The sequence below is a fragment of the Arachis ipaensis genome, chromosome B8, assembly GCF_059453495.1.
Source record: "Arachis ipaensis isolate K30076 ecotype BB chromosome B8, ASM5945349v1, whole genome shotgun sequence".
Lineage (NCBI taxonomy): Eukaryota > Viridiplantae > Streptophyta > Magnoliopsida > Fabales > Fabaceae > Arachis > Arachis ipaensis.
The window spans coordinates 1,491,152-1,632,179 of record NC_142443.1 but is presented as its reverse complement, the minus strand read 5'-3'; the positions used below and the strand labels follow the sequence as shown (position 1 = coordinate 1,632,179).

At 33.2% G+C, this 141,028-nt stretch overlaps 14 protein-coding genes, 2 long non-coding RNA genes, 2 other non-coding genes and 2 pseudogenes across 26 annotated transcripts; 15 read left to right on the top strand and 5 right to left on the bottom strand.

Annotated features, from left to right (window-relative positions):
• Window positions 1-7,610: 7,610 nt before the first annotated feature.
• On the top strand, window positions 7,611-15,204 carry LOC107612659 (serine/threonine protein phosphatase 2A 55 kDa regulatory subunit B beta isoform). 2 transcript variants are annotated; one of them, XM_016314356.3, is made up of 14 exons: window positions 7,611-8,342; window positions 9,458-9,561; window positions 9,665-9,763; window positions 9,855-9,974; window positions 10,537-10,737; window positions 11,193-11,284; window positions 11,579-11,697; window positions 12,717-12,840; window positions 13,145-13,268; window positions 13,684-13,752; window positions 13,852-13,943; window positions 14,030-14,107; window positions 14,193-14,263; window positions 14,347-15,204. In XM_016314356.3, the coding sequence occupies exons 1-14, from the start codon at window positions 8,231-8,233 to the stop codon at window positions 14,481-14,483; spliced, it is 1,542 nt and encodes a 513-aa protein (XP_016169842.1). In that variant the 5' UTR covers window positions 7,611-8,230; the 3' UTR covers window positions 14,484-15,204. The 2 variants fall into 2 exon arrangements, with proteins under 2 accessions (XP_016169842.1, XP_016169843.1); XM_016314357.3 differs by having other exon boundaries at window positions 7,902-8,342; window positions 10,537-10,734.
• Window positions 15,205-16,711: 1,507 nt separating this feature from the next.
• LOC107612660 (uncharacterized) lies at window positions 16,712-17,243 on the top strand. The gene is made up of 2 exons (XM_016314358.3): window positions 16,712-16,956; window positions 17,057-17,243. Exons 1-2 carry the CDS (start codon window positions 16,775-16,777, stop codon window positions 17,241-17,243), a joined length of 369 nt encoding a protein of 122 aa, XP_016169844.1. The 5' UTR covers window positions 16,712-16,774.
• A 4,432-nt stretch (window positions 17,244-21,675) lies between these two features.
• DOF2 (DOF zinc finger protein 2) lies at window positions 21,676-23,451 on the top strand. Of its 2 annotated transcripts, none has more exons than XM_088497578.1 (4): window positions 21,676-21,819; window positions 21,971-22,050; window positions 22,274-22,331; window positions 22,410-23,451. In XM_088497578.1, the coding sequence occupies exon 4, from the start codon at window positions 22,416-22,418 to the stop codon at window positions 23,121-23,123; it is 708 nt and encodes a 235-aa protein (XP_088353704.1). In that variant the 5' UTR covers window positions 21,676-21,819; window positions 21,971-22,050; window positions 22,274-22,331; window positions 22,410-22,415; the 3' UTR covers window positions 23,124-23,451. The 2 variants fall into 2 exon arrangements, with proteins under 2 accessions (XP_088353704.1, XP_088353703.1); XM_088497577.1 differs by having other exon boundaries at window positions 22,401-23,451.
• Window positions 23,452-25,674: 2,223 nt separating this feature from the next.
• On the top strand, window positions 25,675-31,730 carry LOC107613330 (uncharacterized). 2 transcript variants are annotated; one of them, XM_016315281.3, is made up of 16 exons: window positions 25,675-25,988; window positions 26,498-27,093; window positions 27,528-27,639; window positions 27,731-27,932; window positions 28,490-28,576; window positions 28,667-28,726; window positions 28,813-28,899; window positions 29,007-29,078; window positions 29,520-29,575; window positions 29,886-29,971; window positions 30,172-30,262; window positions 30,374-30,531; window positions 30,636-30,727; window positions 30,829-30,909; window positions 31,113-31,186; window positions 31,278-31,730. In XM_016315281.3, the coding sequence occupies exons 2-16, from the start codon at window positions 26,532-26,534 to the stop codon at window positions 31,351-31,353; spliced, it is 1,896 nt and encodes a 631-aa protein (XP_016170767.1). In that variant the 5' UTR covers window positions 25,675-25,988; window positions 26,498-26,531; the 3' UTR covers window positions 31,354-31,730. The 2 variants fall into 2 exon arrangements, with proteins under 2 accessions (XP_016170767.1, XP_016170766.1); XM_016315280.3 differs by having other exon boundaries at window positions 25,731-25,988; window positions 27,510-27,639.
• A 420-nt stretch (window positions 31,731-32,150) lies between these two features.
• On the top strand, window positions 32,151-35,743 carry LOC107613327 (Tudor/PWWP/MBT superfamily protein). Of its 2 annotated transcripts, none has more exons than XM_016315275.3 (4): window positions 32,151-32,313; window positions 32,452-32,746; window positions 33,033-34,045; window positions 34,404-35,743. In XM_016315275.3, exons 2-4 carry the CDS (start codon window positions 32,550-32,552, stop codon window positions 35,426-35,428), a joined length of 2,235 nt encoding a protein of 744 aa, XP_016170761.1. In that variant the 5' UTR covers window positions 32,151-32,313; window positions 32,452-32,549; the 3' UTR covers window positions 35,429-35,743. The 2 variants fall into 2 exon arrangements, with proteins under 2 accessions (XP_016170761.1, XP_016170762.1); XM_016315276.3 differs by having other exon boundaries at window positions 32,160-32,313; window positions 32,455-32,746.
• A 1,920-nt stretch (window positions 35,744-37,663) lies between these two features.
• Window positions 37,664-39,183, top strand: LOC107613993 (large ribosomal subunit protein eL28z). Its single transcript, XM_016316203.3, has 4 exons — window positions 37,664-37,742; window positions 37,820-37,991; window positions 38,220-38,383; window positions 38,824-39,183. The coding sequence occupies exons 2-4, from the start codon at window positions 37,844-37,846 to the stop codon at window positions 38,962-38,964; spliced, it is 453 nt and encodes a 150-aa protein (XP_016171689.1). The 5' UTR covers window positions 37,664-37,742; window positions 37,820-37,843; the 3' UTR covers window positions 38,965-39,183.
• Window positions 38,533-38,621, top strand: LOC148546975 (small nucleolar RNA R24). The gene has a single exon (XR_015897467.1). It is a non-coding gene; the product is annotated as a small nucleolar RNA R24 (small nucleolar RNA).
• A 1,215-nt stretch (window positions 39,184-40,398) lies between the features above and the next one.
• LOC148546974 (RNase MRP) lies at window positions 40,399-40,632 on the top strand. The gene has a single exon (XR_015897372.1).
• A 130-nt stretch (window positions 40,633-40,762) lies between these two features.
• LOC107614155 (ESCRT-related protein CHMP1B pseudogene) lies at window positions 40,763-41,627 on the top strand (annotated as a pseudogene). The gene has a single exon (XR_015896692.1). The product of XR_015896692.1 is annotated as an ESCRT-related protein CHMP1B pseudogene (transcript).
• Window positions 41,628-42,567: 940 nt separating this feature from the next.
• Window positions 42,568-46,898, bottom strand: LOC107613961 (F-box/FBD/LRR-repeat protein At1g13570). Of its 2 annotated transcripts, XM_088497268.1 has the most exons (5): window positions 46,680-46,816; window positions 44,823-46,149; window positions 44,540-44,713; window positions 43,202-43,414; window positions 42,568-43,105 (listed from the first exon to the last, which is right to left on the bottom strand). In XM_088497268.1, the coding sequence occupies exons 2-5, from the start codon at window positions 46,131-46,133 to the stop codon at window positions 42,767-42,769; spliced, it is 2,037 nt and encodes a 678-aa protein (XP_088353394.1). In that variant the 5' UTR covers window positions 46,134-46,149; window positions 46,680-46,816; the 3' UTR covers window positions 42,568-42,766. The 2 variants fall into 2 exon arrangements, with proteins under 2 accessions (XP_088353394.1, XP_016171649.1); XM_016316163.3 differs by lacking the exons at window positions 42,568-43,105; window positions 43,202-43,414 and adding an exon at window positions 44,084-44,428 and having other exon boundaries at window positions 46,680-46,898.
• Window positions 46,899-52,677: 5,779 nt separating this feature from the next.
• Window positions 52,678-56,276, top strand: LOC107612802 (IAA-amino acid hydrolase ILR1-like 4). Its single transcript, XM_016314552.3, has 5 exons — window positions 52,678-53,462; window positions 53,767-53,892; window positions 54,276-54,590; window positions 55,132-55,260; window positions 55,712-56,276. The coding sequence occupies exons 1-5, from the start codon at window positions 53,112-53,114 to the stop codon at window positions 56,114-56,116; spliced, it is 1,326 nt and encodes a 441-aa protein (XP_016170038.1). The 5' UTR covers window positions 52,678-53,111; the 3' UTR covers window positions 56,117-56,276.
• A 31-nt stretch (window positions 56,277-56,307) lies between these two features.
• Window positions 56,308-60,630, top strand: LOC107612800 (RNA methyltransferase family protein). The gene is made up of 11 exons (XM_016314550.3): window positions 56,308-56,898; window positions 57,022-57,264; window positions 57,368-57,529; window positions 57,601-57,710; window positions 57,868-57,976; window positions 58,361-58,516; window positions 58,661-58,776; window positions 58,894-59,060; window positions 59,442-59,572; window positions 59,647-59,779; window positions 60,041-60,630. The coding sequence occupies exons 1-10, from the start codon at window positions 56,524-56,526 to the stop codon at window positions 59,752-59,754; spliced, it is 1,677 nt and encodes a 558-aa protein (XP_016170036.1). The 5' UTR covers window positions 56,308-56,523; the 3' UTR covers window positions 59,755-59,779; window positions 60,041-60,630.
• A 4,321-nt stretch (window positions 60,631-64,951) lies between these two features.
• On the top strand, window positions 64,952-67,078 carry LOC107612801 (transcription factor bHLH87). Of its 2 annotated transcripts, XM_088496128.1 has the most exons (3): window positions 64,952-65,097; window positions 65,321-65,403; window positions 65,505-67,078. In XM_088496128.1, the coding sequence occupies exon 3, from the start codon at window positions 65,573-65,575 to the stop codon at window positions 66,995-66,997; it is 1,425 nt and encodes a 474-aa protein (XP_088352254.1). In that variant the 5' UTR covers window positions 64,952-65,097; window positions 65,321-65,403; window positions 65,505-65,572; the 3' UTR covers window positions 66,998-67,078. The 2 variants fall into 2 exon arrangements, with proteins under 2 accessions (XP_088352254.1, XP_016170037.1); XM_016314551.3 differs by lacking the exon at window positions 64,952-65,097 and having other exon boundaries at window positions 65,296-65,403.
• A 4,268-nt stretch (window positions 67,079-71,346) lies between these two features.
• LOC107613167 (putative leucine-rich repeat receptor-like protein kinase At2g19210) lies at window positions 71,347-76,255 on the bottom strand. 2 transcript variants are annotated; one of them, XM_088496820.1, is made up of 13 exons: window positions 75,519-76,255; window positions 74,898-75,438; window positions 74,290-74,771; window positions 74,055-74,193; window positions 73,891-73,962; window positions 73,726-73,797; window positions 73,550-73,630; window positions 73,306-73,451; window positions 72,981-73,219; window positions 72,734-72,860; window positions 72,576-72,638; window positions 72,144-72,333; window positions 71,347-71,854 (listed from the first exon to the last, which is right to left on the bottom strand). In XM_088496820.1, the coding sequence occupies exons 1-13, from the start codon at window positions 75,595-75,597 to the stop codon at window positions 71,419-71,421; spliced, it is 2,667 nt and encodes an 888-aa protein (XP_088352946.1). In that variant the 5' UTR covers window positions 75,598-76,255; the 3' UTR covers window positions 71,347-71,418. The 2 variants fall into 2 exon arrangements, with proteins under 2 accessions (XP_088352946.1, XP_016170515.1); XM_016315029.3 differs by having other exon boundaries at window positions 72,981-73,222; window positions 75,519-76,254.
• Window positions 76,256-77,295: 1,040 nt separating this feature from the next.
• On the bottom strand, window positions 77,296-84,335 carry LOC107613164 (putative leucine-rich repeat receptor-like protein kinase At2g19210). The gene is made up of 12 exons (XM_016315027.3): window positions 82,921-84,335; window positions 82,246-82,819; window positions 81,635-82,116; window positions 81,052-81,202; window positions 80,876-80,947; window positions 80,483-80,554; window positions 79,969-80,049; window positions 79,070-79,242; window positions 78,763-78,989; window positions 78,373-78,559; window positions 78,103-78,292; window positions 77,296-77,894 (listed from the first exon to the last, which is right to left on the bottom strand). Exons 1-12 carry the CDS (start codon window positions 82,997-82,999, stop codon window positions 77,456-77,458), a joined length of 2,727 nt encoding a protein of 908 aa, XP_016170513.1. The 5' UTR covers window positions 83,000-84,335; the 3' UTR covers window positions 77,296-77,455.
• A 2,951-nt stretch (window positions 84,336-87,286) lies between these two features.
• On the bottom strand, window positions 87,287-92,681 carry LOC107610294 (uncharacterized; annotated as a pseudogene).
• Window positions 92,682-101,894: 9,213 nt separating this feature from the next.
• LOC107610295 (putative leucine-rich repeat receptor-like protein kinase At2g19210) lies at window positions 101,895-107,129 on the top strand. The gene is made up of 12 exons (XM_088496783.1): window positions 101,895-102,024; window positions 102,120-102,681; window positions 102,764-103,269; window positions 103,591-103,744; window positions 103,890-103,961; window positions 104,161-104,232; window positions 104,320-104,400; window positions 104,997-105,160; window positions 105,264-105,490; window positions 105,577-105,760; window positions 105,842-106,031; window positions 106,355-107,129. The coding sequence occupies exons 1-12, from the start codon at window positions 101,946-101,948 to the stop codon at window positions 106,794-106,796; spliced, it is 2,733 nt and encodes a 910-aa protein (XP_088352909.1). The 5' UTR covers window positions 101,895-101,945; the 3' UTR covers window positions 106,797-107,129.
• A 6,918-nt stretch (window positions 107,130-114,047) lies between these two features.
• On the top strand, window positions 114,048-115,862 carry LOC148546973 (uncharacterized). The gene is made up of 3 exons (XR_015896722.1): window positions 114,048-114,600; window positions 114,718-114,835; window positions 115,626-115,862. It is a non-coding gene; the product is annotated as an uncharacterized LOC148546973 (long non-coding RNA).
• A 1,528-nt stretch (window positions 115,863-117,390) lies between these two features.
• LOC107613666 (aspartic proteinase 36) lies at window positions 117,391-122,926 on the top strand. Its single transcript, XM_016315766.3, has 10 exons — window positions 117,391-117,889; window positions 119,500-119,629; window positions 119,720-119,967; window positions 120,239-120,466; window positions 120,612-120,774; window positions 120,896-120,969; window positions 121,600-121,690; window positions 121,886-121,961; window positions 122,222-122,293; window positions 122,606-122,926. The coding sequence occupies exons 1-10, from the start codon at window positions 117,675-117,677 to the stop codon at window positions 122,755-122,757; spliced, it is 1,449 nt and encodes a 482-aa protein (XP_016171252.1). The 5' UTR covers window positions 117,391-117,674; the 3' UTR covers window positions 122,758-122,926.
• A 12,633-nt stretch (window positions 122,927-135,559) lies between these two features.
• LOC110264943 (uncharacterized) lies at window positions 135,560-138,592 on the bottom strand. The gene is made up of 4 exons (XR_015896781.1): window positions 138,426-138,592; window positions 138,273-138,326; window positions 138,047-138,184; window positions 135,560-135,906 (listed from the first exon to the last, which is right to left on the bottom strand). It is a non-coding gene; the product is annotated as an uncharacterized LOC110264943 (long non-coding RNA).
• Between the last annotated feature and the right edge of the window lie 2,436 nt (window positions 138,593-141,028).

The following is a 141,028-nucleotide window of genomic DNA, read 5'->3' as shown; positions in this document are numbered from 1 at the left end:
AGCAAATGGAAAGATGGCTTTAATTAGTATTTGATAAAATATTCATTTAGAATAATTAAAAAAAAAGTAAAAGTATGATATTATTAAAAATAATACATTTTTATGTTTAAAATACATTTAAATAAAATATTTGTAAAATATAAAATTTAGAATAACATAGCTTCATGAATATTAATCATTAATCAATTATGAACTAATATAAAATTATAATACAATTTATTGACGAAAAATAATCAACAATTAATATTAATAAATATAAAAATCATCCAAACACTTTGATTAAATGTATGAGTGGTTAATTATCATTTACTATTAATAATATTTTGTTCATAACTAAAACTAAAAATATAATTATTCAGATTTAGATTTTAGAAGAATAAACGTATAAGTAACAAATAATCTATTTTATCATGCATATTATAAATTAATGAATTAAATTAACTGATATAATGAATTATAATTAATTAATTGGTATAAATTATAATAAATTATATGATATTTAAAAAAAATAAAATGAATAAGAAGAAAATAAAAAGAAATAGAAGAGATAAAAGACTACAATAAAATAAATTAAGTGTGAGAGTTTTTTTTTTTTTTTACAATTTTATATCACATCCGTTTCAATAATAATAAATAAAAATACATCAACTTGATATCTAAGAGAAAATGATGAGATAAAATCATAACACAGTTTTAAAACAAAAGATTAAATTAAACCATAATATCATTGCACAACACAAATTGAAAGTAATTCCACACTATAATATACCACACAAACAGGTAAATGACTCAAGCTTAATTACGGAATTTTTTTTAATTTATGCATACATGATAACACAATGGTCTATAATAAATGCTTCATGAATAACATATCATATATTGCTCTGAATGATGAGCACAGGAGTTAGTATGTGGTGGTTTGTGTCCACAATAGTTGACTTCTTGCGACGACGCTTCATAGGAAGAAAAAAAATTGTTGTAAAAGCTACCTAATGAAAGAGTGATTGGTAAATGAATGATATTTTCTTCTAGCATATATGGTCTTTTATAGTGGTAAAATAAAAATGGAAGGAATAAAATTTTATATTTTTATATTCGGAATAGAATTTGATATTTATCGTAATAAAATTAAATAACTAATAAGTTATAATTCATGTATTTAAATAAATAAAATAAATTAAATAAAAATATTTTTAAAAATTAATCAAATCAGTTAGTTGATACAAATAATTAGTATAATTAATTAAATTAATTAGTTTATATAATTAATTTATTATAATTGATTGGATTTAATAAATTAAATTAAAAAAATAAATAGAAAAATATATGAGACAATAATTTTTTTAACTAAATTAATCTGTATTTATTGTATTTAATCATTATAAGTAACAAATCATCTATGCTATTATGTACCTTATAAATTAATGAATTAAAATAATTGATATAATAAATTACAATTATTTGATTGATATGAATTATAATAAATCATGTGATATTTAAATATCTAATCAAATCAATTAGTTGATATAATTAATTTACTGTAATAAATTGTATTCAATGAATTATAAAAAATAAATTAAGAAACACGCTCAAAAGTAGTGACGGATCCAAAAATTTTAAATAGTGGGGGTAAACATATAGCATATAAAAATAATAAAAAATATTTATAAATATATCAAAATATATAAAAAATAAATAATATTAAATATTAAATATTAAATAATTTGTATGTAATCATTATCAATATTAATATATTGATAAATAATGATATGGTTATTAATTTATCTTTCTGTAAATTAAATATAATAATAATAATAATAATAATAATAATAATAATAATAATAATAATAATAATAATAATAATAATAATAATAATAATAATAATAAAAAAATAAAATTAATCAAAATATAAATAGATTATCTTCTAATTAATAATAAAAGTGAAATATATTTTTTATGTTATATTTTTTTCAATAAATGATATCACGGGTAATTATTATTATTATTATTATTATTATTATTATTATTATTATTATTATTATTATTATTATTATTAAAATGATTAAAAGTATTTTTAATTGATAATTGATAAGTAGTTTAATAATGTATTAAATATTGATTTGATATAATTATAATAAAGATATGTTTTTAAATTAGTATAATTATGTATTATTCATTAAATATTAATTATAATATAATTATAATAAAGATATTTTTTATAAAATAATTTAGAATAGAGAATATGAAAGTTCATTTTGGAGGGAAAATGGAGTCACGAGAGATCGACACCTCACCTTCATTAGTTGGGGGAAAACCCGATTTTAGTATATTAAGTAGATTTTGTTGTGAAATTCCTAGTAAAAATAGTTTATGAGAAATGTTAGGGCCAGTAATTTTGGTGTTTTGTAATCATCAATTGACCATCAATAGTATTTTTAATGGTGTGAGATTATATCTAATGGTGGAAGATCACTCACTTTTGTTTTGATGGTTAAGTGTTAGTCAGAAAACACAAAAATTGCTGGTCCATTAGACTTTTCCATAGTTTTTTTTATCACAAGTTAAAAGCATTATTTTCTTCTTTCGGTATTCCTTTCATCACTTTTCTTGAAACACTTGAACTTTTGTGCCTCCAAGAAAAATAGTCAATGAGAGGCTGTGTGAGGTGCTTCAAAATCAACAATTTCGTTATTTTGCGCTAGTGCTTCATAACGAAGACATATGCCACAAAGATACCCATACTTATTCCAAAAATTACAAGCACACTTGAACTACCCCATCTTTTTGTCAAGTAGGACAATGATATCTCTACCAAGAAATCCATTTCTCCAATGTATGCACTTTTGTGTTCAAAGGCCTTCTTACCCTAATGAAGTTAACAACTGCAACCCTTGTGAACATCCACAAAGATTTCTCGTGTATACAGAAGGGTAGCAAACACTCGATTGCCTCCAAACTAGTAGTTATGACCGACATACTGTCAAAGGTGTGAAATTGAGCCAACAACTCGTTATTTCTATAATTAATGACCATTAGCTCCAAATTTTGCACGAGCTCAAGAATTGTATGCTTCTATTGTAGAAAATTCTTAACCACGACATTAATTTTTTTGCACCAAGATGTCGTCTTGAAACAAGCACAATATATTTACTGTTGAGTTAAGAAATTAACTAACTTAATTAATGATGACAAATATTATTTTATTAGATTAAATACCCAATTAGTTTTGATTGTGTTTGATTAGTGTTGCAAGCCAAAAAAAAAATGATGCAGCAGTCTAATAGGATGGAAAATCAAACCAGTATCTAAGTGGGCTCCAAAACATAAAGCCCAAAGTAATTGAATAAAGAAATCACTTGGGCTGAATAGAAAGAAACCAACCCAAGTCCGAGTTGCTCACTCAAGCTAATCCCTCCAAGTGAATACACTCTAAAGCCAACGTTCACTTTTTTCTTCGGTCAGAACTTCAGAAAAAAGGAGAGAGAAAGCTTCGTCCTCTTCTTGACCATTTCATCAAAGAAGAAAGAAAGAGAAAGTTTAATCAAAGAAAGTAAATGTCTAATCACCCAAATCAAACCCATTTAAGCTAAGTCAGAAGTTAAAGATGATTTATTTCTATTTGCATGCAATTTACTTTCTTCATTCCTTCTCCAACTCTCTGCTACTCCAATTTGGGATAAATGGAGAAAGTGATTTCTGATAATCACTGCTGTGAATCAAAGGCCAAAATTGTTTCTTGGGGACAAAGTTGTAGCTCAAGAGTTCAGATCTGAGTTTACCATTGAACAACTTTTTTACTGCTTACCTAAGGCTTTCGGTCAAGCAAAAAGGGTCAGATTCAAAATTCCTAATTTAGGGATTAATTGAAAATAGTAAAATAGTAAGTTGGTGAAGCACACAGCTCGAAGAGTTAACTTGGAAGAGAACAACTCAGCAACATGGAAGAAGATACAAAAGAAAAATCTTCATCTTTCTGAAAATAAGGAGAAAGAACCAGAATCTGAGTTTCATAGAGAGCTTCCTGAGAAAGTTCAACGTTTTGGATAGTGCGTTCTAGAGAAAGAAGCATTCTGCCGAGATGAAGAACTCGATTAGTGTTAGCTCAATCCGGTTCAACTTATAGCAACAGAGGCTGTTGATACATCAATCTCCTTCATGTTTTAGAGTTTGTAATTTTATTTTCAATGTATATCTTTCTGTAATTTCTTGAGTGGAAAAATGTTGAAAGTAAGAAATCAAGAAAAAGCCTATGAGTGATAAAAGGCTTAGTGAAACACTTGAGAAAAAAGCCTAGAATAATTTCAGATTTCTTTAGGTTGTTTCAAATGTCTTGTGTCTTGTACCTGTGAAGTACCCTTTTCTAAGTTGGGTTAGCACTTAGAGTGGAGAGTTAGGTATTAGCATAACCAAGTCAAGTTAGGATAGAATTTGAGAGGGAAATGATTGTGTCAATCCTATGAAATTAGTGTATGTAATATTTTAACTATAGTAAAAATTCCACCACTGTTGTGGTGGAGACTAGATGTAAGTTGCATTGCACAAAGCAACTGAATCAGGATACATGCTGGTGTCATTCTTCTTCTCTTTTTTTATATTCTGTTTTCTGATATTTATGAGACAAAACGAAATTGTCTCATAAAGTTTCCGCTGCACAGTTCAAACAGAATCTAAGTGAAAACTTATAAGTAAAAGCTTATTTCATTAATGTAAAAGAAGGTCATAGATTCAACCTCCATTTTCTAAGCCTTCTACAACCTTCACTTACTTCGTATATACATATTTTACCCACATCTGCTTCTTACTAAAATCTTGATTAGCCCATAAACTACCACGCAAGCCATATTCCTCAATCGACTGTTTCCACTCACCCAAAAATTGTTCAACTTCCATGTTTGCAAACAACCACCTATTGAATCAGTATCGCAAAGATACATTCTTCACGTTCGATGTCACATTCTTGTGCCATGCGTAGAGATGGTGGGTTGATTTAGGAAAAACCAGACTAATGCCTTTATGCATGGCCTCGTCCCCATCTATAACCACTACGGACGACATCCTCTGACACATGACATCCAATAAGGATTGAAGCAACCATGTTTACGATGCAACTATTTCATCCAAAACTAAACCAAATCCAAATATGGTGGTTTGTTTATGGTTGTTAGAAATAGAGAAAATCACTAGCGACCTTCTATATTTGTTCTTTTTGTATGTAGAGTCAAATACGAGGACATCACCAAAATACTGAAAATCAACTCGACTGCTTCCGTCAGCCCAGAAATAATTGCCCTAACATGTCCTCATATGTCAAGTTGTACCTAACCATTACCATTGGAACTGCTTCTACCAAACCTTCTAAATATGCAATTGCAGCCTCAACATCTGCATCTGCTATCCTTCTACGCCTTCTTTTGTCAATATAGTTGTAAGCATCCTTCTTTAGAAAACCAATTAGAGAATATTCACCTGCCATTCTCGTCATGTGTCGCAAACTCTTTACTGTCAAAATCCCACACTCATTAAGCCCATTTAATTGGGCTTTGGCTGCATCCGTCATTGGGCAATATCTCGGGATTAAGTGCACAATCCAATAGGTCAAGTTATGGTTATGGTTGTTATCGAGCTTCCTTACATGCCATAATGATGCACTTTTGTCTAGGTAAATGGAAAACTTAGCCTCCCAATTTGTCCTATTCTCTTGTTGTGTGCCCTCCTCTTGTCTGATCTATTGTATTGTATTGTTTTTCATCTCGCAATCTTTCCATGTTTCAAAAGAACCTCCTCCTAATTAGGTTCCTGATGTCATCCTTCTGAGAATCACCCTTCCTTACACCTACACCCATGCATCCAACTTTCATCATGATATGTGTTGTCCTCATACCATGATGACAACCATGGTCAGCACCACAGAACCGCCCGAATAATTTTCTAATCTAAAATATCCTATTACATGAAATAAATAGTCTTGAAATAGAAAAAGAAATATCTCGAAAAAATAAGAAGGAAACTCAAGTACATCTAAGTCATTTCATGCAATTCAGATCCCTTCATATAAGTCTCTCATTATTAATTAATTAAGGGTTTATGTAATTTGTATTTGAAGAACACATGTTAAAATGATAAATTAAGATTTTTTTAAAATTTGAATGTATTTGTTTTTCATTTATCAAATAAAAATATTTCAAACATTCTATTTATAGTAATATTAATTATCATTAAGAACACATGTATTAATTAATCATGCTCAAAGTTAATAGAAAAAGATTTGTGTGACATTAGATGAAATTGTGAACCTTAGATAGATACCTAATTTATGGTTTAGTTTATTCCTTTAAGTTTAATTCTAAGCATTGGAGTTCTAGGATTGCCTCTGACTCTCTCGGGACCTTATATCTTACGCACGTGAGCACTTTTACCATGTTGAGAACCTCCAGTTCTCATTCCATATAAATGTTGTTTTCAGATGCAGGTTGAAAGGCACCTCATTAGGTGTTTGAAGTTTTTGCTGTAGCGAAGTTGGGATATTGGTTTATGCCTTTTTGCTATGTTTATATATGTTTAGACTTTTTCTTTTGTATATGTTTCACTCTTGTACCTCATAGAAGTTTTTGATGGAGAACTAGGGTTTATGTTGAGTATTATTTTTGAAAACTTGGGGTTGTATATACTTATGTAAATATCCTCCGGCCAACCTTAGCTTCACAAGTTGAGTTTGGAGTTTGAATATTTGTATCCTTGACACTCTACTCTTATCATATATATGTATCTTTATCTTTCTTTGTACGCAAGTAATCGTTATTCTGAGAGTTGCGCTTTTGTTTTTCACGTTTTTGCTTAACCAACCTTCAAGGCTCATCGAATATTATATTATTTCAATTATATTATGTATGTATATTTTTATTTTACAGGTTGTAATACCTCACCATCTCTATTTTATGAATTTAAATATAAAACTCTGTGTGGTAGGGTGTTACAACTTTCATCTGACATGCGTTGTCTTCATACCATGCTCACAATCACAGTCAACACTGCGGAACTGCCCGAATCATTTTCTAAAATATCCCATTACATAAAATAAATGGTCTTGAATAGAAAAAGAAATATCTCAAAAAAAAAAAAAGTAAAAAGAGGGAAACTCAAGCACATCCAAGTTATTTCATGCAATTCAGATCTTTTCACATAAATCTCTAATTATTAATTAATTAAGAGTTTATCTAATTTGTATTTGAAGAGCACCTGTTAAGATAATAAATTAATTTTTTTTAATAAATACAAAAATTTAAATTTTTAATATATTTATTTTTTATTTATTAAATAAAAATATTTTAAATATTTTATTAATAATAATTTTATCATGTGTCTTAAAAACACATGTTAACTGAATCTATTAATTAATCATGCTCTAAGTTAATAGAAAAAAAATTTGTGTGACATTTGATGAAATATTAATAACACTCAAATTGAAAATCACATTTTAATGATAATGATTGAATAATGAGTATCCCCATAAATAATTAAAGGAATTAATTATGTTATCAATAATAATCAACTTTAAAAATAACCTTATCTAAAAGTAAAAATATTCTTAAGCTCACTACCTGACCTTATCTGCCATGAATAAAAAGACCGTCCATATTGGAATATATTCGGTACCACCACAATAACAGTCCAATCAAACTTGGTACTTCACCTCCTTGTGTTACAGACAAACAAGGGTATCACAAAGACATAGAAAAATTATACATTTACGTAAGTAAAAAACAAACAGAAACCTATTATTGAGAGAACTAATCCTAAAACTAAAAAAACACACAAGTGAGTGTGTCGATGTACTTTGTGTTTTTGTTTTCTAGTGTTTTTCCCAAAGCCATAGAAGTAGAACCGTTTGCTCAGTCATTTTTATTTTATTTCCGAGTTGAGAAATTCCTAATTTGTCCTCCTAGAGAGAGAAAACATCAGACATAGGTAATTGGAAGGTTGTAAGAGAGAGAAAGGAAATTTTGGTCTTTTTTGTGTGTTCCAATGGTTCAACTGGGAACCCAAAGCAGGGTTGTGAGAAGAAAGAAAAATTTAATCTTTTTCTCATGGGTTGTCCTGAGCCTATGATCTTGTGAGAACCCAGAAAGCGATCTTTGATGCGCTCATAGGATTGGCCGATTCAACCCCAAACGTCTTTGGTGGCCGTTGATTTCGTTATTTCATTGTTTTTCTTTTTTGTTCCCTCCGAGATATGAACGGTGGCGATGAGGTCGTCGCAGCTCCGGCGGGTCCACCGAACCCTCTGGAGTGGAAATTCTCGCAGGTTTTCGGCGAACGCACGGCCGGTGAAGAGGTTCAGGAAGGTAATTACAGCACCTTGTATTGTTGATTGGATAAAAAAGGGACATTTTTTTTGGGGACCGAGGGGGGACTTGTCGGATCCAATTGATTTGCTGGGATTAGGGCTTGATTCCGATGTTTCGATCTGTTTTGGATCGTGTTCCGACACTCCCTTGTAGTTTAGGCTTCTGGGTCGTTGAGTAATGTTGGTTTTGGCTAGTGGGTCATTGCTTTAATCATTGCCTGATTCGGCTCTTGATTGCTTTTCTCCTTTTGGTTGCTTTTGTCAGTGTTTTCGTTCGCTTGTGTATGTGTGTGTGGGAAGGTAGTAGTGTGGAATGATATGCTTTGACCTGGATGTTTTTTGAGGTTTGTGTGTCTTTGCATTGTAAATTCACTTGATTGGATTGTGGGGAGTGTGAGACTGAGCTGATGATGACACTTGCCTCGTGTTTGTGACAATTTGTGTTGTGTTTTCTAGCCCGTGCTTTGTGTTGCAAATAACAGCTTTTGTTGTTGCTAATTGGTCGCTGTATTTTCTCAATAATGTGTGAGCTTGTGTGAGTGTGTCATGTTTAAGATCTTGTTGTTATGTAGTTTGATTCGTGGTGTTGAAGATTGGCTGCTGTAATCCGTGGCATCGACAATGGAAAGACATTTGGTTTGCAGCATAATTTGCTACCTATGAGTATAAGTAATGGTGGTGTCTCTTTGACTAGATATTCTTGGTTGAAAACTTAATTTTGTCAGCGTTAGACAGGGAAAGTTGTCTTCCATTTCTCTCAATATGAAACAGCCTAGATGTGGAATTATCATTAAGTTGTATGTACGTGTCGACAAATTTGGAACGTCGTCATGGATTTGTCGTGATACTGATATTTATGTTGTTGCGCGGTTACATAAATTTATAGTGTAGAATTGAGTGCTTTTGGTCTTGCTTTTCTCATGATTGCCCGATGTATTTACACGAAGTCACCGCTTATAATATGGGATTGTTTGCCTACAATGGGAGGAGAGAGTGAGATTTATCAAGGGAATGACTTGATATTGCAATACAGTGATTTATAAATCTGAAATGGTTTTCATTGCAGGGTAATGCGAAGGTTTACTAATTATTTGCCCTATTTTCTTTCCGCAGTTGACATAATTTCTGCTATTGAATTTGACAAATCTGGTGATCATCTTGCTACTGGTGATCGTGGTGGTCGAGTTGTTCTATTTGAGAGGACAGATACAAAAGATGTAAGCCTGGTTTCTGCCATCCCCCCCTTTTTCCCCCTTCTTTTCAAGAAGTTCCCATCTAAGCACTTTGTATTGGAATATGTGTGTATGCTGAAACTTTCAGGCTGGTGGATCAAGAAGGGATCGGGAGAGGATGGACTATTCTATTAGTAGGCATCCTGAGTTCCGTTATAAAACAGAGTTTCAGAGTCATGAGCCCGAGGTAGTCACCCCTTGCCTATTAATATTGCACCAACTTCCTATCATTCAGAAGTTATGAGTGTCAATATTTACGATATACGGTCATTTTTCAGTTTGACTATCTCAAGAGCTTGGAAATAGAAGAGAAAATCAACAAAATCAGATGGTGCCAAACAGCTAATGGTGCCCTCTTCCTTCTTTCTACAAATGATAAAACCATCAAATTTTGGAAGGTACGAATCAAATGCTGAGTTTGGTATTTTCACCAATTTGATAATGAATTGTGCTCAAGGTTGCATTTTTGTGGAATTAAGTTCGATTCCTGGTTTTTCATGCATAGACACTATGAGGCCTCTGCATTTGTATTCTGTAAATTATCAGTTAGCCAGATACATTTGCATGTAGTGGAGACTCTTAAGTATGCATGTATGGGTAGGCTTTTCATTTTCACCTGCAAAAAATTGTGATGTCCTTTTGTACTACCATCTTTCATGCACTTTTTTTACGAGTCTTTTTTTGTTGTGTTTGTTAATACACCTTCATATTTATTTTGTTAAAATGCATTGAGATGATCAAATGTCATGATTAGTTGATATTGAAGGAGGCCGTGCCATGAAATAAATCCTAATGGAAAATGATGTTGATGAATATATTACCTTCCTTGAATATTTGGATATGTATGTATATGAAACTGAATGTGAGTGTCTTCAATTTTTTAAGTTTTCCTCCCTTATGAATAATGTGATTGATCCATCTGCTAGGTTCTTAATCTAAATATTTCTTATCTGAGAACAGGTTCAAGAAAAGAAAATCAAGAAAATTTCTGAGATGAATGTTGACCCTTCAAAAGCAATGGGAAATGGCAGTATTGGTAGTTCAAGTAGTTCTAGGGCATATCTTGCAAATGGAGGAGCTCCAGATAGATCACACAATAACCTAAGCAATGACTACTCATTTCCACCAGGAGGCATTCCATCACTAAAGTTACCTGTGGTAGTTGTATTTATCCCATTTCATCTGCAACTCATTTCCCAATGTTTGTATGTTGACAATAAAATTTATGGTTTTTGTTTTAATTATTGAAAAAACAATAAATTATAAGTAGACTAAAACAAAAGTGTCAAAGCCTAGCAATGGTTAGTTTTTCTTCATTAAATGGAATGCAGTTTGTGTTTGCATTACATTGAGTTTGAACAGCTTAGCAGATATATGTTGAACTAACAAGCCCCGGCAGTAGTTCAACAAACATATTTCAATCTTGGTTGTCCTCATGGTGCTACTTAAGGTTGCTTAAAATGGTCCTAACTTTTTCATTTTTAATGTTCAGTGTGTGTGGTGGGTGGGGTAGGGTTTTTTTTGGTTTGTGGGCCGGGGGGGGGGGGGTGGCTGACAGTGCTAACTCACATGTTTGAGATTTCACAGTGCTAACTCGCATGTTATAATATATGTAGGTAAGTAGCCAGGAGACGAGTTTATTGGCTCGGTGTCGCAGAGTATATGCCCATGCTCATGATTATCATATCAATTCTATTTCAAATAACAGGTGATTATAGATTTCTTAGTTCATACTTCAAACCATATTTTGCTATCTCATCTGGTAAATTTTGGGTGAAAGTGAGAAACCTGTGGATTCATATTCTATTATTCTTAGAGTGGATATTATTGTCAACCTTGCTTTCATTATTTTTATTCTCATAATGTGTTGTTTTGAAATGTTTCCTGGCGGATTATTGATTCATGTCGACATGATTCTATTTGAACCTTTTGTTTTGCTTTCTCTCATGGTGTTCCAAATACTGATCAAATCTGGATACTGTTATGCGATCCTATCTTCTAGTGATGGCGAAACTTTCATATCAGCCGATGATTTGCGTATAAATCTTTGGAATCTGGAAATTAGCAATCAAAGTTTTAATATTGTTGATGTAAAGCCTGCAAATATGGAGGATCTGACAGGTAACTTGGAGAACTTCTTATGCTATAAACTTTTCGCTGTTGATAACATGGTTATGCATGAGTAACTTCAACATATAAGTTTTAGTTGACTGATCACTGTGTAATGGCCAGCCCCATAGTAGTAACTTTATTGGGTCTGAGCTGTTCCACCCTGGGAGATCTGTGTTCATCTCGGAACTCTCTATTTCTAAAATCACATTTTTTCCAAAGAAAATATCTTGTGGGGTCATATCTCCCTTTAGGTAGGCCCAGCATGGAATAGTCCAGAATGTGTAGTTACCGTTTTTTTTTTGTTGCACTAGTTTGTTCGTTGTCAAAAGAACTTTAACAAATTTTTGGTGGCTGCAGGAGTTACATTTGTCTTTGAACTACTTTGCTTAGTCCATACCATGCAATTATTTACAAAAAAAAAATTGCGTACCGTGTTGAGTTTAGCTTGTAGTCACTATTTTATACTTCGATTCTATATTTTCCTTTCTTAATAATGAATGTAATTTTCGAAACGTGTGATTTTTCCACAGCTACTTTGCTTAGACTTGCAGTTCAGATTATGTTTTGTCTTAAGTCTAAACTTCACCTTGACTTAGTCCCTGCATGGTCCTACCTCAACTTGAGCTTGATTAGATGTCTAGGTTGGGGCTAGAACTAATAAAGTTTAATCTTTTGGAAATCTCAAGCAAAATATGGGCTTAGTCAAATCTGGTTCATGGAACCGATTTGCATTTGTAATTAGGCTATGTTTGGGAGTTCTAGAAATGTTGGAAGGGAATGTTCTTTAATGGAATGATGAAAGAAAGGTGAAAATTGGAGTGTACTGGATCGTGTCCTTCTCATGTGTGGTGTGTTCAATAAGTATATGAAGGGAGGGAAAGGAGAAAATGTATTTATAGGTAAGTGGGGAGGGACTTGGTGGGTTGAAGGTAGAATCGGCTTGTGTGTTGCATACATTATTTGCAGGAGAGTATTTCCTATTTCTTCAGTCTTGGTTGAGCTTTGACCCCAGATATTTATGATTTCAGAGGTAATAACATCAGCAGAATTCCACCCTACACATTGTAATACGTTGGCATACAGCAGTTCAAAGGGTTCAATCCGCCTAGTTGACTTGCGGCAATCAGCATTATGTGATTCGCATACCAAATTGTAAGCTTTTGTGGTAATCTTCATGTTAATTTCTAAAAACCAAGTAAATAAGTAATAGTGTTTAATAAATGTCGAGACTGTAGGCTAAATACCAGAAAGGTTTTTCTCTCTATTTTTTCCCCTTCTTTCTTGGCGGGGACAATCGAACTACGCAAAAGATCTTCTTTTGCTCCCTTCTTTGTGTGGACACTCGAAATGTTGCTTATGAAGCAAAGAGTTTTTATGAAAATCTATTATACTAATGCAGTTGTGTATGCTTCCTTATTCATTTAGATTCTAACAGGCAATATAATCTTTCGAACAGGTTTGAGGAACAGGAGGCCCCTGGGTCCAGATCATTTTTCACCGAGATTATTGCTTCTATCTCAGACATAAAATTTGGGAAGGATGGAAGATACATACTTAGCCGTGATTATATGACTCTAAAGGTTCGACGTTTTTACGTCAAAAAATCATGTTTTCAGTTGTTGAAGCTTTCTAATATTTTGGGCTTTGGCAAATAGACCCTCCTTTCTAATATTTGAGGAGATAAAGTTGTCAAATTGAAAGTTGAGGACCACACCCTCTTTGCCAAGAGACTTTTTTGATGTATTTTTACTTATTTATAGATAGGGATGCTTTAAATTTTTGTTGAATTGAATTCTTTATTTTTTATTAGTTTGGGTTGCTTTGTTTAAATTGTACTTTTTTTACTTAGGTCTCTTCGTAACTTCAGCATTCTTTGTGCTGTAGCCTAAACATATCAAATATCTCTCATTTGGTTTCTTTGGATGGTTTCTACACTTTTGTGTTTATGATCACTCATTCTTGATCTTATTCACTCATCTTGACTTATTTAAACAGCTATGGGACATAAATATGGATTCAGGCCCGGTTGCAACTTTCCAGGTTCACGAGTATTTAAGACCTAAGGTTAGATTCCTGGGCTTTTATAGGTGAAGTTGATTCATGAATTTCTTTCCACTGCTTTGTTGTCTTATAATTGGCTATGCTTTTGTTTGAACATGCCAGCTTTGTGATCTATATGAAAATGATTCAATTTTTGACAAGTTCGAGTGTTGTCTGAGCGGTGATGGGTTGCGTATTGCTACAGGCTCTTACAGGTCTGTGGTAAAAACTTGATATGTGGTTGAACTGTGAATGAAATTATTTATCCTGTTCCTTACTAATTTGATTCATTTGATGCCAGCAACTTATTCCGTGTGTTCGGTTGTGCCCTGGGAAGTGCCGAGGCTACAACCTTGGAAGCCAGTAAAAATCCAATGAGGTAATTTTTTATTGGAGATCTTATGTGAATCATGCTTTATTACTTAGGTATTGTGGAGTTATTATTAACTCTTTCGTTACGCCAGACGACAAGTTCCAACCACTACACCGAGGCAAAGATCCCTCGGAAACAGTATAACAAGAGTTGTAAGACGAGGTAAGTGTTCAACTCTATTTCCCTAGTCTAACCTCGAACAACATGTGAAATGTATTGTTTAACTGTCTTGCATTCTTGAACAGGTACAGAAGCCCCAGGCGTTGACGCGAATGGGAATTCTTTTGATTTCACAACAAAGTTGCTGCACTTGGCATGGCATCCAACTGAGAATTCAATCGCCTGCGCGGCCGCAAATAGCTTGTATATGTACTATGCGTAAAGGAAGACAAAACGACGAATGAGGACGTGACATGACGTGTATTTTGCATGGTTAAATTGCTGTGGAGAAGGCTGCTTCTTTTCCCTTGTTACCTTACCTACCAACCACACTGGGTTGGAGGCTATTACATTAACAACTCTCACACACACTAGAAAAAAAAAAGTCAAAAGTGCCCTTCAGAGCCTGTTTTGGAAAATGATGCAGAAGTGGCTGTTTCTGAATTCCCCAGGGGTAGGCACAGACCTTATTTTTGTTCTTCTTCCAACCCTAATATTCTTTTCTCCCCCTTTATTTCTCTGTATCTTCTTCTGAAAGAGAAGGTGCAAATCCATGTTTCAAATTGTGTTATGGCTTGCAAGTGAAGAAGAAAAATGTCATTGTAGCTCTCCTGCAACAGATACTAAAGGATGTTCAATATCTGCCATTAGGATCAAGATTGAAAAAAAATGTAGCTTTTCTTTTCTTTTCTTTTTTTTTTCTTTTGCCCAGATCTCTCTGTGGAATGGAGCAGTTGAAACCTGCAGTGCATCATTTTTTCATTGATTATTTTTGTGCTGGAATTTAATTTGACATGTCTGTCCTAAAGTCTTTAATTTTTACTGTAACGGTGGTTAGTTTATGTGCAAGTAATAATTTTAGGTTGCAAAGTAGCTTAAACTGGTGGTTCTCTCAGACATGCATTTATTTAGTGTTTAAAGAACGATTTTATGTTTGTGTCAAATTTTGCAATTGCGATTTTATATGAGAAAAGCAACAATTTTGAAGCGTGTTCTTTTCAAACTATTGATGCTAGAATTATAGACTCCTAGTTGTCTCAAATACATGAGTTATAAATTATAATAGAGGTAAATACTAAAACAAAATAGTATTTAAAAGATGTTATCGACAAAATAGTTTTTGAACAATTTTTAAAGTTGACAAAATAGTTTCTGAACAATTTTTAAAGTTGACAAATGTGATCATTCGTCATTTGATTCCGTTTTCATTGATGGAAAATGCTGAGTTGGTTAACAAATTTGATAAAATTCCTAATTTACTTTTAGTTGCAAATTCTAATCCCATCTTTTTCCAACACCTAACCTAATTTACCTTTTTGATAAACGCCGAGTTGGCAAACAATTGATTAGATATCTTTAGAATTTATTCTTTTTATATATATATATATATATATATATATATATATATATATAAACAATCAATTGATTGAAAAATCTTTTTTTTTTTTTTGGTTTTCCACAGTATCTCCCAACCCGACATGTTAAGGATTAATCCGTCGTAGATCTGACAACACGACGACAACAAATATGCATTTTCGATTGTTTGCGCCATCGAATAGATCAAACATATAGTTTATTATATAAATATTTTTCAAATGATTCATGTTGTTTCTCCTTCTTTTTTCAATAACAGTTCATTCAAAAGTAATAAAGATTGAATCTTAATTTTACAATATAATACTTAAGTTTGAAAATTCAAATTAATTGAAGTAGTTTCTACATCGAACTCATGATGATATTCATAAAACATATCAAATTATAATTAAAGTCTACATTGATAGATTTTCTATTTTTTTTACAGTTTCAAATTGTTAATAATAAAGATTAAATGGATCACGAATAATAAAATAATAATTTATAAAATAAAGAGTACATTTTAAAATTAAATAATAGATGAAAGACTAATTAATAAATAAAATTAAAAAAAGGGTATTTGATAATTATTTAAAAACTTAAAAAAATATATTTTATTATTAGAACTATTTAATAGTCTAAATGTTTAGGAACCATATATCTTTTGTCAAATAAAAATACTATTCGTACACCAAAATCAATAACTAAAATTAGCTACCAATATATTTGTGTATGAATACATGTGTAGTTTAATTTATTTTTAATGTGTATTTGTATTCCAACGTATATTTTATACTATTGGCTGATTTTGGTGTACATGTAGCATATTCGTTTGCCAAAAGATTTAGATAAACCTCCAAATCCTTAATAAAAGTCTCTTGGTAAAAAGGGTAATCCTTGAACACTGAGTTGGTCATCTGTTAGCGGTAGAAACGGTAGCCAAAGTAACTGAATTCAACATCTTCACTAAGATTGTGAAATTATGAGTTATTCTTGTCAGAACAATTCTGTTACTAATTGAGGTGCCATATGGCAGCATGTCCTTATATATATAACTATAGACTATAATGAGTATGATCCAATAATTGAAATAGAGCCTCCATTTAGAATCTCCACATGATTATTATGATAAATTTTGCACCTTTAGTTTAGATCATATTCATGGCATCAAGGATTCCTCAGTTGCAATCAAAGGTGACACAAGCCTCTCAAGTTGTTGCTAAGAATGGAGGTTCCTACTACAAGCTATTGTTGGAACAGAACAGACACTATATCCAAGAGCCTCCCACCATTGAAAAGTGCCAATCATTGGCTAAACAATTGTTTTATACTCGCCTTGCAAGGTTCTTGATCAATTCAATTCCCTCTAAATTGTTGATAAATTTACATAAGAGAATGTTGAGATCTATAACAATATAATTAATTGCTCCTTGATTTCTGCAGCATCCCTCTTCGGTACAATTCATTCTTGAAGGATCTGGATTATGTAAAGAACATAGTGAAGAACAGACATGATCTAAACATAGAAGATGTTGGCATTGGTGCTTTGTTTGGACTAGAGTGTTTTGCATGGTTCTGGGGGGGTGAGATTGTTGGTAGAGGATTCACATTCACTGGCTACTATGTTTAACTATTTCAATCATTATTCAATATTCATTCATCTATTGACATTGCTAGTGAGATCATTTTCATCATCAAGTTTTATACCTTCTGTTTTCATTGATTCATCAGATATTTTGATGATGTTGCTTCAAGGCTATTTTTAAATCATCATGAACTAGCTTTTGTCCTTTGCTTGTTTGGTACGGATGCTAGTGGCATTTTGGGGAATTCACTACCCATGATCTTAAACTAAGGTGGAAACTCAGCAGGTGCACGTGAAGTTGATAGCTGAGAGCTATTAGATGGTTTGACTGATTTGACTAAATTTTCATTTAACGACTCTCAGCTATCAACTTTACGTGAAGTAGACTGCACGTGAGTTTCCACTATCCAATAAATGAAATAGTGGAAAACTATTATTTTTGTCTTCAAATTTTAGTTAAGTTTCAATTTCATCTCTAATGTATAAAATATTCTATTTTTGTTTTAAATATTTTATTTTGTGTCATTTTTATTGTTTGATCACAATTAAAGTTTTTTTTAAATACTATTTTTTCTATTATTATCTTTTTTTTCTTACTCTTCAACTATTTTTAGCTCAAATTACTACAATTATCATTGTTATGACCACTACAATTATAAATTTTGTCGTTGACAGAAGGAAATTATAATAAAAAAAATGTATTTTTGAAAAAAAATTTAGTTTTGAACAAAAATTAAAATAGAATATTTCAACCGTTATGAATTTAATCAAAATTTTAGAGACTAAAATAATATTTTTTTTCTCTTGAAATAATTATTAAGCATCTTGAGATGAGTTTGTTACAAAATATATTATAGTGCTGTAGATTTCTACAGCGGTCCCATTTTCATTTAAGATGCATAATGAGATTGAGATGTACAAGTTAACCTAATGGAGAATTTAAAAAAAAAAACAGAATCACATTCTCATTTAAGTTGCACCTCTTCTTTAGTTAGTTAAAAAGAACCAAGAATATATATAAACATATGTATGTACATAGGTGGAAATGCAAAATAGTACAAGATATTGGAAAAGAATATGTACTCTCTTTACCCTCAATGGAAGTGTGTATGTAGAGGTCACTTTCAAGCGATTGAGATCTTATATTCTATATGTGAAACATGTTTGTTAGGCTTGTTTGTTGTTTATTTCCACCTCAATATATATAAGTAATCACTTCCAAACAAACACCACATGCATGTGTATGTGTGTGTACACTTCATGTGCAAAAACCAAAAAGTGCTTAATTTCATATGCGGCTGTGACCAAATCCAATGGTTTTGATCATGTCCTTGTGTAGCCGCCAACTACTCAAGATTTTTTCAAGGCCTCTCAAACAATGCAATTGGATTTCCACTTCATTAAATGCAAGAGAATTAGTATAACTTTTGTTCATGATTGTAGCGTTTATTTTGAGGTATTGAGATAGAGACGGAGAAATTGAGATTTAATATTGTGTTTGTTAGTTCAGAGACTGGTACTAAAATTTCTGTTTCTATTTTTAAAATTTCAGTATTTCAGTACCTCCAAAAAGTAGGGACACAGGGGACTGGAATTTTTAGAGATAGAGACTGAAACTTTAATAACATTTTATACCTAAAATACTTTCATTTCAATTAATTAATTCCAATTTTATCCTTTGTGCAAATTAAATTAGAGTTTCATTCTTGTTTCAATTTCTGTCTCCCATTTTGTACCAAACAGAATACTAAAATTTATTTCAATCTCTGTTTTTTAATTTTTGTCTCTCAGTTTTTCCGTCTCTGTCTTTTCACCGAACGCTACCGATATGACTAAGTTGATGAAAAGTTATTATAACTTCTTTTGATGTTTATTTATCGCACTTTCATATGAAATATAAAAATCCTTCATATGGAATAACACATGGGTTATTACATCATTTAGGGTTATTTCATTCTTCAAGTAGATCGCTTATGTTAGCTTAATCTTTTTTATTATTATGTTGTTTAATTTTCTCTCTTTTTTGTCGTTTTCAAGTCTTCATTTTATTTTATACAACATGTCCTAAAAATATATGTCCTACATTCAATAGCACTTGGATGGAAATTTTTCTCTAGACGCCTTTTTTTATATATTATTATTTATTAACCTAAACACTGTGTAATGAGATAGAAGGACAATATTAAATTGAAGACTTAATTAACCTATTGATTTTTATAGTTTTACTACAAATTTATAGTTAAAGTCATTATATTTAGATAAAAGTTTTCAATTTTAGATCTCCTTCAAACTTTTTTTTGTTAAAAAGTTGAAAAATTATAATAACTAATAAAGTAAGTAAACTTCAAATAAAAGAAGAAAATGTCATGATAACGGTAAAATATAGTTAAATTAAGAATTATTCGTCAACAAATTATAACTTAAATGATATAATCTTTTTATACTCATCTAGAAGTCGCGAGTACGAACCTCAATCCTAACTTAAAAAAAAATTAAGAGTCGTCCACATGCATAGAATTACAATGTTATAGGAGAGGGGTCCCATTCTCCCATCACAACTCCTCGTGCTATTGTATCTTCATTTCAACTTGCTCTTCACTCCTCCACTACTCTCTCTCTCTTTTTAAATCTTTTATACATACATGTTTTAATTTGATTCATTACTATCCCACCATTCTATACACTTATTACAATAATAATAGTAGTTGGTCACACACATGTAACTTCGAACGATAAATCGTATAACATGGAACCAGTTATGTGTCATTAGTTGATGGCCTTATTGATTCATCAAGCTAAGTAGTGGAATCGGAATTAGGGAGGACGTGGCTGCACAACGCAATTTAATCATAAAACATTATATTATATATAGAATATTGACAGAAATTATTTTAATATGAAAATATATTTTAGTTGAATATTGATATTTAAAATGTATTACAGTATTGTGGAAATCATTCAACATGTCCTCCACGTGTTGGTTAATATGCTGCCACGTGTCAAACATATTCTTCACGTGTTGGCCAGGATGCTGCCACAAGTCCAGCCAACACACCCCACGTGTTGACCAAATAATTCCATTTCTTAAAAAAATACCAATATTTTTTTCATATAAAAAAAATCAGCCGAATATTGATCTTATTACAAGCTGTATTTTTTTAATCACATCACAGCCGTACACGTGTCAAACTTGATCATCAATCACCGCATTTGCAGTAAATGGGGGCCACCTAATCCTTCGCCTATGCGCACGAGGACGGTGCCTCTCTTCAATTCTAATCCATCAACCCAAATCAAATCACAGCCGTCCAAACAATTCAACGCACAATGTAGGACCCGCTTGTTCCCTTTTAAGCTTTTTACCGCTCATTCTTCACCATCACCACGTCACAGTCACACGGGTCAAACATCTACGGCTTCAAGTTGAAGCAGCCAATAAAATGACAAAACGTGGGACCCACAACTGTTCCACAAAATCTCACCGGCGTGTGACTCTAACATTCCTGCTATGAAACTTGTTGCCGCAGTGCTGCTCCAGCTGTCAGTCGAGCACCTTCCACTCATGGGGTTCTGCCACGTGTCCCCCGTGGCATTGGCTGTGATGGGGTGACGGTAACTCAACGCAACCCACTTTCGCACACATTCTACACCGCTCGACACTTTGACGTCTCTGATTCGCTTGCGTGATATTTCAACGGCCATGATCTCATGATGAAACCCACGAAATGATGGGTGTTGATTGCTTTGTCCACACGCAAGCCCTGTCGTGTGGGCTCAATGGGCCACTCTTTTGGCGGCGGCTTTCCCAACATGGCCCAATATACGGCTTGGCTCAGCCACAAATACAAGCTTGGAGATTTAAGTCGGTAAAATTTCTATTAATATTAAAAAAAGGAAAAATTTTCCCCCTGAAAATGCGTTACTAGTAGATAATAGAGTATGGACTAATAGACTATAGAGTAATGAGGTTATTAGTTAGTTGTCTTTTGTGGTTGGTGTCTTTAATTAAGGTGATTAAGTTGATGGAGACATTCTAATATCACAAATACCTCTATATTAAAGGAAGATTATTTTATTTTATTTATCCCATTTGTTTATAACCATAAGAATTTATGACCTTACACTCGATTCTCCCATCTCAATATTCTTATTTGTCTCTTTATCAATATCTTAATTACATTATTGGCGTCCCTTTTTTCTTATTTTATTGTTACATTATATTATATTATTACTACTTTTTCCAGGAGCAGTTTTCATACGGTCATGTAATAATAATAAGAGCGACTAATTCCGTGGTCTACTTTGGTCATTGACCCGTTGACTAATTAAATAAAGTTACTAGTTTTTAATATACAAAAACATTACTTTTTATGAAAGTTAACACTTTTAATCGCCCCACTAATTCTGTTAAATTTTAGTTAAGTGCGATGTGTGAATGCCCAGAAAAAGGAGCTCAAGATTCAAGCCAATCCTTCTACTTGTAGTGAGTAGTGACTGCAACAGAGAGAGAGAGAGAGAGAGAGAGAGAGAGAGAGAGAGAGGTGTATCTATTCTCTTTCTATTTGAAGAGGGTGTGTGTTAGTGGTAGTCATCACACTCCATAATAATCTCCATCATCAAGGTTTTTGAGGCTTTTCAAATATCTTCTATTTTTTTTTTTTCTCTCTTGAACATTCTTTGTTTGTGTTTGTGCTGAACTTAGTTAAATCTCTCTGCTTTTGTTTGTTTGTTTGTTTGTTATGTCATGTTTTTTTTTTTTTTTTTTTTTTCAGCTGGTATAATGATCCATCCATAGAAATCCAAGGCAACAAGAGAAGCTTCCAATTCCAAGTTCATTCATCAAACCAACCACGTAACTTTCTCGTTCTGTCTCTTTGAGCTTCTATCTGTTTCTTCAAACTACTTTACTTTGTTGGAACTGCTTCTAGATTATGTTACACAACCAACCACAACAACACTTTTTATGTGTTTTTATTTTTGGGATCATGGTCTGATTGATTATCTTGTCATCTTTCCACTTTCTACTTAGTACTATAAAAAAGCTTACACCTTTGTTTTCCTGAACCTGAACTCAGATCTTAACACATCAAGGGTTGCTTGCTTCACATGCCCTCAAATTCAATCCCTTGAAAGGTTTGAACTTTGAACTTTGTTGTCAAATTGATGAAACCCCTTTTGCTTAAATACTGAAGTGCTTTTTAGTATTATAAGGAGAGAATGCAAGACCCAACAATATTTCAACCCATCAAACCCCAATTTCCTGAACAAGAACAACTTAAATGCCCACGTTGCGACTCAACAAACACCAAATTCTGCTACTACAACAACTACAATCTCTCACAGCCACGCCATTTTTGTAAGAATTGCAGAAGGTATTGGACCAAAGGAGGTGCTCTTAGGAACATCCCAGTTGGTGGTGGAAGCAGGAAGAACACAAAAAAATCATCCACCAACAACTCCTCCTCCAAACGCCTTACATCATCATCTGCACCATCATCATCATCAGTATCCCCTTCACCATCCGTTTCCACTCCAGCACAGGCTGCTTCATCCGCTCCTGAATCCGACTCGGCCCAGGCCTACGCCGCCCAGCCTACTGTGGCTGATCAAGGCCCAGGCTTAAGCTTCAGTTCCCTATTGGCAACTAGCCATTTGGGGAGCCTATTGGAGGGTCTGAATTCAAATGGATCAAGTCTTAAAATGGTGCAAATGAATGAATTCGGAGTGAATGTGAATTCGACCGGTTCTGTTGAGCCGCCTGTGAGCTCGAATTCTAGTAGAAATCCAGGGTTGGATGTTCAGAGTAATGGCAATAATGCAGAGAGCTTTCTGAGTATGCATAATGGTGATTCAAGCTGTTGGAATAATGGTAGCAATGGATGGTCTAATCTTGCAATATTTACACCAGGATCAAGCTTTCAGTAGAAGCAGCAGATTCACCAAAACTGATGAAATTGATGAACCTTCTTAGTTAACTTACTATGTTTTTTTTTTTTTTTTTTTTTTTCGGTTATATAGTTATTGCCTCAAGACTATGTATGTTTATTAGTCTTGATGTTATGGGAGATCAAAAAAGCACAGGGGCTACTAAAAATAACATCATCCTTTAGGTAAATTCTTTTTCTGATTTTGTGGTGGTAGTTCTTCAGTTTTATCAGTGGTGTTAGAAAAAGAGAAAAGGAAAGTGGATTTTTTTTTTATCAGTTATTATAGTGACTTTTACTCAGTACCCACCATTGTTGGGGGATTCTAATTTGATCTATATATATATATAAATATGCATTTTACAGTTAATTTGGTTTGTTTTCTGCATCTTGCAGATGGAAAGTTGCTTGTAGTGATCTTAGGAGGAATGTTTTTTAAGGATATTTATAGGTTACGCATGGATAGATAGACAGATAGACACATTTCTTTAAGATTATTGTTATCTTTTGTTCTACTTTAATCATATATATATGTATGTAATTACTAAAATATTAAGGGTTGAGTAGTTTAAAGTTCTGCCCCCTGCATAGGATACCTAGCTACCTGCTTTTTTCTTAATTAAAGCATGTGATTTATTCAAAATGGTGGGTGATTAAACTTATTGGTCTTAATTGGACAGAGAATTTTTGGATCAAATAGAGGGCCACTGCCATTGAATATTAACTAACCACTATGAGTTTATGACTCTCATGACACGGTCATACTAATGTATAGCTGTGTCACAGTTTTTTATTTTTTGAATATAACAAGTACTATGCATTATGCAACTTATTTTAGTTTTATATTTATCGAAAGGCATAATTATGAAGGTTACTTTTGACGAGTTTTAGATTAGTTTGTGTTTGTTCTTCTTGTATATTTGTAAAATTAAAAAAAAATTATTGTATTTTTACTGGTCTTGCATATTCTTTACTTGCATTTTTCAATTTTTATTTTTCAATTTGAATAAAAAAAAGCGATGGTTTTGTTGTCGTTTTATGCAAGTTTTAGTGTTATTTTTACTTTTTTGTCATTGTCTACAAGTGTTGGTATTCTTTTTAATTCAAAAAAAAAGTAAAAAAAAAAAAAAGGAAGGAAGAAAAAAATTGTATTTCTTGTATTTGTTATTTTTATATATTATTTTTTTAACTATAAGATTCGAAGACGATTTTTAAAAAAAAGAAAATGTTACGTATTTTAAATGTTTGTGATATGAAGAACTCAAATATTATTTAGTAGTATTAATTTATATTTTTAAGTATTAGAATATTTATTTTAATTTTATGTAGTTTGAATTTATTTATTAGTTATTAGATTGGATTTTAATTTATGTTAGGGAGTTTAGTTTTTTTTTAATCTAATAAAAGATTATAAATATCTCTTAAATTAATATAGCTATCGTTGAGTAATTAGAGGTGTGAGTAAGTCTCTCTTTTATGGTATCGAAAAATTAGGTAGAAGATTGAGTGATTTTATTCGACTTAATTCCTAAACTATGGAGTAGATAAATTAGGTTAGGTAAATCTGTTTTTTTGTTGTATAAAAAAATTAGATAAAAAAATTATTGTTTTTTTTATTTAATTTCAATATATTCTTTTTATTTTTTATTTTCTATTTTCAATTTAAATTTATTTTTTTATTTTAATACTTATCTTTTTATTTAGGGTTAACTGATTAAGTATGATTTTGGTCCATAAGGTATATGTTGAAAATTTTGTTTGTTCCAACATTTTTTGGCATACAAAATCATTCTTAAGTTTAACTTGATTTTAAAATCATCATTTGAACCAAAATACTTAAGGACCAAAATCATACGGAGGCGGAGGCAGATGTGGATCGTTGACAACTTTTTCTTTTTCTTTTCTTTTCCTTCTTTTTTCTTCCTTCTCCTTTGTAGGAGCAGAAACACTCTATTTTTCTTATTTTTTTTATTACAAATAATTTGGTCCAAAATTTTAAAATTTAAGTAAAAAAAAAAACTATTTTAAAACTTAATTTTAAACCTTAGAAACGATTTTGTATGCAAAAAAAGTTAAGAACAAAAAAAATATTCGACTTATACCTTAGAAACCAAAATCATACTTAACCTTTTTATTTATCATTAGTTTTTTTTTCTTTATCAGTTTCTCTAAAAGATAATCGGAAAATATTAGAGTTTAATATTTTTAGTAGAAACTAAAAAATACAGTTAGTTAATATTAGTTTGAATATAAGATAAATATAAAAAATATTAACAGTCTAATATTAACATATCTTTATTTAAAGATAGGTAAATGAGCGGCTAATTCATAAGAGTATCTTGATCATTCCATTAAAATTAGAAGTACAAAGTTTGTTTTTCATTTTTTATAATTAGATCGGAAGCTATTCTTTTTCATAATCAAAAGGAGGGGAATAGAGAAACATCAATTAAGAAGTGGGTAAACAAAAATATGCGATTAAAATTAATTCTTCCGTATTATTAAAGTGCTTATGTCACTTGGATCAACGAGTAAGCAAGATTTCTGTCCCAGTCCTTGATCACAGTGATAAACAATTAAACATCATTTCATTCCGTTAATCTTAATTAACTCTCTCATTAATTATTAAGTGAAAATTAAACTTAATCGCTTCCGTCCTTCACTCATTCACTGACCACTCTGCACTCATTCATTCACTCACACCTCCAAACTAAAGTTGGCTCCTTTTTGTTCCCATTCACTGCAACAATTTCCGCTCTGATCAACCTCTCTCTGAGTCTGAGGGCCAAGATCTCGCATCAATTTTCTCCACACTCTCAGCTGAAAACCAGCCACACCAAATTCCCTCGTAACGGCTACTGTTCAGGTTCGTCGCTTTCGTTCCAATTCCATACCTATTTGAACTTGCTCATGAAATTCAATTCTGGGTATTTGCAAAATCTGAGCTTGATGGATATTTTGGGGAGAGTTTCTTCACGTGCTTCGTTAATTTGACATACTGAGCGCTCCCAATTCGGGAATTAAGGTTTTTGAGTAGTGGAAACTAGCTTCTAGATGCTACTACCATGTATTTTTTGTTTAAGGTATGTACTTGAGTGGGGTCTCTGTTCTTAAGTGCTGCATTGCGAAGGAATTATTGTTTTTTATGCTGAATTTCAGCTAGTGAGCTAGTAGAGTATGCACCTTTTAGTTAGAAGAGAAGTTATACAGATATTGTTTTGTGATTGTTGCTGTTTTTAAGTTTTTATATGCATGGTCTCTGATAAAGCTGAATCAGCTAAATGAACATTGAATAGAACAATTTTGAATTTTCCCTTTTTCTGTTTGTTTGCAACTAAATATTTAATTGCATATGTAATGTATGCATCTTGCCAGAACAAAAAGAATTTTAAGAGGGATGTCATGCTGAATGTTGCTGCCCAGCAGTGGATTCGGTATGAATTCAGCGATGGACGATATTAATTTGATTCAGCAAGCTCAGAGGCATCACTTGGTTGTAAGGGAGATTGGTGAAGAGATTGATCTAGAAATTGGACCCGGAGACGATGATCCTTCATTTGGTAACACTACACTAATTGGTGGCCCACCACGGGAATCTTCCACTGAAGAGCAGGGGGAGACGAAGCAGATGGAGATGGTTTCTCCGCTCCCTGGTGATGCTCAGGATATGTCGAAGACCCAACCTGGGAAGAGGAAGAAGAAAGTTGTTAAAAGATGGAGAGAGGAATGGGCAGACACCTACAAATGGGCTTATGTTGATATGAAAGATGGTACGGCTAGGATTTTTTGCTCTGTCTGCCGGGAGTATGGCAGGAAGCATAGAAGAAACCCTTATGGGAATGAGGGCAGTCGTAATATGCAGATGAGTGCTCTAGAGGAACACAATAATAGTTTGCTTCACAAAGAGGCTCTTCGTCTTCAAATGGCCTCTAAGGAGAAAATTACCACTGACAAGCCTATTTATGTAAAAGGTTGGCCATCTCACATGCTATTATAATCACTGGCTGTACAACCATTTTTTCTTGTTTGACATTCCTTAAATTCATTTTCCTTTCGTGAATGATACAAATTTCCCACATTGCAGAGTACATTGTAATATGTCTTATGTCGTGTCTTAAGACGTCAGCGATAGACTAAAATTAGATTACTTTTTTGTTAGTTTTTTATTCTTGTTTTTTTGTAGAGAATTTAGTATTTATATTTTACCGGTGTACATAATGTATTTCAAGTTACATAACCTTTTTTTTAAGGCATTTATGTTGGTTATGTACCTTTTATTTAATCGCATAGGATTCTAAGGAATTCTCTCATTATATATATTAAAACAAAAAGCATTACTATCTTTCAGTGTTATCTGACACCTCTACAAACAATTCTATAATTGAAGCTCTTATTTCGAAAACAGCTGGATCAATTCTCGAGGCTACACTAAAAAGGGATCCCCATGAGGCTGAGTTCATTCAGGCAGTTCAGGAAGCAGTTCATGCTCTAGAGAGAGTCATAGCGAAAAATTCTCAGTGAGTTTTGTGCATATGAAGTCATAACTATATGTTTAATGGTATACTCTGCAGATGACAAATCTAATGCTTTAGTATTTATGCATCTCAGCTATATCAGGATCATGGAGCGCTTGGTGGAACCTGAACGTATGATTGTTTTCCGAGTACCGTGGGTGGATGATAGGGGTGAGACACATGTTAATCGGGGTTTTCGGGTACAATTCAACCAGTCAATGGGTCCATGTAGGGGTGGTATTCGTTTTCATCCATCAATGAATTTAAGCATTACCAAGTTTCTTGGTTTTTCACAGGTACGTTGATTGTTTTGTTATTTATGATAGTTTCTCCTACAGCTAATAGCTCAACATCCAGAACTTAGTCTATATTACTGTCAATGCAATTTTTATTATTTATTTATTTTTGTTTAGCATATACTATCTGAATACCTGGTGCACATAAAAATTGAGAGTTCAAAGCCTATAGTCTATTCACCAACCAGATAAAATTGAACTGGCAGAATGAGAGAAGTTTTGACGTAGATTTTATAAACAAGCCTTTTTTTAGCACACCCGTGTAGGCACATAAATGTGCATATATAAAATTTATATAATGAAGTACTAAATAAGCCAATATGATGGGCTTATGAAGGAAAAGTATGATGTTTGTAGAGGAAGAAGAGACGCGAGCGCGCACGCGTGGGGGTGGGGGGGGGGGTGTTTGTGCGGTGATGTATATCTAAGGCACTATTGATTGGTTTGTTATTAAAAAATGCTGAGGTTCAATTATCAAAAGAGATAAAAGTCTAGACTCTGAGCTGCTTATCTGTTGAGCCACTTTCTAAACAACATAGCTACTCCCTTCGTTGCAGACTTTAAAAAATGCATTATCGCCTTACAAATTGGGAGGAGCAGCAGGTGGAAGTGATTTTGATCCAAAAGGAAAAAGTGATAATGAGGTGACTTTCCTACCTATTCCCCTGCCCCTTCCTCTTTTTTTCCCTCAACTACTTGTATAATTTCTTAGTGTAACTTAAATAAGTTGGCAGATCATGCGATTTTGTCAAAGTTTCATGAGTGAGATGTATCGGTACTTGGGTCCTGACAAGGTAATTGAAAATATATAAGATCCTTTATACTATTTAATTTTGAAGCCTCGTCTGCATCTTATTTTGTTGTAACGGTTGCTTGCTAGGACCTTCCATCAGAGGAGATTGGCGTTGGTACTAGAGAAATGGGATATCTTTTTGGACAATATAGACGTCTAGCTGGTCATTTTCAAGTAATGTAAACATTAATCTTTGAGCTGATAGATGTTTTCCTTCATGGTCTAAAGCAAAGCTAAGTAACTTTATATGTATTTTTCATATGTATGTGCTACTTATGCAGGGAAGTTTTACAGGACCAAGGATATTTTGGTCTGGAGCCAGTCTTCGAACTGAAGCTACTGGTTATGGCCTGGTAATATTTGCTTGACTATGTATAATATGTAACTGCCCTTACCTGTTTTTCTTACATATTATCTTGAAAAGTTATTGAAATTTCTAGATGCCCTTTCTGTAAAGGTCCCAAGCTCCTGTTCACAAGTAATACTTGTGTGTCTCGAGTGCATTGTTGATTGTGCTCACAACCAATAATATAATAGCATTTTATATAAAAGTGTGTTATTGGCCGAGTATATCCATGGGATGCATCACAAGCATCCAAGTTTTTCTCCCAGTGCATGGATTTTTCTTTTTATTAGGAACTGATTATCAGCAATTCCCGTAACTTCTATTTGCCAACTCACCATTTGGCACCATGACTTATTGCCTATTATTGACTTTGAATATTATCCTAAAAGCCTTATATGGATGTATTGTTTCAAATTCTTAAATATAACAAGCTGACAACCCACTGCAGGTTTTCTTTGCACAGCTCATACTTGCCGATATGAATAAAGAACTCAAAGGATTAAGGTTGCCACTTAATTTAGATGTTTTATAAAGATTGCTGTTGTCGGCTCATGTATCATTTGTGCTACCTTCTAACGTTATTTCTAGCTATTAAGATTCTAGTGGTTCAAAGAATGAAGACTTCGAATTTAATACTCCCTTTATATTATAAACTAGAATGTTCCCAGTTGCATGTATATCAATTTCATTTACTAATTGTTTGTCTGCTATTTCAACCAATTATATACTAGTAAATTTTTCGCTAATTAGATTCGTTTTACATGTTCATGATTCTTGCATTTGGGGATACTCTTCTTTCTTCTATTTTTGTTAGATGTGTTGTGAGTGGTTCTGGAAAGATTGCAATGCACGTTTTGGAGAAACTGATTGCTTATGGTGCCCTTCCTATCACAGTCTCAGGTAATTTTGATTTGCTATGAGTTACAAATATAGGAATCCTACAGCATGATGTTATTTTGCATTTTTCATGTCAGGTTTTATCTTTCATATTCATCATGAGATTAAGATTAGAAGTACTCATCAAAATTGTTAGGATTGAGTTCCCTTATGTTACCTGATCTTTTGATGCCATATGCAATGTTCTGAAAAATCATTTTCAGATTCAAGGGGATATTTGGTTGATGAAGAAGGATTTGACTACATGAAAATAGCATTATTGAGAGACATCAAAGCTCAACAAAGAAGTTTGAGGTTTGTCTCCTGTCATTTATGTTGTATTTTCTTTAAAAAAATAAATTTCCCCAGCATAGGCATATATAATATTGGGTGCTTGCTCATAAGTCATAACATTGGCTTATGTAGAGACTATTCAAAGACCTATGCTCGGTCCAAATATTATGACGAAGCAAAACCCTGGAATGAAAGGTGTGATGTTGCATTTGCTTGTGCTTCGCAGAATGAAATTGAACAATCTGATGCCATTAATTTGGTTAATGCAGGTTGTCGTCTACTAGTCGAAGGTATTTTTTTTTATTTAAGGGTGCAATATGTCTTTGCTCTTTGGGTATATTTTCTCTCTCTCATAAATACTAATGGTGACTTCCATATATTATTTGAATGCTAGGTTCCAACATGCCCTGTACTCCTGAGGCAGCTGACTTCCTAAAGAAAGCTAGTGTTCTCATTGCTCCTGCAATGGCTGCTGGCACTGGAGGGGTACGATGTTTGCTATATTCAGAGTGCTATGTTTTGCTCATATTATTGTAGATTCTAGATTGGCATGTTGACATGTTGATGACCTTTCTCCTTGCTTACAGGTTGTGGCTGGAGAGCTTGAACTGAATCATGAATGCAGTTTGATGCACTGGTCGCCAGAGGATTTCGAATCTAAATTGCAGGTATTCTAAATATTTCCCTTTGCTGAAAATATATTACCTATACAAATCACTCATCCTTTATTTCGTTATGTCGAGAATTTATGCTAGATGAAATTTTGACAATTGTGGAAATTGTGAACTAGTTTTACTTTTTATTTCATACTTTGGTAAGCACTAGTTGCATAATGATCTATGATAACTTTCTTTTTGTGTGGATTTGATAGGAAGCAATGAAGCAGACTTATCAGAGGTCCATGAAAGCAGCAGCTGATTTTGGTTATCAAAAAGAAAATCCAGAGTAAGTGGTTTCTCCAGAAATGCCTTCCTTTTCAGAATTGATTAGCATAGAAACCTCTATGAAGATCTGTATGAATGGTTTTGTTTGTCAGGGCTTTGGTACATGGAGCAGTGATCTCATCCTTTCTGACCATTGCTCAAGCTATGACTGATCAAGGTTGTGTATAGAAGAAACAATTGAATGCCACCGCCATGAAGCTTCAGCACAGCAAGTGAAGTAACCAATTTGCAGGCTGATGAGAGAGCATGTTGTCTTGTAAAATATTTAATGTAACAATTCACAAGTTTTTCAAGATAAAAATTATTTAATTAATTGGTGTAGGCTAATTCAATCCAGCTACATGTTTGTTTTTAACTCATAACAGTAAACAAGTATTTGGGGTGTTGAAATTAGGAATAAAAAGCTGAATTAAAAGTTAAAACCACTCTACAAAACGACATCCATAATGCGTTTTATTAATTTCATTCTTGTTGATTTAAATAATTGTAAAACCACTGTATAAAATCCCTGTAGATAACGAAATACATGTGTAATTTTGTTTCGTCTCGTACTATCTATTGACAGAAAAATATACATGTCTACTATTTATTATCGTAGAAGATCTAATTGGTATTTTTTTTTCCTTCAAAATTAATTAGTTCGAGGTTAAAATCTTCGAGGATCTAATTGTCACTTTATTAGTCACCAAAAAAAATAATTGTCACTTTATTTATTAGTTTAAATTAAATAGTATTTAATTCTAAATTATAATTTAGTATATTTTAAATAATATTAAATAATTAATTATTCATTATATATAATGTAAACAAAACAAAAAATATAATTTTATTTGGGCTTAGATCGGAGTGGCCCACATGATTTTGGCCCAGATCGAGATGAGCCCGTCCAATTTTTGTGTCCAAAAAACTTGGTTTTGGAAAATAATATTGTTTTAAGTTTTTGTTTTTGAAATTATTAATTTTCTTTTTTGTTTATGTAAGTGAAAAAAAACGAGTGCGACTCTGTTTCTGCAAAGTTCACAACTTCACATCACGAACACTGCCACCATCCGTGTCCAAAAAAAAAAAGACACTGCCACCATATTTCGGTTTCGGTCGCCCCTTTCTTCCTCCTAGATCTTCCTCCCGGTGAGTCTTCCAACTTTTCTTTCTGCATGTTCTGCTTCTCTTCTTCTTCCTCCATGGTTGTATTTTTTTTTTCAGCTCCTTTTTATTCCAAGCAGACCCCTCTGATTTTTATTCTTATTTATGTTTCTTTGTTCTCAGTAGGCTTAGAAGGTGGCGCAACTAATTTCAATTATTAAAAAAAATTGGAGCTTTATAATTGGGGATTGGAAAGTTTATGACTTTGTTTTGAGGTGGGAATGGGAAGCTGCTCAGCAGGGGAGGCCAATACGAACGGAATCGATGCGTCGGAGGGTGCGTTGGTGTGGGTCCGGCGCCGGAACGGGTCGTGGTGGCCCGGCCGGATAATGGGTCTCCATGAATTATCTCAGAGTTGCTTGGTTTCTCCCAGATCAGGTACTCCAGTTAAGCTCTTGGGTCGTCAAGACGCAAGCGTGTGAGTTTCTTCTTCATCCTTCTAAGTTCTGTATTCCTCTTTTCTTTTCTATTTGTTTTCTTCACTCAATCAGCTTCCTTTTGGTACTACTCTGTTGTATTCCTCTGCCCTTGTTTGATGTTTTTTCGATTGGAAGTTTGGAATTTTGCTAGCAGGGAAGTATGTGACTGAAACCTGAACTAGATGTAGGAATGATGTAAATTTCATTGGCTGTTCAAGAAATGTTGGTTGTCTTCCTTGAATTTGTTTATTGTTCGAGTTGTGATTTTTTTTTCCTCTGATTTAGGGACTGGTATAACCTTGAGAAGTCTAAGCGGGTGAAGGCATTTCGTTGTGGAGAGTATGATGAGTGCATCGAGAAGGCGAAGGCATCTGCTGCTAATTCGAATAAGAAGGCGGTGAAGTATGCTCGCAGGGAGGATGCTATTATTCATGCTCTTGAGCTAGAAAGTGCTCGTGTTGGCAAGGAGCCGTTAGTTTTCTGCTCTAGAACTGGTAAGTTTGTCAATGAAAATGGGGTGTCAGGTGGAGATTCGCTAGTCGTGTCTCATTCTGCTGATGGCAATGAGGATATATCTGACGATGATGGCAATTCTAATTCGGCTCCAGAGTTGTCTCAATCTGGCATATCTTTTGAAGAGCCAAACCAAAATGATTCTACCAAGATGCAGTCTATGCCAGGCCGGAGACGTAGAACTCCTAATGACTCAGAAGATGATGGAATGGAAGGAGTCAAGCGAATGAGAGGTCTTGAGGACTTGGGTGTTGGTGTTGTGTCAAAGAGAAAGGTTCCCAGTACAAGTATGCCTGAGATGCTTCAGCAAGATAGTACAGCACACAATAGTTCAAACACAGGGAGCTACCTGGTAAATGGGACTATTTTTAATGGTGTTAAGGGTCAATATTCATCGTTGAAGCGAAAGAGATCACAGGTAACAAATGCTCAAGAATCATTGAAAAGGAAAAATCGACGCCGGCAGCTGACAAAAGTTTTGGAGAGTACAGCCATGGTGTCAGTTCCAGTAACTTGTGATCAGCTTCCTACTTCAAGCAGTTCTCTGATTTGTACGGTGACTGATGGCAAGAATTCAAGATTAGATTCCAATGACTTAAAGAAAAGCTCTCTACAGGCTATTAATAATTCCAATAGTAATGAGGCTGGTTGTGAGAATGGTTCTTCATTAAATATTCATGACCAAGGTTGTGAAGCTTCTGAAATCAGTGATATGGTGAAGAAGGAGGCTCCTGGCACATCTCATAAATTCATTAGGGATGTAGGGAATGAGAAACACACTGCAGGTATTTAATTTCGGTAGTCATTTCTCTATCTGCAGCGTGAAATGTTTACAAATTTCATCTTAATACTGTGTTTCCAAATGGTTCAGGGTTTTTGTTTTTTTACGATGAATTGAGTCTTTGGATTGTGTGTTAAAGAAATATTAATAATGTTTTTTCAACTGCATCAGTTGTAATTTGTAGATTTGTTGTGTTTGCCTGTGTTTAAATTTTTTTTCTCTTCCCATTTTAACTATTATAACTGCTTTGGTTATAGTTCAGTCATATTTCATATTTGCTTATACTTTTGTTTGGTATGTTCTGTGGTTTCAAATGCCTTGGACTGAATATCTGCTTGCACTGATATAGTTTCTTCTTCCAGATTTGTCACCCGCACTTGTTTCTTGTTCATCTGGAAAGCCTCAAGATGGTGTGTTGGCACAACAATCCTTTCAAGTATGTCAATCTGAAGCTCCATCACTGAGAAATGGCAGTCATAGAATAGAGAAAGGTAGTTCAAAGTGGCAGTCAAAAGGAAAGAGGAATCTAAGAAATAAAAGTAAAAATAGAAAAGGAGTTCCAAGAAAACATGTTAACATGGATAATGAAGCGAGTATCTCAGGTATGCCAAACTCTGATGGAGTCTCTCAGGGTGCTGGTCCAAAAGTTGAAGCGAGTATCTTAGGTGGTACTAGTGCTTCATGTAATTTGACCACTCAAAGATGTAAACAAGTTGCAGAAGGCGAAGTAGATGAATTTCAGGACTTGGGAAAGCATAATATGGGGGCAACAGAGATGAAAGTATTGCCTGATGGATCGCTCACACCTCAGAGATCACTTCCTCGTCGCCAATGCCGTTTTACTTTAAACTCCAAATATCAAACGGCAGATTTTCCGGGAAGGGATCATTCTTCTGATGCTTCATTATTTGATGTTAAGCTAGAAGTTAAATCCAGCTACCGGCCACAGCATGTTCCTTTGATTTCTCTTGCAAGTAAACTAAATGGCAAAGCATTCATAGGACATCCTCTGACAGTTGAGGTTTTGGACAATGGTCATTGTGATACACTGTTGAGTGGCATCCGACACGACCCAGAGGATCGTGAGGGTTATTGTATGGTCAGGCCAAACTCCACGACCAAAAGAAGACCTTCCAAGAATTTGTCCAGATTTAGAAAACCTTCCAAAACGAAGAAACCCAGTCTGTTAAATAAAAAGATTCGGAGACTGTCGTCACTTACTGGCCACCGGCAATCCGAAGGACAGCGAAAACCAATGGCGGATAAGGCCAAGGGTCCTGTCATATCATGTATTCCTCTTAAGGTAGTATTCAGTCGGATAAATGAAGCAGTGAGTAGTCAGGCACGGTCCGCGCACCATGGTTCATTACCACCATCCGACCCTTGAGTTTGGTTATTGGAAAGGAGCTGTTTCTCTGGTGGATTTTTTTCTTTTTCTTATTGAATTATGCAGACCATAATATGATGACTATATCTATATGTAGCAGGTTGCAATACCAGATATTCTACCATGCAGGTGGAATAATTTGTAGGATGTGCAAATGGTAGGGTATAGGAGCTTAATCATGTTGATTGTTGAGGCTTCTTCCCTTTGCTCTGTAAACTTTATGCGCGGACTGTATGCTTAATCCGGTTTGTTGTGTTGTTTTATATGGTAACAAAAACCAATTTATAAGAGCTGGAGTAGTTATATTCTTTACAATTTTTGTTTGCATTAAGGTATTTCTTAGTGAGCAAAATACTTGTCATACTATTGTACACTTTGCTTAACCATACATCAATAAACAATGTAATAACTAATAACAACCTCACTAACAAAAACAAGAGAGGTAGCACCAAGAACAGTTACCTACTTTACTTAGCAGTTAGCGCTGTCAAGTATTCCACCAAAATTCAAGTATGAATAAAAGTCTAACATATTGTTCAGCTCATAACACATTCTTTCTGACACAATGAATGATTAAAATCCAAAGTTGATATTGATAGATACGTTGGATTGAATCTGGTGTACAATCTTGAATCAACTCTAAGGTAGCGTTTGGAGAAGAGACAGAGAGACAGAGACTGAGAGATAGAAAATGAAATAAGTTTTAGTATTGTGTTTGGTGCAAAGTGGGAGACAGAGACTGAAATAAGAATGAAGCTCTAAAAGTTGGAATTGATTGATTGAAATGAGAGTATTTTAGATATAAAATATTATTAAAGTTTCAGTCTTTGTTCTAAAAAATTTCAGTCTTCTGTGTCTTTACTTTTTGAAAATACTAAAATACTGAAATTTTGGGATAGAGACTGAAATTTTAGTACTAGTTTCTAAACCAACAAACATGATACTAAATCACAGTCTCTCAATTTTCGTTCCAGTACCTCAAAACAAATCCTACCTAACAAATCATTGTTGGTTCATGTGTTTTTACCTGTACCTTTTTCCATCCGTTGGTCTTGCATAATTGTATGAGAAAAAATAGATACTTAGTAGAGGATTTGTTTACAATAACTTTTGTTCTTTAACATTAGTTACGCTTTCAAATTAGTAGTTTAGGTAAAATTTCAGATGTATCCCCCCTACCTTTTTTTGTTTAAAAAAGATTGTCACTCACATACAAATTGCAAGAATACATAGCGTACAAAGGCACGCTTTATATTTTTTCAAAAAAAAAAAAAATGCGAGACCCACAAAATAGATCATTTTCCCTCTCTCTTTGTACATCTCTACATGCTTTCAATATGTATCAGAGTTTTCCCCTTTTTTAAGTGTGTGATTTCTCTCATCTACTGATGTTTACTTGTCAAGTACTGAATCATACACTGCTCTTCTATTATATATAAAAATAATGCTATATTAGCTGAGTTATAACGATGATGGATCTAGTATTACGTATTGGTGACCTCATATTAGGTTCTCAAAAAGTGATAATAACGATATTCGTTGTTCATGCAGTTAAAATAAGAAACGGTAGAAGAAGGAAAAAAAATTTCGTATATATTATAAATACTTTCCAGTTGCTTTGTTATTCATGTTATTTTCTTACTGATACTTAAATTAATAATATTTTATTTTAATAATAGTATTTAGGATTTTATATTTATTAAATATATATTTCTCAAAATATAATTATTATTTTTTTACAGTGAAAATAACATTATTACTCTATGTTACATGGAAGTGTATATTAGTTTTTTTTGGAGTTTGGAGGGTGGCAAGGACTAATCCGTCGCAAATCTGAGTTTCATTTAAGGATCTGTCGCTGGTCAATAGCGGAATTCAAACTCCCGATACTTGTTTAAGTGGACGAGTGAGCTGTCCACTCCACCGACCCAAGTTGATTTAATAAATAATGTTTTTTTCTGATACAACAACATTATTATTTTTGGGTTATGAAATTTTTTTTTGTTTAAAGGGTCATTAATTTTTTTTTTTTTTTTGGTAGCTAAAGGGTCATTAATTATTATTACATTTTTGCTTATAAAAATAAACTTTTGTTTTTGGTCACGGAAAGAAAAAGGAAACTTCAACAACTCTTTCTTGTTTGGAAACGGAATATAATGGGCCAATGAATCCTAACCCGTTAGTAAGCCCAATTAAGACCCGGTCCATTTCCGAAAGCGATTAGGGTTTGGCATATTTTTAGTACTATAAAATCTGAATGGAAGAAAACCCTCACATTCTCTTCACTCTCCCTCAAACGCAGAAGTTCGAGCAGGTTTTTCATTTTCCCTTGTGATTCTGGTCATTGCTGTTTCTGATTTCAGCTTCGGATCTCACATTTTCCCGTTTCAGGTGAGTTACTAGAAGGAGAAGAAGATGACCACCGTACCGGGACAGCTGGTTTGGGAGATCGTGAAGAAGAACAACTGTTTCTTGGTTAAGGAGTTTGGAAGGGGCACTCAGAGCGTTGAGTTCAGCAGAGAAGCCAACAATCTCTACAATCTCAACTCCTTCAAGTACTCTGGTACTAGATTTTATCCTCCTCATTCGTCGATTTTAATTTGTGAATCTGTTAAATGTATAATAAATCTTACGAGAAATGTAGTGTTGAGATAGAATTTCTGGTTAGGATTTTGGTAAATGTGATCTAGGTTTTTATATATGAAATGTTTAGTGTTTAGTTTTGTAATGTGCATCCATTGGATCTTAGATGTTGTATGAAGCTCAAGTGTTTGAAATGTATGGTATATAGGTTTGGCAAACAAGAAAACTGTTACTATTCAGCCAGCTGGAAAAGATCAGGCTGTGTTGCTTGCTACAACAAAGACAAAGAAGCAAAACAAGCCGGCTGCATTGCTTCATAAATCTATCATGAAGAAGGAGTTTCCTAGAATGGCAAAAGCAGTGAAAAAACAGGTAGGAAAAAATTTCTTAGGGTGTTCTATATAAGGTCTGCTTTCATGTTGATTGTGTGGTATTACTCGTGAGAATTTCATAGTTCATAGTATCCAAAAAAAAATTATTAGGTTATGTTTTGTGCCTACATGAACATGAGTCGGTTTCCATCGGCAGTGATGAGGCTCTAACATGTAAGAAGAATACCTAATTGGTTTCTTCAGTGAGATATACTTGTTACGCTTGGCTTCTGAGCTTTTTTCCATTTTAAAGGTCTTATATGAGCACAATTCTATTCATGTCATGCTGATTTATCTTTTATAAAATGTGTTGCTGGTATCCTCTGTGTCCTTTTGTTGTTCTACACTTCTACTGCAAATTATTGTTTTTGTTAGCTCCATTGAATATCTTTTGTTTTTTGCAGTAATCTGTTTTATCCATGTTTGTGATCTCTGGTGCAGGTTGCAGCTAACTACTACAGGCCTGATCTCACCAAGGCAGCTCTTGCAAGGTTGAGTGCTGTGAATAGGAGCCTCAGGGTTGCAAAGTCTGGTGTCAAGAAGAGAAACAGACAGGCTGTTAAGGTCCATGGCAGGAAGTGAATTGAGAGTGTTTAAATCTCACTTCGTTTTTTATCTTCCACCATTTGTAGTTTTTGTTCTAGATTTTTTGAGTCTGGATGTTTGGAGTTTTGTTTCAAAGGCAATTGTGTTTTTCAATATGAGACCGGAGCTACCATGTTATAGCTATCAATTGGGATAATTCTTGTGTCGTGATACAAGTTCTTTATGGATTTTAGTTGTGTTCACAAACATTTAAAACGGAAACTCTGAAGCTGAACCTCTTTAAATGCAGAATATTTTTTATTTTTAAAATAGAACTTTTGTAAATCTTCAGAAACTGAGTTACGAAAAAACAACATATGATATAATATGAATCATTGTTTCGTTGTGTCATTAGCAAGGCATAAAAGAGCTTAGAATTGAACAATATTTCGGAATGATACCACATTCGTGATATGACTTTTCTTTCCAAGGATTTTGCGTTTTGCTTGTTTATGGCCCTCGGTAAACGATTATTAGAGTAAAAGAAAGGCTAATTTTTTTTTATATTGATTAAATATATGTGTAATACATTGTTATTGGAAGATTAGGTGTTTTTTTTTTATATGGTGTTTTATTCAAATCGGACAGTCCAATTTGTTTGAAGAAAAAAAAAAACTGTAAATCGGAGGATCCGATTTGTTGGAAGAAATAAAAATCGGACGGTCTGATTTCAACATTAAAATTTTTTTTATTTTCGTCCGATTTGTGATTGTTTGTTTAAAAAAGAAAATCATACAAACAAATGCCTCCGATTTATATATCCGATACCAATGTAAAACACACTTCTCCTCACAGTTTCTTGTTATACACCTCTCTCTCTCATGAAAAATAATCTTCTTTTGTATATGGAGGATGTAAGGATCGGTGATCGATAAAAAAAAACTCGGCTTGACTCATTTGTTACCGAGTCATTCCCGAAGTTTGTGCCTCATTAACAGAGATGATTACAAAGTTCAAGATAACTTATGCGTTGGCTTGATCTAGCTATGGGCTAAGCTTTTTAGATTATCACGATTTACACATTTGTAATTTGTAGATCAGTCACATTATTAGCATCCTTGTGTCTAACAAATTTCTTGTGCTTCAACCCGAAAGTAATCAAGTTGGGTTCCATGTGATGTGAGACAGAAGCTAGTGAACTGAAGGTCATATTATAAAGAAAGAAAAAATAGAGAATGTAATGGGAAGTGATCTGTTATCTATAGTTCGACCCAAATTTACCTATTAATCCTATAATTTGGCCTAAAATTTATCTATAAATTGGAATATCTTATAATTTTTTTTATTTGAGTGTTAGAGTCTTTTTACAGATTCCAATGGTGTTTTTCGATGAGTGAAGTATAGCTCGATCTGTGTTCTTAGTCTCACATCGTTGAAGGATCAGAGTTTTATCATACTTATATTTTTGCAAGCCACCGATAACGTTTAATTGGATCACGTGGTGTTGTGATTGGGCCATTGCAATGCGCTAGGCCCAGGAAAGTCCCCGGGCCACTATCTGCAGAGATGCAGGCTCGGTAACGAGTAATCTTTGCGCTGGCAAGTTGGCTGAGACACGTGTGGAGCCTTCAATTTGCCGCCAAAGCACCTGGCCGACTTTACAGTGATTCACAAAGGTCACAAAAGTGCTACGACCAACAGAACGGGGCTTACATCCATGTGATCCGCCCTTTTTGCACTTTCCAATAAATAAATGGGCCGTGAGTCTAAAAAAAATGTAAAAAAACGGAAGTTTCGAAGAGGAAGCCCAAATCGTGTGCTAAAAACGCTAAACACTTTCCCTGTTTCCCACAATACAACTTCCCATCCAAATTCATATTCTCTATCTCCTTTTCTTTTTTCTCTCTGTTGTTTCAAAATTTTCAAATGTTGTCTCTGGAAAAGCCCTAGGTATCCCTTTTTGGAACCGTTGAATCGAATCGATCATCATGGGGAACACGGAGAAGCTGATGAACCAGATCATGGAACTCAAATTCACCTCGAAATCGCTACAGCGCCAGGCACGAAAGTGCGAGAAGGAAGAGAAATCGGAGAAGCTCAAGGTCAAGAAGGCCATCGAGAAAGGGAACATGGACGGCGCTCGAATCTACGCGGAGAACGCCATTCGCAAGCGCACCGAACAGATGAACTACCTCCGCCTTGCATCGCGCCTAGACGCCGTCGTCGCTCGCCTCGACACGCAGGCCAAGATGTCCACCATAAGCAAATCCATGGGGAACATCGTCAAGTCTCTCGAGTCATCGCTCAACACCGGAAACCTCCAGAAGATGTCGGAGACAATGGATCAGTTCGAGAAGCAGTTCGTCAACATGGAGGTCCAGGCTGAGTTCATGGAAAGCTCCATGGCTGGATCCACGTCGCTTTCCACGCCGGAGGGTGAGGTCAACAGTCTCATGCAACAGGTCGCCGACGATTACGGCCTTCAGGTCTCCGTCGGACTCCCTCAGCCGGCAGCGCACGCCGTGCCGGCCAAGGAGACCGAGAAGGTCGACGAGGACGACCTCTCCAGGCGCCTCGCCGAGCTCAAGGCTAGAGGTTAACTTATAATTTTTTCAAGAACGGTTGAGAGAATCGTTTTGTGAATGCAGTGTTACATACGCTACATTGTTAATTATCGTTACTATTACTAAAACTAAATGATGTTGATGATCATGATTGCTGATACTGAACCTTGTTGAGAATGAATGAGAGGAGTGGTTTGTGTATATTTCACTGAATTTGATTCCTAAGATCTATTGCTGTTTTATTATGCTGACTTAGCTTTTATGTTCAAAATTTCTTTGTTTATTTGTTTGATTGATAATCTTTTCAGAGATCAAATTGATTCATGCATGATCGTTTAGTTCATAGTTGCATTTGTGCCTCCTTCAATTCCATATGGTCCAAAGCTTCTGTAATTGCTCTCAAATGTCAATTATCTACAATACCCACTCAACTTGACCAATAACTCATTTTGGTCATTGTAGCTTAAACTGTGAGACAAAACCATATGCTTTCTTAGAAGTTAATTTTACAATATCAGAGCGAGATAGAATGATGAAAATGGCTATGAAAAACACGAAAAGGCCCAGAGGTAAAACCTTAAGATCGCCCCATATAAAAAACCATCCCATTTCGTCCAACATGTCACACTCTTTAAGATAATGAATAATGGTTTTATTTGTCTCCTATTCTGACTTTCTGAGCTATTAACTAGCGCACGTAGAATTAAGCTACAGTTCATTCCATTCCAGCTTAACATGCTATTTTCCACATGGAATGATTGCATTTTCTGCTAGGAATCGGATATATATTATTTAACTAGGCACTTCTATGTCTATGGTTAGTGCGCATCAGCTTTTTGAAAATGAAGCGTAGATCTTTCTACATTTACGAATAATTTGGCATCCAAATTCTGTCAAACTAAAGCAGTAAGCAACTCAAGTGGCTTATATTCTGCCAACAAAACCAGAATACAATACGATAACTTTTAAGTTTTAACCTACCGTTTATTCAAGACATTTATATTCACTCGTGTTTCTAAGTGGATATAGATGGTGTTAATTTCTTTACTAATCAATTACATTGGAAAAACAAAATTACTTAGAAGAACAAAAATCGTATACAAAACACACTTTTATTTTTTTATGTCTTGTTAGCTAACATCACAATATCCTCGTTTCACACAGACTATTTTTTATTCTCAAACCAGAAGATATTCCATACATAAACTAAGTAAAGAAAAACGAAAGTTTAAGATCACAATTCACAAACATAACTGCATAAGATATCCACACTCTGAGTACTAAATTCCTATGTTCTACTGGTTCTCCTTCAGAGACGTAGATCTTGGAGCAGTGCTTGTAAGCCTGTACAAGCCTCTCTGAACCTTGTTCATCAGTGACTTTGACGACGGAGCACTTGCCAACGTGAATGTAAGCGAATCCAAATACCAATCGCTTCGCCCCTTAAACCCCACAACTTGCCCTCCATCTACTGAGAAGGTGAATGGGGTGCCTTCTTCAACTCCGTATGGTCCAAACGTTCTGCGGTTGCTCTTGAATGTCAAGGACCGAATAACTGGGGTGCCACCACGCACAACCGGACAGTAGTGACCACTAACACTGATCAAGTACTCATCTGGATATTGCAGCTTAATCTGGGAGACATCAAACCAAACATGGCATAAGTCAATCCAAGACTTAGTTACATGAATCAGATGGCGCTTAGTCTTGTATATTTGTTTTGAACTTACCTCAGCTGTTCTTTTGCCTCCAACTCCTCCATGTTTTTCAGCAGTGAAAGGCTTTCCATTCTTATCATAAACCACACGGATCGAGTCTATACAGCGATCATAAACTAATGTGATTTCTCTCACTCCTGTGAAGTTCCCATCATCCCAGCTTTTCCCTCCATTTCCTCCCCATGATCCCACTGTTATGCTTTTCTTCTTCTTACCTGTTCCTTCCTACAACATTTTTTAGACTATATGGTGAAAACAGATGAAACTTGACTGAAAAGAAGCATAACAATGCAAGCAGTGCTGAAACTTTTAACAATAGCATAAATGAACAGCATGACCATTGTTATTCAGACCAAAACTTCTTTGCCTTGCCAATTGCTATAGATATGTTCTTACAAGATGTTCCTATTTAACTTTGGCAATATAAAACTGGACTAGTCCCTTTGCATAAGTAGTTCTACTGAACAAACATTGAAGAGCAAGAAGATACACAAATTAGATTGTAAGAAACAACAGGGAGTTGTTCATACTTACCATAAGGGCAATTAGATTGCGAGATGGTGTATAACTGAGATCAAAAGAAGTTATGTTATCACAGCACAACTATTAACAGTGATGGGAACTGATGTTTAATATAGGCAATCAAAGTTGGTGCATTTTATGCAGAATCTGATTCTAAGAGAATATCGCTTTTGAATTATGATAAAGCAGTGTCCCCATTCCCTAGGATACTCCATTGACAAACCAAATGGAATACATAACATCTGGCAATATTTGTCTAAGTATCCTGTGTGGAGGACGGTAGGAATCATGCTCAATATAGAAAATCTTCCTCAACAAAATTACCAGCAACTTCATGACATAAATTTTAAAAAGGAGACGCTAAGAGAAGAATAGTGCCAATCGAATAAATTCCAAATAGCAGTGTTTAAACAATTTTCTGTCAGCCATTTACAAATTTTGTAGGGTTTCCGCTGTCTCCACATGCTGTAATCGAAAACTCCAGAACAATCTAAGATTAATCATCTGGCACGACCTTGATGCATACAATGACTTACACCAGTTACACCAGGTGGAGCTATGAGGAGCACATTTGTCGTCCCCAACTTCAAACTCCTCACCATTCAGGTTTTTAATCTTGACATCTTTCAAGAAGTGCCGCCAGCATTTATTGCTCGGAGTGCTATAGTTGCAGCAGATTGGATCCTGGCCTCTGAACCTTATCATTGTATACACTAACTGCAATGATGTCACATTGGAAATAATAGCAAAGTAAGACTTTGACAGAAATAAATAATGCCTTGCATAATCACTGAACACGTATTGAAAATCCAAAAAAGAAGCAAATACCTTGAGGAAGTCACTGCCACGGGGTGATATAATAGTCACCAAGACAGGATGTGTCCGCAACGAACTATATACTATGTCTTCAAGACGTGCTGAAGGAGATTTGAAAATTTTAATGCTGAGGTCTGGCAATGGAGGAAGGCTGATGTTGGTCAAATCCTCATGTATAGCAATATTCTGGATTTAGCAACCAAGTGAGTAAAAGTATATGAAAAAAATAAGATAAGGAAATGGCATAGGATCAAAGCAGCAAAGTAAATATGAGATGAAATTTGAAGAAAAATACCTTACTGGATTGGAGAACCAATTTAAATCCTTTACTATCGAACTTGTGAATAAACGCTCTCGCTAAAAACCAGAATCTGTCACCATGTACAATATCTTGGTCTCGAGATTCTAGAGAAAGTTTGGCATCTCTGAGGCAGAAAGGATCAATACGAACGTAAGGCATTGTTTCACCTTTGTACTCAAAGGACAGAAGATTAGGGGTGTCTATTAGAACAAAACTCAACTTGCTGCTTCCTTTCAAAACAATTCTCCGGAGCTGCGGGTTAGAAATTGTAACATGTTTCATCTTATCGGGTAAACTCAGATCCAAATTTTCAAGCAAAGGAAACTTGGAGATTTCATTTTTACAAAACTCACGAGTCACTTGAGGGTGATCTAATGACAACCTTCTCAGAGAATTACAGCCCTCTAAATTAACTTTACAAGATGTTGATTTCTTGCCACGATACCAAAATGTGTCTAGATTAGGAGCACTGAGATCAACCGTATTCAGTTGCTTGCAGTGGTGGACGTCAACCCTATTGAGTCGAAGAAGATTCGAAACCTGTAAATTTTTCAAACCTGAGCACTCTATGAATCTTAAATCCTCAATTGAGTGACAGCCAGAGATAAAATTTTGAACGTTGTGCTCAGCTAAGTCAATTTTTTGCAGACAAAGCCTACGAAGTTGTGGAAGCATTATGTTATCGCAAGCATCCAGTTTACAACCACTCAACTTTATCCCAGTCAATGTTCTGGACACAAAGAATGTTTCTGGCAATGAATAGCGCCTGCTGTTTTTTATGCCAAAATGGAGATCCAGTTCTTTGATACACATTCCGCTGGCAATACTTAACCAATGGTCTACCTGTGGGGCAGCTTTTAAGTTAAAGGATGTCATATGCAGCACCAATTTCTGAATGTCTGGATTTTCCTCAATGCGAGTTTGTAGACTGTTAGATACATAATCTTTAAATCTCTTTTTCTTGTTATAACTATTTCCATGTCGAATTCCTGCAATGAACTTTCTTTCATCAAAAACCAAAACAGCGTAAGAATGCCACAGTGCTCTCCATCTCTTGGACAGTACACTGGTTCGAACTGCATCGTCCACATTACGAAGCTGGGCAAAGATGTGATGGATGACATGATCGGGCAGTTGCGAGATACGATCTATGGATTGAATACTCTGGTCCATTTGGTTCAAATCTTTTTCACCTGGAATTTCATTATGTCTAGAACCCTCTTCAACTAAGTTAAAACTATCCTCTTGCTTCAGTTTCCTTTTCCTCCCCAAGCACGTCTGCATTTGCACTCCTCCGGAAACCATTTCAATGTTCAGATATCTGGAGTAAAAACAGCCATAATTAGTAAAAGAATACCATAATAATAGTCTGAAAGATTTGTATTTAACACACCAAAGATTCAAAGAAGTGCACAAAAAGGGCCACGTTGAGGCTCATTCTATCCTCCTATCTATAGAATTGATTAATATTAATCCAACAATCATAACAATACGACAGAGAATCCGAAAAACAGAGTCCTGGCTATAATAAATTTAGCTACAGTCCTACGCTACTTGAAACACAAACTATTTACCAATTCCCTACCTTACAAATTATGAATATCAACAACGGAAAAAAAGTCGAGAACTTCAATAATTAGCATTAACAACTCTCTGCAATGCACCACAGCCACCCCTCCTATCTCCAACAAAAGAAGCAGCAAGAAAGAAAGAAAGAAAAACACTTTTTCAGCATGATTTTTGACCGAGCTAAGTTCATGAATTGCGGAGTTAAAGAATCAAACTAAAACTAATCAATCAAGCGTAGATGACTTGAAATTGACGACATTGTTGACGAATATGATAACATACCGTGGATGAATAAGCTCGATGGTGGTTAAGAAAGCGAAGCATGCAGCATGCAAGTGAAGAACACCAAGAAATCAGTGCTCGCGTGAACGCACGCAAGGATTTGGCGGGAGAGGAAAGAAAGCTCCGAACTTGACGTAACTTTCTCCACAAGCACAAGCTGAAGAGAGAGCAAGGGTTTCAGAGAGAGAGAGAGAAAGAGAGAGAAGAGAGAGGGAGAGTGACATGGACAAAAGGGGTTTGCTTTATATAGAAATTAGAAATAGAAGGATGAAAAAACCGTGGGCTACTGTTGTATTGGGCCACAAAATTGGAAAGTCAAAACAAAAATTAATTCGATTTCTAAAAATAGAAAAGTTTTAATGTTTTCTTGTTTCAATTAAAAATTTTCCACTTTTAATTTTCTTAATTTGTTACCAAAATCCATACTAAATATTTTAAAAACATATAGTATCAATTTAATAACATTATTCGCAATTTCATATATCAAACACTCTTGATAGTTGATAGCTCAAATGATATAATCTTCCCATACTCAATTAAAAAGTTGCGGGTTCGAGTCTTCTATCTTTGATAAAAAAAACACTATTGATAGTTGATCACTCGTATAAAATTATTATTGTTATTAATTAATTAATTAATTCTATATTTAAATTATTTTATAATTAACAAAATAAATAAAATTATGTTAATTGTTAAAAAATATTGATGTCAAAATAGCATTTCTTATAAAAATATGTATGTAATATGATGAACATCAATTTAGTTTTAAAAAGTATGCATGGCAATTATTCAATTTTGTTCAATTCTATTCACTAACGAGTTATAGTTTAAATGGTATAATTTTTTTTTATTCATCTAAAAGTTGTAAATTTGAGTTTCTCTATGTATTAAAAAAACAAACTTTATAAAATAGTTATTAGAATTGAACTGATATTTAAATTGGTCTAATTATTGAGTTGCTGAATTATTAGTTAAAATAATAACTAGAATTAATTGATTAAGACATAACTATATAAAACTTTATTTTATTTTCTCATTTTTATAATAAGTCTCTTATTTAGTTTTATTTTGTATTTTAAATTTTAATAATTCATTAATTGGTTTATACTTATTAATTATTATGAACAAAGTTTAAAGACCAATAGTATTTATTATTTTTTGTCAGTATTTTAGTTATTTGTCTAATTTTTTTAGTTTAACATTCTAATAATATATTTCTAGCCCACATTTTTATACATTATTAATTAATTATTGATAAAAATAATAAATTTTATTAATTCTCTAACTTTCTTTATTTATTATACTCTTTAAGTATTTATAGAAAGTAAATAAAGATCATAATCATAGAAATAGAAAATATATTACAATTAATAAAAAAATATTTTCTTTTTATATTTGTAAATATAGTTAAATTTTACTTTTGTAATATATTTAACAAAAAATTATTATGTATAGCAAATAATATATTTTTTTTAATTTAATCGAATTTTATCGGATTTAATCGAATTTTATCGGATTTGATCGAATTTATTTATATAATTTTATCAAATTTGACCAAATTAATTACTTAATCGGTTTAAATAATGGCCAAATTCAAAGACCAAAGTTAATGACCGGAATACCAGATGACCGTATTTATTATAACTATACTTTGTAGATTTATAATTAAAATAATGTTACACATTTAAATTTTTTTTATGAACCAAATTTAACTAAGTTATGTTAAATAATAAGATTTAGAATAATGTTAGACATAACTAATTTTTATTATGTTAAATCAATTTAGTTAAATTTTATTAATAAAAAAACTGAACGTATAACATCATTCTAGTTATAATAGAAAAGAACTTGAATGCTACCCATTTATTTCTTTAAGATTGCTACACATTTAAGTATTTTTTCATCTAGATTTATCTAAGTAGGTCCAACACCAACAAAAACCACTCTTATTAAAAGAGCGTCACTCCACAGCGCTTTTTCTTCTTCTCTTCCCCCACACTTTTTCTTCTTCTTCTTTCAAATACACGCATATGTCATCTTCTTCTTCTTTCAAATTCATGCATACCTCCTCCTCCTTCTTTTTTGCACACGCAAATTCTTATTCTACTTCTCCTCCTCTTTCTCTTTTTCTTCTTCTTCTCCTCTTTCGTTATTGTCATCACCAACAATACCAACATTTTGCTAATAGATTATTTTGTCAATCGAATTGAATGGAATGCAATTTCTAAATTGAATTGAATAGAATGAACACAGGTGTTATGAATTGAATTGAATTGGTAATCTCTAAATTTTAGACACAAGTGTTTTGAATTTGATTTTATATAATGGATAATGTTTCGTTCATTTAGTACTATACAATTGTTTTACCTTACTAACATGTTCGGTCATTATGCAGAAAGCTGTTCTGAATTTAATTTTAGAATCTCGCTAGGGAGCCAATAGAGTATCTGTACAATAGACTGTTTATTTGGTCCAATATGAGTTAAAAAATGAACATACAGGGTAAAATACTACTAATTTCTCAAACACAATACACCCATACTATCCAGAATAACCATCCGGGTACTAGGGATAATAAACATATGATATTCTACTGAATGAAATATCCCTAAATCCCCATTGTACACATTGTACATATATTCTATTGGCTCCCTATACTTCCTCTTAATTTTATATAATGAATAATGTATGTTCCGATCATTTAGTATTATACAATTGTTTCACCTTAATAACGTGTTCGATTCATTATGCAGAAAGTTGTTTTGAATTTGATTTTATATAATGGGTAATGTTCCGTTCATTTAGTACTATACAATTGTTACACCTTAATAACGTGTTCGGTTCATTATATAGAAAGTTGTTTTGAATTTAATTTTATATAATGAATAATGTTCCGTTCATTTAGTACTATATAATTCTCTAACTTTCTTCATTTATTATACTCTTTAAGTATTTATAGAAAGTAAATAAAGATCATAATCATAGAAATAGAAAATATATTATAATTAATAAAAAAATATTTTCTTTTTATATTGTAAATATAGTTAAATTTTATTTTTGTAATATATTTAACAAAAAATATTATGTATAGCAAATAATATTTTTTTAATTTAATCGAATTTGATCGAATTTATTTATATAATTTTATCGAATTTGACTAAATTAATTACTTAATCGGTTTAAATAATGGCTAAATCCAAAGACCAAAGTTAATGACCAGAATACCAGATGACCGTATTTATTATAACTATACTTTGTAGATTTATAATTAGAGTAATGTTACACATTTAAATTTTTTTATGAACCAAATTTAATCAAGTTATGTTAAATAATAAGATTTAGAATAATATTAGACATAACTAATTTTTATTATGTTAAATCAATTTATTTGGATTTGATTAATAAAAAAATTGAACGTATAGCATCATTCTAGTTATAAACTTATAATAGAAAAGAACTTGAATGCTAGCCATTTATTTTTTCAGAATTGCTACACATTCAAGTATTTTTTTTATCTAAATTTATCCAAGTAGGTCCAACACCAATAAATACCACTCTTATTAAAAGAGCGTCACTAAAACGCGCTTTTTCTTCTTCTCCTCCCCCACGCTTCTTCTTCTTCTTTCAAATACACGCACATATCATCTTCTTCTTCTTTCAAATTCATGCATACCTCCTCCTCCTTCTTCTTCTCACATGCAAATTCTTATTCTACTTCTTCTCCTCTTTCTCTTTTTCTTCTTCTTCTTCTCCTCTTTCGTTATCGCCATCACCAACAACACCAATATTTTGCTAATAGATTATTTTGTCAATCGAATTGAATGGAATGCAATTTCTAAATTAAATTGAATTGAATGGACACAGGTGTTATGAATTGAATTGAATTGGTAATCTCTAAATTTTAGACACGAGTGTTTTGAATTTGATTTTATATAATGGATAATGTTCCGTTCATTTAATACTATACAATTGTTTCACCTTAATAACATGTTCGGTCATTATGCAGAAAGCTGTACTGAATTTAATTTTAGAATCCCGCTAGGGAGCCAATGGAGTATTTGTACAATGGGCTATTTATTTGGCCCAATATGAGTTAAAAAATGAACATACAGGATAAAATACTATTAATTTTTCAAACACAATATACCCATACTATCCAGAATAACCATTCGGGTACCAGGGATAATAAACATCTGATATCCTACTGAATGGAACATCCCTAAACCCCTATTGTACACATTGTACATATATTCTATTGACTCCCTATACTTCCTCTTAATTTTATATAATGGATAATGTATGTTCCGTTCATTTAGTATTATACAATTGTTTCACCTTAATAATGTGTTCGATTCATTATGCAAAAAGCTGTTTTGAATTTGATTTTATATAATGGGTAATATTCCGTTCATTTAGTACTATACAATTGTTTCACCTTAATAACGTGTTTGGTTCATTATATAGAAAGTTGTTTTGAATTTAATTTTATATAATGAATAATATTCCGTTCATTTAGTACTATACAATTGTTTCATCTTAATAATATGTTCGGTTCATTATAAATTGAATTGAATTGAATAAACGCAGGTATTTTGAATTAAATTGATAATCTCTAAGAGGAGAAAAAGAAGGAAAAAAGAAAAATCAGCATGTGCAAATTTAAAAGAAGAAAGAAAAAAAGAAGAATAAGAAGAAGAAAAGAAAAAGAACTTGCGTGAATTTAGAAGAAGAAAAAATACGAAGAAGAGGAGGAGGAGGAGAAGGAGAAAGAAATAAAGAAGGAGCGCGTGATTTAAAAAAGAGAAAGTATAGGGAGCCAATGGAAATTTTGTACAATGTGTACAATGGAGGTTTAGGAAGTATTAGAGATATAATCATTAGTGTTACATTTTTCCATGAGGTTAAACTTTTGGAATGAGTAGTTTCATGACATGGTATTAACTTAGGCTTTCATATTGGACCAAAGATTTAGCCCATTGTACACTTAGACCATTAGCTCCCTAGCAGTACCTTTTAAAAAATTGTTACAATAATTTAAATAAATTTAGATAAGAATTTTGCTTGAACCTAAAACTTTATTCTTATTTTTTATTTAGGACTTTACTTTAGCAAACATGAAAAGCAATCATATAGTTTCAAGTGGAAAGATAATAGTAGTAATAGAAACGACTAGGGGTGAGCAGGGGTAGCGGGTACCTGATTATCCATTCGAACTCGAATCAAACCAATTAAATTGGTTCTAGAATCAATGGGCAATCGAGTTTAATTCGAACCAAACCGATGACCTTTGTTAGTAATTGGTTCGGATATCGGTTCTGGGGGTGCAGAATCGAACCGACCCGCAAATTCGATTATATATTAATTAAATAAAAAATAAAAAATATATATGATTTTTCACAATAATTATTCACTATTAATATGTTTGGATTTTAATGAGCTTAGTTTTTAATGTATTTGGTGTTTAACATGTTTAAATTATTTCTATTGATGTTACATGTTTATTGTACTTGTTGAATTTTTAAGATAAAAATTTGGTTTTTTTTAATGAATTTTAAAATCATCGGGTAATGTACCTAATTACCCGAATCAAACTAATCTGTTGTTAATTGGTTTGGTTTAGTTCGAGTACATGTATAAAAAATCACAAATCCAAACCAAACCAAATTAATTATATTTTGATCAATTCGATTCTAATTTTACCATAAATCCAAACCAAACCAAACCGACCCGTGCTCAGTGCTCACCCCTAGAAACGGCGTGTGATGCCGGCCACCATAGTTCAATGAAATGAAAAGAGCCGTTATTATTATAGTCAATGCAGTAATCAAGCATGGCAAGGAACTATAGCCATTAACATGTGGAATATACAAAGATTTATTTTACTTAATTATGCATCTCAATACTCAATAGTGAGTTATGAGTGTAGCCAAACATTCAACATCTTTGACCCTCTTTTCCATCACATGCATATATATGGAGTACCTATCATAGGATCCGTACCCAAACGGCACTAAGAAAAAGAAAGAGAAAGACGAAGAATTTACAGTACTTGTCTTGGGGAAACGTTTTGGAAAAAAATGAAAATTGTCACGTGCTGCAACTTTTGCGGTACCGTCCTCGTGAATTGACACGAGTGGCCGCCCCCTTTTCATAATGGCACGTGTTCCACATTTTTTTAGTTAAGCACTCCATCTTATTACTAACCAGTATTTATTAGTTTAATCCACGCCTGCTAATGCTAACTTATTGAAATTCAATTAAGCTTTTACTACCATTTTAATTATAGAGTACCCAAAACTCAATTAAACTTCAGGTATTCTATAATAGTATTAGCACCTACCTTTCATCCTCTGCTTCCTTTGATTCTCTCTCTCTCTCTCTCTCTCTCTCATTCACTAACTCAGACCCACTTCAGTAAGATCAAAGTTGAAGATGATGATGGGTTTGGTCAAATGGGTCAACTTGTTCATCATATTTCATTTGTTTGGTGCTGCAACAACAACAAAACCCATCATGGCAGCCTCAGATTCTTCCAAGTTTCTGAATTTGGCGAAGGAACCTTGGGTATTTGATTGGATGGTTGAGATCAGGAGGAAGATTCATGAGAATCCAGAACTGGGGTATGAGGAATTTAAGACAAGTGAGCTTGTAAGGACCGAATTGGACAAGCTTGGGATCCCATACAAATACCCAGTTGCGGTAACAGGTGTTATTGCTTTCATAGGAACAAAAAAGCCTCCTTTTGTTGCAATTAGAGCTGACATGGATGCTCTCCCTATGCAGGTTCTCAACTAGATTAGTAGATTTCATCTCTTAGTCTCTCTCTCATATCTATGCTCACCATGTGTTTGTTGAATGATTTGACTTTTTCATTTTTTTCTTTTTTTGCCAAAAAAAAAGAGGATTATGAATTTTATCCTGGTTTTCCTTCCTTTTTTGGGCTAAGAAGGTCTTCAAGTTTTAGTTAAAGTCTTCTATTCCAATTTGTGGGTCTATGTTTAAATGTTCTGTACTAAGTGGCAACTGTTTCATCTATATTTTCATTTATATTTATTGTTTTTTGATGTTTGGGATATGTGTACCTTAGGAACTGGTGGAATGGGAGCACAAGAGTAAAGTGCAAGGCAAGATGCATGCATGTGGTCATGATGCTCATGTTGCTATGCTTCTTGGTGCTGCAAAGATCCTCAAAGAGCATGAAAAAGATATCCAAGTGTGTGTTTTGATCCCCCTTTTTTGTTGCTCCCTAAATAATTATACGTTTTGTTGATAAACTGATTTTTCAAATCATTTACAATGTGTGTGTGGTCATTATTCTCCAGTTTGCCATCTTCTCAATCTCAAGAATGTTTGTGGCTCTGCTGTTAAAGTTACTGTCTTTTTTATAATGCATATCTAAAAGTCAAACATGGTTATGTGTTTGATACATGCCAAGATTGCTACAACCATTCTATTAATACATCCATGATTGTTGTTATTGTAACAAACGCATCATCTAGGAGCATTATGGCTAACCATTCTTTTTTCTAAATTGGCATGTTTTTTGGTTTTATGTATTTATGTATCCGTGATATCATTCCATATATTTTTCTGTAGGGAACTGTAGTTCTTGTTTTTCAACCTGCAGAGGAAGGAGGTGGAGGGGCTAAGGAAATTTTAGATGCTGGAGCCTTAGAAAATGTTTCTGCCATATTTGGATTGCATGTCGCACCGAAGTTACCTATAGGCGTAGTGGCATCTAGATCTGGTTCTTTCTTTGCCGGAAGCGGCTTCTTTGAAGCAATAATAAGTGGCAAGGGAGGTCATGCAGCCATTCCTCAGCATTCTATAGACCCCATATTGGCAGCTTCTAATGTGATTGTTAGCTTACAACATATCATTTCTCGCGAGGCCGATCCTCTGGATTCCCAGGTAATCTTATTTTCTTCCTTTCTGGTCATGCTATTTGTTCATATTTGATCTTATTTTATCCTTTATTACTGCCTTAAAACAATCAATTTTTACCATATCAAGTATTTTGCAGAGCCAAAGATAAGCTTGCAAATCAATTTCTTCATCTATGATTTGCTTCCCCTGCTTTCACATTCTTATTTAAGTTTAATTTCGAAGTATCAGTTCCACCCTTTTGTTACTTTGCTTAATTTGAGACATTGTGTTTGTTTAGCATTCTACAAAGGCATTAAATTTAACTCCATATTATTATGAACCTCTATTTATGAGTTATTTAAGAGTAGAGATTGTTGGAGTCACACTGTCATGTCCACTGTTTTGGTTTTTTGAAGGGGAAAATGTTGGGAAACATACCATAACTTCATCTTTTCACAAAGACTATTGAATATAAAAACTAAAAAATAAAATAAAACAAAAATCTTTTTCCAGATTTAATTCATTGTCTAGAAAAGCAATCTCCTTTGTCTTCCTGACATAAAAAACATAAAACATATCCCCACAGGTTGTGACGGTAGCGAAATTCCAAGGAGGTGGTGCATTCAACGTTATTCCAGATTCTGTCACAATTGGTGGGACTTTCCGAGCTTTCTCAACAGGAAGTTTTATGCAACTGAGACAGCGGATTGAGCAGGTATGTCACAGAGAAAATGTGGTCTGATTTTCTGGTCATCAACACACCATCTTCTGTATGTTTCTCATAACAGTGTATTAGGGACTAGGAAGGGATTTGAGTTCCCTAATAAGTTTCACATGTTAGGGGCATGGTGGAAAGAGACTTAGATCTACTCACATTAGAAACTCTGTTGAGCTTTTGCAAAGTCTTTTTGTTTATGTCTCCATGTGACTAAGGCTGATGAAAAACTAAGATGAAAGGATTTGAATCTGTGGATTAGAGAAATATGTGAAACGAAGTTAGAATGTGTTTGGTTTGCGTTTTCATTTTCTATTTTCCATTTCTAGTTTTGGAAAACACTGAAAATGAAAACAGAAGATAAAAATGCAAAACAAACATACCTTTATCTTCCTATACTATTATTCTCTTCTGATTTTTTCCAACAACTAAGGATGATTCATTTGTGCAGGTTATCACTAAGCAAGCTTCCGTGCAAAGGTGCAATGCAACGGTCAGCTTTCTCGACGACAAGCCTTTCTTCCCTCCAACTGTAAACCATGCAGAATTGCATGACTATTTCCAAAGTGTAGCCGGAAGCGTGCTCGGCGGCGATAAAGTGATTGACATACAACCATTGATGGGATCGGAGGACTTTTCGTTCTACCAACAGGTCATTCCCGGTTACTTCTTCCTCCTTGGAATGGAGAACACGGCGGTTGAACACCTCGAATCGCCGCACTCTCCCCATTTCAAAGTAAACGAAGATGCACTCCCTTATGGAGCTGCACTTCATGCTTCATTAGCTGCTAACTATCTTCTCAAAATTCATCAAGACTTGCCAGTGGTAAAGGAGAAACACCATGATGAATTATAACACACTTCATATCATCATGGTTTCGCTTCACACATACCTTATTTGTAAATCTATTACATTCACACTGAAGTAATTCTTACTGCTGCTTCATTGTGATCATTGGCAATGACCATATATATTGGAACAAATATTAGAAAATAATCGACAATTTTTCAGATAATTAATTGACAGTTTCAATTTATTCATTCTTATTATGAGCTTCATCAAATTTTCCAACTTCAAAGAGATTCCTTTGCAAAATTGAAAGCAACCGTACTATACAAATTTAAGCCCAAGTGTCCAAAAATAAATAAATTAAAAAAAATGGATATTAATTTCTGTTATGAGAAACCGCCACAAACCGAACACTAGGCAGTTTCATTTCTCTGCGTAGTGCAGAGCAAGTTCAGCTGCCGAAACGCGAAAAAATGGCGACCATTTCAAGTCACTGCTTCAGGCACCTAACCGGTACTCTTCATCTGCCACCGCGTATCCCAAAGTTTCGAGCTTCATCTTCTCTTTCTCTCTCCACTCTCTCTTGTTCTCTCGCCCAAGAAGAAGACTTGGAACGCGTCCACCCCAACAACGGCAACGCAAGCTCCATAACCGCCACCAATGGCAACAGTTCCTCGTATTTCCCGAAGCGAGGGCAGACCCTGGAGTTGGTGTGCGAGTCTCTTGCTTTCAAAGGGAAGGGTCTCTGCAAGGTCACTGACACCGGCTTCGTCGTCATGTGCGACCGTGCCCTACCTGGTGAGCGTTTCATTGGCCGTGTCACCCGCAAGAAGGGAAATTACGCTGAGGTGCCCCGTTTTCTTCTAGAAAAATCTCAACTTGGATGTAACTTAAGTTGTGTTTGTGTGTGTGCTTAGAAATTTTGGATTTTGATGAATTAGGGTTCTTTTCTATTTGGTTAAGAAGAGCAGGTAACTAAGGTGAAGACTATTAGTCCTCCACGTGACATTGTTGATGCCCCTTGTGAGTATGCTTCGCATTGTGGAGGATGCAAGACACAGAACTTGTCTTATGAGGCTCAACTGAGAGCTAAGGAGGACCAGGTTCGTGAGTTGGTGGTGCATGTTGGAAGGTTTTCGCATAAAGAGCTCGAATTGGAAGGTGTTATGAAGCCAATTGTTCCATGTGATATTCAGTTTCATTATAGAAATAAGGTTCAGATTCTAGTGTTTCATTTCTTGTTTAAAGCAATTATTGTGCAATGGTGTTATAGGTAGATACAATTTGGTGATAATTATTATGTTCCTGATTATGCAGATGGAATTCTCATTTGGTCCTTACAAATGGTTACCTAAAGAATCATTGCATGAAAGGCAGGCTGGTAGTGATAATTATGCACTAGGGTTGCATGTGCCTGGTTTTTTCGATAAAGTTTTGAATGTTGACAAGTGCTTGTTGCAAAGTGATCCTGCTAATAAGGTATTAGCAATTTGGAAGTTCATTCAATTCGGATCTTGATTACTTCCGTTTTTGACTTGAAATATGAATAGGTTCTTGCAGCTGTCCAGGATTGCTGGAGAGATCCTCAACTCGATTTTTCTCCCTATGATGTTCATTCACATAAAGGGTTTCTTAAGCATTTGATGCTGAGAACTGGAAGGTATTTGAATTTATGTCTTGTGATCTAAACTTGAGTTGTTTTAACTTTTAAGTGCGTATACATATGATACTCTAGTTCTTGTATCTATGAACACAGCACATCCTTTATATTTGTAAGGTTTGTCTTTTATCAATATAACATACAATTTTTGTTTCAGGGATGTTGTGACTGGTCATCCTGAAGTTATGGTCAATTTTGTGACCTCTTCCTACAAACCAGAGCTCTTGAAGTTCCTAGTTGATAAACTTTCTGCATTTCCTGAAGTGGTTAGCATTAAGTTTTCTAATTACTTCTGTCAAACGAATATACATTCTACTTTGCCTTGTCCACATTTTGCTGCTTGCTTACTATCCAAGTTGTGCTACCTAACAAACAAAAGCTTTTAATTCCATTGCTGAACTTCAGGATTTCTACAACAGCCTTATCATATGAACTTCCATAAAATATAGTGAGAGTATGAAATGTTGTTTTTTGTTCTACATGGTTCCTCAACCTGTTTCCAGTGCAAAGTTTACTCGATATTTAAAAGCTAACAGTCATAGAGTTTTGGGAGAAATTGTCCCATGATTTACTTGTTAACTTGTTTCCAAACTGTATGTATACATTTTTTTAATGCTTTAGTTATTTTTTGTTTTGGGCATGAATGATAGGTGAGCATCATAAACAATGTTAATACTTCTGTTGGTAATACATCTGTTGGCGAGGAAGAATACACTTTGTATGGGAAATCATGCATAACAGAGACCTTAAGAGGGCTTACATTCCAAATATCAGCAAACTCATTCTTCCAAACAAATACTCATCAGGTTTGCAATATGCCAACAAAAACTTTTTATTATATATTTAGATACTGGATCTACCGCAGAGCAATTTTTTCCCTTCCCTTTTTAATTTTTAAATTTAACCATGGGATTAAATAAATAAAAAATAAGCAATTTTTATCCTACTAGGCAGAGGTTCTATATGAGCTTATTGAAGAGTATGCTGGGATAACAGGAGATGGTTCAGAAGTTGTCCTTGACCTGTTTTGCGGAACAGGTACCATAGGTCTCACACTTGCCAAGAGGTAACTTTTTTATAAATGGTTTTTACAATTTTAGGTTAAATTGTCAAACACTAAGATTAGTGTAGTATCTCATACAGTTAAGATAAATTCACAACTTACTTTTACTTCTCTTAACAGTGTAAAACATGTCTATGGCTATGAAGTAGTTCCTCAAGCCATCGCAGATGCCCGTCTTAATGCCGAGATAAATGGAATACACAATGCCACATTTGTCCAGGGGGATCTCAACAAAATTGATGAGAATTTCGGGAAGAATTTTCCTAAACCTGACATTGTCATTTCTGGTATTTCGGTCTCTAAGATCCTACTTATTTATTCATTATATATACTTTGGTTGTGCTTTAAGTATTTATTTGATTGTAGTCTTGATAGGGATTATCCTTGGCAAGTGTTGTTCATTTTGATCATTTTCTTAATTCCTTTCAAACAAGCAGAGAATGAGAGAAGTGTTCTGTAAATGAAAAATTATCAATTGTGTTTTACTAATTTGTATGCTACTGCGAGGAACTAGCATATTTTGTTGTCTCTGCTTCAAGAGTCTGACAAACAATTTCCATTTCCATTGAAAGCATTTTTTGAACTGAAGATCATCCGTTCCCAGTATTTGCTGTAATTGTGCTCGATTCCAATGCATTGTACCTCTCATCATTATGAATTTATTGCAGATCCGAATCGCCCAGGAATGCACATGAAGTTGATCAAATTCCTGCTAAAACTTAAGGCACCTCGCATAGTATACGTGTCATGTAATCCTGCAACATGTGCACGTGACCTTGATTATCTCTGTCATGGTGTGGTATGTGTCATTTTTCTTATATGCTAGCTCTAGTTCTTTGAGATTCAACCATTTGAGTTGAAGATTTTGTGCAGGCAGAACAGAATATAGAAGGATGTTACAAGCTAGTAGGGCTACAACCAGTTGACATGTTCCCACACACACCTCATATTGAGTGTGTATGCCTTCTAGAGCTTTGTTAATTTGCGATTGCCTTTCCATGCGAAGGTTCGACATTGTCTCATTTTCTCTGCTATGTTTGTGGTTCCTTTGAACTTTTTGGATATCTGACAAATTGAGTGAGAATTTTGTGCGAAATATCCCACATATCCCTTCATTTGGATCGTTTACGCATGTTCTTGATTCCTTGTAAATATGAGGCAATCCATCTCTAAATACAATCATGTTTCTCTAGAGGGTACTTCATTTGTTTTCCTCTTTACTCCTTGCTTTGTTTCTTGTATTCTAATTGTGTGACATGACTTTCAGGGCATAACAAGCTTGGTACAGGATATAAGTCAAGGTTGGTGTTCAAGCTAGATAGCTGCGGAAACTGATGCTTCTTTGCTGCATGATCTGACTAATGTGTGCCTCCCAAAACCATTCTAAGAGTCTCATAAAATTGAGTTCATGGAGGACACCCTCAAAGGCTGGTTTCATGCTTAGCATAGCAGCCTTCGAATGTGGATTACTGTTGGTTGTTGATTCCACTTCATATGACAAGTCTATCATAAAATGGATCATATTCTTCACTTGTCAGAGCACACTTAAAAGAAAGGTTGAGCAGCTAGTCCATCATGAGATATTGAATGTTTACCCGGACAAGTTAATAGTATTTAGTGTATACTAAAAACATGGACTATATTGGAAAATTTTGCTGTAGTAAACTGCTAAATTTGAGTTTATATCCTTTCTTTTTCTGGAGATCCAGAATTTGTTCCCTAAAGAAGTGTCCTAGTAGTTAGTACAGAGCACAAATGGCCCATATATGTTTTAGGGGCCATTTTTCTTTATTCCCAAAGTACCTTTGTACAAGTGATCTTATTCGTATTTTAATTCTATTATTGGAAAATTTTCAAGTGTACTGTCATACCGGTGTTTTACTGATTTTTAACCGTTGATCTTAATTATAAAAAATATATATCATTAAGATCAACGGTTAAAAATTACTGTAATACCGATAAATTGATTTTGGGGTTCACCAAAGATCGAACTCTTGACCTTTCGGATCTAGCGTTCTAATGTCATGTCATAATACCATTCATTCCAAAAGCTTCAGCTGATGGGAAAAGATAATACTAATGATTATATCTCTAATACTCCTTAAACTTCTATTGTACACATTATATAAATATTCCATTGGCTCTTCATACTTTTTCATATTTTTTATAGTTAAGATCAATAGTTAAAAATTACTGAAATATTACTGAAATATCGGTGTACCGATATACCTGAAAATTTTTCAATAGTAATAATAACTACAACAAAGCCTTATTTCAGTGAAACAACAACAATAATAATTGAGAAAACTCCAGTGCCATAGCTTTTGGTGTTTTTTTTTTTCTCCAAAACAAAAACTAACATAGAGAGTGTCTCTATAATACACCGACATGGTAAGAAATGAGATGGTTGGATCATGGCTTATCATGGTGCCTCGAGATGAGCGAGGAATGTGTCAACTTTATCATAATTAAGGAATCCATCTGGTTTTGTACATGCATGTCTCTGTGTACAGAGTGTAGTAAGTATTATTTGGTAAGAGCGTGAAATACTGTATGTAATTCACAATGATAATGTATGAATGAAGTTGTGGTAGCTAGCTAGGAAGTAGGAACAAAAGAAAAAGACATAGATGATTGTGTGGGGCACGTGGGCGTGTGCACGTACGTGGTGGTCAACATCAACCTCCATTGTAGGGCACTCTATAATGTATCATCGATTGTGACAAACCTAAAGGTACATGCATGCATAGGATCGAAGAAGTAAAACACTCACTACTGCTTTAATTGCTATATAGGTGAATTCAACAAGCTTGCTTTTTTTCTCTGCGACCACTGATGATGTTGATATATATGTGTTGGCCGACATACATATATATCATTCATGCAGAGAACCAAGACATACATACATACAATAGTTGGCAATGCCCCACTCTTCAGTTTCCGTATTATTACAGAAATTAATTAAAACCTGGTCTTGTGAATAATAATAACAAGACCCTAGTGTAATTCTTTTAAGTTTTTTAATAAATATGTTACGGTTTTTTAATGAACATGTTACAAAAAAAAATGTTTATTAGTTACTGAGTTATAACATTATTTTCAGAGATACTTTGTCGGTTATGATTGAATTATAACGATTAGATAAAAAATTATTCAAGGATTACAACCAGAGAGATGGATCATAATTAGTAAGACGTCATGGACTCATGGTCCATATAGCCTACCTACCTACCTAGCTATATATTAACTACATCTTTTCTTTCAATCCTTAGCTTGTCTTTATCCTTTTCTTAATAATAACGTGATTTAATATTATTTTGTAGTTGTCCTCTTCTAAATCAATACACATTACGCATCTTTTTACTATTGGCTAAAATATAAGACTAGTGGATCATTTTCATGTTAATCTCACAATAAATTCAATAATTGAAGAGTGTGTATCAAATTTCAATGCAATAGCTCAAGTACTTTGATCACCGCCCCTTTTATTATCTTCTGACATGGTTAAGAAAACTAAATTGAATAATTAATACCGTACCGCGTAGGTGCGCAGTCCATAATGTGGTACTTGACTTGAGCCAAGTCAACACATACAAATGTTAAGTCAAGTGCTTCACACAGGTATTATTATTATTATTATTATTATTATTATTAGTTCATGATTCTAACATAGATTACTACTAGAACTCTCCTTCAAAAATTTGAAATATGTGGATAAAAACAATTTAGGACGAAGAGAAAAAATGTTCAAAAACATTAAACATCACATCATATAATTTGAATAATATAATAATAAAGGGATAATGTTAAGGATATGTAGATGGATGGTGGTTGGATTGGATGGGAGGGTTGGTCCCCATCGCGGTTGAAATTGAAATATTTTCCAACTATGCGGGTGAAGCCTATCTATCTCATTGGAATTCCAACCAATGAGATACTGCCACGTGTGAACATTGGTGCTGAGTTCACGTGTGAGTCGTGTAGCGGGGACCATAAGCAGCTGGCTATATGGAGCCGAGCCGATAAGCCAACCCCATTTGGGCATCCATAAAGCCCGACATAACGAGGCGAATGGTATCCGCACACTGTAGGCCCAAATCTGGGCCCACCAATTTGACAATCTCTATCTCTATATATCTCTCTTCCATTTAAATTTCAACCTCCATCTTCGTCAACAAAAATTTAACTAAAGCATTTGAAAATAAGTATGATTAATTGTAATAGGACCACAATTTGATATTGTTGTTTATAGAGAAGCAAATGTATAGAAGGCATTTAGATATAATTCTATCATTAGTGACTATTTACGTAAAGATGTCTCCATATAAAAATGAGTCAAATAAATTAAATTATTTAATAATTTTTACCTATTGTCTTTATATAAAAAAATAACTTCATCTGAATAACCACCTTTTATCGTTAACTATATAGTATATAATAGGCAGAAAATTAATGTGGTGTAGTTCGTACCAATTGGAAGATAAAGCCAAATTATTTGACTGAAGCTTCAGGAACATAATTGTGGGGCTAGAGAACATGACAACCTGAGACAGTTAAGAAGCTGACCACGACATTTGAGTTCAGGAATTTCGGTTAAAGATAGAACGTTAAAAGATGCATGGTGAATTAATTTTAGATACCAAGTCATTTACATGAGTTATTATTGCTACCTATGTACCTATATTATACATTGTAGCTTACCCTTTTAATTTATGTATTCTTCAATAGTGGATATTATATTTATCTAGGCAAAAACTTTCTTCAACCACTATACCTGCTTTAAATGATTTCTATGAAGAAAGTTGAAGCTCTAACATTTATATATGTCTTGACCTGAATAAAAGGATATGGTAAAAGAAGAACATGAGTTGACAACCTAAGAGGATTTGAGGAAATACATACATGCTATGGGAACCCATTATTCACTGAGCTGTGTAATGATGGGGCGCATGTGACCGATGAAATTAGCTACCTATATGCACTGATCAGAACTCAGAACCATTTCTGTGTCCCCGTGGGAGCAATATAATGGAACAACAACAACAACAGCTCCTAATAAAGTTAAACGAAATTTGTGATGAGACAAATTTGTAGAAGCAACTTGCTTTGTTTATTTCTCTATCTACTAATCTGGATCCCTTAATTTGCTAGCCTGCCAACACGTTTCAATGTTCCACTACTATATATTTCTTAATAGAAATTATTATTGTCCTATGATAACATATTTTTTAGTAACATCTTTTTTATCAAGTTTTCATGTCCTGCAAGTAGTGTACACTTTGCTTCTTATATATATTATTTAATATATACACTAAGTTTTAGGAGTTTCATATATATAGATATGTATTTTGGTAAAAGAGAATAGAGATATGTACATACACTAGAGAAGACGAAATTGGGGTCCTTATCCCTTAATATATACAACTCATAAAGCATTTATATGAAAAGCAGAGCTTAGATGCTTAGGAATCATATATACTAAGTAAAAATCTGAGACTTGAGTCATCAACTCCATTAGTTTATTTTTTTCAACTTTGAAGTGAAAAGTTGAATCTAACTTCAGCAGTATAGTGTGCTTTCTGATTTTAATCAGTAGATTCCTCTAAGAGTTTTACCACCCTAACTTAAACAAATACTGTGGTATAAAGTGAAAGCATCAAAAGTGCTATGATTAAATCTATGATTAACAAAAAAGTGGGTGATATTGTTTAAAGATGCTTCCACTTTCACTGCAGTTTTCACTGCAACTGTACAATGCGCATGGAATATATATAATCAACTCAAAACTGGTCAGAGCTTTCCCACTTAAAAAGTATAATATTTTGTATAAGAATAGATATTTAAGGTGCAGCTGTTTACATTATGGTAAAAACCTCACACATACATACAATATTTTATAAAACAGTAAAATTTTATAACAAATAACATTATTTTTATAAAAATAAACACTGAACAACACATTCAATCAGTTTTAGCTTTAGATTCAAAATTCTTTTCTGAAATCTCATGCTCCTTTCTTTTCAAAAATACAAAGTCCTTATCTTTTTCAAAACCATTAAACTGTTCTAAAACTGTTAAAAACATACTAGTATTTTACTAGCTAACCTCTTCTTTCTTTCTTTATTTATTTATATTTCCCCTGGTATAATACATTCCCAAATGCCTATTATTTAATATGCAATTCCTGACATACTTTGTTCAAGTACCAATAACTTGTTTTTATTGTAAAAGCATGTACCTTTTCATTGTTCCTATCTAATCTAATATCTATATATATAAGCTTCTCTTCAACAAACACAAAGCACTACTACATGGTATGTGGAGGTACAGTAATCTTTATTCTCTCATCACATCACATCAGTTCCTTAAATGTATCTGTTCTCTGCTCTAAGTACTGAAAATTTTAGAGTAGTCCTTAGTTTTACCATTCACAGTATTTAAATTAGTTGTTACATAATTTGTATCCAAATGAATTTTAACAAGGCAGAGTTAATAATACTATCACATAAGCTGACATTTAATCTTCTTACATGTCTTATCTCTTCAGTTGTTGGAAGGATTCTCACCCTGTTGGATCCAGCTTGAGTTAATATTCCGTGTTCTGGAAGCATCTAGATAGATCTACATTTGGTAAGCTCTTCAACACTGCATTTATTTTTTGTACCAAACCAGTTATATCTTTTTCTGTGCATTTCAATTCTCTTATATATATAAATAAACATGATATATAGGTAATAACAGTAGCATCACAAGAAGTACCACTTTGTCATTCAAGTTCAAACTACCTAGATCTTCATCCATGGATGGTCTGAGTTGGGATCTTTCTTCACAACTTGCTGCTAATAACCTAGCAATGTTGGAAGGAGAAGAAGACTACTCCATCTTTGTTAATAATCACATGCAAGAGATGCACAAGTCTCATCATCGTCATGGATATCCAAATTCTGAAAAAGTGATGATGATGATGATGAGCAACATGGTTCAGTACCCATCATCAGCAACACCAGAAGCTGAGATTGTGAGTTTTCCACAGAGAACAAGAAACAACAACAACAATTTTAGCATGGCGGTGAAATCATCATCATCATCATCAACCGGTTGGGATGTAAAAGAAGCCTTAACATCTAATCACCAATCATGGCCATCACTTTCAGTAGTCAATTATGTGCCAGATTTCAACATGGCCCACCACCACCAACAACAACAACAACAACAACTCATCAACAGCACAACACAATCATCATCATCCCTTGAATCACTCGATTGCTTGCTTTCAGCTACCAACAGCAACACAGACACTACTACTGCTACTACTTCTCTTGAAGAAGATGATGGCATCTCCATCATTCTATCTGACTGCAGAAACTTCTGGAACTTCACTACTAATTATGGAGCCATCACTGCTGCTGCTGCTGCTGCTTCCTCTGCTGAATCTGAAACCAATAATGCTTCCAACAAACAGAACAACATGCAATATCATCACCATCATCAGATCAATAATAACGAGCTCGATGAAACAGTATCTCAAGCTTCAAAGAGGACAATCATCAATGACCAATATGACCTTATCAAAACTTCTTCTGCTGCTGCTGCAACCACCACCACTGGTCCCTACTTCAGTATCTTCCACAATTCTTCTTCTTCCGCCACTGAAAGCGGCGCCTTCAAGCTTATCAAAGAGAATCCTCTACCAAGATCCAAGAAACCAAGATGGGAGAATAACAACAACAACAACAACAACAACAAGCGTGGTGGTTCATCATCCAACATCAACTTCCAGCAGCCGAATTCATCGCATTCCAGCATTGACGAACCAGATCCAGAGGCCATAGCACAGATGAAGGAGATGATATATAGAGCTGCGGCATTTCGGCCTGTGAACTTGGGATTGGAGGTTGCGGAGAAGCCGAAGAGGAAGAACGTGAAGATATCAAGCGATCCTCAAACGGTAGCTGCAAGGCAAAGAAGGGAGAAAATAAGTGAAAGAATTAGGGTTTTGCAGAAGATTGTTCCTGGTGGAAGCAAGATGGACACAGCTTCAATGCTTGATGAAGCTGCAAACTATCTCAAGTTTCTTAGGTCACAGGTCAAAGCTCTTGAAAGCTTAGGGAACAAGCTTGACACCATGAATAATCATAATAATGTTCCTCCTACCACCATTGCTTTCTCTTTCAACCCTTCTTTTCCCATCATGCCATCCTATTTTCCCAACCCTAAACCCTAGCAATCTCATCTTCCACATTTAACGTGTAATTTAGGAATATTTACTTCTTCTTCTCAATTATAACATGTCATATTTATAACTTATTTGTGCATTAAATGTGCTTTAAAAACATCTCAATCTATTTAAGAACACTCTCAAATACAGTATATAACCTCCGAGTCCGTATGTAAAGACTATCTCATTTTAATTATAACTCATTACGTGTATTAATATATCGGAAATGTTTGGTAACCAAAGAAAATAACCAAAAACAGCCATAACTTGCCTTATTTAGTATTCATTAATTATTGCGATAATTAATTAATGTTAAATAAGGCAAGTTCTGGTTGTTTTTTTTTTTTTTTGTCTACCTAGCATTACTCTTTAAAAATATTTTTATCTATGTAAGAAGAGGTTCAAACAAGGAACCTAGATGTGTATTATTTTATGCATTAATAATTTAGTTACTGATTTTTAATATACATATAAAATACATAGTTAAAATGACTAACTATCACTTAATTTTCATGTTATTTGTATGTTTAATTGTTAATTATTAATTATACAGCATAGTAGTCAATGCGTACCATGCATGCATGAGAGAATATATAGAGTGCTTTTGGTTAATACTATCTACTAAATTATTATTACTAATGCATGCCTTTGATGATCATACTTTTTGAGTTTTTTTTTTCCACTGCAGTTAAATTTTCTTTTAGTAGGAACCAAGATGGTTTAATTTACAATGAAAGCAGTGAAAGTAATAATAATGAAAGGTGAATTCATTTACATAACCTTTTAGCTTGCAGAAAGGTGTAGCAATTATAACACCTATGATTAAGATGAAGGGTTAAAAAGTGGTGTTCACTTTTTTATTAGGTTTTGAATAAATGCAATAATAATAATGGGTGAAAATTTTGTGCAGTTGTTTTTATACGAAGTTGTTGGTTGACGTTAGATAATAATTTTTAGAGTAAAGTATATTTTTTGTCTTTAAAGTTTGACAAAAATTTTAAAAATATCCTTAAATTTTATTTTGTTTCAATTTTGTCCCAAAAAATTTTTATTTGCATCAAATATATCTATGACGGCTAATTTTTCAAAAAATTTAAGACTGATTCAACAACAATTTCATAAGAACAACCCTTCAATACAAGTAAATCAAGTATAATTTTCATGCATTTTTGTTATATTATTGGTCTTAAACTTTTTTAAAATTTTGCTGTCGAGAATATATTTGATCCAAATCGAAAATTTTTGAGACAAAATTAAAATAAGATAGAACTTAGGGGTATTTTTAAAACTTTTGCTAAATTTCGGAGATAAAAAATATACTTTATCCTAATTTTTAACTAATAACTTTACATAAAGATAACTGGATGTAAATTTTCACAGTATGCAGTTAAATAAAGCGCATTTTTCTTGGAGATATTGAAGAGGTATTATTTTATGGAAGATAACCAAAGCAAGAGACATTCTCTTAAGAGTAGTGAAGCTGAGTCAGTGGTCCTGTCTCCTTGATTCAACCCAAAGCGTGCTCTTGAAAATCACTCTTTTAAGACTCATTGCTCAGCACGTGTATGTATATGTGTGTGTGTATATTCTTCTTTTTTGGCACCACTGCTTTGTACTATAACCTTGATCTATGTCTTATTTAAAAACATTCCAAAATTCTCAAACTCTTAATGAAACTAATGATATTGTTAATGATGATGAGTATGATAACGACGGCTACAATAACAAAAAATATATAAATATATAATTGGCTCGAATATCTTGACTAAGCACATGCCTATGTGCTATACTGTTGTTGTGTATCACTGCATGTGACATTTCCCAGTACAAAATTGAAACCTTTCCGCTTTTACTCTGTCATGCTTTAGAACTATTCGCCCTTTTTGCTCAACTTTAATTTCATCATCAAAATATACAAAAGTCTATCCTAATCTCCCACTACTTACCCCTTCTTTCGGTTTCAAGCACTCTAACAAGTTAAGTCTTAGTTTATTCTATTTATGACAATTGTCTTTTCAGAGAATATAAATGTTGTTTAGTTAAGATTTCTAATAGCAAAAAGTTTTTAAAGTTTTGTATGTATGTATTAGGGGAAAGTATATTTTTTGTCTTTGAAGTTTGGTAAAAGTTTTAAAAAATATTTTTAAGTTTTATTTTGTTTTAATTTTGTTCCAAAAGTTTTCGATTTGCATCAAATATATCCCTGACGGCTAATTTTTCAAAAAATTTAAGACCAATTCAACAACAATTTCATAAGAACAATCCTCAACACAAACAAATTAAGCATAATTTTCATGCATTATTGTCAAATTGGTCTTAAATTTTTTGAAAATTTAGCCGTCGAGAGTATATTTGATGCAAATCAAAAATTTTTGGGACAAAATTAAAATAAAATAAAACTTAGGAATATTTTTAAAATTTTTGTCAATAGGAACAAAAAATATACTTTAGCCGTATGTATTATAATAGTTCAGTTTTATTTTATATCTTGAATGAAAAGTTTTTCATTTTAAATCTTTTAATATGAGCACTCTTACACACTCTTAGCAAAAAGTTGAATATATAGTATAGATAATTTTGAATATTAGTATGTATAGTACTAAATAATGTTATGTTATTATTAATTATTCTGTCTTTTGAAATAGAAAAAAATATATTGAGAAAATATTATATACAATTAGAGTATGTACTTAGCGTTAAAATTAATATTATTTATTCAACATAGAAATTTGTATTTTTTGAACTCTAATAAGAATAGAAGAATATTGGTTGACCTGTCTAATAATATTTTAGATTCACACAACATAACTCTTCCTCACAATTTTTTTCTTTTTTTTTTTCAATTTGATTGAATTGTTTATATTCAAATTTTAAAGTAATAGAAAGAATATGTAAGTGTGGGTCATGCATGCTCTTGAAATTGCTGCAAGAAAGTGAAGGTTGAGGATAGGAATAGAAAGAGATAAAGAGTGTTAATGAGAGAAAATGAAAGAGATTATGGTTGTTATTGGTTTCCTTGCAAAGTATATAGAATTTGTGGTGTGAAAGGGACAAGATATTTGGCTTGTTTTGGATATTTTAAATTTGAATTTGATTTCTCAACCAAGAAATCAAATTACCGTTAATTCATTGTCTTCTTGCCTTTCATAATAAATGGGAGGAAGCTAAGAGAAGAGAATAAAGACATTTGGACTTTGTTTTCATACATTTTGTTGTATTGTGCTTTAGGCTTCTAGCTAATGATTTCACATGATCAAAATAACATGCTATAGTTTACTTATCAAGTTAGCATATAAAATTATAGTTTAATTTTTATATACTTAATATAAGTATTTTAACTAATGGATTATATGTCCACTTAATGAGACATGTGTATGTTTAAATGATTTTTAAAAAAAGTAAGTTTGAAAATTTTTTTTCTTTTCTGACATTGCATATTCTATAAAATTAACATGCATGCTTTCTTATATGTTATATGTCCACGAAAACTTTTCAATTGGATGAAGGGAGATAAAAAAAAATAAAAATTCAAATTCATTTTTTAAAGATCACTCGTTATTTAAATTAATTTTAAAAAAAAAATTTAATTAAATTTATTCTTCAAAATTTTAAATTAATGGCATTAGTCTTTCTGTTATTTTTTTTGTTGACAATGACAAAATTTATTAACGTGGCATGTTAAGTGATATTACAACACACAGGAGTCTTAATTGACAATTAGTACGATAAGTTAATGAAATTAGATCAAATTAAAACCTAATTGAAGGGAAGAACTTGAGGCATTAGCGTTTGGTGCAGAGACAGAAACTGAAAAAAATTTTAGTATTCTGTTTGGTGCAAAGTGGAAGACAGAAATTGAAACAAGAATAAAACTCTAATTTAATTTGTACAAAGGGTAAAATTAGAATGAATTAATTGAAATGAGGGTATTTTAGGTATAAAATGTTATTAAAATTTCAGTCCCCTGTGTCCCCACTTTTTGGAGATACTAAAATACTGAAATTTTGAGGACAGAGACAAAAATTTTAATACCAGTCTCTGAGCCAACAAACATGATACTGAGTCTCAGTCTTCCAGTCTCTATCCCAATATCTCAAAACAAACGCTAATTCCTCAAATTGAGATTGAGTTTATCTAATTTCATAAACTTATCATGTTATCGCCAATTAGGATTACTAGGTGTGTACTGTGGTGTCACCTGACATGTCACATCAACAAAATTTGACGCCGTTAGTAACGGATGTGATGAAAAGACTAAAATGACTACTTAAAATCTTTGAACGACGAATCTAATTAAAAAATTTTTCAAAAACTAATTTGGAGTATAGATTATCTTTCGGAGACTAATTTGATCATTTGCTTAAATAAAAATAAAAAAAATGGAATAAATAATTAGATTTATACATTTTAAAAATTCCAAATAATCTCTACCTTTCTAGAGAGCTCTGTCCACTAATTATATCAATAATGCTGGCCGGTAAACTTTGATGAATGTCAGAATCATGCAACAGATGATTAACTACAGTAATCCTATTTTCAACATTATCATCATCAGCTGGCAAACATTTTTTGAGTTGAGCAACAACATAACTCATTGCTGGCCTGTTAATGGAAGCAGCTGCTACACAAGCCATTGCAATATCCAAGACTTTCTTTGCAGAGTCAACATCAAAGTTTCCTTCTAATCTTGGATCCACAATATCATTCACCTCCCTTTCACTAAGCATTGATCCAACCAATCTAATTATGTGAACTTTCTCTTCTGTTTTGGTTATGGCTGGATGCCCTGTAATTATCTCAAGCAAAACCACTCCAAAACTATAAACATCACTTTTTTCACTCAACTTGCTTGATCTGTGGTACCTACACATTTTAACAAGTTATAATATATTTATTAATACACACCAATCTAAATTAAATTCAAAGGGAGTAACAAAATCAAAATGGTGATTACAATATATTAAGATATAACCTTTATTTTTTGTGCTATTGTTATATGAACTTAATTTTGATGCATCGCCAGTGTAAAGTTTACATAGTCGTGCAATCACATCGGTTCTTTTAGATTATCATTCACACGATCAATGTAAAAGGTAGTTATTTTTTACTTATGTGGCGTTATGTAATTGAATGCACGTGTAAAATTACTTACAGCGGATCAAGGTATCCGGGGGTGCCAGCAACCACAGTGCACATGTGTGTATCATTTTCATTAGGGTAGATCTTGGCCAAACCAAAATCAGCCAATTTTCCTCTAAATTTTTCAGTTAGTAATATGTTCTTTGACTTTATATCTCTGTGAACAACTCCTGGACAACAACCTTCATGTAGATACTCCAATCCTACATGCATACACTCCAAATATAATTTAAGTAAAAACATTGTTATTCTTTTTCAATTCGATATGTAATATCGAATGAAATTACTCCTCCCAAAAGTTTAAACTAGGAGAAAACAAGGATCGAATTATATACATTTTGATCATAGAAATTCTAATATCATATCATAAAATTACTTATCTCAAAAGCCTAAATTGACAAGAAGAAGCACATGAACAATTATATCTCTAACAATATATACTAACCTTCTGCAGTATCCACTGCAATTTGAATTCTTTGTTGCCAACTCAATATAGTTTCACTTTTATCTGCATTATTTATGAAGTTAATTAATTAATTAACACCATAGTGATGAAAAATGGTGATTAGTGAATGATAGATATAGTATCATATAGTAATTTACCTGATAAGTGGTAGGCTAAGTCTCCATTAGGCATGTATTCATAGATGAGAGCCATGTTTGTGCCATCATCACAATATCCTATAAGAGGTGTCAAGCATTTATGATGAGCTACAGCCAGAAGTTTTGCCTGTCAATCACACTCAAAAATGCAACTCTTTCTGTTAATTAACTAACATATAATAGACTAGTGATGTTTATTTTTATGTTAACTAGTTAAATTATATAATTAATTCTTAATTAAGATCACCTCTGCCTGAAATTGTAGATATGCTTGGGCTGAGTTTGAGTCTGAAGGAGACAGCATTTTGACAGCAACTTCAGTATCACCTACATAGCCATGATACACTGTTCCAGATGCTCCTTTTCCCACAACCCTTTTAAAATTTTTGGTAATTTTTTGGACTTCAGCATAGCTAAATTGCTGTTTATTTGACTCTAACTCCATCTTTATTCTTGAATATGCTCTCAGATTCCCCATTTCAGAGGCTACTGTATGTGGAAACAATGCATTGAGTAAAATATAAAGCTAACTGTCTTAGAAATTAAACCAAACATTGATGATTATCATGTACCTCTATGTCTTTTGAATATGAAGAAAGAAGTGATTGCTGTTGCCAGAATCACAAAAGCTCCACCTAGTGATGCCACCAATGGAACCACAACTTTATTACTATTGCTGCATGAACCTGAATAGCAAAGACCTTGATTTCCTCCAAAACTTGCATTTACAATAATAATAAAAATAAATAAGCATGTTAGTAACAGAAAATATTACTATTTGGAACTGAAATTTGAGGTATAAACTATAAAGCATACCTGGTTTTGAGCATGCCATTATTTGAATTCTCTCTGAGTTGCATTGGAACTGCTCCTGTTAGCTGATTCCCTTCCAGGTTCCTTCATTGGAGAAAAAATGTTGAGTGTTGTCACTTATTTTTTATTTTATAAATTCATTCAGAAATAATTTTTCAATATGAAAATATCTGACTTACAGAACTCTTAAGGAGTGAAGTTGAGATAAGAAATAAGGCACTGATCCTGTCAAACTGTTGTTTGATAAATCCCTGAAATTGGAACAAATTATTTTCACTCAAGTTTTGAACTTTATATATACCTCAGCATTTATAATTGTATATCTGATGGATCCAGTGACTTACAAATATTCTATTGACTTCAAATTGGATATGGCTGATGTTATATTTCCAGTTAAACCACTGGAAGATAAGTTCCTACAACCATCATGATTATAAATAAGTTTCATCAATTTCATCCAAGAGAAAACTATGTAGTTTCATCTACTATAAAATTAACCAAAACTTACAAGTATATGATCCTTGGAGAAGAAGAACCAGCATAGCTGCAACTAACACCATCCCACATGTAACTTAGTGGAATGCATGGATCTCCTTGCCAATTTCTTTTTATCCCATAATTTGACTTCACATTCATGATAGCAGAAGCTGTTCTCATAAATATGAGAACTAATAAGTCAATAAGAAGTGAGGAAATTCTTCAAGAGCAAGAAAATTTGTAAGTTAATCTATATATATAGTTACCATCAGTTTGGTCTGTTTGTGATTGTGAGAAATTCTTAGTCATATATATCTCAATGGCACTGAAAAGAGGTGGAAGTGTTGATCTGCTTGTTCTGTTAATCCAAACTTCCAACCGAGGTTTTTCCAAAATTGATATGTAATACACGCTCTGCAGGTACTTAAGATTCACTGGAGAACCATTAAGAAGATACCCATTCACAAAAAAGTTGAAGTCTCTAAATTGATTTGCTTCAAGTTTCTGGATTTCGGCAACGAAGAAGTACACATAGTATGCAGAGGCATTATCCTTGGGATAGAAGTTAAATTCTATATTATCATTGTTATTTGTTGGAATTGCTGCTGTTTCCATCACTGTAGAGGCTGGTAATGGTAAAAAGTTGTATGAAGTTGATTCTTTGTCTATAGCAAGAGAAGTGTTTATCTGTTTCCAATCTTTTGAATTGTAAGGTGTCCATATTCTATCATGGACATCATCTGGGTATCTTTGATCAGGAAAAATAACAACAAAAATGGAAAATCAGAGAGCCTCATATTGTTGTGACACTATATGTTTATATAAGTCTTAATTAAGATACGTAACTTGGCAATGAGATCAAATCAATAATCACCTGACTGTTTTATCTTCCTGTAATCCTATGTCATACCGGGCGAGAAGCTCCATGGAGTTAATCAGATAGGCATCACTGTCAAGAACTCTAATCTCTAAAGCTGATATGAAAGGTGTACCCTTGTTGGTGTTAACTAAGCAAACATGAACATAATCCGAGGAAGCAACAAAGATGATTTCCTTGGTTATTACACTGGTTGGATCCTCAAACACTAGAGATTCCCACCATTTGGTTCCAAGATAGATATCAAATTGAGGAAGTGAATCTTTACCATCATAGTTTCCATACATGAACCTTGCCCTTATTAGATACTTGCTGCTTCTTCCTTGAGGGACCTTAAGGGAGTAGCAGTTTCTGATTCTTTCTGGGAAACTTCTAACATTCCAGAACTGTTTGGCAAGTGAAGAGGCCTTATATTTGGGTGATATGTTGTGGCATTCACCAGTGTCTATGATGCTGGCATCTGAAATGTAATATATGGAAGTTGTTTCATCTTTGTAACTTGCTTCATCCACAAGTCCACAATCAATGCTAACAAAGCCTGAAAAGGGGGAAGTGGTAAGAACAAGAAGCAATAGTTGTGATTCTGATAAAAAAAAATCTTATGAGAGATTACCAAACCTGATTGATTCTGGGCATGAACAATGATAGGAAGATTCCACAGAAGTTGAAATACTAAAAGCAGGAAAATTCCTATCATTTTTCCCCCCTGACCTTTATGTGTAGAATTGAGATCTTGTCACAACTTAAAACTCATTTGATATTTGATGTTGGATTATGTTATGAGACTTGTAATCATGACTTCTATAACATATGATTAAGCTTAAGCTTTTCATTTAATGAAGTCAAAAACAGCATTATTTTTATGTAAGTGTTGGACTTTAGAAACTTCCCCTTTGAATTGTCAGAATTGTAGACTGTAGACTATATTAATATTTATCAATAGAATCATATAGCTGTTTTCTCTCTTTTTTAATTTTTTTTTTCAAGGTTATGCTAAAAATATATATACTCTAGCATATGATGCAGTTGACCAGTGTGAATCAATAAACAAAGTACCATACGTCTCCCAAATTTTCAAGCGTGTGCCAATTGCCACAATATATAAGACTTTTAGGTATCTTATCAAAATAAATAACCATATTCAATAAAGTTGAGGTTGCCCATGAAGAAATATCTCTTGACACTTCTGTCCTAGAGCGTGTCTGGCATTATTCATTTTCAGAAGCACAAGTGATTAGGATGCTAAATAATAATATTCACTTCATAATAGTTGGTCCTTGTAACTCTTCTTTCCATGTAAAATTCAAGATGTAAAAGTTCTGTTTCCCTTCCAGAAAGTTTCAACTTTACAAACAGATAACATTTCTACCTGGCTAAAGAACTCTCTCCACTTATTATCTCAATGGAAGCATCAGTTGTATAATTACATAGATCGTCAGGTAGCCTAGTCATCTCCATTGCTAAACAATCTTTCAATTCAGTCACCACTTGAGTCATGGTTGGCCTATTAATGGAACAGGATTCAATACATTTAGTCTTGAGTCAACAACATCTTCAACCTCCCTTTCGCTTTCGCGCAGCCATTCAACTATGTGAGTTCTTTCCTCAGTTTTGGATATAAGAAGTTGGCCAGTAATGATCTCAAGCAAAACAATACCGAAGCTAGAAACATCACTCTTTTCATTCAGCCTGTTTAACATAAAGTATCTGCAAGACAAGAATTTCAATTCAAATGGCTAGTCTTTGATGAAAAACAAAATACAGACCAAGTTGAAACAATTAAAGTAGTTAAGCACTTGTGATGAACTTTAGTAAGAAGTTCTGCCTACAAACGAAAACAAAATGATATAGACTAAGTTAATAAAAGTGTATCATCATTCATGATAGACTGTGTATATGATATTGATGTACATCATTGTATCTTTAGTTACCTCTGCCTTGAATTGCTGGTACCCTTGAGCTGAAGGGGAGGGTATTTTGACAGCTCCTTGAATGTTACCTAAGTAGCCATGGCAAATATGGACTATAAACGTGCTCTTTATTCCATTTAATTTTCTGCTCATTTTGCACTACATTCGAATATCATTTCAGCAACTTTAACTTATTCATTTGATACTGTACTTGAGCCATTCACCATATTACTTGAATGAAAAGACTCAAAGAGTGATGTATATTGCTTTGGAGTTGTTCTACTTGAGCTGATTACTGGCCAGCCTGCAATCACTAATTGATGTCTCCTTTGGTAGTTCTAGTGGGGAGAGTTCACTGTTAAGGTAGCAATTATATATACCAAAGTTTCTGTGATAATCATCGATTGTTTGAATGCAATTAACTCCTTTGCTTCATTAACCATGTAGTTCATTGCATAAAAGATACATTAAAAAAAAGAGAAAGAAAACCAACAAATGATTGATCATTAAAAAGGCAGAAGGATTGCATGCAAGTCCAAGTTGATCTTATTGTTGTAATACATCACTTTCTACTTGCAATTGTGCCTTGATCTTATTCACTATTACCCTATTAACAAGCTTGATCCTAGACAATCAAGCTCTTAATTACCTGGCCTGAGGAGTGGATTCATTTTGTACATTCACAAAGACTAGTTCAACCGATGAATCTCCATTACTTTTGTTGCCACCACCACCATATTTTGTTTGACTTAATTCCATGGCCAAAGCGTTCTTGAGTTCAATCAATACCTCACTCATGATTGGTCTTTCATTAGAGCTTTGTGACACACAAGCCATTGCTGTTTCCACAACCTTCCAGGCAGAGCTACAGTCAAAGTCTCTCCCTAACCTCGAGTCAACAATGCCATGGATATCCCCTCTCTCCACCATCGAACTAACCCAATGACTTAAGTGAGTTTTCTCATCATCATCATCATCATCTTCTGCCATTCTTATTGCTGCTTGACTTGTGATTAACTCCAAAAGAACAACTCCAAAACTATAAATATCACTTTTCTCTGTTAATCTGCTTGATTGGTAGTAACTGCAAATTAAAAAAAAATGTACAAATGTTAAATTGTTCAATGTATTTTCAATTTTTCATCGAAAGTCGTGATTAGTATCAATCACTGTATTTTCTTGGAAAATACTGACAAATTCTAGATAACTAATATTTTCTTTTCTTATTTTTGTCTTACTTTTTTACTAATACTAATCAATTCTTTTATGCTAAAAATAATTGGATTACTTACTTGGGGTCCAAGTAACCAGCGGTGCCGGCAACAACAGTTGAAACATGACTGCCCCCATCGATTGGGATAATCTTTGACAAACCGAAATCAGATAATTTTGCATGCAAGTTTTCAGTCAACAAAATGTTTGAAGCTTTTACATCTCTGTGGATTATAGGTGGCTTGCAACCATTGTGTAAATATTCCAATCCTGATATCAAATGTACTAAAAATGTATTAAAAGAAAAATAAAAATAAAAATCAGATGTAGTTTGAGAATTAGTTTCCAACCTTGTGCTGCATCTACTGCTATACAGAGCCTGTCTTTCCAGCTCAGGAATTTGGTACCTGATGAGAGATGTTCATGTAGGTTTCCATTAGCCATATACTCGTATATGAGAGCCTTATTGCTTCCTTCATTACAGTATCCAACAAGGGAGGTCAAATTTCTGTGATGAACTCTCATTAGAAGCTTAACCTGCAGGGAATAATATAACCAAATCCAGAATCATCAGTTTATCATCGTTGTGATATATAATAAGAGCTTAATTTTGATGCTCTTTATACAATAGTCCAATTAATAGTTCTTTTTTCTAATATAACATTACGTAATTAGATGCACATGTAAAACTGTTTGATAGTATATTAAAATTAGATTCATATCATAATTAGTCTTGTTACCTCTGCTTGGAATTGCTGATAACCTTGAACTGAGGATTGAGAAAGCATCTTCACTGCAACTGGAGCATCATCAACATATCCCATATAAACTGTTCCAAATCCACCTTTACCAAGGATTTGACAGAAGTTGTTGGTGATTTTAAGGATATCAGAGTATGAATAGATTTTATTCTTGAACTTGAGTGATACATCATCCTCTTGCTTGATCTCCTTTGGAGTAATTTCTACTGCCACCAATGTCAATTAATAAATCAACATGCATGTATATGGATTTTGCAGATAATATAGTGAGATTCATATTTATTACCTTTGGTTTTTCTCCTTTTATTAAGAGTCCAGACTATAGCTGCGGCGGTCACTGCCACTAAAACGACTGAAAGCCCAATAGCTGCAGCTACTAAGAATGGCTTTGTCTTCTTTTTCTTCTTTTTTACTTTGCATTCTCCAGATTCACATAGTAGATATGGATTTTGATCAACACTATCATAGAAGCATTATTATTTAGAGTATAATTATGATGAAATAGAATCAGTTAGTATCGCTTATACTTATATAACATATGTATATATTTATTGTAGAATTTTGTGCTTTTATTATTTTGATTCTTCTAGTACCTATATATACATTTGTACATTATACCTTTAAGAATAACATGAATAATATAATCTTGATTACTCTCTTGTAGTCATTTTTTATAAAAAATAATATTAATTTAGATCGATTCAAAATTTGATTCACCATTTTTTGGTTAAATTAATTTATCTGACCTAATTTTAACAAAATTAACACAATTTAATCGATTATATATGTTAAATTTTAATTATTAAAAAATATTTTTAAAAAAAATTACGTTTTAAACGATTTTATCGGAATGGCTCCAAAAAACAAATTATATTTGTTTTTTTAATATTTATTATCTAGTAATTACTATGATATTTAAAAGCTGGTGTCTAACTTTTAGAAAATATTAAAATTAATAGTTAATTTAAAAAATAAAAATGAATAATATTTAAATAATTAAAATTTATTATAAAAATAAATTTAAAAAAATTAGACTCCAATTTGTAGATACCATAAAATTGATCTTATTTTTAATAAAAAAAAAAACTTATAAAATGTACATTAAAAAATGTGTATATAACATTCTTTAAATAAAGTTAAAAGATGAAGAGTATAGAAGGAAGATTTCATGAATAAGATTCATACTTGAGTGATAAGAAACCTTTGTTAGATTTCTCAAGTAGTGTTGAAGGTAATGAACCACTGAGGTTATTTCCCGCCAAGTTCCTGCCAGAATAGTAAAACTGCTATAACATTCTTTTCTCTTTTTTTTTCGGTCATTTATTAGATGAGCTCGAGTAATAAAACAACAGAAAAATTTAATAACAAACAAAAATATAATCATAATTTACTATTTATAATTTAATATTTATTAATTATTGTAATTTAATAAAGACTAAATAAAATGAATTTGAAAAAGTATAAGATATCAACATACTATCTGCCAACTTATTATCAACAATAATTAATATTAAAGATATTTTTATTAGAAGATACATGTATTAGAATAAAAAAGATATTTCTATTAGACACATTTATAAAGACATTTCTATTAAATATAGACATAAGAATTGACAGAAGTTGGTAAAATTCTTGTTGGCTAAGTGGCGGGATTATTTTTTTTTTTTTTTCTTTCTAGCATTATCATAAAACAACTTACAAGATCTTTAAGTTTTGTAATTGAGAGAGAAACTCCGGAACTTGGCCATTCAAGTGGTTGTTTGACAAATCCCTGGAAAAACAACAAATAACTTGACAACACAGAATATTTAAAATGGTGGATACTATTATGAAGATTTTATAATTGTTTTCATATGAAAATATTTTTTTTATAACGCTTATTAGATGATAGATTGTATGGTTAGATTTTGATATGTTCTAAAAATATTTTTATTTAAAGTGTAACTAAATAAATAAGTCACATTTTTTAACAAAGCATCTTCATAAAAAGATGTTTTTTCCATCTTCATTTGAGTAGTTGCCTATCTAAAAATGAATTAAATGGAAGCAAATTTTGTATTTTTTTTTTATTTAGATTATGAGATGAACTCACAACTTTTCCAACATAGTGAGGTGTGAAAAGGAAGGATCTATAGCTCCCGTCAATCCACTAGAAGATAAATTTCTGCATGAATAAAAGACGAAGACTCAGGTAAAGACATTTAAAATGTTAGATGATTTAATATGCTTAACGTAAGCGTTGTTAATTATCTATAGGAAGTGACTTACAAGGCAGTAATCCTAGGGGATTCATTTAGATGACGAGTACAATTGAGACCGTCCCACTCCCACATGTAGCCTGCGGGGCCGCATGGATCCCCTTGCCACTCTTCTCTTATTGCCAAACCATAGACGGACTGGATCCTTGTGATGGCATCAACTAGTAGTAGCATTTATTATTTATTATTATTGTTTTATTTTAAAATAAAAATAATGAAAAATATCTTTTAAAAAAATTGCCATTCTCATCTTTTCTAAAAAGAAAAAGTATAGATAGACAAAAAAAATACTAAACAATGTAAATAATTGATATATCATATGTTCATTTCACTAGTGTGGGGATAATTATTCTAATATTATGATTTAGGTGGGTAATTTGAAGGTGTAGTGTGTTTTTATTTGATTGGTAGTTGTTCATATTATTCAAAAAAATTATTAATTACTTAACATTACTTTTCTAAAAAAAATCTTTAATTTTTTTAATATAATAAACAAAAAAATAACTAATAAATTAACATATAAAAAAGTTTGAGATATCCAAACATGAAGCCCAATACTGTATTGAATAAAGTAGGATATAAATACAACATACCATCTGCTTGGAATGTATCCAATTGGTGGAATTGAATTAATTCGTAAACTTCAATGGCGTTGATGATGGGAGGCAGGGTTGAAAGCGGCGTTTTTTCGAGTGAAATATCAACCGAGTTCGGGACTACGACTCTGATTGTTTTTGTAGAGAGGTAGGGCGGCTGCACGGGTTTTTCAGAGAATAGCTTACCGTCCACAAAGATGTTAAATTCCCTTATTTCGTTGTTGTTCGACTCAGCCTCAACCTCCATAAAATGCATGTATATATAGTATACATCACTTATTGGAATTTCTGGCCTCCAGTTTATCACTAATGGATCACTTGCATTTGCCGGTGTGATCGCGGTATTCATGACACCTGCTGGCAACTGGTAATCATTCTTGCTAAAGGCATCAGCAGTTGTAATACTTGAATCAGACAATTTTACCCAATCAGGTTGCATGAAGATTCTCCATTGACGATCAAAGGGATCATCCACGTACCTGACAATTTAGTCAAATATATCAAATTATTTAACTATTTTTAATTATGAATTTCATATTAAAACAACTACTATACCTGACTCTTCACTTTAATTTAATTAACCAGATGGAAGATGCTTGATAATTCACCTGATATAGTCGTCATCGTCGTCGTCGCTGGATGAATAACCGAAATCGTCACGGTAGTAGTTAACCAGTGATCCAAAAGCAGATGGAGAAGTGATGGAATAGGTATCATTTTTCAAAGGCCTCAAATCTATGGTTGATATAAATGGTGTGCCATGGCCTGTATTCACCAAACAGATATTTATGTATTCCTGTGAAGCTATATGTATAATCTCTTCGGTCTCGTACCCGTAGGGATTAAGCGTGGCGTTTCCAAAGCTTACTGTATCCCACTTGTTAACTCCAAGATACACATCAAACTTTGGAAAAGTTTTACTCCCGTCGTAGTTTCCGTACGCAAACTCAAGGCGGATCAGATATTTGGAGCCTATTGTGATGTTGTTTATCTTGTAGCAGTTTCTTCTTCCTTCCGGGAAGCTTCTCAGAGTCCACAGTTGATTATGTTTGAAGTAACTTATGGAGTCAGAACTCACTGATTTAGCTACACCACTGCTAATGATACCGACATCTGAAATATATTGTATGTCTTTCCAATCAGTAGAGTTGGGCAAGGCTCCGCAATCTATGCTGATGAACCCTAAAACACACACAACATATTACGTAATATACAATTATTGATATATATTGAATTGAAAATATATATGTATGTAGATTTTGATGTCAATTATATTATTAAACCTGATTGATCCAGAGCTTGAAGCACAACTGCATGAACTAGAAAAGCTAGCAAAGCAACGTTCAAAATAGTCCTCCACATGTTAGTTTTTACTTTCTAATCACTACCTTCTTCTGGCTTTGTATGTGTCTAGTTATCTACAGTACACATGAACGAACCTATTTTTCTAATATATAGACATCTGTATTTAGAGATGTCAAAATCATATTATCTATCAAAATCATATCATTCCCAACATACACGCTAAACCCTAAAGAAGCGTTTATGGTCAACTTGTATACAAGCTAAGTCTCTGCATAGGACATGGGAGTATACTAAGTCTATATTGCAACCTTTTTGTTTGTTTTTTTTTTTTTTAAATCTTTTCTTTGTTTTATCTTTCCGTGTGTTTAGGGGTGCATATGGACAGGGTGAAGCCGGGTTTGATGTGACCTAGACTCGACCCAAAATATACATTGAGTCTATTTATTAGACCCGAATTCGTCCATAGACCCGATGAAACCAATACACTTTCGGGCCACAATTATACCGGGTGAAAACCGGGCCGTTAACATTACAGTACGTTGATACCTTCTTGTAAGCTAGCATGTAAAAATATCCAAATTTTCAAGACTCCAACCATTATTTAACATGGTAAAATTTACTTAGAAAAATATAGCAAGAACCAACCCTTCTTCAAAATTAAAGTATAACCACAATCAATACTAAAGCATAACCACAATCAATATTAATATTGTCTAATAATACCAAATATTTAAATCAATACAAATAACACAATATTATGCATTAGTCTAAAGTCTTATGCATTCTAAACATGAAACATTAACTTATAGTCTTATAATTACTAATAACACAAAATATTAAGGTTTACAATACTTAAATTCCACATAAGAATAGTCATGATCCATCACTAATAACACAAAATATTAATTATGTATGATGGCCGGACCACCAGACCGATTTCGGGTGACCCGAGCTATGACCCGGACCCGACCCGAAATAATGACCGGATTTATTTTTGAGACCTTTATCCGACCCTAAACCCGATAAAATTATACCAAATTAACCCCTAAAGTATTCGAGACCGAACCGAACTTTCGGACCGGACCGGATCATGTGCACCCCTAAATGTGTTAATACTTATACATTTGTGATTTGCTTCAATAAAAAAATATTAAATAAGTTTCTAATTTTCTAAAACCGTAGTCAACACGCTTTAGAAGTCATCCCTGTCTCTACATCAAAGTACCTATAACTGCCATTTCTTTTCCCTTTCTTTCTTCTCTTTCTTATTATATTAATTAATAATTTTAATTTGTTTAAATTAAAAACAAAACAATAACTTACTATGGTTACATTAATCAATTAATTGAAGGCTAATATTATATACACATATGTACCGAATAAAAATTGGTTAAATATTTATCTTAAATAAATTTATGTAGATCAAATTAGCTAAATTAAATTATAAATTGAATCCATCTAATTTGACTTATATATAAATGTTCAGACTCAAATAAATTAAACTAATATTATTCAATTTACTAACAAAAAGAGATAATTTAAAAAAAGTAAATTAAACTAACATAATTCAATCTACTAACAAAGAGAGAAAAAGTAATTTGCATTAACATTTATGGGCTTTTACATTAACATTTAATTTATAGGCTTCTTTATAGATGATATTCTACTGAACTTGAATTTGACTAAAAACTAGTGGTGAAATATTTTTTTTCATTTTAACTAATGATGGATTAGTGCATGTTCTTCATTATTACTATTAAAGAAATTAATTTACTCTTAATTTTTTATATAATTAAAAATAATTTGTTCTTTAAAAAAAATATTGAATTTACTGTAAAAACCGATTTTGTTGCTCGTAATTAAAATAACTTATTTTATTATTTGTTTGAGTAATAATCTTTTTAAAAACGTTAAACATTCGAATCAAAATTTGACGTGACCTAGTATTTTAGATAGTAAAAATATTTTTTAAAATTATTAGATAATTTAATTATTCAATTTAAGATTGAACAGCAAGAAGGATATTACATCAAGAAGTTAAAGATTAACGAAAATAATAATCACTTCACTAAAACATCATTTCGTCTCTAAAATAATATATATTAGGTAGAAACTCAGATGCAGTTGACCCCTTAAATGATTTGACTGATTTAATTAAATTTTCATCTAACGACTCTCATTTATCAACTTCACATAAAGTCGACTGCACCTGAGTTTTCACCATCCCACCATCCCATTAACTTAAGCTTTCTCTCGTATATATTTGTTGTGATGTATATGTTCACTAAATGTGGTGTATAACCACAATTTCTAGCCAGCTATGCCAATGAATATGAACAACCACAAGATAATATATGAAAACAAGATTATCTCCGCGTTCTTTGTCTCATTCTATATATGAAAACAAGATTATATCCTGTGGTTGTGGAAAATCACAAGTTATAAATTAGTCCTACCTGGTCTTCCACGACTTGTTATCGTGATAAATCTGTGGCCTCTATGCAGGCATGGATGGACTTCTTCACAGCGTAAACATCACTAGAATAGAACAACATGGATTTATTTCTGGTTATGAAGTTTATTTAAAGCCATGCATGGCTCAAAATCATTTTCCCATATCCTGGCTCTCTAAGACGTGTGATTTGGTATATATATAGAAGTAGCAGAACCACTTGTTATATATTTTACGTTTCTTTTCATGATATACCTTAACATATATACTGTAATAGAATTTAAACTCGAAATTTTATACATATTAAAGAAATGTTATGTGAATAAATGTTTTTTTATTTGAGTGTTAGTTTAAGGGTTTTTATTAGAAAAATATTAGTTTTTTTAATCTTAGTTTATTGTATGTAAAATCAAATTCTGTGAAAAATACCGCTTTGTCACGGTAAATTTTAGAGGGTTAGATTTAACAGTGTTTGTATAGTTTTTTGGAGTGTTTGAGAATACTCTAGATGGTTCCGGAACGTTCTAGAATGTCCTAGAAGGTCCCGAAATATCCTAGAAGGTTCTAGAAGACTCTGGAAGGTTATAGAGTATTCTAGAAGGGTGTAGATGTATATAGAAGTATAAAGAGTGGTATGGAATAATCTAGAAACATTTAAAAAGTTGTGGTAGGATAGATATTTTTAAAGAAGGTTCTAGATGATTAATCTAGGCCATTGCTTAGATTTAATCCTAACCATCCATTGAGGAGGTGGATGACTATAAATAGGAGATGAGAGTTAGTGTGAGTCAGGGGTGAATCATTTGTAACCACACTTGAGTAATAAAGTGTTCTTCCACCAAAGCTTCCTTTCTCTTGTGTTCTCTTGTATTCTTAGCTTTCTTACTAAGTATTGAGGGTTAGGCTGACTTGATCTTAACTCAAGAGGTTGAGTAAGTCCGAGTGCCGGCACGGTAGCGTTGGAGTGTGTCTAAGGCCGTGACAATTTGGTATCCGAGCAAGGTTCGAGAGGGAGCACAAGTCGCTTGTGGGAATGGCTTCTAGTATCACCATGGAGCATGTTGAGTCTCAAAGGGGAAGAGATACTATTCTTTCTCAATGGGGAGGCAAGAAGGTTCGTTCTTCAAGTGAGCCTAGAGGTAAGGACTCTAACTTCTTAGAAGAAAGAGTTTCTATGTTGGAAAATGTTCTATCCTCTATGGATGAGCGCTTCCAAAGGATAGAACATGACAAGGAGACCCTCGAGGCTCACATGTTAGGAGAACTAGATGCTTTCAAAGAAAGCATGCTCCAAATCGAAGAGAAGCTTGAGAATTCCTTAAAGATATTTGAGGAAGTTCGAGTTTGGTTCGATGAGGTAAAATCTCGACCAACCATTATAAGGGAGACGACAAAGATTGATCTCCCCAAGCCAAAGGAGTTTAAGGGCGTAAGGGACGCTCGCGAGGTGGAGAACTTCCTATGGCAAATGGAGAGGTACTTCGAAGGCCAAGGGGTGGTCGAAGAAGCAATAAAGGTACGCACTGCAGCTCTCTACCTTTCTGATAATGCTACTTTGTGGTGGAGGAGAAAGTGCGTAGATATGGAAAAGGGTACTTGCAACATAGCCACATGGGAAGATTTCAAAAGGGAATTGAAAAGACAATTCTTCCCTGAGAATGTGGTTTATGAAGTAAGGAAGAAGTTGAGGGAGTTGAAGCACAAGAGTACGATTAGCGACTACGTAAAGGACTTTACTACTCTCACGCTTCAAATCCCCAACTTAGCATCAGAGGATGCATTGTTCTTCTTCATTGATGGACTCCAACCTTGGGCAAAGCAAGAACTACAAAGAAGGAATGTTAAGGATGTCGATGAGGCCATCGTGGTGGCCGAATCACTCACTGAGTATCATAGGGGAGACTCTAAATCCAAGTCTTCCTCCAAGCCTAGTTCTGCTAAAGGTGGGGGAGACAAGGGGAAGAGCTTCTCAACCAAGAAGGAAGGAAAATACTCTTCAAAGAAAGAGTACGAAGAAAAGAAGAAGGCTTTCGTGCCCAAAGGAGGATGCTTCGTGTGCAAGGGACCGCACCAAATGAAGGATTGTCCCAAGTTAGGGACTTTGGCATCTATCGCTGAGGAACGAGAAGCTCAAACTCAAGTAATTGAGTGTGTTGGATCTATCCAACACATAAATGCTGTGAAGACCAAAGAGGCAAGTACTGCAGAAAAGAAAGGCTTGATGTATGTCAAAGCCTTTATCAATGAAAAACCTGTCATGGCTATGATCGACACTGGTGCTACACACAACTTCATCACGCCTGATGAAGCAAAGAGGCTTGGGTTGAAGAACACCGAAAAAAATGGTTGGTTCAAATCCGTGAATACCAAGGGTGAACCCCTTAAGGGAGTAGCAAAAGGGGTTGAGATGACTCTTGGTTCTTGGAAAGGCCTTGTGGATTTCTCAGTAGCACCCATGGACGATTTTAAAATAGTCATCGGGCTTGATTTGCAAAGAAAGGCAAATATAATACCTATGCCATACTACAATATAGTATGCGTCATGGAGAAAGGGTCTCCATGCATGGTCCCTACAATCTCAAAGGTTGGAGGAATTCCGATGCTCTCGACCATGCAACTCAAGAAAGGTTTCAAGAAGGAGGAGATGATGTCTTTGGATTTACTACAAGAGGAGTCAACAGCCAAAGGAGAAGATGCTCCCCCTAAAATCAAGGAAGTCCTTGAAGAAAATAAGGATGTGATACCTCTCGAGTTGCCAAAGCAGTTACCACCTAGAAGAAAGATGGATGACAACATTGAATTGGAGTTAGGAGCGAAATCGCCTATCTCAAAACCATACAGGATGGCGGCCATTTCTATGGTTGAAGGAGATATTGTGCATACCATCAAGGAAGGGTTGCATCACGATCCATTAGCCAAGAAGTTGGTGGAGTTGGCTAGAGAAGGTAAGACCAAAAGATTTTGGTTAGAAAACGACCTTCTCTACACAAAAGGGAGAAGACTATACGTTCCTAAATGGGAAAATCTGAGAAGGAAGTTGGTAAGAGAATGCCACGACACCAAGTGGGCTGGTCACCAAGGTCAGCGAAGGACCTTAGCACTCATTGAATCTTCTTATTATTGGCCTCAAATGAGAGATGAAGTGGAGAGCTATGTGAAGACTTGTCTTGTGTGCCAACAAGATAAGATTGAAAACAAGACACCAAGTGGGTTGTTGGAACCTCTGCCTCTATCAGAGCGACCGTGGGAAAGTGTCTCTCTAGATTTCATCTCTGCCTTACCGAAATCCGAGGGGTTTGGATCTATTCTCGTGGTAGTGGATCGATTTTCGAAATATGCTACCTTTATACCCGCCCCTACTGACTGCACTGCAGAGAAGGCAGCACGACTATTCTTCAAGAATGTGGTGAAATATTGGGGATTGCCTAAGAGCATCATTAGTGATCGAGATCCACGCTTCACAGGACGACTATGGATAGAGTTGTTCAAACTCCTTGGGTCGGAGCTTCATTTTTCAACAAGCTTCCATCCTCAAACCGATGGGCAGACTGAGAGAGTGAATGCCTTACTCGAGTGTTACTTAAGGCATTTTGTAAGCGCTAATCAGAAGGATTGGACAAAACTCCTCGACATTGCTCAGTTCTCATACAATTTGCAAAGGAGTGAGTCTACAGGGAAGAGTCCGTTCGAGATTGTGACTGGACAACAGCCGCTTACGCCTCACTCTCTTTCTTCTTCTTACTCAGGGAAGAGCCCTGGAGCCTATCATATGATTAAATCTTGGGAAGAACAAGCATATGTTACTCGTTCTTACCTCGACAAAGCTGCAAAGAGGATGAAGAAATGGGCAGATAAGAAGAGGAGGCATGCAAGCTATCAAGTGGGAGATAAGGTAATGATTAAACTTCTGCCACAACAATTCAAAGCCTTTTGCAAAGTTCATAAGGGTTTAATCCGCAAATACGAAGGACCATTTGAGATCATTGGACGTGTTGGGGAGGTTGCTTACAAAGTACAACTCCCTCCCTCTATGAAGATCCACCCAGTCTTCCATGTGAGTATGCTTAAACCATATCATGAGGACCAAGACGAACCGAGTAGAGGTAACTCGAGTCGTGCTCCGCCTGTGGTGATTAGATCCTTTGACAAAGAAATCGAAGAGATCCTAGCTAATCGCGTCGTGCGACGAAGAGGAGTACCACCAAGTATCCAATACTTGATCAAGTGGAAAGGGCTCCCGATAACCGAAGCTAGCTGGGAAACTCGCGAAGATCTGTGGCAATTCCAAGAACACCTAGAGCGCTATCATGAACAGAACGCGACGAGGACGTCTGCGCATTAGGTGGGGGAGAATGTCACGGTAAATTTTAGAGGGTTAGATTTAACAGTGTTTGTATAGTTTTCTGGAGTGTTTGAGAATACTCTAGATGGTTCCGGAACGTTCTAAAATGTCCTAGAAGGTCCCGAAATATCCTAGAAGGTTCTAGAAGACTCTGGAAGGTCATAGAGTATTCTAGAAGGGTGTAGATGTATATAGAAGTATAAAGAGTGGTATGGAATAATCTAGAAACATTTAGAAAGTTGTGGTAGGATAGATATTTTTAAAGAAGGTTCTAGATGATTAATCTAGGCCATTGATTAGATTTAATCCTAACCATCCATTGAGGAGGTGGATGGCTATAAATAGGAGATGCGAGTTAGTGTGAGTCAGGGGTGAATCATTTGTAACCACACTTGAGTAATAAAGTGTTCTTCCACCAAAGCTTCCTTTCTCTTGTGTTCTCTTGTATTCTTAGCTTTCTTGCTAAGTATTGAGGGTTAGGCTGACTTGGTCTTAGCTCAAGAGGTTGAGTAAGTACGAGTGCCGGCACGGTAGCGTTGGAGTGTGTCCAAGGCCGTGACAGCTTTCTTTAAACTAAGGAATACACAAATATTGTGAAAATAAATATATAAATTTTAAACAACACAAATTATATCAAAATAATACAAAAAAAAAACATTTGTATTTATAAAAAGAGTACTACTAGAGAGCTAATGGTCCAATATGAATAAAATGAACATCATCCATACTATCCAAAATAATCATCCGAGTACCGGGATAATAAACCACTCATCCCAAAAGCTTAAGTTAATAGGAAAAAGTAACACTAATGGTTATATCTCTAATACTAAATCTAACATCCATAAACCCTATTATATACATTGTACAAATATTTTATTGGCTCCTTATATTTTTTTCTTATAAAAATTGTGAACATTAACAAAATTATCCATAAAAAAACCGAAACAAATTTTGCACTTATGAAAAAGAGTATGTTTGACAAAAATAATCAAACACCAAAAAAATTACTTAAATTTTTTAAATTATTCCTCTTAACTCCACCATACCATCACTGCTCTTCTCTCACTATTAAACTACTTTCCTGTAGTTGTCGTCATCATCATCTCTAACTTCTCTCTTTTTTTTCTAAACCTCAGACTTTCATAATCCCATCACCACCATTTTAATCTCCTTTAACATCATCACACTAAACCACTATCATTATCCTACTACTATTATCTAAATAATTTTTTTATTAATTTAATATTTTATGACTAACCTTATATACATTTTATGTATTCCTACTATAATTAATTATTTTTTATATATTTTTATTATAATTAATTATCATTATTAATATTAAACTAATAAAATATTTATCTAAGTAACAACCACTAACTAGACACTGCCAATATTATTAAACACTACCAACCAATTAAAAATTGAAAATTTAATGGAACGAATATATTGAAACTAGACATTTTAAGTATCTCCTTTGAATACAAGCATGTTAAAAGAAATTAGGAATAGAAAATAAGGATTATTAGAGCCTTAGTTGCCTTAATTATATATCGTCATTATATATTGTTGTATTAAAAGATAAGTTATTATTATTCTCATGGCGATAAAACAAGACACTTAGAAGTTGGAAGATAGAGAAATATCGATAAATCCAAGTAAAATAAAATTGAGTTAGAAACTTAGAATTGAATAACAGGCCAGGGACAACGATTGATTTTCTAAATTAGGTACCATAAACTTTGCAATTTCATGTGAGTCTTCATGTCGTTCAGAACCCCAGAATAGCACGGGTCATGGGACGGAGTAGGGTGGCGATGTGATAACACTCACAGATGGACGGAGAACCCAAACTATTTCGACAGCGATAACAGAACAAATGTCCGCACCTGCAAAAGATTTTATCGCAGCTGAAACGTCTTTTCTCAACAAAGAACCTGCAGTTTGGCACCTCTTCCACCGGTTCTTTGCCGCTACCTCCATCACCACTCTATCTTCATTCTCTTCGCACGTGATCTCATGATGCCAAACTTCCCCGCACGTGACGCAGATATGTCTATTACAGTTAGAGCATTCTGATTCCGTCGGTGAATCATCGTTGACGATCATAAGGGCAGAGCAGTCCTTGAAGGGGCAATACATGAATCTCTCGCTCTCATTCTCAACAACAGCAGCTTCACACAATAACTTATCCCACCGATCGAAAAGAATCTTTGGCAGAACCTCGCGACAACCGTAGAGTTCCAAGAAACCACCACAGCGGGGTACCGGACACTGGATATTAATCACGTTGTCGTCAAGCTTAGAACCAACGTACTTCACCACGCATCCGTACAATATGAGTGGCTGCAACCGGTTATAGAAAAAGTTTCCGTCTCGGTTTTACTGTCAATGCAGATTTCGCATTCAAACGAGGAAATCCAGGATGACTCGCCTCTCCCGTCGCTGTTTCCGTAATTCTCTATGTCGTTAGAATTCATGTATCACAGTGGTGATAGTGATAGTGATAGTGACCGGGAAAGACTCAAGAAAAACTCTTTGATAATCCTCATATTTTTCAAAAATTTCTAGGATTTCAAGACGAAGAAGGTTGGTCTTATGCGATATTTAATGTACATGAGCTTAAAAAAAGTATTTTAAAAATTAAAAGATAAATTTTTAATTAATTATTTAATTATTACTTAAATTTAGATTTTAAAATTTAAAAATCAGTTGATTAGTCAACGCTTAATCAACCCTCAACCCTAAATTAAATTAGACATAATACTTTATCAATAAATAACTGACTAATAAACTTAAATTTTAAACTTTGATTTCTTAGTTACTTTTTTCATTTTCCTTCTAATTTCTTTTCTCATTCCAACTTTTCATATGCTGTCCATTTTTTTTTTCCTATTTTTTGTTATTAAAAAAATCATACAGATAAAAAATTAGATTCATATCATAATTAGTCTTGTTACCTCTGCTTGGAATTGCTGATAACCTTGAACTGAGGATTGAGAAAGCATCTTCACTGCAACTGGAGCATCATCAACATATCCCATATAAACTGTTCCAAATCCACCTTTACCAAGGATTTGACAGAAGTTGTTGGTGATTTTAAGGATATCAGAGTATGAATAGATTTTATTCTTGAACTTCAATGATACATCATCGTCTTGCTTGATCTCCTTTGGAGTCATTTCTACTGCCACCAATGTCAATTAATAAATCAACATGCATGTATATGGATTATGCAGTTAATATAGTGAGATTCATATCTATTACCTTTGGTTTTTCTCCTTTTAAGAGTCCAGACTACAGCTGCGGCGGTCAAAGCCACTAAAACAACTGAAATCCCAATAGCTGCAGCTACTAAGAATGGCTTTGTCTTCCTTTTCTTCTTTTTTACTTTGCATTCTCCAGATTCACATAGTAGATATGGATTTTGATCAACACTATCATAGAAGCATGCATTATGTTTAATTAACTCTCCACTTAATTCTTAAGAGTTCCAGGGTTAAGTTTAGGTATGGTGATATAGATGGAAACTCAGGTGTAGTCGACTTCACTTGAAGTTGATAGCTGAGGGTTAGATAAAAATTTAGTCAAATCATCTAATCGCTCTCACCTATCAACTTCACATGTTCGCTAAAACATAATTTCCGTCTCTGAATTCATCCCATAATTTCTAGCTAGCTATACCAATGAATATGAACAACCAAAAGATTATATATGAAAACAAGTTTGTCTCGTTCTATATATGAAAACAAGATTATATCCTGTGGTTGTGAAAAATCACAAGGAAAAAAACAAGTTATAAATTAGTCCTACCTGGTCTTCCACGACTTGTTATACATATTAAAGAGATGTTATGTGAATAAATGTTTTTTAGTTGAGTGTTTAAGGGTTTTATTAGAAAAATATTAGTTTTTTTAATCTTAGTTTGTTGTATGTAAGATCAAATCCTGTGAAAAACACAGCTTTCTTTAAACTAACGAATTCACAGATATTGTGAAAATAAATATATAAATTTTAAACAACACAAATTATATCAAAACAATACAAAAAAAAAAAAACATTTCTATTTATAAAAGTTGTGAACATCAACAAAATTATCCATTAAAAAAACAAAACAAATTTTGTACTTATGAAAGATGAGTACCGTTTGACAAAAATAATCAAACACTAAAAAAATTACTTAAATTTTTTAAATTATCCCTCTTATTTCCACCATACCATCACTGCTCCTCTCCCACCATTAAACCACTTCCCTCGAGTACTCGTCATCATCATCTCTATCTTCTCTCTTTTTTTTTTCTAAACTTCAGACTTTCATAATTTCGCTACTACTATTTTAATCTCCTTTAACATCGTCACACTATATTTTTAATTCTTCAAAAAACTGTAAATTAACTTTTTGGGAAATTAAAAGCTTTTTTTTAAAAATAATGCTAAACATGCAAATTGTGACTTTTCATAATTCAAAAATAAAAAAAAGTAGCTTCTACTACTTCCCAAACGGACTCTAAACCACTGCTATCATTGTTAGGTAAATAATTTTTTTATTAATTTAATATTTTATCACTAACTTTATGTATTTTTTATGTATTTCTACTATAATTAATTATTCTTTATGTACTTCTATTATAATTAATTATCATCATCAATATTAAATTAATAAAAAATTTATCTAAGTAAAAATCACTAACTAGACACTACCAATATTATTAACCAACCCTACCAACCAATTAAAAATTGAAAATTGAATGGAACGAATATATTGAAACTAGAAATTTTAAGTATCTCCTTTGAATACAAGCATGTTAAAAGAAATTAGGAATAGAAAATAAGGATTATTAGAGCCTTAATTGCCTTAATTATATATCGACATTATATATTGTTGTATTAAAAGATAAGTTATTATTATTCTCTGGACTCTGGCGATAAAACAACACACTTAGAAGTTGGAAGATAGAGAAATATCAATAAATCCAAGTAAAATAAAATTGAGTTAGAAACTTAGAATTGAATAACATACAGGCCAGGGACAACAATTGATTTTCTAATAAAAAGCAATTACACCAAGGTGAAAACTTAGGTACCAGGACTAAATTATCATCTAACATCTTTGACCATCAACTTTGCAATTTCATGTGAGTCTTCATGTCGTTCAGAACGCCAGAATACGGGTCGTGGGATTGAGTAGGAGATAACATTCACAGATGGACGGGGAACCCCAACTATTTCCACAGCGGTAACAGAATAAATGTCCGCACCTGCAACGGATTTTATTGCAGCCAAAACATTTTTTCTCAACAAATAACCTGCAGTTTGGGCACCTCTTCCACCGGTTCCTCGCCACTACCTCCATCACCACTCTATCTTCATTCTCTTCGCACGTGCTCCCATGATGCCAAACTTCCCCGCACGTAACGCAGATCTGCCTGTTACAGCTAGGGCATTTTGATTCCGTCGGTGTATCATCGTCGACGATCATAAGGGCAGAGCAGTCCTTAAAGGGACAATATATAAATCTTTCGCTCTCGTTCTCAATAACAGCAGCTTCACACAATAACTTATCCCACCGATCGAAAATCATCTTTGGCAGAACTCCGCGGCAATCGTCGAGTAGCAGGAAACCACCACACCGGGGTACCGGACAGCAGATATTAATCACGTTGTCGTCAAGCTTAGAAGTTAGAACCAACGTACTTCACCACGCAATCCATACAATATGAGTGGCTGCAACCAGTCATAGAGAAATTTTCCACTTCAGTTTTAGTGTCAATGCAGATTTCGCATATGAACGAAGAAATCGATGATAACTCGCCTCTCTCGTTGCTGTTTCCGTAATTCTCTACGTCGTTAGAATTCATGTGTGACGGTAGTGATAGTGATAGTGACCACCAAAGACTCAAGAAAAACTCTTTGATGGTCCTCATATTTTCTCTTTTCAAAAATTTCTAGCATTTGAAGACGAGGAAGGTTGGTCTTGTACGATATTTAATGTACAATGTGTATAATGAACTTAAAAAAAATATATTTTAAAAATTAAAAGATAAATTTTTAATTAATTATTTAAATTTAGATTTTAAAATTTAAAAGTCAGTTAGTTAGTCAACGCTTAATCAACCCTCAATTCTAAATTAAATTAGACATAATACTTTATCAATAAATAACTGACTAATAAATTTAAATTTTAAAATATGATTTCTTAGTTACTTTTTTCATTTTCCTTCTAATTTCTTTTTTCATTCCAACTTTTCATATGTGTCCCTTTTTTTTTTTCCCTATTTTTCGTTATTACATTTCTTTGTTCATTCACCATTTTTCGAAATAATTTCACATACATTTTTTATGAATAACTCTTTTTTAATCTTTCATCAAGCTTACTCTTTTAACCATTGCTTTGCTTTGTATTCTTGTTTTTTTGTTTCAAACTTAATCTCATCACTTAGGAGATTTTAGGGAGGATATAAATAACTAAATATTTATATATTCGAGTATGATGTTTGTGGATAAAAGAAATTCAAGTGGATTAATGGACTCTTACACACACATGCATGGGATCAAATGCGTCTCAAGCAAAAAAGCTGTAGAATTAATTTATCTAAGAGTCATGCCCAATAATGTATAAAGAATAAAAACAAAATTGGGTTAGGATATCGGGCTAACAAATTGGCCCAAACCCTAATACAGAAGTTCCATGCTCAATCCAACCCGGTTTCAAATAAATTTGTTTTTGAAAACCAATTTAAATGTATACAGTGTTTTTGGCATAAAATGTATGCTTATGGTAAAACAAGTCTTATGCATTGTTAGAGGAAATCCTTCGAAGCCCAACAACGTAAGCTTTAAAGGAGTTGACCCTCTTGTATTTAATATGGACCACCTAGTCCATTAATTACATCACCTTATAGTTAAAAGCCCATCCATCAGTATCCCTGACCAAAAACAAGCCCATCCAGTATCAAAGTTTTGCACCTGTGTGTAGTAGATCCTCTGACCACGGGGAAAAAAAGTAGAGCGAGTGAGACACCTCTGATCTTACCGCATTCCCATTGGGAGAAAATAATCATATCATAATGATCATTTTAAACTCTAGAATTTGTGTGAATTTGTACCTTTTTTTTTTTGTATAGAGTATTTATATACTACTAATTCCCATGATCAAATTCTGTGGATAGAAGTTCATAATCAAAGTTGAAGGCCTGCAAAGCCAAAAATAATGGAGATTCCTAGGTTGAACTAGTCTTTGTGAATGTACAAAATGAATCCTTCCTTAGGCTAGGTAATTAAGAGCTTGATTATTGTCTAGGATAAAGCTTGTTAGTAGGGTAACATTGAATAAAATTAAGACACAATTGCAAGTGGTAATTCCCTTGTCTTCATTCATCTCTACTAATTTCGTTTTTTACAGGCATATAATGTTTTTTTTTTCTTTGTTATAGTGTCTATCATTTCTATAAATTTTTCTGTTAGTATACCTAAATTTTATGTCCCAAATCACAATTTTATGTTGATCTTTATCTTTTTCTTTATTTTTTTCTTCTAGTGAATTTACTTGTTTATTTTCATCCATTCCTTGCTCATTTTGCACTATATTTAAATACCGTTTCAGCAGCTTTAACTTTAACCTTTATTCATTTGACATTTTATTTGACCCATACAACATATTATTTCCGGACAACAATCTGATTTTAGTGCAATAACATTAATGTGTTTGGTCACCTAATATAACTCTCCTCTTTTAAATTAACTGATATCAAATTAAGTTATTTATATTACATCGTTTAGACGTGGACTTTCCCTTTCTGCTATTTTTGTATTAAGGCAAAATGCTTGTACAGACTTTTTTGCCATTTTCAAAAGATTCATTAAAAGGAAGAGATCGAAAACCAATAAATGATTGATCATTAGAAAAGCAGGGGGGTTGCATGTAGGGCTCGAAGTGAGCCGAGCTGAGCCGAGCTAGACCGAGCTCAAGTTCGGCTTACGAAAATTGAGCTTGGCTCACGGCTCGACTCATTAACAATCGAGCTTATTTCTTAAGTTCAAATTCGACTCACCAAAAGCTCACGAGCTCGCTCGAGCTCACGAGCTGGCTCAAATAAGAGAAACATAGATACATAATCTATAATTTTATATCAATAAATTATAACTTATATATTTTTAAAAATATTTGAAAAGATCAATTTTATATATTGTTTATCTATCAATAAATTATAAATTTTTTATTTATGTCCTGTATTAAAATTATATGTAAAAAATAAATATAAATATTAAATAATTAAGATTGTTATATATATATAATCGAGCCAGCTTACGAGCTAATGAGCTGAGCTTATCCAAGCTCAAGCTCGGCTCATTTAATTTATGAGCTCAATTTCAGGCTCAAGCTTAGCTCACCAGCTCACGAGCTTAGCTTATCGAGCTATTAACAAGTCGAGCTCGAACTGGCTCATGAGCTGGCTTGACTCACTTCCAGCCCTAGTTGCATGTACGTTTAAGTTGACTTAGATTTTGTCACCAAATGACAAGTATTCTTTGCCGTGGAAGGCATTCATCAATCATGGGGCAAAGAATAATTATTGGTGCAATATTTAAAAGCTCTTACTGTAATTTAGCGTGCTTATTAAATAAAGTCACAAAAAAAAAACTAGAAATAAAAAAAAAAAAGATAAATTACTTTTTATTTCCTGGATTACCGTAACATGAAAAATACAAAAATCAGCTATAATAAATTGATTTAATAATAAAAGTATTTAATATATAATACAATAACGAACTAAACAAGTCGTGTCAACCAAATTCTTATGAGGTGACTTAACAAATTAAATTTAAAAAACTAATTAAGATTTTGCATTATTTTTGCTACTCTTACGTTTTTTTCCCCTTCTTCCTCACTCTTTCGAGTGTTCTTCCTCCTGCTTCTTTTTATTCTCTTATTTCTTTTTTTTATTATTCTTTATTATTATGTATTTTTATCTTTTTTTTCTCTTCTTTCTTTTTTTTTATTTGTATTGTTTTAATATAATTTATGTGTTGTTATTTAATTTATGAAAAAAGCTCTGCATTCATGTATTTTTTACATGGTTGTTAACCAAGTAATTTCCTCCACACGCGCATCCCACACTCCTCACTCGTTTGTCATACACGCGCTACATATAACATGCTGCAATCTAAAGTTTTTCTCAACGTAAACCTTCTACTGCAACGTAAACCTCCTCCTCCTCCTCCTCCTCTTTTTCTCCTCGCGTTCTTCCTTATTGATCTGCATTGCCTTTGTCATTCTCCTCTGGTCGCGTTCATCTTCTCGGTTTCTTATTTCGATCTGGTTACGTTGCATTTATCTTCTTCCTATTCTTCTTCGTTTTCTTCTTCGATCTGCACTTCTGAATTGAAACAATAAATGACTCAACTTTAAATCAGGATAGCGATTTGGGTTACTCTTTTGAAACGAATCAAACTAACAAAATTTAGATTATTCAATTTTGAATCAAATTGAATGGAATGCAATTGCTAATTTTAATTGAATTAAATGGACGGAGGTGTACTGAATTGAATTGAATTGAACTGATAATATATAAATTATAGACAGAGTTATTTGAATTTGATTTTAATAATGGATTATGTTTCGTTCACTTAATGCTATACAATTGTTTTACCATGAGTACTGTGTTAGGTTCATTCTGCACTATTCAAAACTCTTCTTCCTCACCTACTGCTTCTTCACCAGAGAGAAGGAGGAAAAGACAAAAAAATACAGCAGCAACAACAACAAAAGAATGACGATAAGGAGAAAACACGTGAAAAAGAAGGAACGCGAAAGAGGAGGAGAAGGAAGAACGCGAAGAAGAAGAAGACGCGAAGAAGAAGAAGACGCTTTGTGCGTAAACGAGCGTGAAAAGAAGAAGAAGCTCTGTGCGTAAGCGAGCGTGAAAAGAAGCGCGGGAGAAGAAGAAGAAGAAGTGTAAAGGTGTGGGAGAGAAGAAGCGTTGGGCCAAAGCGATTTCGTGTGTGTTGGGCGTGTGTATTTCACGCTTCATTTAATAGTATTGGATTTTTTTGGTGTTGGACCAACTTGGTTACATGGATGGATGTGTAGCATCCCCATAATTTATATATTTGTTTTCACAATATTTATGTATTTTTTAGTTTTAAAAAAGTGATCTATGTGTTTTTCACAGAATTTGATTTTAAGTAAAATAAGTTAAGATTAAAAACTAATATTTTTTTTTTTAAATTTTGTTAAACAATTAGAAAACATTTATTCATTTAACATCATCTCTTAGTATGTATAAATTTTGAGTTTAAATTCTATTAAGGTATAGTAAGGTATATCAACAAAACAAAAAAGGTAACAAGTAACAAGTCTTTCTACTTCTATCTACCTCCAAGTTGACTCGGACTGACATTTATGGCGATAACAAGTCATGGCAGACCAAGACTGACTTATTAGTTGTTTTTTTCCTTGTAATTTTCCACGACCGTATCACAAACCTAATCTTGTTGTCATAGAATGAGACAAAGATTCGAGAGAAATTTCAAGTTGGAACATGGAAGAAGTCTCAATAAATCATGTATGTACCGTATGGTGTAAGATACATTATTGGATGACCAATAATTAACAATAAGAAATGAGAGAGATTAATATTTTTTATTAATATTTTAGATTAAAGGTTTATTTTTATATTATTAAAATTAAAATTTAAAATTTAATATTTAAAAATTAAAATATTAGTCAAGTATTAATAAAAATAAATAAATTTTATTGTTCATATAAATATTTAGAAGTCTCTCATCTTCTCTCTCAATAGAGAGGTTAATTATTATGAGTTGGAGTTTTATTTTGGAGATGAAAAAAATATATTTCTTGATCAACAGCCGAACACCAATGATCTTGTAAGTTGTAACTGTGTTGACTGCATATAACCAAATATGATTAAAACGCTCCTCTTCTAATATTTTTTTTTCAGCTGTAGAAAGTTATTTAATTATTTTTTGTTGAAAGAAATCAGAAATGGATAAGTATTTTTTTTTAACATAAGACTAAAAGAAACAGATTTTTTATTTTGTTATTGGTGAGAAGATGGAATTTTACTTGAAAATGACTATGAACAATATTTAATAGGAAGCTAAAGAGATTATTTTGACGGAACAAAAATCCACTCGTCCTGTATTGTTTTGACAATTTGCTTCTCATAAAATGTTTGCATGATTAACACATAGCACATGCATGGTCCTTTGTCATGACAATACGTCATTTATATTGTCTTTTTAAATATTTAAAAATATAATACGCTCTTTTTGTATTATATTTTTGTATTTAACAAAAATCTGTCTAAAATAATTCGCCCTCTGCGAATTGTTAACTCTAACTTTATAAAATATTACAACATCTAATAACGAGGCATTATATCAATAATTAAAAAAGATAAAACGACAAATGGGTGAGTAATCAGTAAACACGCTAAAGAAAAGAAAAGAAATAAAAGGTTGCTATAATGCTACATATAGACTTATAGGCAGTGCTCCCATACTCCCATGCAGAGACTTCTATGCATGTTGATAATATGAGAAAATATAGTTAATCAATTGTGTATGCAGTAAACTTAAGCCGATTTCTAAAATGCATCTTTCTTTGTAATGATTCTTTTAATTAGTTTTGGATATATTTTTTATATATTTTTTAAATTTTAGATTTTTTTATTTTAATTTTTGAATATTCTTTTTTCAACTTTTTAAATGTATCGGTTTTGTTAGATTTAAATTTTTTTAAAAATAATTTTAGATGTTTTTTATTACATTTTGAATTTTTTTAATTTTTAGATTTTTTTACAATAATTTTAAATTTTTGTTTTCATTTGATTTTAGATTTCAGATATATTTTATTTATTTTATGATAATTTAAATTGATATTTTCTAAAAAAAATAAAAAATGTTTAATTCTTTTTTCTTCGATAATAAACTTTCTTTTTTTACTACTTGTTTGCGCTTCTAGTTATTAATTAGAATACATGACAGAAACACGTGTACGTTGGAAAATGACTTTGATTGATATTGCGATTTTGACATCTCTAAAGATGTCTGTATACTTTGCCCAATCGATATATCTAAATACAATAATGTATTAAATAATAAAAAGAGAGTAGTATTTATACGAGACAAATAGGTTCATTCATGTGTACCACTAGAGAAGAAGGTAGTGATTAGAAAGGCGAAGGAAGATGTGGAGGACTAGTTTGAAGGTTGCTTTGCTAAATTTTCTAGTTCATGCAGTTGTGCTTCAAGCTCGGGATCAATCAGGTTTAATAATATAATTGACATCAAAATCCACTTACACATACATTACTGTCAATGCAATATATGTGTATGTTACATAATATGTTGTGTTTTTTTAGGGTTCATCAGCATAGATTGCGGAGGATCCAACTCTACTGATGATGAGCTAGACATACAATATATTTCAGATGACGATTTCATAAGCAGTGGTGAGCCTGAATCTGTGAATTCTGACTTGAGAAGTTACTTTGTACAAGAACAACTGCAGAATCTGAGGAGCTTCCCGAAAGGAAAAAGAAACTGCTACAAGATAAACAACATCACAATAGGCTTCCTATATCTGATCCGCCTTCAGTTCGCGTACGGAAACTACGACGGGCTTAGCAAATTTCCAGAGTTTGATGTGTTTCTTGGAGTTAACAAGTGGGATACAGTGAGCGTTGGAGCAGACGACAACGTTAACGTCAACACGGTCATTCGTATGAAGGAGATTATACATAGAGCTTCACGGGAATACATAAGTATCTGTTTGGTGAAAAAACGTGGCACGCCATTCATATCAACCATAGATTTGAGGCCTTTGAAAAATGATACCTATTTTACTCCATCTGGTGGATCACTGGTTACTTGCTCCCGTCAGGATTTAGGGCATCTATCATCCACCAGCTCATCATCTATCAGGTGAATCATCAATCATCTTCTATCTGGTTAATTAAATTAATTAATTATACTTTGACGTACGTGTTGTTTTGATGTTTCACAGCTATCACAGGTTTAAGGACGATCCTTATGATCGTATCTGGACAAGGAGCTCAAAGCAATATGCAGAATGGGCAATGTTGTCTGATTCAAATACTGTAACTGCTGATTCCTTTAGCCAGAATGATTACCAGGTACCAGCAGATGTCATGAGGACCGCGATTACACCGGCAAATGCAAGTGATCCATTGGTTGTTCAATCAAACATCCCGACGGCACAAAGTGATGAATACCATATATACATGCACTTCTTGGACTTGGAGTTTGCGGCTGGGTTGATCAACAACCCAATAAGGGAATTTAACATCCTTGTGGACAATATGCCATTATCTGAATATCTCGTGCTTCCCAGCCTCTCTGCAAAAACAATCAATACCACCGTCAACAATGAAATTAATATTACTATTTCATTTCAAATGACGTCTCGTTCAACCCTGCCTCCCATCATCAACGCCATTGAAGCCTATAGATTTATTCCATTCAACCAATTAGATACGTTCCAAGCAGATGGTAGGTGTATTATTTATCAATAATGCTAGTTATACACTAAAGTCATTCATATAATATACAATATAAAATATACATTAAAAATATACATAATAGTTGATTTTGATCTACAAATAATATTTTTAATTATTTATTCATAGCCTAATTTCTTCATCACAGTATTGGACTTGGATTTTGAACTTGCATTTGTTGGATATTTTGGACTTGTTTGGAGTTTGGATCTCGAATACTTTTTTTTTTTTTAATTATTCAAAAATTCAATAGCATCCAAACGTAGACACCGTTTTAAAATAAAAAATAATAATAAACAATAAATACTCCTAGTTGATGCAATCACAAGGATCCAGTCAGTATATGGTTTGACGACAAGAGATGATCAGTGGCAAGGGGATCCATGCGGCCCCGCAGGCTACATGAGTGAGTGGGACGGTCTCAATTGTACTCGTCAACTAGATGAATCCCCTAGAATTTCTGCCTTGTAAGTCACTCTCTGTCAACATAATAGTTAAGAATTATTTGATAATAATTTAATTAAAATATCTAATTTTTTTTATCTATTATTGTTATATGAAAATAAAATATATGAAGACAATATCATGTGAATGACCATTGTATGCATGCAGGAATTTATCTTCGAGTGGATTGACGGGAACTATAGATCTTTCCCTTTCACAACTTACTATGTTGGAAATGTTGTGAGTTCATCTACATATCATCTTATAATTTTGTAAAAAAAAAAAAAAAAAAAAAAAAAAAAAAAAAAAAAAAACACTGTTTATATATAACACAGATAGAAGGATTTTGCTTTTCTTTAAAATTTCAGATATTCTTAATTATATTACGTGTTGTCACGATTAAAGGGACCAAGTCATTTGTTGCTTTTACTTTTTACAGGGATTTATCAAATAACGACTTGAATGGCCAAATTCCGAATTTTCTGTCTCAATTACATAACTTAAAGATATTGTAAGTTATTCTATTACTCAAGCTCATCTAATAAATGACCAAACAAAAAGGAGGAAGAATCTTATAGCAGTTTCACTATTCTGACAGGAACTTAGCGGGCAATAACCTTAGTGGTTCAGTACCATCAATACTACTTGAGAAATCTAACGAAGGTTCCTTGTTACTCAAGTATGGATCCTATTGAAAACTTCTTTCTATATATATGCTCTATTCATTTTTCTTTTGGTAATTCTATACTCTATTCATTGTATGCATATATATTAAAGTGTCATTTTCTATATTTCAAATAAAAAAATGTTAGAAAACCATCAAAATTTATTATTTATGATCCTCATTTAGTTATTAATTAAATCTTTTTTAGTTTAATTTATTTAATCTAATAATCAAACAACATACTTTATTCTATATTTTTAAAATTAATAGCTAATTGATAACTAAAAATTATAAATTCTAATGACTTTCTAACATTCTTCCTTATATTTTGATATATATTTTATATGTAGCATAATTTACCTAGATATACTTTAACTTTGTCGTGCAATTTGACTTGTGGAGTGGGAGAGCGTATAACAGATATTGCTGTCTTTTTAAACATATCCTTTACATTTGTGGCCAAAATAAACTAAATTATATCTCCATATACATAAACTTAACTCTGGAACTCTTAGGAATTGGGTATAATAACCTGTGCTTAATAGATGTTGATATAAGAATTAATAAGTGGAGTGGAAAATCGTTAATTAAACATAATGCTTCTATGATAGTGTTGATCAAAATCCATATCTACTATGTGAATCTGGAGGATGCAAAGAAAAGAAGAAAAAGCCATTATTAGTAGCAGCAGCTATTGGGATTTTAGTCACTCTACTAGTGATTGTAGCGGCCGCAGCTATAGTCTGGACTCTAAAAAAGAGAAAAACCAAAAAAGGTAATAGATATGATCAATCTGACTTATTAACTGCAAAATCCAAATACATGCATGTTGATTACCCAAAACTACTTGCGCATAATCTTAATTGACATTGTGGCAGTAGAAAAAACTCCAAGGGAGATCAAGCAAGACGATGATGTTTCACTGAATTTCAAGAATAAAATATATTCATACTCTGATATCCTTAAAATCACCAACAACTTCAGAAAAATCCTTGGAAAAGGTGGGTTTGGAACAGTTTATATGGGACATGTTGATGACGCTCCAGTTGCAGTGAAGATGCTTTCTCAATCCTCAGTTCAAGGTTATCAGCAATTCCAAGCAGAGGTAACTAAAATAATCATTATATAAATATCAGAACGATGATAAACCCTGACGATTCTGGATTTGGTTATATTAATTATTCCGTGCAGGTTAAGATTCTAATGAGAGTTCATCATAGAAATTTGACCTCCCTAGTTGGATATTGTAATGAAGGAAGCAATAAGGCTCTAATATACGAGTATATGGCTAATGGAAATCTACGTGAACATCTCTTAGGCACCAAATTCCTGAGCTGGAAAGACAGGCTCTGTATAGCGGTAGATGCAGCCCAAGGTTGGAAACTAATTCTCAAACTACACTAGATTTTTTTTTTCCTTTTCATACATTTTCAATAAATTTAACTGGTATCATCAGGGTTGGAATATTTACACAATGGTTGCAAGCCACCTATAATCCACAGAGATGTAAAAGCTTCAAACATTTTGTTGACTGAAAACTTGCACGCAAAATTATCTGATTTTGGTTTGTCAAAAAGTATCCCAACGGATGGGAGGAGTCATGTTTCAACTGTTGTTGCTGGCACCGCTGGCTACTTGGATCCCAAGTAAGCTTTCCAATTATTTTCGAGTAGGTTAATGTTTGGTAACCAAAGAAAATCAGCCAAAAACAGCTATAACTTGCCTTATTTAGCATTCATTAATTATTGCGACAATTAATTAATGCTAAATAAGGCAAGTTCTGACTGTTTTTTTTGTCTACCTAGCATTACTCTTTCGAGTAATACTAGGAGCCAACACTTTTAGTGTAGAAAACAGAAAAGTTAGTTAGTGTTGGTCTAAAACTAAGACAAAAATAAGAAAAAATTAGTTTTGACTTAAAATTTCTCATTATTTACAGTTGTACCTTTTTTTTCAAAAAATTTTGCAGTTACTACCAATCAAGCAGATTAACAGAGAAGAGTGATGTTTATAGTTTTGGAGTTGTTCTTTTGGAGTTAATCACAAGTCAAGCAGCAATAAGAATGGCAGAAGATGATGATGATGATAATGATGGGAAAACTCATCACTTAAGTCATTGGGTTAGTTCGAAGGTGGAGAGAGGGGATATCCATGGCATTGTTGACTCGAGGTTAGGAGAAGACTTTGACTGTAGCTCTGCCTGGAAAATTGTGGAAACAGCATTGACTTGTGTGTCTCAAAACTCTAATGAAAGGCCAATCATGAGTGAGGTGTTGATTGAACTCAAGAACGCTTTGGCCATGGAATTAAGTCGAACAAACTATGGTGGTGGTGTCAACAATAATAATGGAGATTCATCGGTTGAACTGGTCTTTGTGAATGCAAATGAATCCACTCCTCTGGCCAGGTAAATTAAGACGCACAATTACAAGTGGAAACTGATGTATCAGCAACAATAAGTTTTCTATTTTGGTTTTTGGGTTCACAAAAGGAGCCCCAAGGCCCAGAAATAGGAAACTCAAAAACTAACAATAAGTTAATTAGAGTATGTGTCTTGGACTCTTGGGAGTGGTGTGATTGAAGTTTCTCAGGTCGCAGATGAGGCTTTATCTCATGGAGTAATCTATATGTTTCTTAATATGCTGTATTCGGGTTCAAACTTTGGCAAATACGCTAAGGATTGAAAAAGAACTCTTTTGTTTTGTGTGGATAAATGTGTAATATAAATGTGTTTTAATACTTAAGATTGGAGATTGTCTACTCTATTTTAAAAAAAAAAAATTTCTCAGGTCTTGTTTCTTCTCCTTTATTGCATGCTTGCATGCTTCTATATAAAATGATGTATTTATCTACTTTAGTTCTAAGTTACATTTGGTGGAGAGTTTATCAAGATTTTGTAAGATGAGTGAGCTATTACATGTCTCATATAGTCGTATTGATGAAGTTATAGAATTATTCTCTACATATAAACTATTTTATCATACAAGTTTATACAAGTCATTTTTTCTAAATTACCTTCACGCACGCATGCGTAGTCTTACGCACGCACATTTCACGCGCCTCTTAATTTAACAGATTTCAATTAACGCGTGTATGTTCTTTTTCTTGCCGTTTTTGCATGTTCTTCTTCTTCGTTATCGTCGTCACCAACACCTCCTCGTCCTCGTCCTCCTTCTTTTTTCATTGGAATTTCTTCTCCTCCTTCTCCTCCTTATCTCGTTGTTAAAGATAATAAATAATTCAAGTTCAGATTGTCAATTGAACTAAAATAAAATTGATTATTGTTTTGAATCCATTCAAGTAGCTAAGTGTGGTTCGATTTCAAGTTAATTTTTTCGTTAATAGTTTATAATTCTATAGGTGAATAATGTTTCATCGTTGATGATTTGAATTGAATGTAATGTAAAAGTTCTGCATTAAAAAAATATTTTTTGTATTTGCAGCAAATTTGGATGTAGCACAAAGATATTTGGGTGTAACACGAAGACATTTGAGTGTATTCTTTAAGAATTTTCAGTGTATGTGTGCTGATAAATTCTGCATAATTCAAAACTCTTCTTCTCCCTCCTCCTCATCTTCTGTTGCTTCTTCTTCTTCTTTTTCATCATCATCATCATCTTCTTCTTCTTCATCTTTTTTATTCATCTTTTTTTTTTCTTGTTTTATTTTCTTAAGTTTCTTCTTGTTTTACTCTTTTAATAAGAATAAAAAAAATCAAACAAAGAAAAAAAAGAAACACATAATAATACAAAATTACTTGAAAGATGATGAACTTACATTCGTTCAACAAAAGGAAAGAAAGAAGTAAGAAAAAAAAAGAAGAAAAAAATGCAGTATTAGAGAAAATATTTTTCTGTATTTGCAGCAAATTTGGGTGTAACGCGAAGATATTTGGGTGTATTGTTTAAGAATTTTTCGTGTATGTGTGCTGATAAGTTCTGTATAATTCAAAACTTTTCATCTTCCTCCTTCTCATCTTCAGCTGCTTATTCTTCTTTTTGTCATCATCATCACCATCTTCTTCTTTTTTCTTATTTATCTTTTCCTTTTTGTTTTACCTTCTCAAGTTTCTTCTTGTTTTACTCTCTCACCAACACCACCTCCTCATCCTTCTCCTCCTCCTCCGTTTTTTTTCATTGGAATTTTTTCTCCTCCTTCCTTTTCCTTATTCTCCTCCATCATCTCGTTGTTGAAGATAATGAATAATTCAAGTTCAGATTATCAATTGAATCAGAAAGAAATTGATTATTTTGAATCCAATCAAGCGGCTGAGGTGTGGTTTGATCTAGTTGATGTTTTCATTAGTAGTTTATGATTTTGTAGGTAAATAATGTTGTTTTTGTTTGTGAAAATTGTTGTTTATTGTTGATGGTTTGAATTGAATGTAATGTAAAAGTTCTGCATTAAAGAAAATATTTTTTTGTATTTGGGTGTAATACAAAGATATTTGAGTGTATTGTTTAAGAATTTTTGGTGTATGTGTGTTGATAAGTTCTGCATAATTCAAAACTCTTCTTCTCCCTCTTCTTCTTCTTCTTCTTCTGTTTTTTCCTTATTCGTATTTTTTTCTTATTTTATCTTTTCAATTTTCTTCTTATTTTACTTTTTTAACAAGAATAAAAAATAAATAAACAAAGAAGAAGAAGAAACACATAATGGTACAAAATTACTTGGAAGAGAATGAACTTACATTCATTCAACTAAAAGAAATAAAGAAATAAAAAAAAGAAGAAGAAGAAAAAAAAATGCAGCATTAGAGGAAACATTTTTCTGTATTTACAACAAATGTGGGTGTAACACGAAGATATTTGGGTGTATTCTTTAAGAGTTTTTGGTGTATGTGTGCTGATAAGTTTTGTATAATTCAAAACTCTTCTTCCTCCTCATCATCTTTTGCTCCTTCTTCTTCTTCATCTTCTTATTTCATATTCTCATAATTCTTTTTGGGAGAAAAAAATCAAACAAAGAAAAAAATAATACACAATATTACAAAATCAATAGAAAAAGAAGGAGAGAAAAAATGCAGCAACAACAACAGTAATAAAAAACGACGATGAAAATGAAACACGTGAAAAAAAGGAGGAGAAACGCAAAGAAGAAGGAGAAAGAGAAGAAGAAGGAAGAGGAGGAGGAGGTAGAGGAACGCGAAGCACACTATAAAAACCGTTGAGTAGCACACGTGTTAACATGCTCATACGGGTGAGTGTCTTTTTTGTTGAGTTTGGCCCAACTTAAATGACTTGTAAACCAAAATAACTTGTATGTATATCACTTCTGTAAGTTATAATAACTATAATTAATGATGTTCATATTTAAACAAACTAAGTCAAAATTGCTCGTGTTCATTCATGTTAAGATAAAATGTATTAGCCTATAATAATAAAACAACCATATTAGACACAGTTGAGTTTATAGAACTAAACTATGATTAAGATAATGACTAAATATTATTGGATTATTTATTTGTATAATTTTGTTGTGTTTGTGTGCGGAAAATTAATTAATTCACAGTGGCCCAAGAAGCATGAAAAATAAGCCCATACTAATACTCCAAATCTTGATCCAAAATAGAAAACAGCTGAACCAAAAAAAAGAAAAACAAACCACATGTTATGAGTAGAAAATCAAACTTGGCCCAAACCACTCCAAGCCCATTCGATGATCCCAAAACCAAGTCCTCACAAATCACTATGTCACCAACAGAGCAAACAAAATTCAAATTCACTTTATTTTTCTTTCAATTTCACCCAACACACTTTTTTTTCCCTCTTCTCTTTCTTCCTTTCACGTTAAAGCTCAGAACCAAAAAAGAAGAAAATAGAAAGAGCCGAAGCTAGGTTGGGGTTTGGGTCACAAGCACCGTTCTGAAAAATATGAAGAAGATGAAGTCAATGGTGCTCTAATTGGAATCTACGGTCAATAAACAAACTTGGAGCCAAAGCAAGAACGCACGGCTCAAATTCAAGATTCTTGAAGAAAAAGGTTAAAAGAGAAGATTGAAGGTATGGTTGCATGTCACTGCTTCTACCCTCTTTCTCCTTTGTGAACGCTGTTGTTGCATCTGTGTATTGGGAGAAGAGAACGAACATGTGCTGAAGAAGGTTTCAAACTCTGGAAGCTTCACTCCTGGCCTCTATGATAGGGGTGAACGGCCAAAGATTGAGTAAGGAGTGAGAGCACACGTTTGGGTTCCCATAGCTCTTTGAGCTGTTTATTCTTCTCCTTCATGGTTTTCACTGAATATTTCTTTTTCTCAATTTAGTCTGTCTGTGTTTTATTGGTAAAAGGCAAAATGTGAGGTTTTGTAAGAAAAAACCAACAAGTGAAAAAAGGCAGAGAGTTAAACTTGGAGAAAAAGGCATAGTTATCTCAGAAATCCTTTGTATGTATTTCTGTTTTGTTGTCATGATCTTGAGAGAATTTCCTTACAAGTTGGGTTAGCACTTGGCTGTTAAAAGCTAGGTTTGAGTCCTAGTCAAGTTCAGGTCAGTTGGGTTAGAATCTGAACTTGTCCCAGATAGGATTGGGTAGATCCTAGGGAGAATTAGTGAATGTAATTCTATTGAAAGATAGTGAAATTTCGTCACTGTTGTGATGGAGACTGGATGTATGCTACATTACATTAGATAGCTGAATCAGGATACATCTGTGTGTCACTTCTTCTTCTCTACTTCACTTCTAGTTCTATTACTCAGGAAATAAAAATTAAAGTGTCTTTCAACTCGTTACGAGACAAAAGTAAAAATATCTCCTAAGTTTCTTTGAAAAAGCAAAAAGTAATTTTCACAAGAAAATGAGCCTAAGATTCAACCTCCCTTCTCTTAGCCACTGATAACTATTAGACGCTAATATAAAATGATGAATTCTATCATGTCTTTTTTAAAATAAAAGATAAATTATTCTTGTAACATATACAATTATTATTGATAAATTATTTTTTTACCAGAATTTCAAAATTCACATTATTTTTTTAAATTGATGCTTTGTTTTTCTTGAAACTTTGATAATAGGGCCATTTATTTTCATCATTCCCATTAAATACATCTCTTCTTCTCCAATTTTAAAACCTTAATTTCTCTCAAATTCAATCACCATTTCCAATCAATTAATTTTGGATTTGGAACTTGTTCTTACGCTTTTAATCTCCGATTTCAACGAATACATCTATCAATTTTTAGCTCTCTTCTTCTGAAGATTTTCTTCTTAGTATTTTTCTTAAAATTCAGCCAGATCAACAATGGTACTCCTTTTTAAGTAACCAATCCTCATAACCTTGTAAAACTATATATCGAAAACAAACTAAAATATTAGTTGATCATAAAAACAATGAGTCAATAATTACCATCTTAAGATTTTTATTATCTGAATAATGATTAAAAGATAATTTAAGAACAATTAAAGATAAAAAAAATAAAGTAAATAAATACATAAATAAATAAATAAATAATGATAATATTCAAAATAATTTTCTAAAAATTATATAAATTAATGAGTTTAACTATTATATATATTTAAAATAATTCTACACATCTAAGTTTTTTTGTTAATCAAATTTAACTAAGTTAGTCTAACATAACAAGAATTCGTTATAATTAATATTATTCTAAATCTTGTTATTTAATTAACTTACTTAGACTTTATTCATAAAAAAATTTAAATATGTATCATTACTTATATGTTTACACATATATTATGCTAGCCAAACCCTAAATTAATTTAGTTTATAAAATATATTAACGTGAGTTAAATTAGTACTTTTATTAATATTTTGTTATGGACTAATACATTTTATCTTAACATGAATGAACACGAACAATTTTGCCTGAGTTTGTTTAAATACGAACACCATTAATTATAGTTATCATAACATAAGCTATACGAGACATGTAATAACTCATTTATCTTACCTTGCAAAATCTTCATAAACTCTACAAATGTAACTTAGGACTAAAGTAGACATATATAATTTTATGGATTTAGTTTTGATGGACTCAAAATGTTTAGACTATTGAATGATCTTAATATTAGAATATATTCTTAAAATTTTTTAATAACTATTAAATAATTTTTATTTAATTTTATTTATTAATTAATCCTTCATATATTATTTAATTTTAAAATTTATTCTATATTTTATAAATTATTATTTTATCTTAAATCTCTTTTTTAATTTTATTTTGATTTAGAAATTCTAATCTTATCTTTTTCAATTTTAAGATTACTAATTTCATAATCTATCTTCAATTTATTTTTCAATTATCTAATTTTATAATTGTAATCATTTATGAATTTTTTTTCATTGTGATTATCAATTTTGTTACAACGACGACCATCGTTTGTAAATAGGCAGGTATGCGATCATCACAGTTACATAAATCGCAATCGGCAGAAATTCAATCGATTCTTATATTGAAGTAATTAATTGGTTAGTAAACAGAAATCCTTTACTGTTTACAACGTTCAAAAAATTAATCAATTTTTATATTTAGTTAATCAATTAGTTAGTGGAATTTTTTTTTTTGCAATTGTTCGTAAAACAATAGATTTTATTTTATTTATTCAAAAAATCAATTGATTAGTGAAAAAATATTTTTTTTACCGTAATCGATTGTTTTACTTTGTAAGTGAATCGATTTTATTATTTATCCAATTGATTGTTTGAGAGGGATCTAATTAATTGGTTGAATTATCCAATTGATTAATTAAAAAAATAATTAATTATACATAATCGGACTCTCTTTTTTTTATATACAAACAACTGATTGTTTGAAAGATTTATTTTTTTTTTTTTTTACCAAAGATAGGAGACTCGAATCCGTAACCTCTTAATTGAGAATGGAGAGACTATGCCATTTGAGTTATAACTCATTGGCATTTGAAAGATTTATCTAAGACTTTATTCATCATATGGATTTTATTATTATATAGGTTTTATTTTGTTACAGCGTTATATACCCTAGTTTACTCAATCAATTTTTTTAATAGTCAGTTTTAAGATGTCAAATATATTTAAGAAGGACAGTGATATAGATGAACAATACTAAAAAATGATATGAATGAATAATTTGAGGAGAATGATAATATTTTTTTTTTTCATATTGTTGTATAAATTACTTATACACATATATTAATATATCACATAATTATTCTAAACAAAATATTATATTAAATTATTTTTATAAGAAAAAGAAATGCTCCGGACCGAAATGAACGTGTAAGTTTATATGAGTTTAAGATAAATTTCAGAAGCCAATGAGTAATAGCTCAAATGGCATAAACTCCCCATACACCTCTAAGAGGTTGCGGGTTCGAGTCTTCAGATTTTTAGTAAAAAAAAAAAAAAAGATAAACTTCAGAAGCCATACATATGCAGTAGAAATGTGCTTTAAAGAATATCCCAACTATATATCTGTCTATCAAATAATTTTTCAAATAATATTTATTAAAAATCAATTTTCTGACCTAACAATCTTTTTGTTTCATCATTCGCATCAAAATTTAAGATTTAATTTGTAATGTCCCAAGCTTCTTTTTTTCTATTATTACTATCCTACCCTTTAATTTTATCAAAATTCCTACATTACCCTTATTCCTCCTACCCAACCCTAACCCTAAATTACTAAACAACTTCCACTCTTCCTCATCAACCACAGCCCCCTTCTTTTCAAAACTCACACCATACACAAATACACCCACGCAGAAAAAAAAAAAAAAAAAAAGAGAGAACGGTAGAAGGGGCTGCTGCCTCCACGCCTCGCTGCCAAAGTTCTGCTGCTGCCAAGTCGCCATCGACGTCAACCCTAGAGAAAGAGGGAGTCTGCGAGTTGAAGGAAGCTGGAGGAGTGTCGCTGCCATTAGCGTTTTGCGGTGCCGCCATCATGGTCGCCGAGAAGGAGGAGGACCCGCGAGGAAGAGGGACGCGGTCAGTCTCATCGTCATCAGATCCGTCTTTGCCGATGGAGACCCCATCGCTAAGCTGCTGCACCGCCGCTGCCACTGTTGGGTTTCCGGGAAGAGGAGCTCTAGCGGGAGAGAGAGAACGAGAGAGTTCGCAGAAAGAGAAACATCACCATAACGAACAGAGCGGGGAGGAGGAACTCACCGGAGGAGGAGACTCGTCGCCATGCCTCTAGTCGCCAGGAACGGCGGTACCGTCGCCGGAAAACCCGCCGGAGCTTCCAAACTCACCGGCAACACTACCTTGCCACTGTTCTGGTCTAGCTTCTTCCCTTAGTCTGTCCTGTTTTCACCTTATCTCTGCCACTAATTCATTTTTCTACCTTGTCCTTGTTTTGATTTATTTTTGTCCTTGTTCTGTTTTGGATCTTCCAGAATTTTATCTGCCTTTGTCTCTGTACTCGATTTGAAATGACTGCCTGGTGTTGTGGTCATTGTCGCTGTCGTGAGACGCACTCTGGGTTTGGTCTCTTCGGTCCGTTAGGACCATGCTGTGAGTAGGCTTTACAATTATAACCGTTAAGCTTTTGGTTTATGCCATTATGAGTTTTTAATTATATTTATAAAACTATTATTGAAGAACTTTGATTTGATTATAATACTTGATTTATTATAGCTGAATAATTCTTCTTATAAAATTCATATATTAGAAATTTTTACATGAGACTATATATATGTTTGATAAAACTTTATATTATTTTAGAATATTGATTTTATTTGAATATATGCTTTTGAAGTATTAAAGTATTTGTTGGCACTCACTTAGAAATTATGAAATATGTTTCTATGATTGAAAAAGTATGATGTGAAAATATTTCTGATAAGAAAGTATTATCTGATTGATTTGATTCGATACCTTATATATTTGAGAGATTAAAGATTTATTGTATTTGAAACTATATGTTTTGAATTGGTTTGGGAGGCTCGTATTAGAAAACCGTAGTTAACGGCGGTTATGACGTTAACTTAGATGCATCTGACTCAGACTCCAGCTAGCAGGGGTGTTGCTAGCCTAACGTGTAGGCCACACGTTAGATCTGTTATTCTGTTAGGACACACAAGAGGAAAGGGCTACCTATAGAGGTGGAGCCGCCCATGTGTGGACTTTTGATTTGATTTCTGTATGAGAACTCCCTTATTGATTCACTTATTATCATTAACTATTATTTTCTAATTAAAGTTACTTTGATAATAATGTTTATATGGTCTCATGTCGATTATAAATGTATTGTCTAGTCACTGAGTTGTAAAACTCATCCCTTTTTTTTAAAAACATTTTTCAGGAACAAATACTTGACCATGTGAGACTTTTTATTCAAGAGTAACAATCTGCAGTGAGTACGTATTCTTTGTCGAGTTCCTAGATGTATATGCTCCATATGTCACAGGCAGGATCCAACCATTTGTAATTATTTTATTTTTGTTAAAAATATATATAACTATTTATTTTAGAATTTGTAAAATATTTATAACTTTCTTATTCATCTTATAATTGAGTCGGTTTAGGCTTGCTAAGGGACTATTTTCCTGAGCGCCGGTCATGGCTCATTTTGGGCCGTGACATAATTAGAGTGAGACCAATGTCATGTGCAGATTTATAAATTAATTATACTATTTTGCAAAATATTTTTTAATTTATTTATTTATAAAAAACATAGATTTTTTACCAATAGTGTTATATAACATGAATGTTTGACCATCTCAAAAAATATAGTCACGTTCATACATTTATTCAATTGGCATTTTATACATGACTTTTGTATTTAACAACTATTAATGGATGAATAAAGCGGTTCATACTTTAAAGATGCTATATAAAATATAAATCAATTATTTTAAATAAAATATAATTTGCAAGATATGCCAATAGTATGAAATAGTTGTTCAAATAATAATAAATAGATAAAATATGATCTCAACATATAAATATTCACTAACCAAAGTTCCTTGATAACCTAAATCAGTGTATCTTCGTATCTAATTATTTATTATATAATTCAAAAGAAAAAAAATTAGTTTAAAAGTGTGTATGATTTTTTAGATTGTAAAACATAATAATCAATTATTTTACTTAACAATCATTGACCAAGTAATAATTGGAATAGAGAAAGGAGATTGCTTTCACTATTTCAATTGATTTTGTTAAAAATAATCGATTATTTTATCTATTAAATCTGTGTATTTAGGATAAGCAATATTCTTCTTAACATTATATATGTAAATTGTAATATATATAAATATCTTTCATTAAATAATTTATTTTTAATTAATTTATTTTAATTTTAGTTATAAATTCACTCATTATTAAATTAATTATATTTTTATATTAATAAAAATATACTCACTTATTCTTTTTAAATCTCAATGTTGTTTCTAACGTTTCAATCGTCCTATTTAAGTCCCTAACGTTTTAAAATTGAGTCAATGTTGTCCTGCCGTTAGGGATTCGTTAACAGAATTGACGACGGGACAAAATTGAGACCATTTTAAAACGTTAGGGACTTAAATATGACGAAAATGTTAGGGACAAAAACTATATATAAAAATAAATTTTAATTTAATTTTATCTTTCAATAATATTAATTTTTTACTATACATAGTATTCAATTATTTTTCAATTATATCTAAATAAATTACACTTAATTCCCTAACGGATCCCTAACGCATGACAACATTGAGTCAGTTTTAAAATGTTAGGAAATTAAATAAAACGATTGAAACGTTAGGGACAACTTTAAACTTACTCCAAACGTTATGGACAAAAATGATACTTTATTCTACATAATAAATATATTAAAGTTTTAAATTTTGTATTTTTTTTTACAGAAACTATTTTAATCAGTAATATTAACCTGTAAGGCACATGTTATTCCTGATAACCGTTAATGAGTGTATTAATTCACTCCAATAATACCTGCATTTTGGGATACAAATGTGGGTGACACGAAAGGGACTAGTTAACGCAAAACAAGAGAAAGAAATAGAGGCATTCACGCAGGCTCACGCAAATACTAAATGAAGCCGTCTTAAATTCTAAGTATTATCCGAAACGGCGTCGTTTTGCCCTCCTCCGTTACCGTTTACCTGTTTCTTTTCGTTTCGTTTCTTTTCTTTTCTTCTTCAATCCACTTTCTTCTTTTTTTTCTTTTTTGGCTTTCTCTATTTTCCATTTGCCAAAGAACCGAGTTGGCAATGAGTTCTGATCTCAAACTGCAAAAATCAGAAGCTGTAGCTTAATCGAGTTCGAGTTTCGAGCTCGTGCTTGGATCTGTTTCCTTTTCTTTCTAATTTGATTTTCTTATGTTTATTAGAAAGTGAATTGAATTGAATTGATGGATCTGAGAGGTTCCGTTTTGTTCTTGGCGATTATTCTGATTGTTGAAACATGCTTCGTCGTTGCGAATGGGAATTTCGTGTTCCAGGTGGAGCGTCCAAAAATGCGTTTGGGATTAAGCGATGTTAGGGCGCGTGATGATCGTAGAAGAGATAGGATTCTCTCTGCGGTGGATCTCAACCTCGGCGGCAATAGTCAACCTACCAAGACCGGGTTCATCTTTCTTTTCCCTTTTTTTTTTCTTAATTTAATTTAATTGTTATTATTATGATATTTATTTTTCTTCTGTTATTTGTTTGCATAGTAATTGAATTGTAAGTGTGAATTGCGAATGAACGTACAATAACAACTTACTTGTACAATTATTCAGTTTCTGTTGATGTGGCTCGTGCTTCGATGTGTTATTATAAAAATGAGACAGGTTGGTTCCATAGTTTATGCATCCATAGTACAAGATGCAACTTGTAGTGTTTACTTTTAGTTCAATGTAATTTATGATTTTATTTTATTTTCAATAATGATATGTAGCGTCTTTCTGAATCCTGCTTAAGAAAAATGCTACTCCATCAATTTTAAAAGAGAAAGATACCGAGTGTTTGTGCTTTCAAGATGTTAAACGTATTTAATTTAGTCATTAGATTTCCGGCCCGATGAATACTCTGGTGCAAACAAGAAAAACGTATTTAATTTAGTTTTTGTCTTAGTTTAGAAATGAGGATGATAATTATGATATGTATATTGTGATTTGTGAACTTGTATTCGATTAAGGGGAAAAATTAAAAAGATAGAATGTGTAGTTTAAGATGCAAATATAAAATAATAAAAAGTCATTTATCATATTTTGCAGTCTAGGCAACCAACTCTATATGCAGCCAAACAACCAACTTTTCAAAAGACACTCGTTTTAAAAATTTGAAAAACTAGTTTTACGTTCAAAAAACGTGCATGGTCCGACCCCTATCACCTCTCTTCTCTTCTCCCTACGCATCTCTTCTTTTCCTCCGTACCTCTCCCTCCGCGCTGCCTCTCCCTCCACGTTTCTTCTTCTTCTTTTTCTTAACCTTATTCTTCTTCTCATGATCATTTTTAGAAGTTTTTGTACAATGATTTTAGATATTTCTTTTTGTTAGATTTTGGGGTGTTCTTTTTAACGAATTTGGATGTTTTTTTGGTTAGGTTTTGAAGGTTCTTTTTCTATTACTTTATGGTTTTCTGTAAAGTTTTGGATGTTATTTTTCAAAACTCTTTTCTATGATTTACATGGTTTTCTGTTAAGTTTCGAATGATATTTTTCAAAACATAAGAAAAAGAAACACCCGAATACTGTAGAAAAGAAATATCTAAAATTATTAAAAAAGAATCATACAAAACCTAAAAAGAAGAAACATTTAAAACATAAGAAAAAGAATGAGAAGACACGGAGGGAGAGGAGAAGAGAGGTTTGCATTACCACGTTTGTAATGTCACGCATGGCTGCAGGTGGCGGATGGTGATGTGTCATTGAGACATTGACAGTGGAGGACGCGCGGCTGCGGGTGATGAGAGGTGATGCGTGATTGACGGTGGAGGATTAGGATTTTGTGGTTGTTTTTTTACTGGTAAATGAGAGTGAAAGTAGGATTAGAATTACTCTTGATTTATGGCTCTTTTGCAGTCTGCAGTTGGCTGGTATTCTAGTTGGTTACCTAGCGTGATTCATATTAACTCTTACAGTTAATGCTTGAAAAATAATGTAAATAGTAGCATATGGTTGAAGCATATACATTTTTCGAGTTCATCTAAATGTGAATGCTATCATGCTGATGTTATTTTATTTGTTTTAGGCTGTATTTTACAAAACTTGGGCTTGGTTCTCCTCCAAAGGACTACTATGTTCAGGTTGATACAGGAAGTGACATTCTCTGGGTAAATTGTGTTGACTGCGCAAGATGTCCCAAGAAAAGTGATATTGGTGTATGTATCTTGATCTTGAGTCTAGAGTTTCTTCTGTACCTTTATAATCTGAAGTTACTGAAGTAATTTTTCTCGATATTGTTACATCAGATAGACTTGACTCTCTATGATCCAAAGGAATCCAAAACTTCAGAATTGGTTCCTTGTGACCATGAATTTTGCTCTTCCACATACGATGGTCCAATTCCTGGTTGCAAGGCTGATATTCCCTGCCCATACAGCATAACTTATGGGGATGGAAGTGCAACTTCTGGATACTACGTGCAGGACTACCTTACTTTTAACCATGTTAGTGGTAATCTCAATACCGCACCGCAAAATAGCAGTGTCTTTTTTGGGTAAGAGAAACTTCTGATACTTTGTATTGTGATATTTCTGTCTTGTTGACTTTTGATTACCATTTTCAGTCTGATTAGGTCTATTCACAATGTTGTTGAAGTAGATTAGATGTTAATATTCTTGGCTTATCTTGGTTGTTAGGATAGTTTTTATCCTCGTTTGAGATAGTTGTTTTTCATCATGTGAATAATTTCCATTTATTTAGCTTCCTGGGTTAATAAATAAACGCTGATCCCCTGATTTTATATCTTGGTGTTTTCTTGCTGACAGGTGTGGCAATGTACAGTCTGGGACATTGGGATCATCTTCTGATGAAGCCCTTGATGGAATAATTGGTTTTGGACAAGCAAATTCTTCGGTGCTTTCACAGCTTGCTGCATCTGGAAAGGTGAAAAAAATATTTTCACACTGCCTTGACAATGCTAAGGGTGGTGGAATATTTGCCATAGGAGAAGTGGTGGAACCAAAAGTCAAAACAACTCCATTGGTACCAAGAATGTATGTCCAATAACATAGCATTTTTTATGTCATGCCATGATAGCGGTTATAAAAATCCAAGGACAAATTCAGTACTCACATACTAACACATGGTTGGTTAGAGTGGCAAATACTCCTTCCCCTTAACCACTGTTGATCATGACAGGGCACACTACAATGTCAATTTGAAGGATATTGAGGTTGGTAGTGATATTCTACAACTTCCGACAGATATATTTGATTCTGGAAGTGGGAAGGGAACTGTAATAGACAGTGGAACAACCTTGGCTTATCTCCCAAGCATGGTTTATGACCAACTAATTTCAAAGGTACGTTTATCCTTAGGAATAAATAGAATCAATATTTCCCCTTCTTTCCAGTTTGATAGGCTTCTTGTCTGAGTTGAATAATCTTATTTCTCAATTATGCCATGCATATGATGTATGACAGGTCTTGGCTGCGCAGCCTGAACTGAAATTATATCTCGTTGAGCAACAATTTACTTGTTTCGAGTATACTGGAGAGTATGATACTTTATAACTTTCTTCTATTGATATTTGCATTTCTCTGTCATTTCTGAATTATTGTTTTTGACTAATATAAGATGTGATTCTGTATTTGTTTGATTGCCTATTTCTTCTTTATAGACTTATCATAGCACATAATCAGTCAGATTTATTTTCTTGGTTGTTTTAGTCCATATGGTAAGATCATAAAATGAGGCTGCCCTCTAAATATATCTGAGCTATCTCGGATTTTGATAATATTAGATTATGGCTAATCAATAATCTAAAACAGATTATGATACAATAAGGAAGATATAGCTGTAGCTTTACTCAGTACAGATAACAAAGGCCTTGTAATTGTATTAGTTAAAGCAGTTGAACTGGAAAGGAATTTTTATATTGTAGAGTGATTTGTGTACTTTTGATTAGCTTCTTGAAGAAGTGAAAGTATATCAGCCTATCAGGTCTTATCTGAATTCTGTTATACTTTGTCCTATTCCTTATTGAGTAGGTAACTAAATAAGGTTGAGTTGATATGTGGTAACTAAAATGCAGATTTAATTTTGAAGAGTTTATTTAAATCAGTATGCTCTTCTAATTATCAGGCAAATGCAGCTTGTAACTTGTTGATATTTTGTAATCTTGAAGTATTGATGATGGATTCCCAGTTATCAAGTTTCATTTTGAGGATTCTCTTTCCCTGACGGTGTATCCTCATGACTACCTGTTCCTGTTTAAGGTGAGTAGGAGGAGCTTTGTTATTGATTGTTTCAGTACCCTCTCATTTAAGAGGCTTAGCCTGTTATCTAAATTGATTCTCCTTCTTGTTGTTCTCTGTCTTCTATTATACACGCTTATTATATGATACACTTCTCTATTTGGTAAATATATTACAGTTATTCAATTTTGGTGTTTCTTGGTTGTCTGTCCCCAGGGTGATATCTGGTGTATTGGATGGCAGAAAGGTGTCTCACAAAGTAAAAATGGAAGGGACATGACTCTTCTTGGAGGTAAATTAATACAGTGACCTCTTGTTATAAGTTTATTGAAGGCACAATTAGTGCATCCAGTTTTCTTTTCTTTTTATAATGCTCTTCCAGTATTTGTTTGAGTCTGTTTCTGATCATTAGGAAGATTAATTGTTATGTCTGATTAGCTTTGAAGCCGTCTTTTTCTTTTATATTTTGTTAATATAAAAAAATTCATTAAACAAACTAGTCTTGTTTCTTTATCTTTTATAATTATTTATGTTCAATTACTCCAATTGCAGATTTGGTGCTATCAAACAAACTAGTCGTATACGACCTTGAAAATATGGCCATTGGATGGGTTGACTACAATTGTGAGTGCCAAGTTCCCTTCCTAATTTGTTCTCTGAGTTAATCTATTTCCATTTATATAAATATATGCTGAATATGTAATTCAAAGCTGTGGCTCTCAGTCAAGTTCATATCACCATGGATCCTTTCCTTGTTATTAACCAGTAATATGATATTAATTAAAAAAAAAAACTAGTAGTTCAGAGGATGCATATACTCCTTGATTGAATATTGTTTTTGATCCTATATCTATATGAACTACTGTTTTAGGGTCAAGTTTGTTGACATTTATATTTGCTAGAATGATTTTCTTAAGCATTCTTGCTTTTGTTTAGGCTCCTCTAGCATTAAAGTGAAGGATGAGAAGACTGGAACAGTATATACAGTGGGTGCACACAATCTATCTTCAGCTTCTACCTTCTTAATTCGAAGAATATTGACATTCTTTGTGTTGCTAATTCCCGTGTTAAATTGTTTAACTAACTAGGTTGTTCTTGTGTTATACGAGGGATGTGTCATTCATTCGATTTTTGTTGTACCATAATTCGTTTTGTGATAAATGTGCAGTGTTAATGATATGGTATAGTTTAAATATTTATCATTAATGTATCCCAAAAAAGATATCATTGAAAAAAGGCATCTTTTTTTTTGTATAACTACTTCTTTCTTCTTCTCTAGGAAACATTTTTAAGTTCTTTTCAATGCATGTTGAAGCCATCAGAAATGCCATGTATCTTGTGTTTCTGGTGCGATGTATTTGCATTTCTCTGTTTCTTGTCAATAATACAAATTTTTAGGTTTTGTAAGGATAAAAAATGTACACTGTAATTTGTGGTTTACTAAAGAACCTGCAGCATTATGATGAATTGATGATTTAAAGGATAGCGAGTGCATTTGTGCAGGGCAGGAAAATTCACGATGGGGCTTTGATAGCTTGTGAAACAGTGCACTGGCTAAAGGCAAGAAAACGGAGATCAGCGATAATTAAACTGGATTTTCAAAAGGCTTATGATAGGGTGAAATGGAGCTTCGTGGATATCGTGCTGCAGAAGATGGGCTTTGGATATCGGTGGCGGGGGTGGATTCAGGAGTGTGTATGTTCTGCTTCTATGTCAGTTCTTATAAATGGATCTCCCACTAAGCCGTTCAAAATGGAAAGGGGTCTACGACAAGGAGATCCTTTATCTCCATTTCTGTTTGTCCTGGTTGTCAATGTGCTTCATAGAATGATCGGGGAGGCGGTGAGGAATGGGCGCATATCGCCGCTGTTGGTTGGTCGAGATAACATCGAGTTGTCGCACTTACAGTTTGTGGACGATACTATTCTATTCTGTCCTCCAGAGGAAGAGACCATAAGGAATTACACGCGCCTTCTGCGTTGCTTTGAGCTGATGTCTGGTTTGAATATTAATTTTGAAAAGTCCAGTTTCATTCCGATTAATTGTGACCAGCAGTGGACGAGTAAGATGTGTCTCTTACTGGGGTGTAAGGAGCAACTACTCCCTGTCCGGTACCTTGGGATCTCTTTGGGAGCTAATCCGAGGCTAGTTAAGACGTGGAAACCAGTGATTGATAAGGTGGAAGCAAAGCTGAGTCTGTGGCAAGCAAAGAGCCTAAATAAAGCGGGTAAGTTGGTACTCATTAAATATGTCCTTAATAGCCTGCCTATATACTACCTTAGTTTGTATAAGATGGCAAAGGCAGTAGCAGCAAAGTTGATCTCATTACAAAGACGGTTCTTGTGGAGTAAAGAGGATGGGCAGATTGGGTTGCCACTAGTGAGATGGGAGGTAGTGATGGCCCCTAAAAAGGCGGGTGGGTTGGGAGTAGGTGATGCAGTAGTTCGGAATACAGCTCTTCTGTTTAAATGGTGGTGGCGGTTTTCGAAAGAGGATTGCCCCTTATGGAAAAAAGTAGTGTGTTCTTGTAATAACTTGAATCCTTCTGTGATGCTGCGGGGTCAACCTATTCCTCTGAGAGGGGGCCCGTGGAAGGATATTTGTCAGCTTCAAATCAGAGAGCCACAAGTCAGGGAACAGATGATTGGTGGATTGTCAATGGAAGTAGGAAATGGCAGAACAGTCCGATTCTGGGAGGATGCTTGGCTAACTGGTGGTGTCTTGAAAGACTTGTTTCCAAGGCTTTTCTCGGTTTCAAACGTTAAAGGATCTGTTATACGGGACTGTGGGTTTTGGGATGAGCTAGAGTGGATTTGGAGCTTCCAGTGGAGGCGGGAGTTGTTTCAATGGGAGTTAGAACTCTTGAACCAACTTCATGTCATCTTACGTTCAGTTAAGCTAACAACTGAGAGAGAGGATCGGGTGGTTTGGAAATTTGATAGGAGTGGTGTGTTTTCTACTAAATCCTTCATGCAGGTGATGCAGGAAGCAGTACTCCCGGAGGAAATAACAAGCTATAGCTTCACACGTGCTATTTGGAGGGGCTTCGTCCCACCAAGGGTTGAATTATTTGCTTGGTTTGTATTGGTTGAGAGGGTGAATACTAAGGAAAGATTGGGAAGATTAGGTGTCATAGACCAGCTTGATAATATGTGTGCTCTGTGCTGTAAGTCCGTGGAATCTGCGTTTCATCTCTTTCTTGGTTGTGAGCTTACTTGGCAAGTGTGGTGTGTTTGGCTGTTCGCTCTGGGAAGAGAATGGTCCGTTCCGGGTACACTGAAGCAACACTTTGAGAGCTGGACGAATGCTTCACAAAGAAAGTATGAGAGGAAGCGCTGGTTGATTGGTTTCTTTGCGGTAATTTGGGCAATTTGGCTTGAGAGGAATGATAGGGTGTTCCATAATCAAGGCTCAGGTGTAGTGGAAATCATTAACAGGTCCTTTGTGCTATCTGACGAGTGGATTGGTGGTACTACTCTTGGTTGTTGATGGCAATGTCGAAGATGACTAGGGGTTGTTTTAATTCGTTGGGTTGTTAGTGATGTTTTCTAGTTGTACTTATATTTACTGTTTGCTCCACCGGTGGTGTAGAGCTTTTTCATTCAAAAAAAAAAAAGGATAGCGAGTGATAGAGGCGCTGATGTGGACAAAGTTAGTTAGAGTTGATTGTTAGTTATGGCAGCTAGGCACAATCTTTAACTGTAGTTAAGTAGAGTGAGTTAGATGATTAGCTTGTAACTTAAACCACTGCACAATATATAAGCGTGGCTCCTGTATCATTCACCTCAAGAAATTCACTCTCTCAATCTACCAAAACTTTGAATCTCCCTATCATCTCATTCTCTCTAAAACTACCTGACTGCCACTGGTACCATTTTTCAATGATAAATTAAGGTTAAATATTGTTAGTGTTGCAAGTGTGAGGAGTGTTGAAGTTAGTCCCACATCAAAAAAAGCAAGGAAGAGTGAGGAGTTTATAAGATGAGAGACCCATTAATTTGTCACTTTAAGGTTTTGAGTTGGATGCGATGTCATCGTATTTTTGAGGTTTGGCTTCATGACATTAAACCACTTTACAAACATCTTCATGCTCCTCATCACATCTACAACAACAAACACAACATTCTCTCCCCATTTGCCGGTGAGTCATCATAAACTAATATAGAACAAAAACATGCATAATATTAAATGGTGACTATACACTTTAAAATATTATTTTCATGACAAAGATAATAATTAAAATATAAACACAAATTATATTAAATAATTTAGTCAAATGTATCGAATTTTCTAACCATTTTTAATAATGATCTTTCCATAATATTTTCTTTTATAGTATGTTTAATAGGGTACATGTTAGTAAAACTTTTTAAAAAATATCATTTGAAAAAAAAATTATTTTATAAAAATTCATCCAAACAAGTTTTTTGTTTACTTTGACAAAACATTTTTAACCAAACATTTAATGTCCTATTCTAATATTACTGAATTAAAAATAAAATGACCTTTTTTTCATACACAAATTAACAAAAACACTTGTTTTTCAAATTAAGTAATTAATATACCCACTAATACTATTAAATTCCTATTTAATTACCACAACTTTTATAAGAGCACATGTAATTTTTTTCCCTTTCCTTCTCATTCTTATTACTGTCACTTTCCCATTTTCTTTTTTTATGCATTGTCTATATCATACTTTATCTGATGCATGACAACAAAAAGAAAAAAAAAAACACCAGCATATCCTTCTTTGATAGGCTCAATTTTAACCCTTAACTGTCTCAAACTTCATTTTAATATAAACAAGATACTGATCTTATTGAACCAATGACATGTGGCCAGTATAATAAACCCCAACCCAGGATAGCAACAAAAAATTTCCCTGTTCAACAAAAAAGCACAAACCCAAATAATTAATCAACATTAGCTGCCGATTACGCTGAAGTAATTACGCCCTCCCAGAACAATACCTTCCTGCCAACACTGTAGTGCCTCAGGTTGTGTCTGTGCGTCCTACTCCCTTTTATGCGAAGTCACTTTTTTTTTCTTTGGTTTAGGCGGAGTCACTTTAAATACGTTCACGGTACCATCCGCCAAAGCCCAGAAGATAGAGCGGTAACAGGAATCCCAACTCTTTCCACAGTGGTAACAGAACGAATATCCACACTTGCAACGGATTTTACCGCACGTGAAATGTTTTTTCTCAACAAAGAACCTGCAGTTTGGGCACCTCTTCCACCGGTTCCTGGCCGCTACCTCCATCACCACTCTATCTTCATTCTCTGTCCTCCCAAATTCCTCGCACATCATCCCATGATGCCAAACTGCCTCACACGTGACGCAGATCTGCCTATTACAGCTAGGGCATTTTGATTCCGTCAGTGAATCATCATCCACGATCATAAGGGCAGAGCAGTCCTTGAAGGGGCAATACATGAATCTCTCGCTCTCGTTCTCAACAACAGCAGCTTCACATAATGACTTCTCCCACCGATCCAAAACCATCCTTGGCAGAACCTCGCGGCAACCCTCGGGTTCCAAGAAACCACCACACCAGGGCACCGGACACCGGATATTAATCACGTTGTCGTCAAGTCTAGAACCAACGTACTTCACCACGTAATCCATACAATATGAGTGGCTGCAACCGGTTATAGAGAAATTTTCCGCTTCGGTTTTAATGTCAATGCAGATTTCGCACACGAACGAGAAAATCGAGGATGACTCGCCTCTCCCCTCCTCTTCGTTGATCTTCCTTCGTTTTGTGGCAACGTCGCTGTTTCCGTGATTCTTTACGGCGTTAGAATTCATCATTTGGCTCTGCCTCCTCTTGCTTGATCCCGAATTGAATACTAAGTAGTTGAGATCCATGTGTGACGGTGGTGATAGTGATGGTGACAACCAAAGAGAATAGTAGTGCCTCAAGAAAAACTCTTTGATCGTCTTCATGTTTTCCAGAAATTTTTAGAATTTGAAGACGAGGGAGGAGAGCTAGTGGTTGTTGGTCTTGTGGGATATTTATTTAGGATAAATTAAAAATTAAAAATTAAAAATTAAATATAACCAACCCTTAATTTAATACTTGATCAACAAATAAGTAACTAATGAATTTAAATTTTAGAGCAATGCTAGGGGCCAGCAACTTTTGTGATTGGTAGCCATCAAATAGCCATCAATAATGATCTAATGGTGTGTGATTGATGTGAGATTTCATCCAATGACTCACATTTCTCTGCTGGTTACATGCTGGCCAAAATTCAACAAAACTGCTGGCCCCCTAGACTTTTCCTAAATTTTAAAATACGATTTTTTTTAATTTAATTTATATTTTAAAAATATCGTCAGATATTTGTTTTAGGGGTGAGCACGGGTCGGTTTGGTTCGGATTTATGGTAAAATTAGAACCGAACCGATCAAAATATAATTGGTTCAGTTTGGTTTGGATTTGTATTTTTTTTTTATATGTACCCGAACCAAACCAAACCGATTAAGAACGGATTGGTTCGGTTCGGGTAATTGGGTACCCGATGACTTTAAAATTCATAAAAAAAAAACCAAATTTTTATCTTAAAAATTCAACAAGTACAATAAACATGTAACATCAATAGAAATAATCCAAACATGTTAAACACCAAATACATTAAAAACTAAATTCATTAAAATCCAAACATATTAATAATGAATAATCATTGTCTAATGGAAAAGCCATATATATTTTTTTATTTTTTTATTTAATTAACATATGATCGGATTCGCGGGTTGGTTTGGGTTCCGCACCCCAAAACCGATATCCGAACCAATCACTAACAAAAGCCATAGATTTGGTTCGGGTTGGACCCGATTACCCGTTGGTTTCAGAACCAATTTAATTGATTTGGTTTGTGTTCGGATGGGTAATTGGGTACCCGCTATCCATGCTCACCCCTAATTTGTTTGTTATGGCATTTCTTTTTCTAAAAAAGTATGTCCCACAAAATTAGGAAGTAACTGATTTTATGAATCTTTTCTATTTCAACTTACTCTTATGGTTTAAAAATTTAATTACATTTATTTTCTTTAGGGGTGGCAAAACGGGTCGAGCCCGTCGGGCCGATCCGCTAAACCCGCTAAAATCCGCACCGCCAAAATTAAAAAAACCCGCCAAATCCGCACCGCCAAATTGGTGGGTTTTGGCGGGGCGGGGCGGGCCGGTCCGCCGGGCCGAAGATTTTTATTTTTTATTTTTTTATATTAAATAAAAGAGTGATTACTATTATAAAATTAATAATTATAAAATTTTTAAACACTTTTTTTTCATTTTTTGTTTTTATTCTTCTTTTAGTTATTAACTTTATTTATTTTATTTTACAATTTCATATATATGCTCAAATTATGTGACTTATTTTATAAAATAAAGATGATTCTATTGACAAATATTATTTTGAACAATTTTATTGAAGTTAAAAATTAAAAAAAAAAGTATAGTAAAAAAATTATATTATAATTTGACTATTTTTTATTTGTATTTGATTTTTTAATTATTATTTTTTGATTAATTTTAATGAATTTTATTTTTCAAAAAAAAAAAAAAAAAGAGTCAAGCGGGCTAGCCCGCCAACCCGCCAATCCGCCATAAAGCGGGGCGGGCTAGCATTTTGAACCCACTTTAGTTGGCGGGGCGGGCCTAGGCGGAGCGGGGCGGGTTGGAGCGGGCCGGCCCACTTTGCCACCCCTAATTTTCTTAGTTACCTTTTTCATTTTCCTTTTAACTCCGTTTAGTCTTTTTTTTTTTTTTGTTCTCTATTTTTTATTATTATCTTTTTTCTTTTCTCATTCCAACTTTTCATAGAATTTGGATCCTCTAAATTTTAAATTTGTACTTTAGAGGGTAAAGTGTGATTTTCTACCTTTGAATGGTTTCTCTCTCATATTTATTCTTGGTCCCACCTATAAAATAAATGGTGAAAGATCACACTTTACTCTCTAAAGTGAAATTCAAACTTTAGAGAATCCAAATCCCTTTTCATATGCTGTCCCTTTTTTCTTTCTATCGCTTTGTTTTGCATTCACCATTTCTCGAAATAATTTCGCACACATTTTTTATGGAATTTTTTATTTTTATAAATTAAGTAAATATAATAATTACTGAAATAAATAATTTAAAAAATATTTATCGAAATAAATACTCCTCTCTTATCTTATTTACATTGTAAATTATGATCCAATTGAATTAATTTAAATTTAAAAAGTAAAAATAATCGTTTGTCAATTGTTAGGAGAAATTGGTGGAAAGAGATAAAAAAACGGTTATCTCTCGTGTTATCTTTCATTATCCACGTGGGAGATAACCGTTTTAATTATTTTTCCACTATTCTTATTAACCTCTCCTAACATAACGGTTATTTTTATTTTTCAAATTTAAATTAATCCAATTAGATCATAATTTAATCTAAAAATTTTTATGTATTATTTTTTAGTACTAATTAATCAAATATATCCATTTTAATCTTTTCTACTAACTTTTTATGTACTATTTGCATACTAATAGTTTGGATTATTAATTTTTTATTATTTAATTTTTTTTTTAAAAAATACATGTATCTCGTTTACAGTGTAAATAAAATAAAAGAAAAGTATTTATTTTGATAAATATTTTTTAAAATATTTATTTTTATAATTATTATAATTAATTTATTTATTAAAATAAAAAACCCATTTTTTATGCGTATATTTTTTCCTTTTTTAAATCTTTCACCAAGCTTACTTTTTTAACATTGCTTTGCTTTGTATTCTTGTTTGTTTGTTTCAAACTTAATCTCATCAGTTAGAAGATTTTAGGGAGGATATAAAATATTTATATATTCGAGTATGATGTTTGTGGATAAAAGAAATTCAAGTGGATTAATGGACTCTTATACACACATCCATGGGATCAAATGCGTCTAAAGCAAAAAAGTTGGAGAATTAATTTATCTAAGAACTAAGAACAGTCATCCTCAAATCTCAATAATTTTTAAAAAGAATAAATTCTTTTTTGGGTCAGCATACTGGGCCAACAACCTTGTCCAGGCCCTAATACCGAAGTTCCATATCCAACCCGTCCCGGTTTCAAATAAAAAATCATTTGGAAACCAACGTATAATATACGTCGTTTTTGGTATAAAATGTATACTCTAGTAATATAGAAGACCTAAAAAAAGAGTAATATGATAAAAAAACATCTATCTTATGTATTGCTAAAAGAAACCCTCCGAAGCCCAGAAACTTAAGCCCAGCAACCTAGTCCATTAATTACATCATCTTATAGTTAAAAACCCATCCAATATTCCAGAATCAAAGTTTTGCACCTGTGTGTACAATATCCTCTGAAGTCTGACCCAAAAGGAAAAAAAAGTGTAAAGAGAGTGAGATACCTCTAATCTTACCAAATTCCCATGGGGAGAAAATTATCATATCATAATAATCATTTTAAACTCTAGAATTTGTGTGAATTTGTACCCTTTTTTTTTGTATAGAGTAGTTATGTACTAATTCCCATGATCAAATTCTGTGGATAGAAGTTCATAATCAAAGTCGAAGCCTGCAAAGCCAAAAATAATGGAGTTAGTAGCCCTAACCATTTATTCTACATAAATCTTTGACCAATGGAGTTAGAACTAGTAATACCTACTAATCAAGTTAAAACATATATTTTGTGAATTAAAATAAAATAAAATAAAAAATTAATCATTATTAAATTTATAATTTTTAGTATATTAGTGTATGTAATAGAGCAATTGTTACTATAAAAAATTTACAAAATTTAATTGTTATATTTGTAATTACTATCAATCAAGTAGATTAACAGAAAAGAGTAATGTTTACCGTGTCTATCATCTTTATAAATTTTTCGGTTAGTATACCTACATTTTATATCCCAAATCACAATTTTTTGTTGAGTATATCTTTATTTTTTTTTTTCTAGTGAATTAACTTATTTATCTTCAACTCCTTGATCATTTTGCACTATATTTAAATACCGCTTCAGTGGCTTTAACTTTATTCATTTGACATTTTATTTGACCCATACAACATATTATTTCCGGACAACAATCTAATTTTAGTGCAATAACATTAATGTATTTGGTCACCTAATATAACTCTCCTCTTTTAAATTAACTAATATCAAATTAAGTTATTATATTACATTGTTTAGACATAGATTTTCTGCTATATTTGTATTAAGGCAAAATGCTTGTAGAATATATTTTCTGCCATTTTCAAACTACATGGTTAATTAAGCAAAGAAATTGATTGCATTCAAAGATTCGTTAAAAGAAAGAGAAAGAAAACGAAAAGCAGGGGTTGCATCACTTGCCTATGTGACTTAGATTTTTGTCACCAAATGACACGTATTCTTTGCCGTGGAAGGCATGGAGAAATGACTTCCGCTGCTTCATCAATCATGGAGGCAAACATGTGGATTTAGGCCATTGCATGCAATATTTAAGTTTTTACTGTAATCTGGCGTGTTATTATTAAGATGTCCATATCTAGATCAATAACCTATTAGACTAGCAAAAATCAGCTATATAATAAATGATTTAATAATAAAACATTTAATAATACAATAAGGAAGACGAAGTAAACAAGCCGTTTCAACCAAATTCTTATTAATTAGGTGACTTAAAAAATAAAATTAAAAAAAAAAAAGATTTTGCATTTGTGCTACTTTTACTTTTTGCTTCTTCCTCTCACCTTCGAGTCTTCTTCCCTTATTCCCCTTTTTCTTTTAATTCCTCTTCCTTTTTATGTACTTTTATCTATTTTTTTTTTGGCGTCGTGTTTGATATAATTTCTGTGATGTTTAATTCATATATTCGTTCACACAATATTTATGTATTGTTAGTTTTAAGAAAGTGATGTATTTTTCATAGAATTTGATTTTAAGTAAAATAAATTAAGATTAAATAACTAATATTTTTTAAAAGCTTGGTAAAATAATTAAAAAAATAAATTAAGATTAAATAACTAATTTTTTTTAAAAGCTTGGTAAAATAATTAAAAAAATAAATTAAGATTAAATATGTATAAAGCTTTTTTTAAAAGCATTTATTCATTTAACATCATCTCTTAGTATGTATAAAATTTTGGGTTAATTTCTATTACAGTGTATTAAGGTATATCAACAAGGAACAGGTGAAATAACAAGTCAGTTTTACTTACTTTAAAGTTGACTTGGATTGACATTTACAACAAGCCGTTAAAATAATATAACAGTAATTATCAACTCCTCCCAAAGAATGAGGGGGTAATACTTAAAAAATCTGAAGAACGTTAATCCAAAGTCCTAATATAATTTCGTATCTAGCAACTAAGTCTACTAGAATAACAAAACGATTCACTGCTAATCTTGGCCATGTGAACTTATCATGTCAACTGAATTCAAGCCAATAATACCAAACAATATTACCCAAAAATAAATCTCCATTAATGGAGGTTCCTCATCAAATAAGAGAAATTTAACCAACAATTTCCAGTGGTCTATAACTCTCAACACTACAAGTATTGGAATCACCCTATAACCTGATGTATTATTCACTTCCATTTGCTTGTATACCCTAAGGATCAGATGGTCAATTTGAACTATTAAATAGTATTAGTAATAAATATATTTTTTAATATTTATTAAATAATATTTTTATTAGTTAGTCTTTCATATATTATTTTACTCTAAAATCAACCTTTTATTTTATAAATTATTATTTTATTATTTATTATTTATATTTTCATAATTGTATCATTAATAATTAAAAACAAAAAAAATAAATCATTTATTAATGATGATCTTAATTATGGTATATGAATACGATATGAGATCTTTTAACTAATTTAATTTCTAAAACTTAAATTTTTTTTTTTTGTAAAACTAAGATTTAATGTTAAACATTCTTTTGAAGTGGAGAAAAAGAAAAAACAATGTAAAATATTTGCGATTAATCCAATCCATTTAATTTGACACCAATTGAATTAATAAATAATAATTAAGGTCAAATAATTCAATCATGTTAATCGATTTAATAGATAAAATAATCGATTGTTTTTAACAAAATGAATTGAAACAGTGAAAGCAATATGTTTTCTCTATTCCAATTATTACTTGGTCAATGATTGTTAAGTAAAATAATTGATTGTCATGTTTTACAATCTACAAAATCATACACTATTTCAAACTTTTTTTTTTTCTTTTGAATTATGTGTATAAATAATTAGATATGAAGATACATCAGTCTAGGTCATTAAAGAACTTTAATTATTGAATATTTATATGTTGAGATCATATTTTATCTATTTATTATTTGAACAATTACTTCATACAATTAGTATGTCTTAATTAATTATATTTTATATAGCATCTTTAAAGTATGAACGGCCTTATTTGTCCATTAGTAATTTCTAAATACAAAAGTCATGTACAAAATTCCAATTGAACAAATGCATGAACATGGCTATATTTTTTGAGATGATCATACATTTATGTTATATAACTCAATCGGTAAAAAATCTATGTTTTTAATTATAGATAAATGAATTTAAAAAAATATTTTGCAAAGTAGTATATAATTAATTTATAAATCTGCACATGCCCCTTGATTTCATTCTAATTAAATCTTAAATTTTGATGCGAATGATGAAACCAAAAGATTGTTAGATCAGAAAATTGATTTTTGACAAATATTATTTGAAAAATTATTTGATAGACCGATATATGATTGGGATATTTTTTAAAGCATATTTCTACTGCATATGCATAGCTTCTAACGTTGATCTTAAACTCCTATATAAACTTGCATGTTGAATTCGGTCCGGACTTTTTTTTTTCATAAAAATAATTTAATATAATATTTCGTTCAAAATAATTATGTCATATATTAATATCTGTATAAGTAATTTATACATCAATATAAAAAAAAATATTATTATTATTCTCAAATTGCTCATTCATATTATTTTTAGTACTCATTGTCTTCTTTAAATATATCTGACATCTTAAAACTGATCATTAAAAAAAGAGAAAAGGATAAATAGGTTACTGACCTTTTGTCCTGCGTATATTTTCTTCCTTAACCATTGAAAAATACTTTTAAATTCCTAACCTTCACAAAATTTGGATAGATCAGTCTCTGACGGAGACATTTGGACGGATCAGTTCCTAACGGAAGCATTTGGACGGAGGGACTGATCCGTCCAAGTTTTGTGAAGGTCAGGGACTTAAAAGTATTTTTAAATAATCAGGGACGAAAATGTCCGCGAAACAAAAGGTTAGGACCTATTTATCATTTTCTCTTAAAAAAATTGATTCAATAAACTAGGTTATATAACACTATAACAAAATAAAATCTATATGATGATAAAACTCATATGATGAACAAAGTCTTAGATAAATCTTTCAAACAATCAGTTATTTGTATTAAAAAAAACAAAGATTCCAAATATATACAATCAATTGTTTTTTTTAATTAATCAATTAGATATTTCAACCAATTAATTGGATCTCTCAAACAATCAATTGGATAGATAATAAAATCGATTCACTTATAAAGGAAAACAATCAATTGCTGTAAAAAATTAATCAATCGATTTCTTGAATAAAAAAAATCTATTGTTTACAAGTAATTGCAAAAAAAAAAAATTACTAACCAATTGATTAATTAAATGTAAAACTTGATTGGTTTTTGTAACACCCTACTATACTTAATCTTATGCTTAAGTCATAAGACTGAGATAGTAAGGTATTACGACCTCTAAAAATAGTAATATATATATAATAATAGAGAAAAGATACTTAACTAGGACCCTTGAAAAATGGGTAAAACAAAAATCGCAAAACAAAAAGCGCAACGCTCAGGAAAGGATTACTTGCGTGCTAAGAAACCTAATAGGAACATGATAAAGTTAAGCAAAAGAATAAAGGAAAGCCAAGGAAACAGCATAACTAGCCCCTGACTTAGCCTGCGAAGCTAAGGCTGGACAGAGGATATATATATATATATATATATATATATGAACACACATAGGTATCCCCAAAATATATCAAAATACCAAAATAAACTCCTATCTCTCCCTCAACCTCTAAGAGGAGCAGCATACACAAGTTACTTGGAGAGTAAGCTAAACAAATATATACATATATACAACCAAAAACCAAAATACACCCAAGGACTACTTCGCTTCCCAAGATCCAGACGTCTAGCGAGGAGCCTCTCGACCTGCATCTGAAAAATAACAATACAATATGGAATGAGAACCGGAGGTTTTCAGCATGGTAAAAGTGCCACGCGCATAAGAAATACGGTCCTGAGAATGCCATAGGCAATCCTAGAACTCCGTTATTCAATTATCCAACTTAAGTACTAAACAGAAGTCATAAACAGGGGTAGGTATTCTAAATCTGCCTAACTTACTCAAGTTCAAGCTTAACCTAACACCAAACCATTTCCTCCGTTTCCTCCATCCTTTCATCATTCAGAATGCAACAGAAACAAGCAACCAAACAAGTTCACGCACAAGTAATGATCAAATAGTACAAATAGCAAGTATAACAAATAGCGGGTAATATATATCAATTAGCCATACCCAGAAAATGCATAGCAATCAATACAAACAAATGCATATGATGCATGCCTGTCCTATGGCTGATGGGGCCCATCTGTCGGTTATCCAGCCAACCCGACAAGTCCGAAAACCTTAGACTGTCCCCCGTCGCGCATCCCCAAGAGTCTATGCATAGAGTTCACATTCATATTTCATAAAATCACTCAATGGGGGCTATCCATACCCGAGAATTTATACGTGCCCGGTCACCCTTACGACGTAGGGTCAACAGAGTATCGAGATTCAACCTGGAACACGTGATGGCGAGCCACGGCTCTTACCCAGGGAACTCGTATCTCAGATAGCATTATTCATAAGCCATTTCATAGTCATAATCATTATTTAATCATTCATCAAGCCATGGCATATTAACTCCTTTTATTAACAACCTCCCTTTCACATTTTTCATCGTCATTCCCTTATAATTCATCTTGATTACCCTTTCCGGGTCCTGACCAAACTTTTTATTAAACTCTTCTCATCCTTCTTAATATCGAATAATCTTAAAATCAACCCAACTCTAACATTAAATCAATCACATCACACGAGGATTGAACTTTAACTTCTCGAACTCATGACTATCACTAAGACATCCTCGACACTCTATTTTCTTTTCTGTTTCTAATATAGCAAATGAACCCGGAATTGCACAAACTTTATGTCCAGGCGTTCATATTGAAATAAGCTTTCTAACAAACTAAATATCATAATTTTCTGATTTTTCTAGCCTCAGGAATAAAGGAAAAACTGTGACTACTCTGCAGTGCATAAAACCAGAAAAATAGCAGCAGCATGTGATGTTCAAAATTCAATATAAAATCCAAGTTAAATCCAATGACTTTGAGAATTAATGTAGTTAAACTTTACTCATCCATATTTCTTTCTCAATTTGTTCTGAGTCAATACCATTTTTAATGAAAAAGTTACATTACTTGGAAGTTAAGTAAAAATGAGACAAAATCTGTTTTAAAAACCAACAAGCTTAGTACCTTTCAATTGAAATAACTTTTATTACAAAACTCCAATTAAGCTAAATTTTGATTTGAGAACCCCTAGCTCATCCAGAAACAAGTGTGTCTTAGTTTCAACCCAATTTCTATTTAATTCCAAGAGTTACAAGCATTGGAAGTTGATGCATAGCTTGCTGAAATCTATTTCTCTTCAGTTTTGACCACCAATATTCAAAAATTTGCAGCTCCCAATCCTCAACTCTTAAAATTCTGAAATTTTAGAGAAATAAAGCAAGTTAATCAAATTTTATAACAAAATTGGTTTCGCTCCAAAACTCAACTCGTAGAAGTCGCAGCAAGACAAACAAGTTGCTGCCCTGTTTGATCTTTTCTGCTGCTGGACAGATTTAACAACCTAACTTTAAAAATTTGCCATAAATTGTATATTTAACAAAAAGGTCCCAAATTTTCCAGTTTAGTTCCTTATATTTCCAAGTTTATCCCAAACTTGGTCTCATGCAATTCCGATCATTACATAATTAGTTATAGCATATACAATACCACCACAACACAACTCTACATCCTTATTAACAAACACCAATTATAATCCATCATAAATAAATATAAGAGCACACCATTAATAACTTTCACACCTCATAATTCTAATATATAAATTCACTAACAAATCTATTCTAACAACATTACAAGGCTAATCATTAAATACAACAAACAATCCAACTTATTCTATGGTTCCTCTAACCTAAGTTTTCACAACACCGTAAATATTAAACGTGCGAAACTTAAACCATACCTTGGCCGAACACTTAATTCACCCAAGGCAGCCTCACAACTCAAAATTACAGCCCCTCCAAGCTCAATCAAACAGCCCCAAACCAAGCTTGATCACCAACAAGCCTCCAACAAGCATCAACATTCACATACACACTACCTAAACCACAATTAACACATCCAAACATAACAACTCAATACCCAAATTCCTAAATTCAGAAATTTCATTAGGGTTTAAGATCTCTTACCTTTACCCACTGATCCTTGGGCAATACCCACAAGAAATCAAGTCTAGTGGACCCCTAAAATATGAAAATCATCAAGGAATTGAGTTTCTCAAACCTTAAACCCGAAATTCATATACCAGCAGAAATGGAGCTAGGAAAAAGCGATTCACTTACTGTTTTATTTGAATAGAATTGAAGAACTCAACGAGCCTGATGCGTGGCCGCAAACGGCTCGTCAATCGGAGCTCCGGATCAAAAGTTATCAAAGAAAGAAGATCAAGCTAGGTTTTGGAATTCATTCTCTTCTTCTCCATGCATTTACGCTGCTTCTGTTGTGTTCTAAGGCAGAAAATGAGCTTTAGCTCATTTATATACTGGGCTGGTTGGGCCCGCGGGCCTGGTTTGGACCCGGTTCAACCGGCTCGCCCCATTCGGCTCAATTTTGGGCCAAATTTTTCGAAAGTGATATCAAAATTCTCGTTTTGCCGAGCTCTATCCTATTTTGATATTAGTTTTGCATATTTAATTTTCCTATTGAAAATTCGATTTATTGACTAATTATATACCAATTTTAGCGGGGTTTACATCCTACCCACCTAATTAGGAATTTTGTCCTCAAAATTCAGAGTGCGTTACCTGAATAGAGGTGTGGGTAGTCCTTCCGCATCTCTGTCTCAAGCTCCTAGGTATATTCTTCAATACTAGCCCAACACCAAGCTACTTTCACTAAGAAAGTCTCTTTCCCGTGTAAACGCTTAATGCTGGTATCATCAATTCTAACGAGAGTTATTGGAAACGTCAAATCTTCTCTCACTTGAATTAATTCCGGGTTTAGGACATGACTAGGATCAAAATTGTATTTACGAAGCTGCGATACATGAAACACGTCATGCAGGTTCGAACAATGTGGTAGTAAAGCGATCCTATACGCCACTGGTCCGATGTGATAGGGATTTAGCTTTTTAGTTTTTTTGATTGATCATCCGATTCTAGTTCATTGAAGTGATCTTCAGAAATAGGTATCCCCTTTCTTCCAACTTGAGAAGTCTTCTTCTTAGATCCACCTAACTCTTTTGTCGACTTTCATAGTGAGAATTCTAACTTAGATTTGCGTAACTCTTCCTCTGTTGTTTCGGCTGTCAAATTCAGGAACTAAGACGTTTGATATTCCAGTTTTCGGTTAATTCAAAGGTGTTTAGGATACTGTGAAGTCTCACCTTCTCCCTGATGTATAGTCTCTTTGATATCCCCAATAAGTGGTTTACTCCGATGGGCAAAACGGGCCTGGTCGCTTGATCCACAGTTCCCTAATAGTATCACCTTTTGTCCTAGTCTTCGGTAACCTATTATGAAATCAATGGCTATTCCCTTTTATCTTTAATGTAGAACCTTCGACGGTTGTGGCATTTCGAACAGTTTCTGGTGGTCTTTCATTTCTTTCTCATACGTCAAACTTGTAATCACATAGATTTCCACCTCGTTCTTCATTTCTGTCTGCTCAAAATATCTTCTTTGATTCGTGGTAGGTTTTAGAAATCTCAAGGTAACTTCAAAAATTTTCTCCTGTAAACTTCGAACAACAATTTCTTATTTCAACTTCCGACCTCAACACATAACCCTCTCTTGGTGTCTTCTGAATTCAACCGGTTTCAGTACTCTTAGTAGCCCCTTATCACCGTTATTGCACTCCTTAAGTCTTTGACTTTACAATCTCTATTTCGACATTAAACATATAAATCTTTTCTTAGTTCCCTTTCGTTTGCCAAACTTCGACATCCTCGGTAGGTCTTTATCGTCCCCTCACGCTTCCTGCATTTCGTCTTTGCTATGTTTTAAAACTGCAATAGATTTAGTTTGACTCCTTTATCTATACCCTTAATATCCAATTTAAAGTTCCAACTTATCTAGCCTTCCATTCTCCGAAATTTATATCCAAGCATTTCCCCAAAAATTTCTTACTCAGGGCATCTGTTACCACTTCACGATGTTGTATTTACACGTATCCTAAACCCCTCTGGTAATGTATCGCACTAATTCCGAGTTGTTAAATAAGTTCGGGTATTCTAATTACTGGATTTGGGGTTAATCCTTCTCTTGGAGATTGAAAGCTCTCTTCATATTCGGGTATCTATGTAACCGGTGTATTTCTAGCGCATTAAACTAATCATAGGTTTTGTGGTCGACAAGAATTTAAAACTCCAAAACTCTTTTTGACGGTGCACGCTTACCTACTTCATCTTCCGTATCCAAAAGTCATGCTCTTAAGGAATCAACATCTCCACAGTCACAACTATATTTTATACGTGATACTAATATAGGCTCGAGTTGATTTTCAAAAGGACATTAAGCTCGAAAAATGAATGAGCAATACAAACGGTGTTCGTAATGAGTCAAAAAGGAAATTTTGTACACGGTTGTTCAGGATTATACCGAAATGATGGAATACACAAGGAGAGGAACCTAGGTGCATCTCAAGAAAAGAGTTCAAATTAGAGACCTTTGGTAGGAAGAATAGAGCGTACAGAGTCAAAGAAGTCTCAGCTGATTCTGAAGAACATGGTTTGCGAATAGGGGCAACTCTAGTCATAGCGAGAACACAAGATTCAATGATTACGCGCTTATACCAAGACAAGCTCAGACTCATCCTGGAAGAAATAATATTCATGTGCACAAGGAGTAAAGTTAGAAAGGTAGTCAAGCTATTTAGGAAGAGCTCTGGATCGAATGTCAATGTAGGTTTCAAAAGAAGGATTAGATCGAGTCGCGAAGGTTCGTTA

Bases quoted from the DNA above. Each gene is read 5' to 3' on its own strand.
- LOC107613330 (XM_016315280.3), top strand. From the start codon at position 26,532: ATGTTGCTGCCCAGCAGTGGATTCGGTATGAATTCAGCGATGGACGAT. The intron at 28,727-28,812 runs GTAATTGAAAAT...GTTGCTTGCTAG, and splicing joins GGTACTTGGGTCCTGACAAG to GACCTTCCATCAGAGGAGAT. The intron at 29,576-29,885 runs GTTGCCACTTAA...TATTTTTGTTAG, and splicing joins AAAGAACTCAAAGGATTAAG to ATGTGTTGTGAGTGGTTCTG.
- LOC107613666 (XM_016315766.3), top strand. From the start codon at position 117,675: ATGGATCTGAGAGGTTCCGTTTTGTTCTTGGCGATTATTCTGATTGTT. The intron at 117,890-119,499 runs GTTCATCTTTCT...TATTTGTTTTAG, and splicing joins AGTCAACCTACCAAGACCGG to GCTGTATTTTACAAAACTTG. The intron at 119,630-119,719 runs GTATGTATCTTG...TTGTTACATCAG, and splicing joins CCAAGAAAAGTGATATTGGT to ATAGACTTGACTCTCTATGA.
- LOC107612660 (XM_016314358.3), top strand. From the start codon at position 16,775: ATGGCATCAAGGATTCCTCAGTTGCAATCAAAGGTGACACAAGCCTCT. The intron at 16,957-17,056 runs GTTCTTGATCAA...TGATTTCTGCAG, and splicing joins TTTTATACTCGCCTTGCAAG to CATCCCTCTTCGGTACAATT.
- LOC107613327 (XM_016315275.3), top strand. From the start codon at position 32,550: ATGGGAAGCTGCTCAGCAGGGGAGGCCAATACGAACGGAATCGATGCG. The intron at 32,747-33,032 runs GTGAGTTTCTTC...CCTCTGATTTAG, and splicing joins GGTCGTCAAGACGCAAGCGT to GGACTGGTATAACCTTGAGA. The intron at 34,046-34,403 runs GTATTTAATTTC...TTCTTCTTCCAG, and splicing joins GAATGAGAAACACACTGCAG to ATTTGTCACCCGCACTTGTT.
- LOC107612659 (XM_016314356.3), top strand. From the start codon at position 8,231: ATGAACGGTGGCGATGAGGTCGTCGCAGCTCCGGCGGGTCCACCGAAC. The intron at 9,764-9,854 runs GTAGTCACCCCT...GTCATTTTTCAG, and splicing joins TTCAGAGTCATGAGCCCGAG to TTTGACTATCTCAAGAGCTT. The intron at 9,975-10,536 runs GTACGAATCAAA...ATCTGAGAACAG, and splicing joins AAACCATCAAATTTTGGAAG to GTTCAAGAAAAGAAAATCAA.
- LOC107612801 (XM_088496128.1), top strand. From the start codon at position 65,573: ATGGATGGTCTGAGTTGGGATCTTTCTTCACAACTTGCTGCTAATAAC.
- LOC107613167 (XM_016315029.3), bottom strand. From the start codon at position 75,597: ATGATAGGAATTTTCCTGCTTTTAGTATTTCAACTTCTGTGGAATCTT. The intron at 75,439-75,518 runs GTTTGGTAATCT...CCCCCTTTTCAG, and splicing joins TCATGCCCAGAATCAATCAG to GCTTTGTTAGCATTGATTGT. The intron at 74,772-74,897 runs GTGATTATTGAT...TCCTGATCAAAG, and splicing joins CAGGAAGATAAAACAGTCAG to ATACCCAGATGATGTCCATG.
- LOC107610295 (XM_088496783.1), top strand. From the start codon at position 101,946: ATGTGGAGGACTAGTTTGAAGGTTGCTTTGCTAAATTTTCTAGTTCAT. The intron at 102,682-102,763 runs GTGAATCATCAA...GATGTTTCACAG, and splicing joins ACCAGCTCATCATCTATCAG to CTATCACAGGTTTAAGGACG. The intron at 106,032-106,354 runs GTAAGCTTTCCA...AAAATTTTGCAG, and splicing joins GCTGGCTACTTGGATCCCAA to TTACTACCAATCAAGCAGAT.
- LOC107612800 (XM_016314550.3), top strand. From the start codon at position 56,524: ATGGCGACCATTTCAAGTCACTGCTTCAGGCACCTAACCGGTACTCTT. The intron at 57,711-57,867 runs GTATTTGAATTT...TTTTTGTTTCAG, and splicing joins TTGATGCTGAGAACTGGAAG to GGATGTTGTGACTGGTCATC. The intron at 59,573-59,646 runs GTATGTGTCATT...GATTTTGTGCAG, and splicing joins ATTATCTCTGTCATGGTGTG to GCAGAACAGAATATAGAAGG.
- LOC107612802 (XM_016314552.3), top strand. From the start codon at position 53,112: ATGATGATGGGTTTGGTCAAATGGGTCAACTTGTTCATCATATTTCAT. The intron at 53,463-53,766 runs GTTCTCAACTAG...TGTGTACCTTAG, and splicing joins TGGATGCTCTCCCTATGCAG to GAACTGGTGGAATGGGAGCA. The intron at 54,591-55,131 runs GTAATCTTATTT...ATATCCCCACAG, and splicing joins CCGATCCTCTGGATTCCCAG to GTTGTGACGGTAGCGAAATT.
- LOC107613993 (XM_016316203.3), top strand. From the start codon at position 37,844: ATGACCACCGTACCGGGACAGCTGGTTTGGGAGATCGTGAAGAAGAAC. The intron at 37,992-38,219 runs GTACTAGATTTT...TATGGTATATAG, and splicing joins CAACTCCTTCAAGTACTCTG to GTTTGGCAAACAAGAAAACT. The intron at 38,384-38,823 runs GTAGGAAAAAAT...TCTCTGGTGCAG, and splicing joins CAAAAGCAGTGAAAAAACAG to GTTGCAGCTAACTACTACAG.
- LOC107613961 (XM_088497268.1), bottom strand. From the start codon at position 46,133: ATGGTTTCCGGAGGAGTGCAAATGCAGACGTGCTTGGGGAGGAAAAGG. The intron at 44,714-44,822 runs GTATTTTTCTTC...TGCTAAATCCAG, and splicing joins TGGTTCTCCAATCCAGTAAG to AATATTGCTATACATGAGGA. The intron at 43,415-44,539 runs GTATTTGCTTCT...AAAATGTTGTAG, and splicing joins GTGGCAGTGACTTCCTCAAG to GAAGGAACAGGTAAGAAGAA.
- DOF2 (XM_088497578.1), top strand. From the start codon at position 22,416: ATGCAAGACCCAACAATATTTCAACCCATCAAACCCCAATTTCCTGAA.
- LOC107613164 (XM_016315027.3), bottom strand. From the start codon at position 82,999: ATGTGGAGGACTATTTTGAACGTTGCTTTGCTAGCTTTTCTAGTTCAT. The intron at 82,820-82,920 runs GTTTAATAATAT...TGTGTGTTTTAG, and splicing joins TCAAGCTCTGGATCAATCAG to GGTTCATCAGCATAGATTGC. The intron at 78,560-78,762 runs GTAACAAGACTA...TATTCCCTGCAG, and splicing joins ATCAGCAATTCCAAGCAGAG to GTTAAGCTTCTAATGAGAGT.